The sequence below is a fragment of the Micrasema longulum genome, unplaced genomic scaffold (assembly GCF_059751315.1).
Source record: "Micrasema longulum isolate JH-2025_06_02 unplaced genomic scaffold, ASM5975131v1 h1tg000982l, whole genome shotgun sequence".
Taxonomy (NCBI): Eukaryota; Metazoa; Arthropoda; class Insecta; order Trichoptera; family Brachycentridae; genus Micrasema; species Micrasema longulum.
This window is the reverse complement of record NW_028278172.1, coordinates 54375-173989: the sequence shown is the minus strand read 5'-3', so window position 1 is coordinate 173989 and position 119615 is coordinate 54375. Positions and strand designations below refer to the sequence as shown.

Here is a 119615-nt window from a genome sequence, read left to right as displayed (position 1 = left end):
GTATCGGATGAGACATTTTCATTAACGATAATAAAATCAAAGTGGTTGATGAATACATTTATCTAGGACACAAAGTCAAACTTGTTAAAGATAACCAGATAGCGGAGTTACCAAGAAGAATAAGGCTAAGTTGGGCTGCTTTCGGCAAACGAAAATATTTTTAAAAAAATAAACAAGTCCCTATATGCTTGAAAAGACAAGTACCTATATGAATCGTGCATATTGCCGGTGACAACATATGGACTAGAAACCATGTCTATAACAGAAAAAAGTAGCCAGAAATTAAAATGCACGCAACGATCCATGGAAAGACAGATGCTCGGTGTATGTCTAAGAGACAGAATAAGAAATGAAGAAATAAGGCGCCAAACCGGAGTCGTGGATATCGTGGATCGTGCAGCGAAATTGAAATGGCAGTGGGCAGGGCACTTGGCGAGACAAAATGATGGCAGGTGGAAACCCAGAATAATAAAGTGGAAACCGTGGGCGAACAAAAGAAGTGTTGGAAGGAACACAGAAAATATGGGTCGACGACATTGCCTCTATAAGAATGGACAAACAAAAACTTCTTAACACTAAATGCCAAGAAATGCAATATAATACATTTCCAAACACAAAAGAAGAACCATAACATGAACATAAAAATAAACAACGAAACTCTTCAAGAACTAGAACATGTGACTTACCTAGGACTCACAATGGACAGACAAAACACATAGACGGACTCACTCAAGTAATGGCATCACTACATAGCCTCTTCTACAAAATTAAAGATTTTATACCGAGAAAGGAAAAAATTATGATGTACGAAGCCTATGTCAAAAGTAAATTGAGTTACATGATCGCCTTCTGGGGAACTGGTAACAAGACAGACATAACAAGAATACAAAGACAACAAAATAAAATTCTTAAACTAACATACAACCTACCCCACCTGACCTCTACGACTGAACTGTACAAAAAAACAAACCAGTTTGACATAAACTACTTGACTAAAATTGAGACTTTAAAAATTGTGCGCAAAATAACACTGGGAAACATACAAGACGACGACATAATATTAGTCAAAAATGCTGACATACACAAATATAACACCCGACAACAACAACACTATCATATTGAAAAAAGCAAAGATAAACACAGGACAGTCAAAAATACTACATAATGGACTTAAACACTACAACGACTTACCTTACTACTTGAAAACTTTTACTGGGGACAAATTTAAAATCAATCTGAAAAAGCACATGATGACTGAACTAACTAGACTAGACGAGACATAAAATGACTAGACAATATCAAATTTTTAATGTAACCCTGACGGGTTTTTTAAAATTGTAAATAAATAAAAAATAAAAAAACGTGGATGATGAAAGCGGGTGATAGGAAGGAATGGAGACGTTTGAAAGAGGCCTTTATCCAGCAGTGGAGAGAATAAGGCTGCAGAAGAAGAAGAAGATGTATATAAAGTGTCATAAAAATACATAAACAATGTTTTTTTTTGTTACAGATATGTCCATGGATGTCTGCAAAGCTGCAGCGATGCGGACGCGTGCAACTCTGCAAGTTCCCTTGTCCAACGAGACCTCCATCCCTTATGGAGATATTTGTCGACAACATATCTGACCACACTGTTCTCCATCTTGTATTCGCTGCTGGCCGGAGTTCGCGACAGCGACCCCGAAAACAAACACAGTAAAAGCGACGCGATCAAACACAGAGAGCAGGATACAAAGCGTGTAAAAGATAATAATTATTCTAAGCCTAAGTTAAATTTAAAATATAATCCCGCGAGGCGTCATCGTCAGGAGATCGCGGCGGATCTCCATAAAGGAACAGGAGACGCGAGATGTTTTGAAACTGCAATTTGCCGCTTTGGTATGGGCGCAAAAAGCTAGCGGTTTGGATTTAGATCTAGGGGTATTGGGAACATATTTTAATAGATAATCCAATCAATGTGTTGCGCGAAACACAAATTGCTTTAAAGCTTCTTTCGTTCGTTTCCGGACGCCTTCGGGAGACTCCGGCCCTCCGCCGAATAGAGCTGACAGGTCGTCATCAATCACAGATAACTATCGACGTGCAAACAAACATGCTGAGCATTTGAGCGATCACGATGGACAATAATGAACATTCAACAATTTATTTGTTTATTTGACGGACTTATCTATTCTAGCGATGGTAAATACAATTTCTTATAATAAATACAGGGACTAATCAAATAAAATACAACTAAATAAAATTAAAGCTAGGACAAAAAAAATAAAAATTACCACCTCAAGACAAGGTCTCGTCTATCTTCGTGAATTTTTAAAACTATAAAGACGCCTAGGCGTATAATAAGCTTTTTTTCGTTTTTGTATCAATTTTCGGAAACAGAGTTTCATGTTTGCATGAAAAAACTGATAAAATCGATTTGATCGGTACATGGTCAGTGCTCAGTACTTCCCCACCACTAGTCACATTAGTTTGGCAGCTGTCATTTTAATCAAGCCATATTTTAAGGACTATAATACAAAATAGTGAAAATTAAAATACAATTACTATGGCGACTGCTTTTTTTGACATTTGGCTCGCCAACTTGCCAAAATGCAATCAATAGCGTGATAAATAATAAATAAATAAATAAAAACAGCAGTGTTGGAATATTTTTATATTTACGCAGGTGAAATTCAAAAATGTGATTGCGCAGCAGGATTATACGTCGCGAAACGTAGATATTTTGACATTTAATATTAGGTGTTCACGGCTGTTGCATTGTGATCGCGAATACGATAAACAACCATGGTGAGAAATTGTTATCACGTCGCGTATTAGCACGTCGATAGTTATTTGTGATTGAGATACAGGGGCGCTATTCTGAATCTACTCACAGGGGAAGAGAGTGGTTGATTTGCGGATTTTTATTTTTACGCGGCTACTACACTTTGCTTCATATTATTATTTTTATTATTCGTTATAGGCCTTTGCTGATTCGACTCTATATCTCGTGTACGGCTTTTTGTCCAAGTTCTTATTCCTTTAAAAATGCATCTGAACGGTTTTTGAACTGGTTGACTGAAATGGAATGAACAGTTAAGACTTGGCAATTTATTTCAGTCTGAAACTACGCGTTCAGAAAACTCACACGAACGCATTTATAATATACAGAAAGTTGACTAAAAAAAATGCTGTTTTTTTGAACCAAATGTTCTATTTTTTTTAAAATTCGATGCCGGCTTAGAGGGAGGTGTACACGGAAAAAAAATACAATGGATTAAGAAAATGTAATATTCATTTACTCAAATACTTTCTTTCATTATGCTATATTTTTTAAATATTTTATTTAAATGTTCATTTTACTATAGTCCTTAAAATATAGGTTGGTTAGAGTGACATTTGTCAGAAAAAGTGACGACATAACTTTGTAGTAACGTCTAAGGCGTTATGTATATTGACACACGAAAAATCATTCATATCTGGCGAGTTAATGAATTTTTTTAATACAATGCTTGACACAGAAATCAACATAAACATATAAAATCAGCTTAAAAACTATTTATATTGAAATTACTCTGCCTGTGACGTCTCAAGTTCTCTACGGAGTTGTCCCGATTGGTGGGTTGGCTTCCAGGTAACCGAAAATGTATCACAACACTCTGTTATTGGTTGATTTCAGAGAATCGATGAACTGGTTACTGAACAAAGTATAGTCGTATGCAAAAAATTATAATCCTCTAATTTCTTTCTTCGCTACCCCCGCGTAAGATTCAGAATAGCACTGCAGGATTCATATCCGCCACAATATTGCCACTGAGTAGCGCCTGCTAACATCACTCGACATTCCCACTGCGAAACAATAAAGGTTTCAGTACTTTCATCGTCATCATCATTCCCTTTCCGCGCCTAATGGTGCATAGGGCACTGCATTGGTAAGCCAATCGCGGCGTATCTTGATCATTTTTTGTTACGTTTTAGGTCGCAAGTCCAGAGACTATGAAATATTCTATAGTCCTTAAAACATATTCGAATGACATTTGTCAGAAAAAGTGACGAAATAACTTTGTAGTAACGTCTAAGGAGTTATTTATATTGACACGAAAAATCATTCGTATCTGGCGTGTAAATTTATGTTTTTAATACAATGCTTGACACATAAATCAACATAAATATTAAAAAATCAGCTTTAAAACTAAAATAAACCTAATTATTAACGACGTTCTTACAAGGTTACATCATTTTGCAAAAATGTTAATGATGTTCATGGAAAAATTATAAATGTCTTATTTTTTGGTGAATAATTGTCTTAAGCACACTATAATAGGCTTGTTTTTACGTTTTTATATCAATTTTCGGAAACAGAGTTTCATGTTTGCATGAAAAAATTGATAAAACCGATTTGATCAGTGATCAGTAATTTCCCAACACTAATGACATTAGTTTGAAAGCTGTCACTCTAATCAAGCTATATTTTAAGGACTACAGTGTTTACAATCTTTTAAATGAATGTTTCGTGTCGACCGTGCCGGGAACCGAACCCGAGACCTTTTGCGTGGCAGGCATACGAGCTGACCATTACATCACTTCAGCTCTTTACTGCACTATACCAGACCAGGAGGCAATTACGATGGTAAATTACAACACAGAACACCCAGGCTTGAGAAATTCATATGGAAATTCAGGGGGGGGGTTGCCAATTTTTTTATAAGGGGCTCGCGGTTGGAGGGGGTTGGGAGGCGGGTTCCTGGGAATAATGGTAATACAAAAATAATATTAAATTCAACACATTTTTAAAAATATTAAATTTCATATATCTGTAGTTTTAAAGATAAATTCAAGGTTATGTCGTATACCGGGTATTTTATTCAGGCTGAAAGCTTCAAAAAGCTTAATATTATCTTGATATCTTTATATATATATAATTCCTCTGTACGTGTGATGTCACTGAACTCCTAAACGGCTTAACCGATTTACGTGCGGTTTTCAGCGAAATGTAGATCTTTGCGCTGTGGGTGTTCGTAGATATTAAAATCTTCAATCTAATATCTAAAAGAGATGTAAGGAGCATAAATGTTTTATTCATTCGAGGAGAATGAATAAAACATTTACAAAAAAATGGAAAGATGTTGTTTTTTTGTGTGTAAAAAAGTTTGTATTTGAATGTTTACAAGCAGCATTCGTTTTTTGTGGATCTCAATCAGATTATTTCCTTAAATTCCTTATAATTTCTACCAATTTAATTCTTTATACTGGATTTTTGATAATACTAAAATAATATCAAATTCAACACATTTTTAAAAATCGTATTCCTACACAAGTACACCCCTCTGTTGGTGAGAAGACCGGAGTTTGACGTTTGCGAAAAGAATGCCGTATTTGAAAAAATATTTATTTCATGTTTTAGAATTCAACCATAAACAAGTACCTACTTAAATTCAATATTTGAATATTAACAATTTTTAGTTTTGAAATTTATTCACAAACAAGTACCTAGGTACCTACTTAAAGTATTTTTCCAAGGCAGGCCGACGTTCGGGCAGGACAACGTCTGTTGGGTCAGCTAGTTATAATATAAAACCTCACTGTCTTCGTAATGGTCTACCGGTTTCGAGACGCACTCGTCTCTTCGTCAGGACTACTGAAACACATTGTCACTTTCACTATCACCGCAGTACACATAGTATTCACGAAAATATTCTATAGCGTGCACAGTAAGGGATGCGACAACCCTCGCTACGGTTGTTGGAGAATCGGTAGGGGTAGGAGTAGCGAAGTGAAGGGGCTAGTAGGCCGAAAAAAGGGGAAAAATGAATGAACCGTCACGCCGTTTACATTCTACATTCGTACATCTTCTCATGCACGCTGACTATTCCACTTAAGTGTCCAGGCAGATGAAGAGTACAGGTCTGTGTGTGAAATAGAATCGGAAATCGAGTGGAGATTTATTTATTTATTCATATTTTACTCTTACAAACTATAATTAATAATAAAAATAATGTGACCTTACTGGGGTTACCCGTGCCGAGGACACTTAACACTTAACATATTACAACAGAGATGAAGAACATTTTAGAGAAGGTAATATAGAAGTCTAGGCATCTACAGGGCTTACGACCTGTCATTGGCTGGTTTAAGTGGCCACTTTACACACTGTGTTGTAACATTCACCATTCTGCCCATATTTGAACACCTATATTTCTTTCAATTCTTTCATCTCTTGATGTTTGTGAAGTTAAAGAGCAGAAACCTTTATTTATGCGGGTGAGATTCATCTAATTGAATTATTTCACCTACACACAAGGCAACCCCTGAATTTTTTTATTTTTTTCAATTTCTATACTTCTTCATGGACCAGGTGGATTTATCAACATGAACGTTACACAGTGTGTAAAGTGGCCACTTAAACCAGCCAATGACAGGTCATAAGCCCTGCAGATGCCTAGACTTCTATATTACCTTCTCTAAAATATTCTTCATCTCTGTTGTAATATGTTAAAATAAATCTAATTATTAACGACGTTCTTGCAAGGTTACATCATTTTGCAAAAATGTTAAGATGTTCATGGAAAAAGTATAAATGTCTTATTTTTTGGTGAATAATTGTCTTAAGCACACTATAATAGGCTTGTTTTTGCGTTTTTATATCAATTTTCGGAAACAGAGTTTAATGTTTGCATGAAAAAACTAATAAAATCGATTTGATCGGTACATGATCAGTGATCAGTAATTTCTTCACTAGTGACATTAATTTGACAGCTGTCATTTTAATCGAGCTGTATTTTAAGGACTATAAGTACGAAAAAACTATGTGCTCTTCATCAGCCTGTACACAGACATCTTTACACGATAAACTGAATTGAATTTTGTCTAAAATTTGAGAATGTGACGCTTTTTCACGGTTTTATTCCTAATCATTGCCGTTCGTTTTTCCGCACCCGATGGTGGAAAGGACCTATCAAAGGCTATCTGCGACAATTTGAATTACAGGCTAAGGTAAGAGCTTTTGGTGCCGGGTCAAGGATTGAGAACTTTTTTAAATTGCCTAAATGAATATTCGTACATTTTCAAACTTGTAAAAAAATATTTAATAAATGCACTGACACAAAAAACTGTTTTTATTCAAGCAAAATTCAAACCTCAAAATTGAGACTGTAATTTAATTTAATTTAATGCTAGAACAATAAACAAATATTAAAATGCATACACTATCTTCACAGTCTGTACTCTTCTGTAATAAAATAACTACTGGAGTCGTACCTAATTATAAAATAACTGTTTAAATTTATTTCAACAGAGAGGGAAAAATTTTTCGAGAAGGGAATATGGAAGTCTACCTGGTAAAAGAAGAAGTATAAAAATTGGAAAATTGTTTCCAGGCGTTGCCTAGTAGGTGATTTGGTTCAGCCGGATGAATCTCACCCACGTGATAAAGGTTTCAGCTCTTTCACTTCACAAAAGTCAACAGATGGAAGAGTTGAGGAAATGTGGATGTTCAAACATGGGCAGAATGGTGAATGTTACACAGTGTGTAAAGTGGCCACTTAAACCAGCCAATGACAGGTCATAAGCCCTGTAAATGCCTAGACTTCCATATTCCCTTCTCGAAAAATTTTTCCCTCTCTGTTGAAATAAATTTAAATATGAACAACTCCCTAGGGAGGAAATCCAGCCAGTCTGCAAGCATTTGGACATAATCAAACATTGTTGATAAAATAACTGAGTTTTCTCCTAATTATAAACACATCGGTAGAGATTTGAGACGATTTAAGACTTATGCACATTTGAGACAGTCTCAATTTACCTTCCAAAAAAAAGCTTTCATTTCTGGGAATTGTAAAGCTAGGGTTTCCTAGGACAGCGGTGCCCGTATTTTAACGGCCGTAGTGAACGGTGATGCAGTGGACAGCCGTCGTAAAGGTGATTAGAGAGTGGTTTCCAAGGAAAACGGTGTTAAATGGTGTTTATAACACCGTTTTCCTAGAAAACCACACTCTAGTCACCTTTGCGACGGCTGTCCATTGCATCACCGTTCAATACGGCCGTTAAAATACGGGCACCGCTGTCCTAGGAAACCCTAGCTTTAGTTTCACTCTGCCAACTTGTCAAACATGGCGTTGACTTGTTTACGGAAAAGTGCCCCACAAGATCATATTATTAAATCGATTTAGATTACTACAGTTTTTTTTACTAATAATAGAGTTTTGATGCAAATGTATTTCTCAATAAATACTACTTTTTCTAAATTTCCTTCTGACAGCAAAAACTTTGGAAGGACACTGCCAGCGCTGCCTGCGTAGCGATGACACCACATGTAATATTATGTGCCGCGGAAGTTTCGTCTCGAATTGCATTCAAGTCTCATGTTGTATGCTTTTACAGTACAATATGTTCATAAACACGATCAGCATAAGACTTCGAGCCGACCCGTGCCAATCCATCTTCATCCCGCACCGTGTTAATGGCGAAGAGATGTACGAAAAGCCGTAAATTCTATCCCGAAGAATTCCAAGTCGTGTGAGGAATTGACTGATCTACATATTCTGGACATCGAAGCATAAAAGCAAAAGTTTCTCTTAGAAGATTTGATAAATAGCTGTTGTATTGTATTGGTGTACAAAACATTGACCTTAGAAATCTCTGCTCTCTGTTTTTCCATCTTTATCCACTCGCGTCTTCAATTTATATGCCAATTAAAGTCATAAGGTTATCTGTAATATAATAGAGTGGAGTCATTTGAATACAAATAATCGAATGTGGAAATTCATTCTGGTGATCAAACTTGTACTTAACGAGTGAAAATGTTAATATTATTTTTTTTTTATATTTAAATCTTAAAGTAGGGCACACATATCATACATATTGTTATGTGTGTTCTAATAATAACATTGCAAATATATTTAATTTATAAATTGTTTATCACATATGTCTTGACCATTATTTTAAATTTTGATGTTTTTTTTTCTTCATAAATATTTTTTTCCATTTCGTAATACTTTTTAATTGCTTTAAATAAAATTGAATTTTGTGACTTTGCCTTTTTCCTAAATGGAAGTCTAATTTTGTTCTTTTCTCTAGTATTGTGATCGTGTTCATGCTGGTTCCGATCAATTTTTTTCCAAAATTCTGTTTTTTTATTACAGTTTATAATTTTATAAACAAATATCATTGTATCGTAAAATATTCTTTGTTTATATGTTAATAATTTCATTTCATTTACCATCGACTTTACCCTCGTGTATCTGTTTTTTTTCAAAATGATTTTAAAGGCTTTATTTTGTAATACAGTTAGTTTATCTATGTTTTCTTTGTTTGATAAAAATAAAATGCTACTACAGCAGTTAACGTGTGGTTCAATAATTGCTTTGTAAATAGTTTTGCAGGAGTCCTTATCAATAAATCTTCTGATCCTTCCCAAAATTGATATTTTTTTTGCAATCTTATTTATTACCATCTTAGCGTTTTGGTGAAATGTAAGTTTTGAATCCAACATTACACCTAAATATTTAATTTCAGTGACTTCATTTGCGTATATATTTAAACATATATATTTTTTAAGAAATAAAAATTAACTAAAAATCTACACTTTACTGTGATGAGAGGGTAAAGAGGGAAGGGAAAGGATAGACTCGAATATTTATTTATTTAACACTTTATATACAGCAAAATATTTTTCAGTCTACACTCACTTAGAAGGTTGCAAAAATTCTTACCCATTAATACTAAATGCACTCTTGTACATTGTACAAACATCACTGCTGCCCATTCTAGATTACGCTGATGTTTCCATGACTGATTTAAGCTGTGAGCGACTCGATAAACTTGAACGACTTCGGAATACACGCATAAGGTGCATTTTTGGTCTTAGGAAATATGACCACATTTCTGATTATCGTAGGCAACTGAAATGGCTAAAAATTAGACAGCGGACAGGCTATCACTCCCTCTCACTTTTGTGCACTGTGCTTCATAGTCCTAACGCTCCTATATACCTCCGTCAACACTTGTCAGTTCATGGTTTACCTCTTCGTTCTAATTATCAAAGGACTCTCTTAATACCCATCCACAATTCCTCTTTCTTCTCCAACTCATATAGTGTCCATGCGGCTCCACTGTGGAATCATCTCCCATCCACCATCAGAGATGTTACTACATTATCTCTGTTTAAATCACGTCTGAAGAAGCATCTCCATTCTCTTCCTTAATCTCTCCTCCTTTCCTCTTTCCTTTTTTTTCCTTTTTCCCATTGAGTAAAATAGGTTTTTATTATATAAATAAAGCACGAGTGATACTTTAATCCACAAATTTGGAATATCCAGTGACCGGTTTCATCGCTTTCGCGACATCTTCGAGACTGGTATCTTTATTAAAGAGTTAAATGTTTACAAACAGCCATCGACAGGTCATAAGCCCTGTAGATGCCTAGACTTCTATACTACCTTCTCTTAAATGTTTTTCATATCTGTTGTAATATGTTAATATAAACAGCTCCCCAGGGAGTTGAATCCAGTCCTTGTCTACAAAAATTTGGACAAACTCAAAATATTGTTGCTAAATGCTTATGAATGATAATATCTATGTATTTGATATTCAGAAAGTGACATTTAAATGTTAATGTCTCTGACATTAACAGAACCAATGACAGGTCACAAGCCGTGTAGATGCCCAGACTTCTATACTCCCTTCTCTGAAATGTTCGTCATCTCTATTGTAATATGTTAGCATATCACTTGCTAAGCAAACCAATTTATATTGTACGCTAAAATTAGCAACGATAACAGCACTAATGTTTACGTTTTCACAAAAGATAGATTCTGTATTTTTAAACATGATGTTCTTATCATTGTTTTGATATGAATCATTCTAGAAGACCATGCAATACCGTTGCTATAATTTTACAAAATGTTTCATTATTACATTGACATGTTTATTTCAAATCAGCTTAATAAATTCGCAAGGTGTGAATTTTTTGTGGTTTAATCGAGGTATGTATATTTACACTTATTTGTTTATATTTTTTTAATTATTTTATTTTGTCTTTAAATAGTACAAACATAATAAATGAATGTCCTTATATTAACTTATATCTAATTATTATTAAAACATATACTAATTATTAACATTTTTCAAACGATATTTTATTTTATTTTTATTTATTTTATTTAGAAAACATACAGTCATACAAAATAAGTACTAAAAACAACAATTTTTTAACATAAAAAGACCAATTAAGTTTTTATAAATTAAAAATATATAAACATTAAATGTGACAAAAAAAAAAAAAAAGAATTTTAAGTGAGAAAAGGATAATTGTTGACATTTGCATTTTCCACGGAGGTAATAAATTAAAATAAATAAAAATACCGAATGTACACTCCGAGCCATCCACGCACACACATGAACGCACATATAAAACATACACGAACATATACATTACATGCGGCACATATACACAGCATAAACCACTCGAGATGCACATTCAGCAACTGTCCCAAATAATCGACCCCATGAAGAAATTTTCTGTACAAATGCAACGTGCAGTTAAAAATGTCTACATCAATACTGAGTCCTATACGTACACTTAAAAAGAAAACTTCTACAAAGCTAACACGAAAACTTATCTGCTAAACACATGTTTTTTTAATTGACATTTAAATGAAATAATATTTTTTTGCTCTCTTATTTCCAATGGTATTTCCTCATAATATAACTGTACAGCTCGGTGCATCAACGAGTTCTGTGTACTTGTTTTCCTACGAAATGGTAGTCTTACTTCATGTTTATTTCTTGTTTTATATCCGTATTTGTATAAACCACTTTAATTACCCGACTACTACCCGGTTACTACCCCGACAAACACAGATGCGCTCATCCATAAATCTTCTTATCATCCCTTATCACATAAACACTCTGCTTTCCATTATATGATACATCGGCTCACTTCAATACCACTAAATAAAAATAATTTTGACTTAGAATTAAATACTATAAAGAGTATTGCTTTCAATAATGGCTATGAACTAAATTTAATTGACAATATTTTGAATAAAAAACTTAAATCAAACCATAGGAAAAAATAGTTATACGGTTCCCAAAATATTTCCAATAAAAATGAGAACTGGCGTAGAATTTTGTACATTAATTCATTTTCTAATAATGCAGCGCAAATTTTACCTAACAATATTAGGCCAGCTTTTTATACTAATAATAACATAGCTAAAATATTAACGAATCGTAAAGATAAGGATGATAAATTAAATCATCCGGGAATTTATAAATTAAATTGTTTAAATTGCCCAAATTTCTATATTGGAAAAACTTCACGTAAATTTAAAGTTAGAATCAAAGAACATATAAGATGTCTGAGTAATAATAATTTTTCAGAAATGGCAAATCATCTTATGACATTGAAACCACTAAAACCATCAACAATGACGTGCAAAAACTATTAGAATGGACAAACAAAAACTTCTTAACACTAAATGCCAAGATATGCAATATAATACATTTCCAAACACAAAAGAAGAACCATAACATGAACATAAAGATAAACAACGAAACTCTTCAAGAACTAGAACATGTGACTTACCTAGGACTCACAATGGACAGACAATTCAAATGGACAAAACACATAGACGGACTCACTAAAGTAATGGCATCACTACATAGCCTCTTCTACAAAATTCAAGATTTTATATCAAGAAAGGAAAAAATTATGATGTACGAAGCCTATGTCAAAAGTAAATTGAGTTACATGATCGCCTTCTGGGGAACTGGTAACAAGACAGACATAACAAGAATACAAAGACAACAAAATAAAATTCTTAAACTAACATACAACCTACCCTACCTGACCTCTACGACTGAACTGTACAAAAAAACACACCAGTTTGACATAAACTACTTGACTAAAATTGAGACCTTAAAAATTGTGCACAAAATAACACTGGGAAACATACAAGACGACGACATAATATTAGTCAAAAATGCTGACATACACAAATATAACACCAGACAACAAAAACACTATCATATTGAAAAAGCAAAGACAAACACAGGACAGTCAAAAATACTACATAATGGACTTAAACACTACAACGACCTACCTTACTACTTGAAAACTTTTACTGGAGACAAATTTAAAATCAATCTGAAAAAGCACATGATGACTGAACTAACTAGACTAGACGAGACATAAAATGACTAGACAATATTAAATTTCTAATGTAACCCTAACGGGTTTTTTAAAATTGTAAATAAATAAAAAAAAAAAATCCAAATACCATGAATTTAATCAAGAAACGTGTGTAGAAAATTTTGCATGTCAATAAAAATGGTTTTCGTTTAGATAATTTAGAACGACTAGAAATTAGTAAAGCCATTAATCAAAAACTTAAAATAATAAATAATCAATTAAATTTAACTTCGAGTCCTCTTTTAAAACTATTCCCGTTATGATTTATTTTATCTTCTTTCTTTCAATTTTCTGTCTCTTTCATACAATATTTTATTATATAAATAGCGACGCGTGTAATTATAAGTTAGTTAAATTCCTGACGATGAGGTAGTAACCTCGAAACCGGTCCAAGTGTAATTAAAAAAGTGGTTTATACAAATTTATAAACAAATAAGTGTAAAATGTCATACCACAAAGTGAAAAATGTTTTTGAAAACAATAATATGTATATTTACTTCATTTATTATATATATTTATTTATTTGCCACTTTATATACATATACAAATAAGGGGGGGCATATTGTCTTAAGGAAATTTCTTCCTACCTACCCAAAACCGATCAGTTTGAGAAAATTATAAATACATGGACATATTGAATCTTAAAATTTTATGCAAAAATTAAAAACAAAGATTAATTAAAGAATTAAAAATTAACACTACACAATGAAGAGAGGAGAGGGGATGGGAAGGAAAGAAAAAGGATAAAGGAACAATTTAAATATTTAATGTAAATAAAGAAGGGGCGTCTCTAACATTAGTGGGTAGATTATTCCACAATCAAGTGGCTACTACTGTGAAAGAGGAGGCAAGAAAATTAGAGCGATGACAGGGTATTAAAAGGGTTCTCTCGTTACTAGAACGAAGAGATAGTCCGTGTTGTGATAGAGGTTGGAAGAGCTCTCTCAGATAAACCGGCCAAGTGGAATATTGTGAAAGAGTGATAGAATGTGAATGTTTCTTCTATGCCTGATGCTGAGCCGGTGTAGTTGCGTGCGCTACTCGGTTATGTGGTCAAATTTGCGAAGATCAAAGATATAACGAATACAAATATTCTGCAATCGTTCCAACTTATCAAGTAATTCAAAGTTAGCATCTGGATAACATACATCCGCATAGTCGAGGAGTGGAAGAAGTAAGCTCTGGACTAATGTTTGCTTAACATTAATAGACAAGAAATTCTGTAATCTTTTAAGTGAGTGCAAACTGCTATAAAGTTTACGACTAACTTCGTTAACCCGATCGTGCCACCCTAAATGCTTATGAATGATGATACAAGTTTTTGACCGAAGTCATGAATGGAATTTCTGTACCATCTATTTTGAAAAGAGGAAGTGTGGAAAAATTCACCGTGGTGGCATCACATATCCCTGTTTTGACTCCTTAATGAAGTCAAACCACCAAAAAGGCTTCTCTCGTTACTAGAACGAAGAGATAGTCCGTGTTGCGAAAGAGGATGGATGAGCTCTCTCAGATAAACAGATATATACGACTTAAGCCAATTATCGACAGTTTTATGAAGAAACATGTGTGTAAGAAACTGAACAAAAAGAACATAAAACTATGTAGCAAAGACAAACAAGGACTCGGAGCTGGCCCGTGGCAATCCATCTTCATCCCGCACCGTGTTGATGGCGAAAAGATCTACCAAAAGCCGGAAGATCTATCCCAAACAATTCCAAGTTGTGTGACAAATTGACTAATCTACACATTCTGGACATCGGGGCATAAAAACAAACATTTCTCTTAAAAGATTCGATAAATAGCAGATTTTTTTCTTCTGGTGACACGGTTGAAAAGAAACTATAATTTGTCTAGACTGAGAATCCTGGACGATAGGTCCGCCTCTTAGTGCCGATGCGGGTGAGATTCATCCCATTGAATTATTTCACTAACATACTAAGCAACGCCTGAAAATAATTTTCAATTTTTATAGCTCTTCTTGGACTAGCTGGTTTTTTTTTTTATTTGTTTGTTTATTCACACTCTTTATCAAAATACAATTCCATATTCACTTTGCCCAGCTAACAAGGGTACATACCCCGTTCCAAGCTAGGCAATTACATTTTAATATATTATAATACTTAACAAATTAATATAGAGCACAGACAAACAAAATATAAACTTATTCGGATACACATTTTGATTCATATACATACAGACATACACATATATACACACATGTATATATAAATATACACATATATACACATGTACATACACACACACGTACATACACCCATGCGCATACACATACATACATTCATAAAAACATAGACAATTTATTTATGCGAAACTTCATGGTTTTACCGACAATATTTTAAGTCTTTCCAAATTGTTATAAACAAGAACTCAAGTTTCAGATCTTTTGAGAATTGGAGGAATATAGATGTTGAAATACAGGCCGAATGGTGAATGTTACAAGGCGTGTAAAGTGGCCACTTAAACACTGTTACTGACTAGACTTCCATTTTATTTTTATTTTTTACAATATACATAAGAAGTAAAACAGAGTATTAAAAAAATAAAGGATAATTACATAGCAATGAAATACATATTAACAGTAAAAATAGTAAACAAAAATCCCACAAAGGCACAGCCTGTTCGTGGGTAGACAAGAAATGTTTAGGAATTTTTGCTCCAATAATAAAAAGACAGTTATAATATTTTTGTGTGACATAAGAAAGAGAAAAGAAAATATTATGTAAAAGATTATAGGGTATTTTCTTTTTTTATAGTAATTAAAAAAGGTAATAAAAAATATTAAAAAAAACATAAAAATATTAATTATTAATAAAGGGCAACAAAATATATTATAGAAAAAAAGAGTTAATATCTTTAGCTTGAACCCAGGATAGTGCGTGTTTTTTAAAAGAAGGAAAATTTTGAAAGTTTGGGATCAACGAAATATTATCAGTAAAAAAAGAATTAACAATATTCCCTTCTATAAATTGTTCTTCACCTTTGTTGTAATATATTAAAACTCCCATTTGAATTGGTTGAATCCAATCCTTGTCTACAAAAAAAATGACATACTCAATATATGTATAGTTGATGTCTTTTTTCGGTTTTTTCTAGGTAATGGAATCAAAATTGAGCCAAATGTAGGTCAAATAGACGAATCTGTTGACCTGCACCATGAAACCGGAAAAAGTCATGTTTTGAATGATCCTAACAGCAACCGAACTGAACTCAATGCAGTTCAAATTGAAAAAACTTATGATGCAGACTATATTTTAAACGGTAATCATAGCAAAATTCAGCCTGATGTAGGCCAAATAGATGTATCTTTTGATGTTCATAACCCAATCTATGAAGGGCATAGAGATTTTATTTTTCATGTTGATAACAGCGAAATTAAAGACAATTCTGGTCAAATAGAAATACCTTATGACCTACAAAACGAGATTTACGAAGGTCGTGTTAAAACCAATATAGGTCAAACGGAGAAAACTGCTGACAGGTACGATGAAATAAATGTAGATTATATGGACCATATTTTAAATGGGGATCACAGTGAAATTAAAGCCGATGGAGGCCAAATTGAGAAACCTTATGATGCAAGCCAGGAAAATGACAACAACAAACCCAATGTAGGTCAAATTGCGAAATCTCACGAGACATATTATGATAATATAAATGCAGGTTATGTAGACCATATTTTAAATGGTGACAACAGTGATGCTAAACCTGATGAAATAAACATGGATTATGTGGACTACATTTTAAATGGTGGCTCTGTAGCCACTGTCACTGTTGACATTAAACCTGATGCTCGTCAAATTGAGGAATCTCATGATGCAAATCAGGAAAATGACAACAAACCAAATCTAGGTAAAATTGAAAAACATTACGAGGCGTATGATGATATAAATGTAGATTATGTGGATCATATTTTGAACGGTCATCACAGTGAGATTAAACCCAATGCAGGTCAAATAGAGAAATATTATGATGGAAGTCAGAAAAATGATAACAGCAAACCCAACGTAGGTCAAATTGGGAAATCTCGTGAGACACATTATGATGATTCTAATGTAGATTATGTGGATCATATTTTGAACGGTCATCACAGTGAGATTAAACCTAACACAGGACGAATTGAGAAATATTATGTCGCAAGTCAGAAAAATGATAACAGCAAACCCAATAGAGGTCAAATTGAAAAATCCCAAGAAGCGTATGATGATATAAATGTAGATTATGTGGATCATATTTTGAACGGTCATCACAGTGATATTAAACCCAATGCAGGTCAAATAGAGAAATATTATGATGGAAGTCAGAAAAATGACAATAGTAAATCCAATGTAGGTCAAATTAAGAATTATTTTGATATGTATGATGAGAATAACATGGGTTATGTAGATTATATTTTAAATGGTTCCCCGGATGATAAATTAAAAAATTTCAAAAGTACTGATGAAGAAATTGATGACAAAATATATTTTTTGCATTGAATAAAATTTTAAAATATCAGTGTGTTTTTATTTCATTCAAGATTGACAGATTTAATCTAAGATGGAGAAACTCTTACAAAAAATATTTTGTACCGTTTTCGATCATCGTCGTCAAACCCTTATTTGCCCATGATGATGCAAAGGGCAGTGAATTGTTAAATAAAGTGGAACATGTGTCGATCACCTCTGTTACAGAAAGCTAAGGTAAGTCTGCATGGCTTCAAGCTCTCCGGGATTGACAGCTGCCCATGCGACGATGAAACTCCTCAAGATGCCCCTCACGGGTTGATGCATTGCCCCTTTTTCAGCTTTCAAAGACAACAGCTGGAGGCGCGATGCAGAAGCCTGGGTGAAGATCCACGCGACATCCAATCGGTGATGGGTAATAAAGAACTCACACGAGAGGTAGTATCGTACATGGTCAGTATAGTGCAGGCAATCGGTAAAATAAACCAAAGCAGGGAACAAAATGCTGAACACTCGTCTAGTGGAACGGAAGGCCCGTTGACTGCTGCCAACAGGCCGGCTTCTCCTAAAGAGTTTTAAGTGGTTTCCTCTCCACATGAGCAAATTGCTAAGAAATACCTGATTGGTCCACATTAGCATATCCTTCCTGATCCCAACAGTATAGCTAAAATAAAGTGATGAAATAGCAGAAAAATCCTATTTTTTAAATATATACCTTGTATATTATCAGCAAGGTAAAAAATAATGCAACTCCCATATAAAAAAATAGCTAAGGTAAGTCATACGCACCATTTACACGAGGACAATGACTGGCGGGGGCTAAGCCTTAAGGCTTCTACGATATTTTAAGAGCGGCACGAACTTTTAAACAGAGATACTGTAGTAACATCTCTGATGGTGGATGGGAGATGACTCCACAGTGGAGCCGCATGGACACTATATGAGTAAGAGAAGAAAGAGGAATTGTGGATGGGTATTAAGAGAGTGCCTTGTGTTAAGTAAATAACAGCATTCATCGATATTATTCCTGGCCGATTACCTTTTGTTCCCATCCTTCCTCTGACCATCCTCATGGTACCTACCTAACATTAAGATAGAAGATATTCAAAATTAGAAGATTCGGATTTAGAACAAAAAATAACAACATTTTTGACTTCACATAAAATCGGAAAAAAAGTGGTTGGAATCGTCGCGCGTCGTGGAAAACATTGTAACATTTAATAAAATGAACAATAGTTCATTTTGTCATCCAGTGCCAGAAATTGAAGAACATTCAGATCATATAAAAGGTAGGTTTCCATTCCATGTTCCTATCCTTTCTCAAATATTTCCAAATCACAAAACTGAATGAAATTCGTTTTTCATTTACAGTCCGCCTTTTCATTAACACCTTGATAATTAGAACGAAGAGGTAAAGCTTAAACTGATAAGCGTTGAAATTTTTCACGCAGGTATATAGGAGCGTTAGGACTATTAATTACCAGTACATAAACACATATTGTTTTCTATAAAACACGCAGTTTGTCCTGAAGATGTCCCCCGCTATGGTAGCTGGAAGTTAGAACGATTTTAACTTCATGGGAACCCCCGAAAAAGATACATCCTTATAATTTTGATCAGAAATATAACGCAACTATAAAATAAAACAAATTTGATTTAATATAAACAATTATATATTTCATACAATTAATTTTGAGGTATTCAAACTTAATATTAAGTTGTATTCAAACAGGAATCACAATATGAATTACATTCAAAATCACACGCCGAAAGGTTTACACGTGAGCGGTTATGTGAGATGCTAAAATCAACACGTGAAGCGGCGAATCACCGCTTAAAGTAGTAGTATATCTCCACTTAAAATGTAAAAGTTAATATGTGAAATGATAAAATCTATACTTGAATGTTAAAATTAAAACGTGAAGCTGTAAGTTACGTTTTAAGCATTAAAATTCACTTAAATAAATGGATGAATTATTTAAATTGACGCTTAAAACAGTAAACCACCGCTTAAAATGTTGGAGTCGACATTTGGCCACTTAAATCAGCCATTGACAGGTCATAAGCCCTGTAAATGCCTAGACTTCCATATTCCCTTTTTTAAGGTATTCTCATTCCCTGTTGTAATTTGTTAATCTCAACGACTCCCGAGGGGGTGAAATCCAGTCTTTTGTCTACAAATGTTTGGACAAACTCAAATATTGTAATAAAACCAACTGGTCCAAGAAGTTTAAAAAATTGGAAAATTGTCAAATGAATCTCTTCACAACAATGGTTAAAAGGTTTCAGCTCTTTAACTTCACAAAAATCAACAAATTGAATAAATATGGATGTTCAAACATAGGCAAAATGGTGAATGTTACACAGTGTGTAAAGTGGCCACTTAAACCAGCTATTGACGGGTCATAAGCCCTGTAAGTGCCTAGATTTCCATATTCCCTTCTTTAAGGTATTCTCATTCCCTGTTGTAATTTGTTAATATATGAAGTGGTGGATCAGCACTTAAAGCGGTGAATTACTAAGTCAAGAGTTGAAATCAACACGTGAAATGGTGAATCACCATATCGTGCGTTGAAATTCACATGTTAAGCTGTGAATCACCGCGTCAAGCATTGAAATCAACACGTAAAGCTGTGAATCACCGCGTCGAGCGTTGAAATTAACATATGAAACAGTGAATAACAAAAGATAATTGAGATTTTTTATGGTACAGCATACTTCACAAGAAATATAGAGGGCTTTACAAGGCAAGTGTTAAAGAATTTTCTTACTGTAATATTTACATGCGACTAATTTTATCCTTATATTATCAACCAACAATATAATTAAGAAATACGGATGTCCAAATATAGGCAGAATTGTAAACACCGCACAACCACCATTAATCAATTAAACGTAAGTGCCTACACATCCGTATTCCCTTCTCAAAAAAAAAATCTTCATCACGGTTGAAATATCCATCAAACAATACAACATTGCGAGTGTTTTAAATCCAGCACCCTACGCATCGTTTTTAAGCAGCGTTCGGCTACCACGCACCGGGTTCGATCCCCGACTAGACGAAACAAGATTTTTCAAAACCGACGGAGTTTTTCTAGCAAGTCGGCAGGTGAAAACTTTAAAACTATGTAAAATGATTTAAGTGAATATAAAAATAAACAGGTCCCTTTCCGTCGAGATATTTAAGCGTCCAGACTGGCGTCAGAATCTGGATCAGTCTGGAGTAAGACTCATCATGTTGCGTTGCGGCGGTGCCCTATGCACCACAAGAAAGAGATCTGGATTCGTGTACATACGACGAATCAGTAAGATTGACTAATATATGCAGACAATCAACTTAAATTTCACATACAAAAATTTGTAAGAAAAAAAATCTGCCTCGTGGTATAACAGTTGCTGCATATTTCAACAGAGATGAAGGACATTTTAGAGAAGGGAATATAGAAGTCTAGGCATCTACAGGGCTTATTCTTATTCTGCCTATATTTGAACATCTATGAAAAATGATGAAAATGTATGAAAAAGTACATTATTTTTCTTAAATTAAAAAGTTAAAGTTAAAATTAAATTTATATAATCACTTTGTAAAGCGCCCTTGAGGTATTATATTACGAAAATGGCGCTATATAAGTTATCCATAATTATTATTATTATCTATTCCTTCAATTCTTACATCTTTCGATGTTGAATGGCCGAAACCACTATTGATGCGGGTGAGATTCTTCCGATTGAATTATTTCACCTATATGCTGGGCGAACATCGCAACCGTCAACGGACGGAGACTCGAAGGAATTGGGATGTTCAAATATAGGCAGAATAGTATGTTACAAATATTATAAGCCCTGTAGATATCTAGACTTCTATATTCCTTCTCTGAAATGTTCTTCATCTCTGTTGTAAAATGTCAACATTAACAGCTCCCTGGGGGCCGGATCCAGCTCTTGTCTAGGAAAATTTGGACAAACGCAACGTCTCGTTGTTACCTGCCACGCACGGCACGAGGTCTCGGAGCCGTTTACAACGAGGTTCCAGTGTATGTGGAGAAAAGAGTCCATTATCTGACAAATACAGATCAATCGCATACTATAATCTGTAATAGATGGCACAAATTAATTAAAATCGCGCCGAGTATTACAGAATATTAATTATAAAGTGTATTGTCTTTTAAACGGTAGATTAAAATATACGATTATTCGTCTTTGTCTTTACTTTTTTTCTTTTTCTTGTGTTTCTTGGGGGATTCTTCCGCGGGTTGCTCGGCGAGCGGAGCGTCGGCGAGCGGAGCGTCAGCGAGTGGCGCCTCCGAGTCGCGGTTTTTCTTTTTTTTCTTCTTCTTCTCCGAGGCGACGTCGGGCGCGGCGAGGGCGTCGTCGGCGCCGTTGTTCACGCTCAGCTTCCGCTTGCGCGACTCCTCGGCGTCGCCGTTCTGCTCGGGCTCCTTCTTCACGGCGTAGTCCACGTACCCGGTGAGCCACTCGGCGGGCGTGTTCTCGTTCGGCTTCCCGAACTTGTCCAGCTTGCCGTCCTTGATGAGCGTCTTCTTCATGGAGGCCTTCGGGCCGAGGCCCCAGCGCCGCGGGTACGTGTCGCGCTCCATTATGACGCGCTTCAGCTTGGCCACGACGCCGTGGTCGCACGACGACATCGTGGACGTGGTCATGAGCGCGATGGCCAGCGCGACCGCCTCGCCCTTGGTCGTGACGATGACGATCTCCTGGTCGATCTCGATGCCGTCCTCGTAGCGCAGCACGCCGGGCAGCATGATCTTGGCGCCGTAGCACACGGCGTTAATGGCGCTATCCTTCATGAAGATGCGCTTGTGCTGCGTGAGCAGGCCCTCGAGCGGGCGGATGATCCGGCGCAGGTAGGTCTCGTCCTTGTGGTTCTCGAACGCCCACTGCGCGTCGAGCACGTCGTGCATGGTCACCATGCAGTCGGCCTCCCCCTGGACGCCGGTGCGCACGCGCCGCAGTTCGAGCATCTGCCCGCCGACGCCCAGGATCAGGCCGAGGTGGACGCACATGGTGCGGATGTAGGAGCCGGCCTCGCAGCTCACCCAGAAGACGCCCATGTTCTTCTCGGCGTCGTACTCCAGGAGCGTGCTTTCGTACACGGTGCGCACGCGCAGCTGCCTCTTCACGGCGGATATGAGCGGGGGCCGCTGGAAGAGCGCCCCGCGCAGCTTCTCCAGCCCCTGCCGGACCTTCTGCCTGCTCTCGACGGCCGAGTGCAGCCCGAACACGGCCACGTACTCCTTGCCCGCGTACTGCTGCGACTTGACGAGCCTGGTGGCGCGCGCGATGCAGACGATCAGGCACCCGGTGACCTTAGGGTCCAGCGTCCCCGAGTGCCCCGTCTTCTCGACCTTCAGGATGCGCTTGATCCACGAGACCACCTCGTGCGAGCTCGGGTTGCTCGGCTTGTCGAGGTTCAGGTATCCGGAATTGACGTAGTCCGCTATGGGCCTCTTGAGCGGCGAGGCGCCGAAGGGGAGCGGAGTGTAATGGCCGGTCCGCACGTTCAGCCTGTCGAAGTTCTTCAACAGAAGCGGCCAGTACGCCGTGTCCAGCTTGGCGACGGCTTCGGTCGGCTCGATCTTGAAATCGCGCATCTTCTGAAACTCTCCCACGGAGATGCATCCTTTATCTTTCTTTTTCTTCTTCTCCGACGCCGGGAACGGCGGTATGGCGACGTCTGTCATCCTGGGCCCTCGAAACTCGCGAATTATCGCGTGCGGAGCGCGAAAACTTTTCAATAAATGTTTGATCGGTAGCAATGGGGCGCACTTGCCGCATTCACAAAGAAAACATTGAGAAAACACACGAGGCCACTCGCGCTGTCCGGTCAACAAAAGTCACACGTGCTGTGTAAAGTGAGGTTATGTTTTTCACCCGTCTGACGTACCACAGACAACAAAATGATTGAGACATAAAAAAAATATATAGACAGTACCTACCTTAAATATTTTTTTATTTAAAAATACAAAACATAATTGTATTTCCATGAGTTAGCAGTCATTCTGGGATAGATACAATTAAAGATTATCAGATAAAAATACATTTGGTTAAACATAATTAAAACAAAAATGGACAAATCTCGGAAACCTTTTTAAAAACAAATTATAATATATTGCAAGATCAAAGGTTATTTTTTATTTATTTATTTAACTTTTTGCATAATGTTATTTGTACATTGGCGGGCTTATTGCCAAATGGCAATTTCTTCAAACCAACCAATAAAATAAAAGTTTTATTTTTATAATTCAAGTTACAGAACATATTCAATAGAAAAAAAAGATTTTTTAGTGTGATTTGATTTCCATTCGTAGACTGGTAAGTGGTGACGCGAGAGAGAGGCGCAAAAGTTAATTCCTCGATAGCTTAGAGAGCGCATGGACAGATCCAAGATGGTCCAACAAGGTCAGCCAACACACACGTTACTAAGAACGTTTTCTGCCACTTAATATGCAATGGAAATCGACTCACCTGTGTTGAAGTGTTCCCCCTTGCTCCACCGGATATTAATGCGGGAATGATGCGGATGTCAAGTTCTTTCTTATTCTGTTTGGTGTATCAGGATTAGATATTGGTTGCGGTGGTGATATTAATGCTGACCTTAAACGGTAACTTCCTATAGCAAGATAGCGGTACGAATCTTATTTGTTGTTGTTAGTTTATAGTGCGGATCACAGAAGACATCATTTGTTTTAAGGAAAAATACAGCTGTCAGTTTTATTTGAAAATGGAATTTGTGAACTGTTGCATTGCGGTAGGTACTGCCAGGCTGCTCAGGTTCCTACTTCCGAATTTAGAGGAGTGTACAGGGGGTAAATTTAGACAGTTGTGAGATCGTGTGCGATGATTATGTATATCACTGGTATATATACTTGAGGTCCTAGGTTCGATTCCTGGCAAGGTGGATGTAAAATACTTTTATACATGTTATAAAATAATCGCTGATACGTTGCGATTGGCGCACTGGTGCAGTGCCTTATGTACCACGGACGTGGATTAGAAAATTATGGCGCAAAGGTTAATTAGAGTTTTAAGTTAATATGTGGCAAGTTGGAATAATCGGCGCGCGTACGAATGAAGATGTATGAGATTTGAAGAAGAAAGGTTTGTAAATATTACTGAGGAATTAATTATGCGTTTTACTTCGTTATAAGTTTTTAAAATAGAAATATTATTTTAATGGCCATCGGTTTGCGAATTATTATTTAAAAAGGTTATGTTTTCCCCAGCGGAAAACATGGGTCAATATTTATTGTTAAGTTATTATTTTCAATAAAAAGGATTTTGGAATTCCGGGTAATTCGCCGCTCGGTCATTTGAATTTAACCCGAGGTCGTAATTGACATTAACAATGGACGAAATATTTGTGGATACCTAGTAACGGCTCAGGTAAATGGGGATTTATTTGTAAAGGCGGTAATTAAAATGGGGTTCTTTTGAGAATTGGCTGGCATGAACTAAAAGGTTATATTTAAATGCATTATTGCTGAGAAACCCCAGATTAGAGAAAACAAAAGAATGTATTGGAAAGTTATATTTAAATTCGTATTGAAATATTCTAAAATATCGCTGCGTTTTTTCCCAATACAAATAAAGGTTAATTTATAATCTAAAACGAAAATACCTGCTTGTTTTTACGGGGACAAAAGATTTTAATGCCTGAATATTTTAAACAGGTATGTTTAGCTCGTATCAACATGATATAAAAATATCCGTTTCATGTCAAATAAAATTTGTTATATATTTTAAGTTCAAAGTTCATTAATTCAATAACTCTTATTAAATGACCCTTTACTTATCTACTCTGTTGTGTCAATCAATGTTCCCGCGTGCACAATAAAATTTTAGAGAAATTTACAGATTGCTTTTTTTAACCTTACATTTGTGACATGGTTATATTCTTCGCGATCTGGCAATATTACCCGGTGACTTCGAGTATGCGCGCGGCGAAAGTGGGGGAATTATTGGACACAGTCCGATGTATTTAAATGATTCTACGCTCTTAATTTTGTCTTTACAAATGGAATTAAACGTTAAATTTTTGCAGTCGTAATTAATTCACGCATGCGCGCGGCGAAAGTGGGGGAACTTTAGGACACAGTCCGATGTATTTAAAATTCAAATATGATTCTCCGCTCCTGCTGGACTAATCTCAATTCTACGCGTAGGACTAATTAGATTACCTTCGTGTAACAAACGATTGAAATTCACCGCATTTTAAAAAAATCAACAATAAATATTTGCGTTCTTACAATTTACTCAAATATTTCCCCATTTCCAATGAGTTGTAAATAAACTCACTATTATAAAATGAGAATCAATTTGTGATAGAACGATAGGTGAATCTCGACACTTTGGCGGCACTAGCCGTGGGGCCAAAACCCGATTCCGCCCAGAATGTGGTTAGGTTAGGTGAGGTGTGGTTAGGTTAGGTTAGGCGTAGGAAAAACGTGTAATAAGGAAAGAAACAAACACCTTTGTAACTTTTTTCATAAATTTTATTAACCTTAAAGTTTACAAATTAATTTGTTACATAAAATTAGATAGTCAACTTCTCCCATACAAAATACCAAAGAACAGTACGCCTCGCATCTTAAACCGTGCGACCGGCCGTACGGCAGTACGCATAGCATCTTACCACGCAATCATAACACTCGATTGGAAGCGAAGTATGGACTCGGAAAAACAGGGACGAAAGTAGGCTGAATGCCGTCGAAATGCGATCGTTCGGGCGAATGTGTGGTAAAACTGTGTACGATAGATGCTCAAATGTTGAGATCCGTACATTATGCAAGGCTGACAACACAACAAACCACCACGCTGTTTCTTCGTAGGGGTAGGCAGAGGATAGAACGCCATTACACTCTATCATTGCATACATACCTCGCTTCCTCTACATTCATACATCTTCTCATGCACGCACACCGATTATTCCTACTTTTGACATGTCCATCTGCAAGTATTTGGTGGTCTTTTTCGCGCTTCAAGGCTGAGTTAAGCATTATCAAGAAAGGAGCTCTGCGCTGGTTTGGACGTGTGGAGCGAATAGGCAGCAAAAGAACGGCTAAAAATATTTACACTGCGAATGTTGTCGGCCTCGTGGTGTAATGGTCAGCGCGTAAGCCTGCCATGCAAGAGGTCTCGGGTTCGATTCCCGACATGGTTGATGTGAAATTTATTTATATGACGAACTTATGCAGTCCATTCTAACGATGGTAAATACAATATCTTATAATAAATACAGGCACTAATAAAATAAAATACAAATAAATAAAATTAAAGCTGGGACAAAAAAAATAAAAATTACTACCTCAAGACAAGATACGGTCTATCTTAGTGAATTTTTAAAACTATAAAGACTTACAGCAAAAAAGTCCAGAAATATTTATTTAAAAGGGTGTTTTCACACTAGAATATTTCATAGTCCCTGGACTGATCATCTTACCTTCATATATCAAAAAAAAAAAATAAGATACGCTGCGATTGGTGTCTCAATGCAGCGCCCTATGCGCAATTAGGTGCACAAAAGGGAACGATGATAATGATGAATGTTGATGGATGCAGAAATAGAGAAAGACATGGCATGACCGAATCCAACAAATACTCGAAGACGGACACGTTAAAAGCCGGAATAGTCGGCGCGCGTGCATGAGAAGATGTATGAATGTGGAGGTAGCGAGATCTGCATGCAAAGATAGAGTGATGTGGCGTGTAGAGTGTGAAGCAGCGTTTGTTGTTTGTTTGAAATGAAATGTTAGCGTGACATTGACTGTTTTTCGATAATATTTGAACAATTGTGGTTTTACTGCAAACTAAACAAAAATTAGTGTCTCGGCAATGTTCGAGTACGTCCAATTGCTTGCAGACTGGCTGGATTTCCTCCCTAGAGAGTTATTCATATTTAAATTAATTCAACAGAGAGAAAAAAAAAAAATTGAGAAGGGAATACGGAAGTCTAGGCATTTACAGGGCGTATGACCTGTCATTGGCTGGTTTGAGTGGCCACTTTACACACTGTGTGACATTCACCATTCTGCCCGTGTTTGAACATCCACATTTCCTCAGCTCTTCCATCTGTTGACTTTTGTGAAGCAAGAGCTGAAACCTTTATCACGCGGGTGAGATTCATCAGGAAATGTGGATGTTCAAACATGGACAGAATGGTGAATGTCACACAGTGTGTAAAGTGGCCACTTAAACCAGCCAACAACAGGTCATAAGCCTAGACTTCCATATTCCCTTTTCTATAATGTTTTCCCTCCCTGTTGCAATAAATTTAGAAATGAATAACTCCCTAGGGAGGAAATCCGGCCAGTCTGCAAGCATTTGGACATACTCAAACAATGCTGGTCATCTGTTCCCGGGAATCACTATGGCGAGTACATCGTCCCGGCCTCGGAGTAGCGCAGGACCGAGGATGCTTTCGCTGTAGTGATCGCCGACGTCGGGGGGACTCCTCGATGAGGCCCCGCAAGAAGAATGGATAAATTATCGACTTAATTCAAATACAATAAATAGAACTTATAAATTTATAGAAATAGAAAAAATATAATTTTTTGTGGTCCATTTTTTCCAAATTTAAATATGATCACCAAAAGAAAGAAAAATTTTGAGGCTTGTAATCAAATAAAATAATATATGTAAGGTTAAAGCCAACGCAATATATTGTAAAGCGAAAATTTTTCTTTAATTTGGTTCCTACCCAATTCACCACATTCAACTCATTCATTCAGACGAAGGAGATCGCTGTCATTGTTTTAACACACCTTGAAAAGTTTGAAGACAAGATCTGGATTCAACAACCGAAATAATGATCCAGATTGGCGTGTTGCAACATTCCCGGGGAGGTAATAATGCGTACAGAAGCCTCGGCATTTACATGACCCACGACGCTTCATTCGCCGGTTCAAATGATCACTTAAGCGGGGCCAGACGATTTCGATGTACAGGTATTTGCAAATGCCCCTCCAATACTGTGCGAAAAAGACAAACAATTGTGCCTGACTAAAATCGACGTTCCTCCGCCCTGTTTTCTGCACCCCAAAACTAAACCAGCGGTCTGATTCTGAGTCCGTGCTATCGCAAGTTAACGCTGAAATTAACACGGCCACGCTTTACTTCGAACGTAAATTCAAATCCGCATTCTGGGCTGGTATTCTCTCTACTCTCGTGGCCGTACTACCTTGAGTATTTACATACAAAATACACGAGAAAAACTGTCTCGTGCTACGAGAGTGGTTCAGAATAGCACCCCTGTTAACACGAGCTCGTGTTAAATTATCGCAAACTTAGAATCAGACTGCTGGTGTGCAAAATAAAACTGGAGCCTCGTTGCAATAAGTTAAACATTGTACAACGGGTCGTAAGCCGTGTAAATGCCTCAAAAACTTCACCTCTCTTGAGACGATGGTCCGTCTTCATAATTTATATCAATTTTGGCGTCATCTGAAACCAGTTAACATGGAAAAATCATTCAATGGCTGAAGAGTAACACTTCATAAACTATTTGTAATTTTTTTATGCATCTCTTATGTTTTTCTATTGTATTATATAATAATATATATATATATTTGAAATTTCTGTTCTAATATAAATTCTATTAATATATGTTTAGACTCCTACGTTTTGCTAGACAAATTTTCAGATAAGTAAACTCTAATTGAGAAGTTCCGGAGCGTTCTGGTTGACCAGTGGACTTTGACGAAGACCGGTGACATGACTGTATACCGCCATCTTAAATCTACTCAATTGTCTCTGCTGAATCCGGATAGGTCTAATTTCAAAATCGGCCTCATCCAGATAGGTATTTTATCAAAATCTGCCAAATTCAACTAGATCTAATTTGTCAATCCAGGTACGTCTAATTACAAAGTTTGCCTAATCCGGATAGGTCCAATTTCGAAAGTGTCCAAATCCGGACAGGTTTCATTTAAAAATCATCAAGTGCAGATCGATATGATTGTAGAATTGTCCAAATCTGGATAGACCTAATTTCAAAATAATTCACATTTCAATGTTTGCCCAATTCAGATACGTCTAATTTAGAAATAGGTCAAATTTAAAAATCCATCAATCCCAGATAGGTTCGATTTCAAAATTGTCCAAATCCGGACAGGTCTAATTTTAGAATCGGTCACATGCAGATAGGCTTTTTATCAAAATCTCTCAATTCCATAAAAGTCTAATTTTAAAATCTGTCAAATCCAAACAGGTCTAATTTCAAAGTCTGTCAAATCCGAATAGGTACAATTTCAAAATTGGCAAATTCAGATAGGTCTAATTTTTAAATTGGCCAAATCCATAAAGGTCTAATTTCTAAATCGGCCAAATTCACATAGGTCGAATGATAGAATACATACATACAAATACAAGTGCAAAAAAGACGGCGCTAAAAACTTTAGTACGGATTGCTCCCCGAGTGAGAGAGATATAGCGCTCTTTTTGATGCCATCGAAGAAATGGTTAGGAGAGTTATAAAACAAAACTCCTTTGGAGGATTTTTCTTCGTTTTAGATCACAAAGTACAAAATTATTTTCAAAATTGATTCAGAGCGAGTTTCGCAACTCCACAGCTCAAATATCGTGTTCAAAGGTGAAAGTTACACTTCATGCTGAGTTATTACATAACACGAGCCGCGCGCAAACTTCATGCCTCGACTTCAATATTCCGTTTTTAAAGATGTCTATTAATCTTTGCGGTAATGTCTACCGACATCCGTTCCTTTCTCGATTTGAATAAACAAGTACAGTTCTGAATTTAAAATATGTTCAAAAGATCGATAACAAATTGTAAAATTAGACAACGTGTGATTATCACAAGATATTCTCATGTACAACATGTGTTAATCGTTTCATATACAGTCGGGTCCGTGTGAAAGATGCGAATGTGCAGAAGTCAGCGCTAACTGAATCCGAATTAATCGTGTTAGGTCTGTTTTTTTCCAAATTTAAAAATGAGCATTGGGAGTAAACCAGAATGTGTCATTTGAAAGAAATTTTACGCTACATATATTGTTTTATTTGATTACAAGCCTTCAAAATGGAATGTAAAGAAGATGAAAGTGAGCTTTTTTGACACCGCTTTCTGTTTGCGTTCAGTCGAGGGAATAAAGCTGCTACGGTACTTGAACGACTACGAATGAAAAACAGCTCGTCGATGGTTTTTGCGTTTAGAAGACTGTAATTTCGAACAGAAAGACTCGGAGCGTTCCGGCTGACCAGCGAGGTGAGGACCGAGGAGGCAGACGAATTGTAGTAACATGACTGTATCCCACCATATTGAATCGTCCTACCATCTTTGGAACGCAAAAACCACCAACGAGCTGTCCTTTCGTTCGTAGCATCTTCACCGTATACGGCGCAAATATCGCGGGTAGCTTCGGCGGCTTTATTCCTCGATTGAACGCAAACGGAAGGGCGTGTCGAAAATTTTCACTTTTCATTTAGAAGGCTCGTAATCAAATGGGCAATATAGTCGCTCGACTCGCGCATGCGAAACTGTCCGATTCGCGACGTGTACAAATCACATGTTCTTCACGATTCAATCACACGAACATGACAGATTTGCAACTTTCGCACGGCTTAACAATAGTTTTAATAGATTCATATATTTATAAGTTCAAACTGCGTACTAACTTGCGACAATATACATACAATTTAATAAAAAAATATATTCTATTGAAATATAATATATAGTAATATGTAATTCCTATGTTTTGTTTAAATTTTTAATCCGATAACTACTATATTAAAAAAATACAGGCAACATTCCGAGTGCGTCCGAATCCGCATAGACATGCGCCACGTCGACACAGACGGGACGTCTCAACAGAGACTGGGGAAGATTTTACAGCTCAAATCAACAGATGCAAGAAATTTAAGGCGGTCGCTTTTTCCAGATACTTTTTAATGAAAATACCGAGCTTTCCTGTGTTTTTATCATCGATTCAATTAAAACGTTGACCACGATTGGGATTCGAACCCAAAACCTCCGCTTGATAGGCGGACGCTCTAACCATTAAGCCACCGTAGTCTATGGTCGGAAAACTCGCATTGTTTGTCGATTTTTTTTCTGTGATACATAGGAACATGTGATTTAGGAGTGAGGTGAGGTATATTACTCCGAGTTGTCACTGGCTCTCACAGGCTCGTTATTACTTGCGATGATCACCTTGTTGTTGCAACCCAAGGCAGGATCGGGTGGAGGGTGAGGGGATGAAGGACCGCTGCCTCCGAGAGCTGCTACTCGGTAATAGTCATGGCCATCCAAATTTTGATGATGGACACAATGTTCCGATGAGTGGGCTGTCTCTCACATAACACTATCGCTGGAAATGTCATAAGCAGCCGCCTATGGTTGCAAAAATACAGGTAACGTGTGCACGCCTAAAATAATATATTTTTTTACCGAATTACATTGAACAATCTGCCGCTGTTGGTGTGAAGCGCAGCCGAGCGGACGGTAACACGCGTAAAATTAAACAGCCCGCACTCATTGTCATGAAATTCACGTCAAAGTGACGCAAAATTAAAAAAAGTTGCGCTTAGGATTTTAGCAGTGCGAACAACAAAAATAATGCGCGTCGAATCAAACGGCCTGCACGAAAAGAAGGAATGTTTTTAATTTTTAAATGCGTTAATTTTTCGGAATCCGAGATGCAGCCGACCGATTTTTTTTCTTTTTCAAATAGCCGTCGCTTTAGAGACCGTGTGTTTTGATTTTCGTCGAGTCGAAAATATTATTGTCGCTGTGGGTGTGCGGGTGTAGCGTGGGCGGCCTCTATGCGCGTCGGTTCGTGTCCCCGAGCCCCGGAATTCGACTTCGGATGTTCAGGAGTCTGAGGACGTTATTTTTTTGCGGTTTTTTAATTTTATTTTTTGGTTGTTTGAGTTGTTAGTCGCGCAGCACGAGCGAGTGGTCCTTCAGGGCGCCGCCGTCGCCTTCCGACACAAATCTTTTCCGGCCCCTGTAAACAAAAAAACAATGTTTTTAATTAATTTACGCTTTGTCAAGTTAGTTCATAACATCTTTAGAACTAATATAAACATTTAATAACATCACAATTCTTAATCGAAATTTCTCAAAAACATATTTTTTTCAAATTACAGTAAAACCCTCTTTTTATGTTTTTCAAGACAGCAAGAAAAAAAGTGTAAAACTGAGTAAAACGCTAAAGTGAGGAAATGAAAAATGTATGGAAAAAGTAGGAATTACATAAAAACAAAATTGATTTGCTGCACTATAGAGTACATCAGGGGCGAACCGTGTATATAAGCGATTATACGCAGCTTACCATTATATTCGACTTGTCATAATAATGTTTTACTGTAACTTTATTTACAGAAACAAATAAATAATTACCATTTATTTTAAATCATTTGCACCGTTCGTATTTTTATCCTATTATAAATATTAATATTTAAAAAAGTGCGTCCAGCGCCTGCGGAGAGCCAAGAAACTAGCCGACTATTCCAGCTTATTTTTTCATACAAATAAGTATACTATATTTTGAATGTATTAACCCCAGGGCGGGTTTTTTCTCCTAAATTAAACTTGCAGATTACGCAAATTATTTGAAGATTCTTGATTTGGAAAACAGTATTTCAAACATTACTTCTTAAGGGCTATTTTTCTTTGAGATGGTACTTTTGACGTAAGACCATAATTACTTTCATGCGTCATATTGCAGGACATATGGCGCTCGACGCGGCCGTTTTTCGCACTATTAATTTCAGAACAATTCGGCCAGTTGACATTTCAATTGAATACCTAGTATCGACTGAATTCATAGTGCTATTTTTTAACGAGTTTTATATTAAAGTAATGAATAATATAATCTATCACGAAGTTATGTCGTTTGAGTTGATTTCATGGATGAGAGTTGTTGTATCACACAGAACCACAGAAAAATATACACAGTGTATATTACTTACATTATATTATGTACCTCATATGTAGGTACAAATATATGATTTTTTTATAGCTTACCTGTAAATAAAATCACCATTCGCCACTGGTGTACATATTCTTCCAGAAAAATTGTAAAACGGTGATAAGTGGAAATTGACAATATTTTTTTACCTATTTTTAAACAATGTTATGTAATCTGTTCTTTTTTATTTGATTTTAAAACAGCGTGTTAAAATTATTTAATGTGTAAATAAAAAAAAAAAAACAAAAATAGAGTTTTGAATTTCCATAAAATAACACACAATAATTTTTCCCCTAAATGTTGGGATATTTTATTTATACGGTATCACTTTTTTTTCTATGGCATCACTAAAAACAACTGTCAAATAGATCGCGGCAAAATTGTTTCACTTTCATGACAACTTTTTAAACCATTTTTTTTTTTAACTTTAAATATTTCTATTGTTATGTTTTAAACATCGCAATTTAATGATATTAAAACTTTATTGTTCCTAAACGTTTGTCAACTGCGTATCATGATTTGTACAAGTCAATATGACGTTTTTGTTCAAATGAAAACTAAGACTAACCCTAAAGGAAGACACTTAAACAAGAAGGTCGATTACACTGCACCTGCTTTGAATTTAGGTTGAGACAATAATTTATCTTTTATTAGTTGTTTACCTGTTTTTATTCTTCATTCGCGTGGCGCACGCGGTGGCGCGCGGGCCGCGGCATTATTATTACGACATAATTTTGGCTTTTTTGATGCATCAAATGAATTCCAAAATTTTTTTAACGTAAAGCCGGGGTGATGAACATTAATTGGGGGGAATATTTGTATGAGAATGTAGGAAGAAAAATGGGTGCTTAACATTTCGGTGTAAGAGGCGGGAAAACGTAAAATTGAGGAACGCAAAAACGAGGTTTTGCTGTAATTTGAATTATTTCAAAGCTTTCTATTTCTCCGGGTAACTCATAGTACAGCAAAATTTCAACGGCAATCCGAGTACTGAATAATGAAGTCAGTCACCTGGTCGGCATCTTGCTGTGCACGCGGTCCGTGACGATCTTGCGCCCGGAGCAGCGCTCCATGAAGCGGTTCAGCGTGATGTACGCCAGCGGCACGTCCAGCACTATGTCCGCCATGTCGTCAAACACGCGGAGGAATCCCTGCCAAAATACACACCCTGTGAAACCACTGCGCATTTCAAGTTTGTTGGTTAAAATTCTCCGTGGAAGTCGACTGTAATTTACTATAGAAATAAAGGAGTGAAACTGGTCGCTGGTTACTTTAAATCTACTCCAAAACTCAGAGCAATAATGCGTAACATATAGAGACGCCCTATCACTATATTTCATAGAACGCAGCGATGTTGGTAAGCAACAAACACATAACGGTTCTGTCGGATGCTTTTGTCGCTGTGCTTGGTTTTGTTTGTAAATAACTGGGCCCTGTATATAATACCATTGCCACTGTTCATTGGGCGTATATATAAATAAATAAATATTCACATTCCATTATTGCTAAAAACATCTGAGTCTTCCGGTATACCACTACTGAAAAAGCTTGTTATAAAACACCAGTACGCCAGTAGGGCAGTAATAGTACTCTGCTGGTATTAAAGCAGTGCATACCGAATCAATTCCACTGTCATTTATTTTGCCGTTAATTTCATTATTTTACTTGGCTTTTTGTCAAACACTGTTTACTTTCAATTACTGTTTTATCCTCCATCTGGTCCATGAAGAAGTATAGAAATTCTTTCATCTGTTGAGGATTCTTTTAAATGTTCTTCATCTCTGTTGTAATATGTTAATGTTAACAGCTCCCTAGGGAGTTGAATCCAGTCCTTGTCTACAAAAATTTGGATAAACTCAAAATATTGTCGATAAATCCACCTGGTCCATGAAGAAGTATAGTATAGAAATTCTTTCATCTGTTGAGGATTCTTTAAAATGTTCTTCATCTCTGTTGTAATATGTTAATGTTAACAGCTCCCCGGGGAGTTGAATCCAGTACATGTCTACAAAAATTTGGACAAACTCAAAATATCGTTGATAAATCCACCTGGTCCATGAAGAAGTATAGAAATGGAAAAAATAACATTTTCAGGCGTCGCCTAGTCTAGTATGTAGGTGAAATAATTCATTTAGATGAATCTCGCCCGCATAAATAAAGGTTTCAGCTCTTTAACTTCACAAACATCAACAGATGAAAGAATTGAAGGAATGTAGATGTTCAAATACAGGCAGAATGGTGAATGTTACACAGTGTGTAAAGTGGCCACTTAAAGCAGCCATTGACAGGTCATAAGCCCTGTAGATGCCTGGACTTCTATATTACCTTCTCTTAAATGTTCTTCGTCTCTGTTGTAATATGTTAATATAAACAGCTACCCAGGGAGTTGAATCCAGTCCTTGTCTACAAAAATTTGGATAAACTCAAAATATCGTGGATAAATCCACCTGGTCCATGAAGAAGTATAGAAATTGAAAAAATAACATTTTCAGGCGTCGCCTAGTCTAGTATGTAGGTGAAATAATTCAATTAGATGAATCTCACCCGCATAAATAAAGGTTTCAGCTCTTTAACTTCACAAACATCAACAGATGAAAGAATTGAAGGAATGTAGATGTTCAAATACAGGCAGAATGGTGAATGTTACACAGTGTGTAAAGTGGCCACTTAAAGCAGCCATTGACAGGTCATAAGCCCTGTAGATGCCTGGACTTCTATATTACCTTCTCTTAAATGTTCTTCGTCTCTGTTGTAATATGTTAATATAAACAGCTACCCAGGGAGTTGAATCCAGTCCTTGTCTACAAAAATTTGGATAAACTCAAAATATCGTGGATAAATCCACCTGGTCCATGAAGAAGTATAGAAATTGAAAAAATAACATTTTCAGGCGTCGCCTAGTCTAGTATGTAGGTGAAATAATTCATTTAGATGAATCTCGCCCGCATAAATAAAGGTTTCAGCTCTTTAACTTCACAAACACCAAAATATTGTTGAATTGAATTACAGTTGGTGTATTGGTGTACCGCCCGATTAAGCGTCAGCTATGAAAAGAAAATCGACGTATCCATCTCATGGAAAACACTCATCCGGGATTCTGGTTCTATATCACGCACGGGACTGTATTCGGACACGGTTAAACTAAGTTGCCAGGTTACCCTCTCCATCATGTCCATGGTGATGAGGCAGCTGTCGCTGAAGGAGGTCAGGAGCTCCACCAGCTGCTGCTCCACGGTGCTGCTGACCGCTTCCAGGGCCATCACGACCGTCTGCAAGCAAACAAACGAGATTCTATTATTATTTTGTATATTTTTCTATTATTATTTTGCATATTGTTTTTGATTACCTGTATATTGTTTTAATAAAACACTACAACGACCTACCTTACTACTTGAAAACTTTTAATGGAGACAAATTTAAAATCAATCTGAAAAAGCACATGATGACTGAACTAACTAGACTAGACGAGACATAAAATGACTAGACAATATTAAATTTCTAATGTAACCCTAAAGGGTTTTTTAAAATTGTAAATAAATAAAAAAAAATGTAAATAAATATTTTTGATTTACATATCGAAGAGTCCCGACTTAACACGGAATTTTCTAACAAGTCAGGACATAAAATACATATAATTGTGTCTATGTAAAATTGTGTATTTTGTGCATTAAATAAAATAAATAAAAATAGGCTTGTTTTTGCATTTTTATATCAATTTTCGGAAACAGAGTTTCATGTTTGCATGAAAAAACTAATAAAATCGATTTGATCGATGATCGGTGATCAGTAATTTCCTATCACTATAGACATTAGTTTGGCAGCTGTCATTTTAATCAAGCTAAATTTCAAGGATTATAACTTTGTTATAATCCTTGAAATTCCAATACATCTTAGTGTAATTTTTTGTGAAATCGCTCGTAATAAACGTCGTCATGTGTTCACTGGAATGAAGTGACCGATCTCACAGTGGGAATGAGAAGACCGCCCTCGTGGGTAGTAGCGTGTGGATGGCTCACCTCGTAGACCAGCTCGTGGTGGAAGTGCGGGACCTCGAGGTCGCGCAGACAGCGCTGGGCCTCGCGAACGTCCCCCGAACTGAGGAACTCCTTCAGCAGCAGGTTCATCTGGCGCACCAGCGACTTGACAGGCCTGGAGAGAAAGAAAAAACACAAATGAAAGTTATTTCAACAATATTTTTGGTTGGTCAAATTTTTGTGGACCAGCACTGGGTTTTACCCTCTAGGGAGTAATTAAGATTAACGTATTACAACAGAGATGGAGAACATTTGAACGTAGTTATGCTGAGATAATAGCACCTTTGTGAGAAGATAAATAATCAAATCCACACAACAGTTGGAAAATAAGACATTTATACTTTTTTTCATGAACAACATCAAATGAATAATTTTTTTATTCAATCGCTTTACGTTGATCAATTTGTCCCATCTCTAACATGTTTGCGAAATGATGTAACCTTGTAAGTACGTCGTTAATAATGCGCTGATTTTATATATTTATTAACATATTACAACAGAGATGAAGATTGAATTAAAAAAATAAATTAACACGCCAGATACGAATGCTTTTTCATGTGTCAATATAAATCACTCCTTAGACGTTACTACAGAGTTACGTCGTCACTTTTGCTGACAACATTCATTCTGATCAAGCAATATTTTAAGGACAATAATGTGAAATAAGAGAATGGACGCAACAAACTCCGGTGACAACTGCCATCAAGCGGAGCTGGTTGCCTCCGAGACCCTTAACCGCGCTCGCCTACTTGAGAAGGCGTCGGCTTCTCGACATTCTGGACGTCCGCTGTTGACTGTTCGTCGGCAGCCTATGACGCGAACCCGACTTGGGAGCATGCCCGGCGGCTCTTCGAGGACGCGGAAATGGGACGTTCGATCACTGATTTTGGTTTATTACCTTTTTGAGTCCAATCACCATTGTTGCAAAGTCCAAGAACAATGGCGCGTGATAACTACTTCTAACTACAGTGTGGATATCTGTTAAGGATATTCCATCTTTCCTGCATTCTGCTTCAAGATTATGGCGTTGCAAACTGAAAAATGGGCACTGAAATAACAGATGTTCGATACTCTGTGAAGAAATATCATCGCGTGGACAATAGTCATCATTCCTTCATTTAAACCTATATAGGTAACTTCTCATAGCTCGTGTCCGGTAAAAATTTGGGTCGTTTCGAAAGTACTTTGGTGATGATGACGGAAGTTTGCCGCATCAGCCAGCGTTGGGAAACTGGTAGTTACCTTAGACTCCCGCCGACTCCCCAGATGCTGTCCAATCTCACCAAGCCGTGCTTCATAGAGAGGAGAGTGTTGGCCTTGCCGAGAGCTTGTCTGTGGAAAGAGCAGAAATTAACTCATTATCGGGCGTTAAAACAGATTATCTGGTTTTTCAAATTTAAAAATTAACACCTAAAGTAAAACAAAATGGTGAATATAAGTTTTATATTTGAAGCACTGACTTTGTCGTTATTTATTGTAGGGCATTACTTAAGAACAGGTTTACATTAAGAAATAACTATACCCGGTTTAACTATTTATAACGAGGAATTCCACTGTTTTCTAATTTTTTTTCCTATTAGCGTACTATTTAACTAAGCAAAAATATTTTTTTTAAAGTTACATTTATCAAATACCGAGCCAAATGACTGTAATCAGTGTGTCACTTTTCAGTAGTGACGTCATGAAACGGTTGGCGTTCTTACTTTCACTGACCTGACAAGAATCTATGGAATATTGTTTTGATTATTTAGTTGATCGTAATTTGCTCATTTCTATGTTATGGTTGTTTTTACGAACGTTTCCATTAAGAAAAACCTAGAAAGTTGACATAATCTCTGGTTGAAATGTCAAATTATACAAATTATACTCTTTTTTTTTCTATGGTCAAAACGTTCCTTACAAGGTGCGGGGGCTTTAAAGCGGAAACCGGAAATACTACGCGCAGATATAAGGAGTGACGTCATTATTTACGATTTTAAAATGACTACTATTTTTTTATTTATTTTTGCGTGCGTTTTTGAGATATTTCATCCTGCTCCAAAATTTTTAAATATTCACGTGTACACGAAAACATTTTTAAAATTTGATTCCAGGTTGGGCTGGAGTTCCTCATTGATATAAAAAAAGCTTACTTGTAAAAATATTTATTACCTAGAATAACAATTCACAGGTTATTTCATGCTTAACAGTCAACACTGATATGTGCGCGTGCGCAGCAACTTTTATAACATCAAACAAATGTCAAAGTCAAATGGAGACTACTGTCAGTGTAAACATTATTCTCTACCTTCCGTTACAAATACAAGAGTCACTAGATATTCCACCCTGATGCTGCAAAAACAATAAATACAACCTTCGGTCAAAGAGGATTGGCCTACTACTCGGTTAAAGTGTAAAATCTACTTCCATTGTTCATAAGGACAATTAGCAAGTTCTCACAATATAAAATTGCTATCAAGAAATGGATAGTGGAGGTGGGTTGCGCACGGATCGACGAGTGGATCAAGCCAAATAGGTAAAATGTATGCACTGTTTATTATTTTTTTTTAATTGGTCTGTATAAATTGGTTATGTTTTTTATGAATATTTTTATTTTATATTGTTTATTATGTTAATGATAATTAGTTTAATTACGTTTTTTTTTATTGTTATTGTTATGTTAACTTTGTTGAATATCTTAGGCATGTTTCACATTTTGTAAAATGTTTCCCTCGGCACGGGACACCCCAGTGAGGGAACTTTATTCCGTATAAAAAAAAGAATACAAACAATGTAAAAGTATAAATAAATAAAAATAAAATAAAATTGAAAAATAATGTGACAAACTATTTTATTTTGATTACAGAAAAATATGACTTTTGACAGATCGCGTGCTTATTCCAGCGCTATACCACATAATGTGCAGGTATAAGTTTCTATGGTCGCTGTCCCAGATTTAAACCGAGTTTAACTCTATGCGAGGTTTATAAGTAATACTTTTTGCTACACCATCATTTTAATTTGTAGTATATCATAATTTTAATTTTTCTGCTTTTGTAAATAATATTATAGTTTAAAATATAAAAACGTCTTTAAATGAATTTGTTATCTGTATGTCCCTAAATGAGTTTTTTTTTTAAAAACTCCTTGGGAATATTGTATATAATTATGTATAATATGTTTTCAATTTAATAAAAAAAAATATTAAAAAATCCTACCACTATTTCAAGCTTAACTTTATACTCAATTTATAAATAAGGCCTATAGTAAAATAAATAAAACAACAATGTTTGATTATGTCCAAATGCTTGCAGACTGGCTGGATTTCATCCCTAGGGTGTTGTTCATATTTATATTTATTTCAACCGAGAGGGAAAACATTTTTGAGAAGGGAATATGGAAGTCTAGGCATTTACAGGGTTTATGACCTGTCATTTGTCATTGGTCTAGTAGGTGATTTGGTTCAGCCGGATAAATCTCACCCACGTGATAAAGGTTTCAGCTCTTTTACTTCATAAAAGTCAAAAGATGGAAGAGTTGACTGAATGCGGATGTTCAAACATGGGCAGAATGGTGAATGTTACACAGTGTGTAAAGTGGCCACTTAAGCCAGCCAATGACAGGTCATAAGCCCTATAAATGCCCAGACTCCCATATTTCCTTCTCAGAAATGTTTTCCCTCTCTGTTGAAATTAATTTAAATAAAACGACTTTGTTTTTAACCAGTATTTTTGTTAACACCTGTTTCAAAGCAAACAAGCTTCATCGTCAAGATTTATGTAACTAATTATTTCCTAAATGTTATTAAATATTTGTGTGCAACCACATACCGACTTAATTGTCAACCGGTTTCGAGGTCTACCATTTAACGTCTCGATAGTGACAAGTCCCCGACTCACCTGGCCAGGACGTGCAGATCTTGGGCCATCAGCTGCGAGGAGATGAAGCGCGGAGGGAGGCAGTCGTCCCCCACGCAGCGGGCCATGAAGCAGCCGAGCAGGTCCGCGGCCGAGGGCTGGTCCAGCGTCAGGTCCTCGAGGTTGGCCAGGAGGTTCTCGAACGCTGCGGAGACGTTCGAGAGAACGGAGATTAATAAAACAGTGGAAAATCTCGGAGGCAATTTATTGTGGAAATAAATGACGGTTGATGCTTTCAATCCACAAATTTGGAATAAACAGCGACCGATTTATTTATTTATTAATTTTTTTTGTGTTGTAAACAAATGATGAAAATAATGTGACCTCGCTGGGGTTACCCGTGCCGAGGATACTTGACATCGCTTTCGCGACATCGTCGAGACTGGCATCATTATTATATAATACAATGTATTTATACAAAAACATTACAGCTAGAGAATTCAAAATTATACTAAAAATAATAGGGACTTAAATATGTTCTCGCTGCATCCAGACAGCTTAGATGCTCAAATATAGGCAGAGTGGTGAATGTTCCACGCTGCTTTAGTTTTTGTACATGCAATAGACCATTTTTATAAAATGGAGTTATGAATGCCAATATATAGCCCTGCTTTTTTAAAATTTATTTATTTTTATTTTATTTGGGAAATCAACAGTTCTACATACATATTTTTAGTAAACAAACAGATATAGTGAATAAACTCAGAACTAATAACAGATTTCCACATAGTTTTCAAATTTAGTAAAGAAAATATATATTACAAAACAAATAAATACATACAATTTATACATATAAAAATGTTATTTTCATGTACTCAATAATCAAAGATTTTTAAAATATTAATTTTAAGAACATTAAGTTACTGTAAATTGGGCGGGATAAGGACAAAAATGCCTGAAGAGAGGATAAGGAGGGGGGGGGGAGATGTACATATTTATTATTATAATGTCTACTAAGTTACATAATACATTTTTAGTGTAAATTTTAAATCTGACAGAGTGATGTTTGTATAATCTATATTTTTAAATTTTGTATCGTACATTGAAAAAGTCCTACGAAAAAAAGCATTTTTAACATACGATGTTTTACTTATTGGTACATGAAACAGGTGGTGCCGTCTACAAATCCTGGCTGGCACATGTATTGTTATTAAACCGAGCAGCTCTGTACAGTCAACCATTCCTGTCATAAATTTGTAAAGCAGTAGTTGGTCCGCACGCACTCTGCGGTATTGTAGAGAAATGATTCCATGGAAGGTGGAGGCAGTGAGAGTAGATACATAAGAAATACCGGTTTTGTATTTAAGGTACTTTATAAATTTGTTTTTAATATTTTTACTTGAACTAATTCAACTTCGAATACCCGGTAGGTGCACTAGAAGTAGAGAATTATTTTATTGTAACAATTCTCGTACCAACTTGGAAATGCATTCACCTATATCCAGAATGCATAGGTATGGAAATAAGTTCGAACAAATATTTGATATTTTTAATACAAACTCTGTAAATGCATAAAAATGTAATCTTACTGGTTATTTTTTAGAAAAGGAATGACTTTATTTAAAAATATATTATTAAATTTAACTTTGTTTTTTTTGGATACGTATTTTAGTTTATTTATTTATATATAAAGTATACATTTGTGGATTTATTGCCAAATTCCAACTTCTTCCAACCAACTGATAAAATAAAGGTGTTATTAAGATTATTGAAGCTTTCACATTGATCCAAAAAACGTATTATTTATAAAATCTTATAGTGGCATTATTTTTCTTTTTCATTATAACCTAGCTAAATACTAGTCACTTAATGTTTATGTTAAATTAATCTCAATTTTAATTTGCTATATTTAATATTATTATGGATAACTAAGTGTGTAAGGCTGAGACATGCATTATTGACAGAATTAAGAAAGGGGTGCTGCGTTGGTTTGGACATGTAGAGCGAATGGACAGCGAAAGAACGGCTAAAAGGATCTACGATGCAAATGTTGATGGATGCAGAAAACGAGGAAGACCGAGAAAAACATGGCACGATCAAGTCCATCAAATAATTGAAGATGGACGTGTCAAAAGTAGGAATAATCGGCGTGCGTGCATAAGAAGATGTATGAATGTAGAGGAAGCGAGGTCTGTATGCCAAGATAGAGTGTTATGGCGTTCTATCCTCTCTGCCTACCCCTACGGGGAAACGGCGTGATGGTTTGTTGTTGTTGTATATAGCGCCATTCTCGTAACAAAATACCTCAAGGACGCTTTACATAGTAATTCTTTTAAATTAACAAATTACAACAGGGATGGAGAATACCTTAAATAAGCGAATATGGAAGTCAAGGCATTTACAGGGCTTATGACCCGTCATTGGCTGGTTTAAGTGGCCACTTTACACACTGTGTAACATTCACCATTTTGCCTATGTTTTAACATCCATATTTCTTCAATTCTTCCATCTGTTGATTTTGGTGAAGTTAAAGAGCTGAAACCTTTATTGTTGCGAAGAGATTCATCTGACTGAATTATTTCACATACTAGGCAACGCCTGAAAACAATTTTTCAATTTTTAAAACTTCTTCTTGGACCAGTTGGTTTCGTTTATTATATTAGTTTTATATCACCCGTCGATGGGAGGAGTGCTCTCCCGAAACTATAGTTGTGTTCTTGTAAAATAATAAAATTGTGTAACACTGATAACAAAATTTTATTTTCATAATAATTTGTATGATTCTTATTTAGAAACTTTGCTGGTCTGTCTTTAAAGCTTTTTTTTTTAATGTTATTATATCATTGTCGACTGATTCTTTAAAATAAATGAATAGATAAAAAAAAGTGTTCTGATAGTCATACATACGGCCGCTTAGGCCATTGCTCGATGGAGTGTTTTTTAAAAATATTTTATTTATATGTGTAATGTAAAACATCGCTATTGATGACGGAATAATCGCTCGTGTGGACGATTCGGCCGTGGCGTGGGGCGTACCCCGGCGGGGAAACCGCGAGACAGCAGAAGTCCTAATTACCTTGCGCAATGTCCCTTTCGGAGAGAAGATGGCCGTACAAGTCCGATATGAGGATAGAACACATTTCTCTGTGCGAAGGTTTGTGGTCCAGCCCCATCTCAACGATGATTTCACATATCTGTGGAAAATGTGAAAAAATAATGTTAACACGAATTGAGTCCGTTTTTTTAATAATTTGAAAATTACCACTACAAGTAAAATAAAATGGTAAGAGTCATGCGTCATTTGAAAGAAAATTTTCTGCTCTTTAAGATATTGTGTTACAGTCCTTAAAATATAGCTCGATTAAATTGACAGCTGCCAAACTAATGTCACTAGTGATGGGAAATTACCGATCACTGATTATGCACCGATCAAATCGATTTTTTCATGCAAACATGAAACTCTGTTTCCGAAAATTGATATAAAAACGCAAAAAAAGCCTATTATAGTGTGTTTAAGACAATTATTTACTAAAAAATAAGACATTAAATACTTTTTTTCATGAACAACAAATTAACTATTTTTTTATTCGATCGATTTGTCCATCTCTAACATTTTTGCAAAATGATGTAACCTTGTAAGAACGTCGTTAATAATTAGGTTTATTTTAGTTTTTTGTTTGTTTTAAAGCTGATTTTATTTAATTGCGTTGATTTATATGTCAAGCATTGTATTAAAAAATTAATTAACATGCCAGATACGAATGATTTTTCATGTGTCAATATAAATCAATTATTTTATTTGATTACGAGCCTTCGAAGTTGAATGCATCGCATTTTCAACTCCTTCTGTTCGTGTTCATTCGAGGGAATAAAGCTGCCGATGCTGCCTGCGATATTTGCGCAATGTACGGTGTCATCTAGAGATATGAGGATAATCTACTGGCATCAAAACGCTGCAGTGAAAGTGGACGATGAATTGACATCGGATATAGACATATGTCGAGGAGTCCGGCGAGGATGCATTCCGTCTCCTCTCCCTTTTGATTTGTACTCATAAGCCATTAGCACAAACTAACGACGTAATATAAGCTAATTTATTTTATTTTAGATCACTTATGCAAATCATTCAATATTTTTTTTCTCTCCTCACGAATGATTATTTTTATTCTTCAGTTTAAAGTTTTTATATTTTAAAATTTTTATTAATATGTTAGATAAGTTATCTTCACATTTTTATATTAAAATGAAATATGTTTTTGTTTTATATGTCAGAATTTTCTCTTCACTATTTAGCCATTTTACTGGAATAAAAAAAAAATCGTAGCAATGATTAAAATACATCAAAATAAAATATTTTAGCTTATTTCGATAAAATATTGACAAATAAAAAATATTTGAAGAAACCTCGGAACTTTTGTGTTTACATCGGTATTCAAAATTGAATAATTTTGAAAGATAGTGCGTCATTATGTTAAAGGCCTACGCTACTCATCATCGGGACAAAATTAAAATGAAATAATTACCGTGTGCCTCTGGCTGGGAGGAATGAATTCTTCGAAGCTTTCCATCGCTTCGTTTGTATCTCCGTTTTCAAAATACTCCAAAATTATTGGCTCAGCTTTTTTCTGAAAAAAAATTCATAAACACGATTAGATTAATTTATTTAGGTGAAACCGACAGTTTTATTTATTTTTTATTACAACAGAGATGAAAAACATTTAAGAGAAGGTAATATAGAAGTCCAGGCATCTACAGGGCATATGACCTGTCAATGGCTGGTTTAAGTGGCCACTTTACACACTGTGTATCATTCACCATTCTGCCCATATTTGAACATCTATATTCCTCCAATTCTTTTATCTGTTGATGTTTGTGAAGTTAAAGAGCTGAAAACTTTATTTATGCGGGTGAGATTCATCTAATTTAATTATTTCACCTACATACTAGACTAGGCAACGCCTGAAAATATTATTTTTTCAATTTCTATACTTCTTCATGGACCAGGTAATTTATCAACAATATTTTGAGCTTGTCCAAATTTTTGTAGACAATAATTTAGCAGTACTGGAATTTTATTAAAACAATAATAAAAAAGAATATAAAATATATGATTTACAATTTGTAAAATGTGAAAAATGCGCCAAATGTATCGGCTCACCCCAGTGTACATATACTTCCAGAAAAATTGTAAAAACCATTAGTGGAAATTGACTTTTTTTTAACCTATTTTCAATAATTTCACTAAAAATATTTTTATATTTTTTCTAACAATATTATGTGTTCTGTTTTTTATTTAAAAACAGCATGTTAAAATTATTTTATGTGTAAATAAAAAAAAACTAAAATAGAATTTTGAATTTGCATAAAATAATATAAAATATTTTTTCCCCTAAATGTTGGGAAATTTTATTAATACAGTATCACTTTTTTTTCTATGGCATCCCTAAAAACAACTGTCATATAGTTCGCGGCTTATTAACCTATCTTTTTTATAAATTTAAATATTGTTATGTTTTAAACATCGCAATTTAATGATATTAAAACTTCATTGTTTCTAAATGTTTGCCAACTGCGTATCATGATTTGTACAAGTCAATGTGACGTTTTTGTTCAAATGAAAACTAAGACTAACCCTAAAGGAAGACACTTAAACAAAAAGGTCAATTACACTGCACCCGCTTTGAATTCAGGTTAAGAAAATAATTTATCGTTTATTAGTTGTTTGCTTGTTTTTATTCTTCATTCGCGTTGCACACGCGGTGGCGTGCGGGCCGCGGCATCATTATTTCGACTTAATTTTAGCTTTTTTGACGCATCAAATGAATTCCGAAAAATTTCAAGCGTAAAACCGGGGTTACGAAAAATGAAAAAAACGTCCATTGGGGGAATATTTGTATGAGAATGTATGAAGAAAAATGGGGCCTGTACATTTCGGTGTAAAAAGCGGGAAAAAGTGAAATCGAGGAACGTATAAACGAGGTTTTACTGTAATGTAAGTGAAATCTTTTACTCAAACTTGACGCACCTTGCGACGAAACTGGGGTAAGACACATAAAAATTTCATTCCAACAAAAGATGCTCTACAAACCCGTAGAATGGAACTTAATCTCTGTCTCGACTTGCCCCGAAGAGTTTAGCGCGAGCGTACCTGAACATCTTCCTTGGCGAGTTCCGGGATGACCCTCTTCAGTTCCACATCTCCGCTGAGCATGTTCTCCGAATCGTAGTTAGGGTCGTTGAAATCCTCGTACTCTTCCAGGAGTTCGGAGCCCAGCTTCCCCCAGACGCCCTTGCCTCCCGCGCCGCCTAGTAATAATAAAAAAAAATGATTTCACCTGAAATATAGAACGACGACTGCGAGAAGATATATATATATAACTTTTTTTACGTAACGTAAATTGCTATTGCCAAATGGCAATTTCTTCCAACCAGCCGTTATTTTATAATAAAAGTTTTCTAAAACTTTATTGTGCACTCGGAAACATTGATTGACACAGCAGAGTAGATAAGTAAAGGGTCGTTTAATAAGAGTAATTGAATTAATGAACTTTGAACTTAAAATATAAAACAAATTTTATTTTACATAAAACGGATATTTTTATATCATGTTAAAAAATATTCTATGTTTTAAAGATAATGTCGGCCAAATGTCCACCAAGGCGTTGTTTAATTCGAGGTTCAATTTTCATTATTTCTCTTATTATATGGGCGAAGTAGGGTAAAAAAAATTACTACCCTGGCAACACTAACGAAATTTCCATTTTAATTTTTCGACAATCTGACAGATGGAAAAATAATTCAATTTTTACGTAATGCATTTGTGAATAACACATTCATTTATATTTGGATAATTTATATAGCGCCGTTTTAGTGAAAATCACCTCAAGGGCGCTGTACAATAAATATATATCCCAGCACGTCTTGCAGCTACAGAGCGCATGGACGGTTAGAATTCTTGTTTCTCGTCTCCAGTTATGATATATAGGAGCCAGATTACACGTCTTGCAGCTACAGAGCGCATGGACAATAAGAAATCTAGCCCCTATTTACATTTCTATTTTTTTATTTGACAATGGAGTTTAGAGTTCATTCATTTGATAATTACACGTGAAATGTGATTGCATCCTGTTTCTTTATGCACCTAGCAGTATTTCTACACTTCAAAAGGCATGGTTAAATTCGAATCAGGAGTTGCGTACTGAGCGACGTCTACAATGAAACTAATGGGTCAAAACGTAAACCTACTCATTTATGAGTAGTTGAGTTGCTTTCTGTTTGATGTGCGTATGCGGTTTCTGGACTATTCTTAATTCTATGATAAATATAATAAAAGTTCTATGTAAAAAAACATATTTTGTCATATGTTAATAAAATTATTTTTTTTACAAAAATCATCTTTAACAACGTGGAAACGTGGAAAAAATGAAGACAGCGATGCAAAGACAGAGTTATATGGCGTTCTATCCTCTCTGCCTACGCCGTGATGGTTTGTGTTTTATATCAGCTGTTACCACGTTTTGTTATTACTCTGTTACTGGTACACGAGCCAATCAGACGATGCGTCGCGCACGCTCAGTAGCCGCACACGAAAACGTATGTCTTTGCCTACGTGACAAATACCTCGTTCCAAAACAACAACAAATCGATACATAACCTAAAATAATAACACGCCGGATTAAAACGATAAAAAATGTCGTAATTAATCGAAATAAATTAATGTTTTCTTGTAAAAATCATTTTAAAGATGGCGCCGCGCCTAACCTCAAACCCGCGTGCGAAAACATAAACAAAGGTTGGAAATAAACAGCGCGTTGCGTAATTCAAAATGTCGGCAGTAATTAAAGTAACCATATACTTTAAACGTGTTTTGAGATCAAATGTGAACGACCATTGCATAATAAAAACATAATGTACATTCACTTTTCGTTTTGACGCAGCGGAGACAAAAATACCACAAAAAGTACCTCAGTCAAAATTGAACATTGTGACAATAACAAATCTCGAATTTCACATTTAATTAACTTTGACACGTTTTAAATTTAACTTTTAAACATAGGTTTAACATCAATACTATACGTTGGCATTGCTAACTGTATTTTTATTAAAATGTCTATAAAAAGCAAAACGCACTATAATAATATAATTCAAAATGGATGAAAACGAATTTCATACGCTATCTGAATTTAATGTAAATTCTGGTAATTAATACAGCGTCTTTTTATATAAAAGAATGTGCATCAACGTGCATAATAATCAATTGATTAATTAATACAATAAAAAAACAACCTTTCAAATTAAATCAAGGTTAAATTGAACGAAAGATAAAGACATTTTCTTGCCGTAAAATAACAACAACACCATATTTGCGATGATTATGCCGTGTATTTTGCCGCATCGGACACACAGACATCTCAACAGAGACGCGGATCATTTCAAGAAACAGTTCATTGAAACAGCTGCAAACCGTAATAGTTGGAATTAAGAATTGTGACATTCGCGATTTTCAGCAGATTACGTCTTCAGCACGCATATTTCTAGCTAATTTACGCGTTTCCCGGTCTCTAGAGAAGCGTTTTTACGTTTGTGGATTCCCTCGAGGGTTACTGTGAGATTTGAGATGGAATTCTGAACATTTTGTCGTATTCTCTAACCTTTCTTGGGCAGACCCCGTCCGTGGCCGTTTCGAGGCCGGCGGCTGTTCTTCCAGCTGCGGTGCTGGGGGATGGGGCCCACCACCACGGCGTTGTCTCTGCTGCCCTGCCGGACGATCTTCTTGGCCTTCCTGCGGGTCCTCTCGAGGCCGTCGCCCGTGCAGCGGTCCGGCACGGTCGACGGAGGCGGCATGTTGCCCGCCACGTTTTCGACCAGATCGGGCTCCATTTCTGCGGCAAGACCGCGGATCGCGACGATTCGTGGACGGCGAACGGGCGCAGAAGACGCTAAGAGGTGTGATTGATGGCGTGAATTTACAAGATTAACAAATTGCGCATTAGCGGGTTGTACACTCAACGTATTTGTGTACCAACAGTACACAGGTCGCGGTGAAGGACGTAGTTTGTTTTGAGTTTGAGTTTCGAGTTCGAGCTGGTGCAGTAGTGAAGTGCCTACTGACCGATTATGATAATCGAATAAACTATTATATTAAGAATCGATTCTGAATATTATCAAAGAGGAAGTTCAGTGCTACAGGGAATTGGATATAAAAAATATTTTCTTACACATGGTAAATATTGAAGCATTTAATTAAAGTCCTTAAAATAAAGCTTGATTAGACTGACAGTTGTCAGCAAGAGTGACGACATAACTTTGTAGTAACGTCTAAGGAGTGATTTATATTGATACACGAAAAATAATTCGTAATTGGCATGTTTGACATATAATGCTTGACATATAATTCAACATAAATATATAAAATCAGCTTTAAAACTGAAAAAAAAACTAACATTAACCTAATTATTAACGACGTTCTTACAAGGTTACATAATTTTGCAAAAATGTTAGAGATAAAACAAATTGAGCAATGTAAATCGATCGAATAAAATAATAATCTATTTGATGTTTTTCATGAAAAAAGTTAAAATGTCTTATTTTTTGGTAAATAATTGCCTTAAACACACTATAATAGACTTGTTTTTGCGTTTTTATATCAATTTTCGGAAACAGAGTTTCATGTTTGCATGAAAAAAACAATAAAATCGATTTGATCGGTACATGATCAATGATCAGTAATTTCCCATCACTAGAGACATTAGTTTGACAGGCGTCATTTTAATAAATTTATATTTTGAGGACTACACCTGCCGAGTTTCTCCAAAACATACAGTAGCGAAATAGCACTGAAATCTTCCCATCCATTAGAAAGAAGCTAGTGCAAGTATAAATTAGTTCTAAGAACGAATTGCCTCTACCCTTTATTTTTTTCTACCTAACTATTTAGACCCTATGGTCTAAATCAAATAATGATACCATTTTATTGCGACTTTCAATGTGTTGACATCATGTATAAATATTTTTGTGAATTATGGCAGAATTTAAGCAATTAAACGTTTTAAACTACTTTTAAACAACTCGGGTGTTCAAGGCAGTGTCGATTTTTCGTTTTTTCAGATATTTACACATGAGTGATAAATACAAGTTAGCTATAAAAAATGTGTTTTTTTTTTCTTTTCAAGTTGAGTTATAAAGGATGTAGTATCAGTCAAAATAATATTCTAATAAAAAACCGGTTATTAATATTATTCGGTTCTTAGATTAATCGGCTATGCGGATATGCGCAGCATTACTACTAAAGTGAAGTTAGTAGATTTTCATTGCGCAATAGGTCGATTCGCGTTCCTACGCAAAACTGTTTAATTCATTTTCCAAACAAAGACGTCTCCTATATCCCAAACCTTTTAAACAATTAATGCGGGAATTTTAAAATGATTAATTTCTTTTCTATAAATTTAGATTTTTAGTAACATTAAAAATTTGAAAGAATGGCTAAAAATATTTACGAAACGAATGTTGATGCGTGCAATAAACGAGACAGACGGAGAAAGAAAAGGCAAGACTAAATCCAACAGGGCACCTCACGTAGAAAAATATTCAGTGTTAGGAATAAAGAAACAAGAAAACGGACGCAGCAAACTCCGATGACTACTGCCATCAAGCGGAGGCGATACGGTTGGCTGGGCCAGATACCGCGGATGCCTCCTGAGAGCCTTAAGAGGGTATGCGGTATCAGAGAAATTTGATTAATATGTATTTTAACAAAGTCTTTCTGTCACTCTCTCGTAGATGGATGCCTCTCCGATATTGTGCTAAAATGATAACTACGCGTCGGACTGATAATGCCTAACACCAATGAAATTGAGGTTTCGTTGTCTCGTTTTCTGGGCCCTATACCTGAACAGATTTTTTGTTTTAAGAATGAGTACCTTTTCCTTTTTTCAAAATTATTATCATGTTTGTGTGACATACGACCGAAAATGGCAGATAAAACAAGGCTGTTTTTGGGTTTTCGGATGGTCTTAGGTAAATTTGGTAAATTTGTGATGTTACATGTTCACTTAATTGCCATACTTACTATTTCTTTGCTCGATGTATTATTATTGTGTTGTTGTTTTTATTGTAAACTTTTTAAGATCATTCTTATGTTGCTAAAATTCCACTCGTCGATGCGCTTTGTAGCTGCAAGACTTTTTGTGATGTTAGCTATCATAATATGTAAATGTTATCAACCATCAAATATCTAAATTTAGTAAATGGGGTCTAGAATTTCAACCGTCCATGCGCTCAGTAGCTGCAAGACTTGTTGTAATTTTACTTCTATTTAAAAAGTTTTTTTATTTTTTATTTTTAAAATATCACTTAAACTTCATTGTCAAATAAAATAAAATAAAAACATGTAAATAGGGGCTGGATTTTTTATTGTGTATGAGCTCTGTAGCTACAAGACGTGCTGGGATATTTATTTATTGTACTGCGCCCTTGAGATGATTTTCACAAAAATGGCACTATATAAATTATTCAAACATATATATATATATAAACAATTTATCAAATAAGCGAAACAATCAAGATACGCCGATGGTACATATTTATCGTGTGCCAAAAAATCATTGCTCTAGTGCTATAATCCAGGGAAAAAATACAGGAATACGTGTTCCTCTTACACCCAGTACTTTTTACGCTCTAGCACAACTTGATCAGAAATGAAAATAGCTTCGAATGATATCGTTATTTTTTAAAGCATACTTAGTTACTGAATTTAGTGACCTATGAACCATTTTGTGCGTTTAAAAACAAACTAAAAAACGTAAACATTGCATTCGATTACAGGTTTTTGAGGTTTCGAATCGTATTTACGTCAAATCATTTGTAATGTTTTGGAATATCAGTGACGGTTTTTACGATTTGGAACATATACTATCTGTCATGTCAATATTTCAGTTTGTCAGTAAACAAACATGTCCCGTCAAAAGAGATTAAATCGCCGTTCAGTTGAGATCTTAGAAACAATAAATACAATTAAAAAAACGTGTACAACGATAGTAAATGATGGCATATCAGTTGATATTTCGTGGAGCAGCAGTAGCGAAGACATATCTGAGAAGCTGATGTCAAAATCGTTTAAAAATGTCAAGAAAAAAGTCATTTCTCTCATTGACGCAAATGAAAAAGTGAACAATTGGATGAAAAATCAGTTGGACAAGGATCACGGTTGTAGAAAAACGGGAAAGTCGTGCTCCGGGAGCGCTAAAAATAAGCGTAAAAGTGACCGATTAAAACTGAACATTTGTGAGGTTAAGTTAGACAAAAATGTCGAAGAAACTTCTCCGGTCATACCGAGAAGCCAAGTTAAGTTAAACTTCAACGAAAAGTCCACGAATAATATTGGAAATTGCGATTTGTCGCCCATCATCCGGTGCAAAAGAAGAATTGAATTTGCAAATAAAAGTCTTTATAAAATCCCGTCAAAAACAAGTGAACTCGATGAAAATTTGCGTAATGGCGCGTTGCCAATTGAAAAACACTATTGTTCCTCTGGCGAAAGTGAAAAAAGTGTTATTATATGTTTGAAAAACAAGAAAAGACGCGTTCAAGTGAGTGATAAGATTTTAAACGAAAAACGTAGTGAATTTATTGAAAATACTTTGAAAAATTATGCGATTCCTGTTAAAAAACAGCTGTTTTCTCCTAAAGTGTTTGTAAATGAAATTTTTGAATGCGAATTTTCTCAGGCGTCCATCAATTTTAGCGATTCCCCGATATTGGAAAATATCGAATCAATAATTAGTTCGCAGTCGAGCAATTTACCTGGGAAAATACATTTCGAATCGAGTTTGAATGAAATAAGCGACGAAATCGTTAATATAGCCAGTTTCAAATCTTCGCAAGGACCTTCAAAACCAAGCCAAATTGAGGAAAATGTCTCGGAAGAAAAAATCTCATACGACGCCTCGAAAAGAGACAAATTGTTTGAACCGCCTAAAACGCGGAAAAAAAATACGTTTCGGGGAGCGTCGCCAGTCGGTTGCAAAAATTATTGAAAAAACAGAAATCTTTTTTGTCGCTGTGGCAACACGAGCATTATTTGGCTGCGAATTCAAACTTCGAGATTCCCGCCCTCAAAGACGAGAAGTTACATTTGAGGGTCTTGAATTTCTCCGAACAAAATGGACATCTTTCGATCTGCTGCGAAAGGGTCGGCGATCCAGCCTGCAATGGCCGGTATTTTTTAATCTTGAACAGTTATTTTGTGGAGAAATTGACGCTGCGCCTCGGCTGGGTCATCCAGTTGTTTAAGCCGTATTATTTATTTGAATTTGTGACTCCTGGAGGCGCCATTGAGAAATGCATTATAAATGTTTGTAACCTATCTGTTAAGGAATTGTAAGGAATTTATTTAAAATATATTTTATGTTTTTGAAAAGATTTTATGATTATTCCTTAAATTTATATATTTATTTACATATTATGTACATGAGAACATTTACAGTTTGTGGTGAACATTTACAGCTTTCTCGCTTGTAAAATGCCCGTTGTCTGTGTGCAGACGGATGAAGAATACAGTTCTGTGCGCGAAATAGAACCAGAATCTTGGCCGAGTGCTCTCTTGGCGATGGCTGCTCGAGTAAAAGTACTGAATAAGGATATCAAACGAAGATAAGTCCGCCTCGTTGAGAAGACACAGAAAAAGCATTGAATATCAGAAATCGGAGTAAACCACCCGTGCAATCGAAAGTTTACCAATGTGTTGCATGTCGCGGCGTATGAAGTAAAAGAGTACCGAATATTCAATTGTCTCGCATGCTCTTTACGTCTCACTTTTGTTAGAGGTACCTATGTTCGGGGGCGAGAGAATAGCAAAGTTGCCAGAACTTCTGCCAGACGCCAGTAGAGCTCCAGTAGCTCTCCGAGTTTCGTAGGGGGTGATCCCTCGCTCTTGCTGCGAGAATAAGCAAATGTTTTAACCAATTAGATTTAAAATATTATCACATTTGACTTCAACTATAAGAATTGAAGCAATTGCCTATGAATGTTTATTTTTTCCAATATACAATCTCTCTCTTTGGCACAGTAAGGGAAGGTTTAATTGGTCTGCGGTTCATCCATTGGGCATATCAACGGTCTGTCTCTGACCGTGGCGCCTCCGCCGCGCTTGAACGCCTCGTCCGCCATGAGGTGCTTGAGCGTGTGCGTCCTCGAGTGCGTCTGCAGCGCGTCCTTGCGGTTGAACCCGCGTCCGCAGAACGTGCACAGGAACGGCTTCTCCCCGGTGTGCGTGCGCTCGTGCGTGACCAGCTGGCTCTTCTGCGTGAAGCGCTTGTCGCACGTCGCGCAGGAGAATGGCTTCACGCCGGAATGGATGAGCTTGTGACGGTCCAGGGAAATTTTCTTTGTAAATCTGAAAAGTAAAAGGATTAATTGTTGTCATACTACTCGTACCATCGTGTATTTCCCCTCGGGGAAGCGGAGAGGATGGACCGCCACACACGTCTATCGTGACATACATTCCAAGCTTTTTTCACATTCATATCAATATGGTTCTGTCTGCCAGTTTTTGGTCCATTCATTGATGTGGTCCAAATCCTGGAGTAGTTGTCCAGAGTATAGAATAGAGTTTGCAAACAGTTTGGTGTTATGTGTACATAACATGATAAGATAAGATCCACAAGAAAATGACTGCTTTGTTTTTAAATGTTGACAAATGTAAACTATTATCTTTTTGTAGAAATAAATCTCCAATTTTATTTCCGTATTCAATAAACAACATTCAACTGGAAAAAGTCACAGAGATTCGAGATCTTTTTTTAATTTTTTTTTTAATTTTATTTTAATAGTATAATTATACATTTTTACAATTTAATAAAAAATTCACTTGTTACATTTTTACTAAAACTAAAATCCCACCAAGCCACTTTCTGTAGCTGGTTGGTGAATATTATATTTATACGAACTTAATAATATTATTTCATTCATAAAAACAATGAATAACAGATATAATGTATGTATTATGTCTTAATAGTGTATTATGTTAACTATGTAACTTTATTTTTAAATTTAAAAAATATATTTTTTCTCTCCTCTCATATGGACATTTTAACTCGAGTCTCTGTGAATTCAAATCAACAACAACAAACCATCACGCCTTTTCTCCGTAGGGGTAGGCAGAGAGGATAGAACGCCATAACACTCTATCTTGGCATACAGACCTCGCTTCCTCTACATTCATACATCTTCTTATGCACGCACGCCGATTATTCCTACTTTTGACATGTCCATCTTCAAGTATTTGATGGACTCGATCGTGCCATGTCTTTCTCGGTCTTCCTCGTTTTCTGCATCCATCAACATTTGCATCGTAGATCCTTTTAGCCGTTCTTTCGCTGTCCATTCGCTCTACATGTCCAAACCGACGCAGCGCCCCTTTCTTGATTCTGTCAATAATGCGTGTCTCAGCCTTACACACTTCACGGATCTCGACATTTGTGCACCTATCATACATCGTTTTACCACACATTCGCCTGAGGGATCGCATTTCGACAGCATTCAACCTACTTTCATCATTATTTTTCCAATTCCATACTTCGCTCCCATACATTAGAGTTGGAACTAGAACTCTGTTGTGAACTGCTAGTTTAGCCTCCTGCGATAAACATTTGTTTGCCAAAGTAGATTTTAGTGCACCGTTCACCCTGTTCCCGGCACTCACCCTCCTTTCAATATCTTTATCGGCCTTTCCGTCCCTAGCAAACATACTTCCCAGGTATCAAATCATCTCTTTATAAATATTTCATGACATTCTATAGTAACGATTAACAAATTATTTTCAAAAGCTACTTATGCTACTGATCTGCTGTTTTTTCATTTTATGTCTTTTGTATGCTGACATACATACACGTATAGGGTGTTCTTCAAACCCTGTCACATCCGATACCACGATGATCAGCATACCAGGGTCATAACCAGGAAGACATATTGGCACTGTTCCGGACGCGTAAAATCGAATAAATTAAAATAATACATTAATTAGAAAGGATCCCCGGTAAATGTATAGAACTGATGGCTGGGCTCTCAATAAAGATAAAATGGTCACTTTCGAGCCTGGCCTCAGTATTACCGGGGAAAAATAGCTAGGTTAAAATGAATAAAATGTACAAAAATATATTATGTAAATGTCATGTTGCGCGCGTCGCGGCTGCCGACGAAATGGCCCGTACGGGCATTGAGCGCCCGTATTTACGCCACCTGCGGCCGGCGGCATGTAGCGAGTGGCGGGGAAAGATTACCCCCACCACTCCGAGGCAGCCGGCGCGGGTGGGATGGCCGACTCACGGAGCCCGACGCGCACCGCTTTATAAGGCGGTCAATTGGAGATATTAAATCAGTTGAGTTCCTAACTCTGAACAGTTCACACGTGTTTTATTCCGTTCTCCGTCCTGTTCGCCTTCCTGCACTTCGCTCTTCGCTCCGCTCTGCCTGCTGACTGCCTTCGCCTCTCTGCACCACTTGGACCGGGTGGAAAGTCCTTTTCAGGGCTATTGAGGTTGACTTGCGGTCGGCGCAGCTGTGCTCCTACCTTCCGACTTTGTCTTTGGCTCTGTCTGGGAGGGCGGCTTCCCACTTACGCCGGGAAGCTTGACTGCGGCAGACGCGGGTGACGAACCGGCGAAACTTTCATCGTGGTAACGCGTACGTTACATTTGGTCCTTCGGAGCTAAGGATCGTCGCCAGTGGTCTCCAGTCTACAACACACCTACAGCATGCCGGTCAACAGATCGCCTGTGTCGACGCGTTCGGGAACGCGTCGAGACGCCGGCACGGAGCACGAAGAGGAGCTTCAGGAGCCCCAACCGGGGTCTGTACGAGCACATCAGGAGGAGCCCCAGCCAGGGCCTTCACACGACTGCCAGGAGGAGCCTCATCAAGGACTTCTGGAGGAACAAAAGGACTCGGACGAGGGATCCGCACCCTCGGAGCGGTCCATCTCATCGGCGACATTTCGCCGACAGATGGAGGAACGCGAGGCGCATCACGAGAGGCAGGTGAGCAGCCTCAACGAGATCATCGCCGCGCTGAAGGCCGCCAACGCGAGAGAGGACGCCAGACGAGACATGGCAACCCCCCTCACTCCCACCATCGAGAGGGACCTCACATCGCACGGGACGTCGGAACCGGCTCACAAGCCGCTGCCGCTGACGTCAGACGCGTCTAGGACCGACGCAGCCCTCAGTACGAGGGAGGCTGCCGCCGCACGCCACGCCGCACGCTACGCCGCTGATCCGGAGGATACCGGAGCGGCGTACATCCAGCAGCCGAGCCACTACGACAGCAGCCGGGCGAGAGACGGGGCCGCTTGGAAGCGCCCTGTCACCGACGCGGAAGCAGCCTTCAGCACAAGGGAGGCCGCCGCCGCACGCCACACCACACGCTACGCCGCTGATCCGGAGGACACCGGAGCGGCGTACATCCATCCACCGAGCCACTACGACAGCGGCCGGGTGAGAGACGGGGCCGCATGGAAGCGCCCTGTCGCCGACACGGAAGCAGCCTTCAGAGCAAGGGAGGCCGCCACCGCACGCTACGCCGCTGATCCGGAGGACACCGGAGCGGCGTACACACTTCCGCCGAGCCACTACGACAGCGGCCGGGTGAGAGACGGGGTGCCACGGAGGCACCCGGTCGCAGAGGCGGACTCCAGGACGAAGGAGGCCGCCAACACACGCTACGCCGCTGATCCGGAGGACACCGGAGCGGCGTACACATTTCCGCCGAGCCACTACGACAGCGGCCGGGTGAGAGACGGGGTGCCACGGAGGCACCCGGTCGCAGAGACGGACTCCAGGATGAAGGAGCCCGCCAACACACGCTACGCCGCTGAGCCGGCCTACACCGGAGCGGCGTACACATTTCCGCCGAGCCACTACGACAGCGGCCGGGTGAGAGACGGGGTGCCACGGAGGCACCCGGTCGCAGAGACGGACTCCAGGATGAAGGAGCCCGCCAACACACGCTACGCCGCTGAGCCGGCCTACGCCGGAGCGACAAACGCACATTTACAAGGCCGCTACAATGAGCGGCATCGGGACAATGAGGCGCCACCCGCACACAGCCGAAGGGAGGACGCCGACGTACGCTACGCCGCCGGGCCAGGCGAGCCCGTAGCGGCACGTACTATACCACTGGGGGGCTACGAGTTTCGTGACCCGGTGAGCGCGTGGGTACAAGAGGGGCTACCCACGGAATACATGCCGCCGGGTGCCACCGGCGAGCCTGTGACGAAATACAGACAGCCGCCGGAGTGGCACACGTTCATGGCGAGGCAAACCGGCGCTAGGGATCTACCGCAATTCTCCGGCGACCCGCTAGAATGGCGAATATTTAAGGCGCAATTTGATCAATCGACACAGATGTGCTCCCTTACAAACGCGGAGAACATTCTCCGTCTGCAACGAGCCCTCACAGGACGGGCCAAGGCCACAGTGTCGTCTTTGCTGGTAGATCCCCGAAATGTGCCGGACATTGTGAAGATGTTAGAGGCCGCCTTTGGACACCCGGAGATCGTCGTGGACAGAGTACTGGAGCGGATAAGAAAACTCCCTAAACTGGCCGACAACGCATCCCTGGAGGCCCTGACGGACTACGCGGTCGCGATAAGAAACGTCGTATCGACCGTAGAGGGCCTCGATGGAAGCCACCTCTCCTCCCCGAAGCTTCTGTCCGAGATGACTCAGAAGCTGCCACGAGTCGAGAGGATGATGTGGATTATGTCACGAGCGGATACCGTGAGGAAAGCTACCCCCAGGGATCTGGCACTGTGGCTAGCGAGACTGACCGGTGCAATACCGAATGCGGGTTGCATCGGGATCAGCACGGAACCCGCCCGAGTGGAGAAAAGGCGTACCCAAGAAAGGCACGTGTTTCTCACTCAGGACAAAAAATGCCTGTTCTGCGACATGAGTGGACACGCATTCGGACAATGCCGGAAGTTTCTCCGGAAAACGGTAGAGGAGAGGTGGACAATTGTGCGTGCCAAGTTCGTGTGCTACGGATGCCTGGAACCGGGACACAAAACGACCACCTGTGAAGCGGCGAAGTGCGACGAGTGCCACGGGCGGCATCATCGGTCGCTACACCGCGAGAGAGTGGACAGTACGCCGAACGAGCAAGTCTTATTGACAAGGCGGACGGAAGTCCCAGTGACCTTCAAGGTAGTGCCAGTAACCTTGAAGGGCCCGCGTGGGTCAATGGAGATCCACGCACTACTAGACGAGGGTTCATCGGTAACTCTCCTCGAGGAGGATGTCGCCCGTGCAGTGGGCGCCACCGGGGCCTGCGAGGAGTTGAGACTCATCGGTGCCAGTGGGAACACGGACACGCTACAGTCACAGCGTGTATCCGTAATCCTCGTTAAAGGAAACAAAGAATTTGGTGTCCAGGCACAGACGGTGCGGGTCATGGATCTGCCGCACCGCAACCGAAAGAGCACCAAGACACACGGGCCAGGCATCAAGCCGAAGATGTTAATCGGTCTTGATTACGCCACCCTAATGGTATCTACAGGCCCGCCAGTCCTACAAGAGGACGGGCGGCTAACCATCGAGACGGCCCTAGGAGCCGTCACCTACGGCGGGGCTGTGCACCCCGCCTTTGAATTACCCCAGACGGCCAGGGTGAAAGGGACTTAGCGGAACTGGTAAAGAAGAGCTTCACCGTTGACTCGCTAGGTGTAACCACCCTGGAACGTTGCCGCGCCGCAGATGTGCGAGCGGCGGAGCTCATGAGCAGCTCAACCACACAACTACCATCCGGACGATGGGAGACCGGTTTACTGTGGGCGAAAGACGGAGATTCTTTGCCCTGCAACCGGCAAGCAGCCATGAAGCGGCTGCACTCCCTGGAAAATAAACTACGGAAGGATCCGATACTGGCGATCGCATATCGCGCCAAGATGGCGGACTACATTGAAAAGGGATACGCCGTCAAACTAAGCCGCGAGGAGGTAGACGCCCACCATTCGCGCAAATGGTACCTGCCCCACTTCGCGGTGACAAACCCCAACAAGCCTGGCAAGATAAGGGTCGTGTTCGACGCCGCCGCCCAGTTCCAGAGGACGGCGTTGAACGACCATCTACTGACGGGACCTGACCTGCTTTCATCCCTCCTCGGAAACGTGATCCGCTTCAGAGAGGGACGAGTAGCCATCGCGGCCGACATACGGGAGATGTTCCTGCGGATAAGAATCCGGGAAGCCGACCAGCAATCGCAGCGGTTCCTATGGCGGACGCAGGACGGGCAGGAGCCCGACACGTTTGTCTTCGCGTCCATGATGTTTGGAGCGAAGTGCTCACCCAGCAGCGCGCAATTCGTGCGAAACACAGTCGCACGAGCACACGCGAAAGAATTTCCCGCCGCAGCAGAGGCGATCGAGCACAATATGTACATGGATGACTACCTAGACGCCACAGACAGCGAAGAAACAGCTGCAAGCCTGGTACGAGATGTTACCCTCGTACTCGGCAATGGCGGGTTCCGGCTCACCGGGTGGGCTTCAAACAAACCAGATGTCCTGGAAGAAGTAAAGGCCGACGACCGGGCCAATACAGCAGTCACCATAGGGGAAGAAGTAATGACGGAGCGGGTCCTCGGGATCGTATGGGATCCCAAGAGCGACCTATTTATATTTCGGCACGGAGCCGAAAGTGCAGCCATCCCGGAGCGACCCACCAAGCGCGGCATGTTGAGCGCCGCCATGAGTATCTTCGACCCAGTAGGCTTCATTGCGTGCCTCACGATACGGGTGAAGATATTGCTGCAAGCCATCTGGAGGACAAACACAGGTTGGGACCAACCGCTGCAACCGGACCACGCCGAAAAGTGGTTGGAATGGCGCGACCTGCTGGCAGCGAACGGCTGTACAATACCGAGATGCTCGCTGCAAGGGCAGAAAGAACCCGTGACACTGCACGTGTTCTGCGACGCGTCAGAGCAGGCATGCTGCACAGTGGCATACTTTGTGGGGGCCGATACCACAAGTTTCGCAATGGCGAAGTGCAAGGTGGCCCCCCTAAAGCCTCTGTCAGTGCCTAGACTAGAACTCCAGGCAGCGCTACTAGCGGCAAGGATGGCCGCCACCATAAAAAAAGAGAGTCGAGCTCTCATCACCCAAACCGTGTTCTGGACGGACTCGAGCACGGTCCTGTGTTGGCTGCGAACCGACCCACTGCGGTACAGCACGTTCGTCGCAAACAGGCTGGGCGAGATTGACGAGCTCACAGACGTACGGGACTGGAAATGGGTCCCCACCAAGGACAACCCAGCCGACATAGGGACCCGCGACAAGGGCCCACCCGACCTTGCGAGGTCGGGACTATGGTTCGGAGGCCCCGGCTTCCTGAGAAAAGGGGAAGCCGACTGGCCGAAAGAGAAGAAGTTACTACAACAACCGGACGAGAAGACGCTGGAGCGGAAACAACCCCGCCACTTCGTGGGCCACATCAGACGGACGGAGGCCCTACCCCAGGTGCAGCGCTTCTCGTCGTGGACCCGACTCGTCAGGGCGACGGCATGGGTGCTGCGATTCATCGCACGATGCCGCCGCCACGAGTCCCTACCGTCCCCAGGGGGGACCTTTGAACTTCACGCCTCAGAAACACGGGCCGCAGAAATCATGCTGCTGAAGCGGTCCCAGGAGACGGCTTTCGGAGAAGAGCTGGAGCTCCTGAGACGAAAGGCGCCTATCCCGCCGCACAGCCGCCTCCATGCAGCGGCACCCTTCTTAGACAAAGAGGGAGTCATCCGGATGGGAACGCGCATCCAAGCGGCACAGAGCTTCGCAGAGGACTGCAGCGCGCCGCCTATCATGGACGGGACCTGCCCATACACCCGGCTGCTGATCACGCACAGCCACCGGAAGGGTGGCCACCCGGGAGTCGAGAGGACGATCGCCGACCTGAGAGCCAGCTACCTCATCCTGCGACTCCGCGGGGCTGTGAGGAAGATAACACGATGGTGCCCGCTGTGTAAAATGCTGCGCAGCCGGCCCCAACCCCCGCTGATGGGGCAACTGCCTGAGGCCCGACTGGCCTTCAGGACGCCGCCGTTCACGCACTGCGGGCTTGACTTCTTCGGGCCGATGATGATCACCAACGGCCGAAGAAAAGAAAAGCGCTATGGGGCACTGTTCACCTGCCTCACCACACGCGCGATCCACCTGGAGCTAGCGTCGTCCCTCGAAAGCGACTCCGCCATAATGGCCATAAGAAGGATGGCCGCCCGCAGAGGCTGCCCACACACGTTATACTCGGACAACGCTACCAACTTCAGGGGAGCGGACAAAGAGCTGAAACAGGCCGTAGACGAGCTCCTGGCGGACCCCAGAATGCTCGCCGAACTTACAGTTCGCAAAATTGAGTGGAAATTCATTCCACCCTCATCACCTCATATGGGGGGAGCGTGGGAAAGACTCGTGAGATCTGTAAAACGAGCCCTCCACGCAACCCTCAACGAGCAGGCTCCAAGAGAGGAGACCCTCAAAACCATATTGGCTGAAGCAGAGTACACCGTGAACAATCACCCGCTCACGCATGTGTCAACCAAGCCCAACGACGAAGCACCGCTGACCCCGAACCACTTCTTGCTCGGGTCAGCCAACACACAGCCAACTCTGGCATATTATAACAAAAGGGAAGAAGGGGCCTGCCTTCATAAGCAATGGAGGATCGCCCAGAAAATGGCCGACATGTTTTGGCGCCGATGGCTGAAGGAGTATCTTCCCACCTTGGCGCACAGGAAGAAATGGCGCGAGCCCGCGCCTCCAATACAGGTCGGGGACCTCGCGCTCATCATGGACCCAAATCTGCCGCGGAATTCTTGGCCTCGCGGCAGAGTCACCCGTGCAGAACCAGCAGCTGACGGACAAGTACGAGTCGTCGAGGTGCGGACCACCAACGGCACCTACACCAGACCAGCGGTGAAGATCGCCGTACTAATGAAGGAAGAGGAACAACGCGCCCAGCAGGAAAATAGTACAGACTAGCTGCACGGGGGGAGTGTTCCGGACGCGTAAAATCGAATAAATTAAAATAATACATTAATTAGAAAGGATCCCCGGTAAATGTATAGAACTGATGGCTGGGCTCTCAATAAAGATAAAATGGTCACTTTCGAGCCTGGCCTCAGTATTACCGGGGAAAAATAGCTAGGTTAAAATGAATAAAATGTACAAAAATATATTATGTAAATGTCATGTTGCGCGCGTCGCGGCTGCCGACGAAATGGCCCGTACGGGCATTGAGCGCCCGTATTTACGCCACCTGCGGCCGGCGGCATGTAGCGAGTGGCGGGGAAAGATTACCCCCACCACTCCGAGGCAGCCGGCGCGGGTGGGATGGCCGACTCACGGAGCCCGACGCGCACCGCTTTATAAGGCGGTCAATTGGAGATATTAAATCAGTTGAGTTCCTAACTCTGAACAGTTCACACGTGTTTTATTCCGTTCTCCGTCCTGTTCGCCTTCCTGCACTTCGCTCTTCGCTCCGCTCTGCCTGCTGACTGCCTTCGCCTCTCTGCACCACTTGGACCGGGTGGAAAGTCCTTTTCAGGGCTATTGAGGTTGACTTGCGGTCGGCGCAGCTGTGCTCCTACCTTCCGACTTTGTCTTTGGCTCTGTCTGGGAGGGCGGCTTCCCACTTACGCCGGGAAGCTTGACTGCGGCAGACGCGGGTGACGAACCGGCGAAACTTTCATCGTGGTAACGCGTACGTTACAGGCACATTAAAATTAATTTTTAGAACTAATCAAATTTACAAAAATAAGATATTGAAAAAAACAAACGGTTGCTTACTCCTGCAAGGGAGAAGCAAGGAGAGGGGAGTCTGATACACCATCAATCACATGGCCACGCCTCCCTCGCTTTTCCCCTACAGAAGTAAGCAAGCATTTGTTTTTTTTAAATATTTTATTTTTAAAAAAAAGTCTGCGTTCTAAATATTGTTTTAAATATTCTAAAATGTCTTCTTGCCCATACTGATCATCGTGGTTTCGGATGTGACAGGGTTTAAAGAACACCTGTATATATATTTCTTTTTATACCCATGTTTAAATATTGTTTTTCAATTTTTGTATATCTAACTTACTCATTATTTTGTATATTTTATATTGTAAAAGGCACTTGCGCCGTATAATAAATAAATTAAATAACACCATAAAGCAATATTACCTTTTGCTGCATATGAAGCAAAGGAACGGCCGCTCGCCGAGATGGATCCTGTAGTGAGCCTGGTGAGAATGACGTTCGGCAAATTTGCGTTCACAAATATTGCACTTGTAAGGTTTGATCCCCGTGTGGGTGTTCATGTGGGATAAGTACTTGCTCGGCGCGAAAAATACCTGAAAAACATTTCAATATTTTGAGAAATACTCTGAAAAATAGAGGTCAGCGCTACGAGCTCAGAGTAATAATATGTCAACTTATAGAGAAGCCCTATCACTATGTTTCAGAGAACGCAAGCGATGTTGGTTAGCAACCAATTGGCGGCCATTTTGTTTTGTTTGACAACATACGCGTAACGGTTTTATCGGATGCCTTTGTCGCTGTGCTTGGCTTTGTTTGTAAATAACTTGGATATTTACGTTATAATAAATAAAAATCCACTGTGGTGAATTGCAGTACGTTTAGTTGCAGCAGTAGGAGCCTCAAAGCTGTTAAAGGAGTCAGTTTTCACAGGGAATTGATTCCCAATATTTTCCCATGATTTACATTGATTTTTGGCATTTATCGTCCCGACACGTGTATTACGTTGCTTAAAAACTTTCCTTATATCAACGTATTTACTTCAGATACTATTTTTTCTCAATTTAGGAGATAAATTTGTGAATTAAAGTATGTTTACTGTTGATAATGACAGTTGATTACGGGCAATATGTCGGGGCTGCACTAGGCATCCCTATAAAGTTTGAGTCTTTATCGAGTAGAGGTCGATTAAAATTTTACTCGAAAATAGCAATGTTAACCTTGAAATCGCATCTTAAATGACGTGTCCAAACTTCAGGCCGCTACGACTTGCCGTTTCGGAGATGTGACGGACAAACAAACAAACTCAACACGGGACTTTGGTTCCATGGAGTTGGGATTTGTCTCAATAAATATATTGTGAATAAATAAATAAACACACACATGTATTTTCAGTTTTATAAAATAAATATAGGCGAATTATAGAAAAATAGATTGAAATAACCCTGCAATGATAAATACACAGGTACATATTTAAAAGTATTTACAATGCAAATTAATATCCATTTAGCAATTCTCGACCTGAGTATGGCCTTGTTTTGCTTCGAACTGTAGCTAACTTAATACCCAATAGTCACAGAATGGTTTTCCTACATTTGGGCTCCTCTATAGCTTAGCGCATTATTACTCTGAGGCTACGAGGTATGTTCATAAAAAAAAATTTTCTTCAAAAGACTAGTCTCCTACTACACTAACCTTGGGACAGTAGTCGCAGTTGATCACCTTTTCTCCGGTATGCAGTCGCATGTGCATCGTAAGCCCGCATTTTTTGGCATAACTTTTCCCGCAAACGCTGCAGACGAATTTCTCTTTGGCGCACTTTTCCTCCGGCTCATCGTGCGGCGGGCCCTCGTCGATCATGAGATTGGATGCTCCCGACGAAGAACTGTCCTCGTCCGACGACGTGTCGGAGTCGGAAGACGACGAGGCTTCGTCGACTGCGGGGACGTAGTCTTCGCAGTCGCGCGCGTCCGTGTCGATTTCAACAGTGTACGCGTTTTTGTCGATTGTTTTGAATATATCGCCATTGTCGACGATCATTTTTGTCGTCGTATTCAAATCGATCTAAAATATAATATTTAATAGAAAATTAAAAAATTTAAATTGAACTTAATAAAACATTTAAATTAATAGAACTTTTAAAGATTTATTTTGTAATCATCAACTGTATGAAAGAACTGAAAGATTTAAAAATGGGAGTTGGTTAGTTAAGATGGTCTTCTGTATGCGGATGATGCCGCGCTTCTTGCTAGCAGCAAAGGAGACCCGCAATTCTTGGTAACAAAAGTCTACGCTGTATGCAAGGGAAGCCATTTGCTTATGAATGTTGATAAATCCAAAGTGATGGTTTTTGAAAGGGATGAAAATATAACTAAATAAGAGATCAGCGTGAACGGAGATATTCTGAATCAGGTAGAAGAATTTGTGTACCTGGGAAGTATGTTTACTAGGGACGGAAAGGCCGAGAAAGATATTGAAAGGAGGGTGAGTGCCGGGAACAGGGTGAACGGTGCACTAAAATCTACTTTGGCAAACAAATGTTTATTGCAGGAGGCTAAACTAGCAGTTCACAACGGAGTTCTAGTTCCAACTCTAATGTATGGGAGCGAGGTATGGAATTGGAAAAATAATGATGAAAGTAGGTTGAATGCTGTCGAAATGCGATCCCTCAGGCGAATGTGTGGTAAAACGATGTATGATAGGTGCACAAATGTCGAGATCCGTGAAGTGTGTAAGGCTGAGACACGCATTATTGACAGAATCAAGAAAGGGGTGCTGCGTGGATGGACAGCGAAAGAACGGCTAAAAGGATCTACGATGCGAATGTTGATTGATGCAGAAATCGTTTTCTCGTTTTCCTCGTGGAAGACCGAGAAAGACATGGCACGATCAAGTCCATCAAATACTTAAAGATGGACATGTCAAAAGTAGGAATAATCGGTGTGCGTGCATGAGAAGATGTATGAATGTAGAGAAGCAAGGTCTGTATGCCAAGATAGAGTGTTATGGCGTTCTATCCTCTCTGCCTACCCCTACGGAGAAACGGCGTGATAGTTTGTTGTTGTTGTTGTCAAAAAGTTGTTGGTAAATATTTCATGTCAACTATTTTGGGATATCGAACCGGAGATCTTTTCCATGGTAGGCAAACGCGCTGACCGTTGGGACACGAGACAGATAAAAAAAACTTGAAAGCTATTTACTTTATCTTGATCGGTTTCTTTTATACTGAAATCAGTATACAGCGGCTTTCCATTGTAATCGCATATAAGCGGCAGCGTTTGGCCATCCAGATCCTTATTTCCCTTGACGATTTCCCCCAAGGTGTGCGTCTTCCTGTGCGCAAGTAAAGCATCCTTCCGCGGGAATCGTTTCCCGCAAATATCGCAGAGAAACGGGCGCTCCCCGCTGTGGGTCTTCGCATGCGCCTGCATCTGGCTCTTTTGCGTGAATTTCTTACTGCACTCCGCGCACGAATACGGCTTGAATCCGCTGTGGATCAAAGCGTGACGGTCTAACGAAACTTTTCTGCTGAACGCTTTCGAACAAATCCCACACAAAAAGGGCTTTCCTTCCGTGTGCAAACGATAATGGCTTATCAATGAATGTTTCTCTGTGTATCGTCTTTCGCAAATATCACACTGAAATGGTTTGATGCCGGAATGGATTTTCATATGCGAATCTAGCTTGCTTTGAACGGTGAAGACTTTATCGCAAACTGTGCAATGTGACAATTTTTCTCCCGTATGCATCTTCGTGTGCGATACGAGACTTGATTTTCGATTGAATCGCTTTTCGCAGTATTCGCACTGGAACAAGTCTTCTCCGGTGTGAATTTTCACGTGCGCGAGATACCCGGATTTCTGAATGAATCGCTTTTTGCAGAACTCGCACGTGTACGGGAAATCGCAGGTGTGGATGCGAACGTGTTTGACGAGTGTGCTGCGGTCGGCGAATCGCTTTTCGCAGTATTCGCACGGGAACGGCCTCTCGCCCGTGTGCATTTTCAGATGCGACTTGAGCTTAGATCGGATAGAGAATTTTTTATCGCAGTGCGGACATTCTAAGAGATCGCGTCCTGTGTGCATTCGCACATGCAGTTTTAAATCGTGTTTGTTTTTATAATTTTTACAGCAATAAATACAAGACCATGTTTCTTCCGGTAACTCGGCATCTTTTATGGATTTTTTCTTTTCCTTTTTAAAGTTCTGATGACCTTTCTTGCCTTTTTTCTTGACTTTGGCAATAGATTCTTCATTGACTCGTTCTACTCCAAGCTGGAATCTCTTGCTCTTTTTCAAATTGGCAATACTTATGTCATCATCGGAATCATTGTCTCTGATTATGCTGAAGAAGTCTTTTGCATTCAGAATATCTTCGGCGACAATTTCTTCTTTCTTTATATCGAAGCCATCTTCGTACAAAACGTCTTCGAAGTTATGCGCCATTTCACAACGATTCCTGTAAAATTACAAAAAAATATATATATTGACAATATTCTGAGTGTGTTGAAATCATTGTATACACATACACGATGTAACCATCAAAATCATTATCAATCAAAATATATATAGTTTGATAATTTATATAGCGCCATTTTTGTAAAAATCACCTCAAGGGTGCTGTACAATAAATAAATATCCCAGCACGTCTTGCAGCTACAGAGCGCATGGACAGTTGGGATACTAGCTCCTCGTTTCCAATTAAGATCAATTTAAATTACATACAACAGATAGGAGCTTAATTACAGCACGTCTTGCAGCTACAGAGTGCATGGACGGTAAGAAATCTAGCCCCATTTACACATAAAAATAAATGATAAATAAATTTAGTGTATTAATATAGAAAAATAATTTAAAGAATGGTGCATAGGGCACTGTAGCGGCACTCCAATTACAACGCATCAGATCATTCTGTTACATAGAAGATAAGGTGATCAGTATTACGCTTCAGGTTCCAGTCTAGTGATAATGAAATATTGCAGTAATTAACGCTTCACGTCCATTCTGCTAGGAATCGAACCCAGGACCTCAAAAATGGTAGGCGAGCGCACCAACCACTACCTACGAGGCGGAGTTATCTCTTTTTTAAGATTTCTACCTGAGAGTAGGAATCAAGTCATCTCGGGATTGAAATATAAAATATAAATTTGTAATTCGCATAAATATTGTTTGTTTTTGACAGTAGTACATTCAAGATAAAGGACCAATCTCAATGAGAAACCGTGAGAAACATATTTCATATTATGCTTTACGTTACAAATTTACTTACAGAATAAATATATTACAATTTGAACGCAACTTTAATAGATGACCGTGGTGTTTACGTTAAGTTCACGCGGAAAAAGGCGCTATATAAGCTAATTAAATCCATTATGGAATCAGAAAGCGCTCGGCAGTAGCTTGACACAACAAAATGGCGCAGGATTATTTTTAGGCTAAAATGAAACATTATGCAGCCAGCTAAAAAAAATTTTTTTGGGGTTTGTTGTTTAATAAATTAAACCACGCTTCACCCTGGCGTTGCTGAGTAAAGAGGATAGAATGCCAGATCATTCTTATTTTTAAAGAGAGCTAACTTGATCTAAATATCTGTACCTTCTTACACCGATTATTTGAGCATTAAACGTGCTCTTTTTCTAGAATTGAAATATTTACAAACAAAACATCACGCGTTTCCCCGTAATGGTTGGAAAAAAGGATATAACGCCATATCACTCTGTCTTTGCATACAGACCTCACTTCCGCTACACGCATGTATATTCTCACGCGTGCGCGCTAATTATTCCAACTTTTGACATGTCTATTAATTATTAAATTTAGTTGTTTACAGTAAGCGACATAAACAGATACTACTTCCCAGATAGCAGTGAAACTTGGTACAAACTTGATTTAAGATTGATGGAAGGTTGAAAAGGAAAATTTGACGCGACAATTTTTTATCAAAAGTTGCTGGAATATTGTTATGTCAAATTTGAAGAGACAAGTTTTGACAAAACTTGCTGGAATCTTGTTATGTCAAGAATGGTATTTCAGAATCCGAAAGTCATATAGTGATGATCAATACATTGCCATATACATAAAAATATGGAGAGAATACCCTTTTTTATTATTTAATCTGTTATATTTAATCCCAGGACTTTTCTACCGGACCGATTTTTTTTTAGCACCACAACAGGCCGTGAGGACCAATTACAGTGGTGAATTACAGCACGGTACACCCAGCCTTAAGAAAAATCACATTTAATTTTTATGTTCTCACCAGGAATCGAACCCAGAACCCTCCATGTGTGAGCTAAATGTCTTAACCACTACACCACGAAGGCCGCCGAATTAAATTATTGCATTACAAATATCCAAAAAAGTGGTTAACTCCAAACAACATTCAGATTGGCAATACAATCAAAGTAATAGAAAAATGATATATTTCACCGTTTTTGTCCGTGGGTTTCATGTCATTTTTAATTACGCATTTATCGTCGGACGGTTTTCCGGCAATTTTAAAACTTTTAATATTGTCGAAGTGTTAATACCCAGTTTAAAGGATTAACTATTGATATGCCACTGAGGAAAAAACATTAAAAATGAGTTTTTGTTGCACTGTCACTCGACAAAACCGTCTTGTCAAGAGCTCTTTAAAAGTAAGTATGATATTAATATCTCATCCAAATGCTTACAATAGTTTAAACTGTTTAATAATTAAATATCACAAACATTATACTATTATTGAATTGAATTATGTTTTATTTACAGAACGAAAAGGCTGTTGATAATATATCGATATAATAAGCCAATACTTTAACCCCAGAGGCTCATATACTTCACAAAAGTTAACAGATGGAAGAGTTGAGGAAATGAAAACGTTTAAACATAGGCAGAACGCTTAATGTTACACAGTTTGTAAAGTGGCCACTTCAACCAGCCAATGACAGTACATAAGCCCAGTAAATACCTAGACTTCCATATTTCCCTCCCAAAATGTTTTCCCTCTGTTGCAACAAATTTTGATTTGAATATCGGATACTGTTTACCATGAGAAATCCCGCTAGTTGAAAAGCTAGTAAGTCATAAAACAGTTTTATTTATTTGTTTCAGAGTTGAGAGACAAAAAAATGCCCCGGACTCTGATCTCCAGTCAATTGACATGAATTATTTGACATCACATCATCTGACTTTCTTGGCAAAAATAGCCCGTAATTTTTATTATTTATTCAAAATAAATATACTGAGTAATAATAACAAGAGATTTTATTTAATATTAATATTTTTAAGAAGCTTCGTATTTTTTGTTTTTTTGTTTATTTTTTTTTTCCTTTTTTTTGTTTTTTTTTTTGCTAAATAAATCCAAATTTGCATGATTGTTTTTTTTGTAAAAAACAAACATGCAAGTTTGTTTGATGTTAACTAGTAAGTTTGCTTTAGACTAGCCTCAAGTTTACAGAGTTGCAATCTCAAACTTGGGTCAAGCTTGAACTCTTGATACTTTTTTTTTTTTTTTTTTTTTTATTTAATATAATCATACAATGCATATACATTATACTCCCAGGAGTTATTAGAACTCATTCCGGGACTGAGGAAAATATAACAATTTTATAAAGTACATGATATAAAGAGTTACAAGAGACATCGCATTTCTGGCTAATCTTAAACCAGTTCATACAAATAGAAATTTGAAGATCAACCAGATCAGATTAATTTCAATAGAGATATGCCAGTTTAAAGTGTAACAATTATACAATTAAAAATATACATCCTAACTACAAACAAACATCTTACCTTGAAAGAAAAATCTAACAATTATAAAAAAAGTACATCATTTAAAGATCAACCAGAAATGGACCAGTTTAATGTATAACAATTATAACAAAATACATAATATGATAGACTAATAAATTTATACTACAATATACAATTATAAAATATACAATATACATCCTAACCAAAAAGTACATAGTATGAAGAGTATACAAGCTTGAGGCAAGTTTAAATTGCTATCTGGGTTTTTACTCTACTAGGCGTTTTGCCATAGAATTAAGAATAGTCCAGAAGGAGCGTAGAATTACATTTGAATACATCGGACTGTGTCCAAAATCCCCCCACTATGCCCCACTATCCACCCACCCACGATGGGAAAAAATATAATCATAGCACAAAGACGCTACGCTCCTTCTGGACTATTCTTAATTCTATGAAATACGGCACCTTTAGTGTGACTACTAATTGAATGCATTCTTATGCTTTAGGGCCCGTAGCGTTGATTGAAATATTTTGAAATACAAAACACTGAAAGATCAGTACAAAGTATGAGAAATATTATCTCTGACAGGGTCAGCATAGACCGTTTTACCTTCCGGCTTCCAGAGCCAACCTGTCTCTGGCTGAACATTATCACTTTGGAGATTGACATCTTCCACATCAGTGAAACTATGTTAAATGGGCCTCCTACATGACAGTGATTTGTCTGCACGGAATTTTTTGCGCCATTCCGTTGAATCCCATGCCTTGTCCATGCGATACAGATCCCAAACTTTCAAAATTTTCCTTCTTTTAAAAACACGCACTACCCTGGATTTAAAATAAAGATATTAACTCTTTTTTCTATGATATACTTGTTGCCCTTTAGTAATTAGGAATATTTTTTATTTCCTTTTTTAATTACTATAAAATAAAAAAGTACCTTCTAATCTTTTACAGAATATTTTCTTTTCTCTTTCTTATGTTACGCAAAAATATTATACCTGTCTATTTATTATAGGAGCAAAAAATTCCTAAACATTTCTTGTCTACCCACGAACAGGCCGTGCCTTTGTGGGATTTTTTGTTTACTATTTTTACTGTTAATATGTATTTCTTTGACATGTTTTACCTCCTATCTTAACCCAACCTCTTTCACAACACGGACTATCTTTTCGTTCTAGTAACGAGAGAACCCTTTGAATACCCTATCATAGCTCTGATTTTCTTGCCTCCTCTTTCACAGTAGTAGCCGCTCGATTGTGGAATAATCTACCCACTATAGTTAGAGACGCCCCTTCTTTATTTAATTTAAGTCAAGATTGAAATGTCACTATCTAAATATTTAAATTGTTCCTTTATCTTTCTTCTTTCCTTCCTATCCCCACTCCTCTCTTCATAGTATAGTGTTATTTTTTATATATATTTTTATTTTGTTAATCTTTGTTTTTAATTTTTGGATAAAATTCAATATTCAATATACCCATGTATTTGTAATTTTCTCAAACTGAACGGTTTGGGTAGGTAGGAAGAAATTGCCTTAAGACAATATGCCCGCCCTTATATGTATATATATATAGTATATGTATATAAAGTGTTAAATAAATAAATAAATATGTATATTGTAAAAAAAACTGTAACTAGGCCTCTTGTGGTGCAGAAAACAAATAAATAAAATATCAAATCACCTTTATTAATTTAGATATAAGAAAATATTTACAAGAAATTTAGTTAAAACTATAATTACATTTTTTAGCATGAAAAATCTCACATAGATTTACGTGTCGCAGATCTTAACAGAGCACAATGCTATCTGTGTTTGAACAGCCATATTTCTACAAATCCTTTGTCTGTTGATTTTTGTGATAAAAATACATTTAAATGAACATGTTTTAACAGAGACAGAGAACATTTTAGAGAAGGGAACATGGAAGTCTAGGCATTTATAATTATTATTTATTTATTAACGAACATTGTCCATGTATACAATTTATAGGGTTTAAATATATCAATCAAAGAATACTTTAAAACATTAAAAAAAGAAAAGAAGCATTGACAAACATAAGGGACACCGAGACAAGATCTGGACTATTTATTTAGTGCTCGTTTAAATCGCTGTAAACTTAAACCAAAAAAGTCCAGATGATCTTGTCTCGAGTTAACAATACGACAAACACGGGTCATTGGAGAATTAAGGCCATGCTTGGTTCTATGCCGATCGACGAACAGTGCTTCATTGTTTCTCAACATACGAGTCGGAATATGGAATTTTACTTGTCCTAGTAGTGATGGAACATTGATTACACCATTTAGTATGCCGAACATATACAGGGTGTTCTTTAAATCCTGTCACATCCGAAACCACGATGATCGGTATGGGCAAGAAGACATATTGGCATATTTAAAAAAATATTTAGAACAAAGAAAAAAAATAAAAATAAAATATTTAAAAAAACAAATGGTTGCTTACTTCTTAGAAACCATTTGCTTTTTATAATATTTTATTTTTTTAAATTTTATTCGTTCTAAAAAAATATTTTAATGTGCCAATATGTCTTCTTGCTCATACTGATCATCGTGTTTTCGGATGTGACAATATTAGTTTTACGTTTTTGTAGACTAGAAATATTGAACATTGACTCTATATCGGCATAAGAATAATTACCTCTCCCTAGTCCGAGCATCCACGCTACTTTTCTGAAGCGAGCGATGTTGGACTGATTCAATGTGATTAATGCGATTGACATAGAATGGAGACCAGACTATGGACAATTTACAGGGCTTATGACCTATCATCGGCTGGTTAGGTGACCGTTTATTCACTGTGTAACATTCACCAATCTGCCTATTGATATTTCTTAAATTAACTGTTGATTATTCAGTCAGATGACTCGCAAGGCAGCAGTAAAAAGTAAGGGATGAATAAATGGTAGCACACCGCCCCGGGAGATGAAATCCAGTCTGTATCTACAAAAATTTGGACGAATACGTTTGTCTGCCTCCGGACAGAAAAGGTATACAGTTCTGTGTGGTTTAGAACCAGCGGCCCCGCTATTCCTGTTTGAAAAAGTAACTCCATCTCTTGAATACCTGTCAATTTTGTCCTTAACTACAAAACTTTACATAAAATTACTTGAAATATTACACGCAGAATTTCTTCGGAGCTCTCCTGGCAAACTTTTGATACCACATAATTGCCGTTAAGGCCGACAGACTGAACCAAGTAAATAAATACGATAGATGCTCATTCCTCAGTGTTATCCTGGTCTGGTTGGGCACGGGCCAGCCCTCCGGGGGGTTCCTCAACCCGCGCGCGTCGATCCACACGGGGGACGCCCTGCAGACGGACGCCATCGCGTCCAAATCCCGGTAAAACCACTGCATCTTCTCCGGCTGGTTCGCGGGGACGAACGGCGCGCGCTTCTCCGCGAGCCGCACGACCCCCGACAGCTCCACTTCCCCGTCGGTCTGCGCCTGCTGCCGCGCGGACGGGCGCTTCGCAGCGTGCGGCACCCAGCCGCGGTTTACCAGAATGGTGACGTCACGGTCTGACAGTTTGAACGGCGTGACGACGAGGTATCCGTTGGTGTTCGTCCGATCTGACATGAATGACCCCGATTGCTGCGCGTTCGGATCGTGCTCGATGCGCGAACGCGGCCCGATTACGATTTCTCGCTCGTGAACAAAATGGCCGCGCACTTTCACGGGTAGGTACTCCATGTCTTCAACGTCGTTTAAATCTACCGGTAGATCCACGGCGGCCGTACTCGTTCTTGATATCAATGTTTTTACCAATTCGTTCTTCCACATGAGTCTCCGTATCTGCCAGCATCCCAAGCCGAACGAAGCCACGGGAATAACAAGAAGTGCGTATTTTATATTAGGGTTACTGCTCCTGGCCTCCGGCTTGGCGCTCTTGGCCAGAATCTCCCGTACCGACGTCACTGTCTGCGTTTTCCTGACTTGCCTCGCATTTCCCTGCAGTGCGCCGGGTTGGCCGAGCAATTCGCAACAGGATTTGCGGAAAATCAAGCCGGATAGTTTGAACATTTTGTTATGAAACCGAATATTTTTTTACAGGTTAACGTCAACTTTGACAGATCGCGGAAGAACGAAGAAACGTTTTTTCTATGGACACCAGTACGATGTACACCTTAAAATACAAGTTGAATCAATATTACAATTACTGGGGCAGGTTGAAACTATTTTAAAAATCTTCATAGGACAGTCGAAACATTAGTTTTGATGGTGCACAGGGCACTGCATTAGTCTGTGGGGTTCATAATCGATGACACACGCGTGCTAAAACGTTTCACCTGAAATAGTGTGATGATCAAAGAAAGCAATGTCATCATTTTCTATAGAATCCAATACAGCAACTCTAACAGTATTCCACACGAAATCGGAGGGCATTGTTCTGCAGTACATTCACATCGTCCCTCAACAACCTAATCCTGCAAGTCCATTAAATGGAGCGTATATAGATCATCTGTTACATGAAAGTTAAGCTAGGGTTTCCTAGGACAGCGGTGCCCGTATTTTAACGGCCGTAGTGAACGGTGATGCGGTGGATAACCGTCGTAACGGTGACTAGAGTGTGGTTTCCCAGGAAAACGGTGTTATCAACACCATTTCACTAGGAAACCACTCTCTAGTCGACGTTACGACGGCTGTCCACCGCATCACCGTTCACTACGGCCGTTAAAATACGGGCACCGCTGTCCTAGGAAACCCTAGCTTAAGGTCATCCGCCCTAGATTTGGGGCCAGCCGAGGATCATAAAATATTACTGTGTAGAAACACCTTTTCAGTCGATTTTTCAGGTCGACCTTCCCAGGAATCGAACCCGGAACCTCGAGCATGGTAGGCGAATGCGCGAACCACTGGACTACGAGGCGAACTTGTCTGCACTCGATTTCTTTATTCAGGATTGTTATCTGAAAGCAGCCTTCGAGTGGAAGACTCTCGTACGGCATTCTGGCTCTATATCCCACTTAGTACTGTATTCTTCATACGTTTGGACACGGACAACATATTAGTATAAAGGATAGTGTATTTTTTTATAGATGTAATTCCATTCTCTAAAAATTATCTATGTATCTGGATCAGAATAATAATAAATGACAATTTATTAAAAAACATGTCTCTGTTTACAGTAATTAGATTCCACGCTTCATTTTTTTCCCCTTTGTTTGGTATGACTGGAATTGAATAAAATATAACTTTCTATGCATTTGCAGGCCTTACATATTAACACTTACCTCTGTATAATATTATGGCATCTTACTGAAGCTCAAAACACCACTTTCTGAGTTTAAAGAGTAGGTGCTGGGGGAGAATATTAAGCACGAGGCGGTTTGCTTTCACAACTAACATTGAAGTCCGAGAACGGACACAGCCGCCTCCTATAACAAGCGTCTCGAGGATGCAGCGGTGGACCTGATAATACAGCATGCCTCAGGAGAACCTAAACCCGAGTTGCCTCTTTACTGGAACATCCTGGAAGGCCGTCGACGACGATCTTTCGACAGAACTTAGGGACGAAAGAGTGCTGGCTGGTGATAGGGTCTCCTGGAAGCGTCTGGTGATGTCCACATGCTCTACTTAGAAGCGGATGTGAAAAAGAAGACAATATTCACCAACGTTCATAGTTGAAATTCTGTACGACTTCAATTTGTTTTTCGTTTTTTTTTTTAGTAAAAAGTATAAATCCCTTATTGCTGTGGGTGAGATTCTATCGAAACATTTCAGGCCCGAAGATGCTTCTCCATTTTTATAGCAAACTTTATTTTAGACCAGTTATTTCATTAATATTTTGATTATGTCAAAATTGTTGTAGAGGGGTATAGGATTTAAACCATCAGGGATTTTTTATCAAGTACACGGATATTTTAAGAGACCTTTGAAACGATGAGAAATGAAATCAGGATGTGTAAAATATGAAAATGTTTTTTGTACAAATTTTTATTTAAAATATCGACAGAGATGAAGAACATTCACAAATATCAACAGATGGGACCAATGTCAGGTCATGTGCTTTTTGTAATATAAATATTATAAATGTACATAAATTAATTATAAACATAAATATGTAGTGTTTAAAACTGTCTGAACATTTTGTTATCTGTTTTTTTTTATTAATTTTTTTTTGTTTTTTTACATCAAACATAAGTGATAAAACAGAGTATTAAAAAAATAAAGCATAATTACATAGCAATAAAATACATAAATAGTAAAAATAGTAAACAAAAAATCCCACAAAGGCATGGCCTGTTCGTGGGTATACAAGAAAATGTAAATGAATTTTTGCTCCTATAATAAATAATGGACAGTTACATTATTTTTGTTTACATATGTTACCATAAGAAAAAATAAAATATTCTGTAAAAGATAATATGGCATTTTTTTTAGTAATTAATAAAGGAAATAAAAAATATAAAAAAAAAAAAAACACAAAAATATTCCTTATTATTAAAGGGCAACAAAATATATCGTAGAAAAAAAGAGTTCATATCTTTAGTTTGAATCCAGGATAGTGCGTATTTTTTAAAAGAAGGAATCAATAAAATATTATCAGTAAAAAAAGAATTAAACATTTTTGGGCCTATAAAATATGCATGTCTCTGTGCGATACTACTTCATCAGTACTGACTTGTGAAAAAGATGTATTAGATTGATCGGAGTAATTTAATAAAGTATTTACGGTGAAATCGTCCCCCTTTGATAAAGTTGCTAACCTTCTACGTTTTGATCGTTTGCTACAGTCTGCGAAATTCTTCCAGCGTCGATCATTTTAAAACGGCATCTCTTGTAGCTGCTCCTGGACTCCGTCAGTACGTTACGTGCATCCCAAAAGGTCGCATTCTTCTGTCACATTCAACCAATCAGAATATTTACCGACCATTTTTGGTTTTGAACGGACACATTGCATCCAATACTTCGTAATTTTTTGCATATGTAATCAATACGATTTTTGGGGTTATTTGTGTCGATATTTTCGACATCGGGTAATTGTTGGGCCAAAGTATGGCTTTTTTTTCCACATTACTTCCATTTACAGCTAGCTAAATGTCAAACAAGCGCATCTGCGTAAATAAACACTTGTAAAAAAATCAGGTGTATAATTTTCCCTAAATTTTTTGTGCGTGTGCAATGTACGGAGTGTATGGCTCATACTAAACCCCGGAGAAGAGTTGTGCAGATAAAAATGTATATATCATAGATAAAATGTTTCTGTAATAAACATTATGTAGTAAATAAGATTGGGGGCAGATCTGGAGAAAATAGTTAAAAATTTATGGAATTACTGTTGACAGGATGTAAAAATTGTTAGACTGATTTTTTTCTTTAGCGGTGAAGGTGTATAGTGGGTTTTGCATGTTGGTTTAATCGGCGTCCTGTAGAAGAGACGGGTACGTCTCGAAACCGGTAGACATAGAAAAGTCGGTGAGTGGTTATATACAAATATTTAATTACATTTAGCATGACATGCATTATTGACAGAATCAAGAAAGGGGTGCTGCGTTGGTTTGGACATGTAGAGCGAATGGACGGCTAAAAGGATCTACGTTGCAAATGTTGATGGATGCAGAAAACGAGGAAGACCGAGAAAGACATGGCACGATCAAGTCCATCAAATACTTGAAGATGGACATGTCAAAAGTAGGAATAATCGGCGTGCGTGCATGAGAAAATGAAACCGGTCACTGGATATTCCAAATTTGTGGATTGAAGTATCACTCGTCTTTTATTTACATAATAAATTACAATGAACTTCTATCAAGAATTTTCACTTACAAACTATCAATGCATACGAGGTGTGTTCAGAAAATGGTGGGAATTTTTTGATTACTTAGGTTTGAAGAGTCCGATTGTCAAAATTTATATAATGTTGGTATACATGTCCCTGAAGTTAAGTACTTGTTTACGTTTAAATTCCAAAACATAAAATAATAAATTATTTTCAAATAAAGAATTCTTTTAGCAAATGTCTAACTCTGCTCGGGGATGCACTTGAGTCAGGAGTGTGATTTTCTAAAATGTATAGAATGTTATAGTCCTTAAAATGTAACATGGTTAGAGTGACAGTTGTCAGAAAAAGTGACGACATAACTTTGTGGTAACATCAAAGGAGTTATTTATATTGACACACGAAAAATTATTTGTATGTGGCGTGTTAATAATTTTTTTTTATACAATGCTCGACACATAAATATATAAAATCAGCTTTAAAACTAAAATAATCCTAATTATTAACGACGTTCTTACAAGGTTACATCATTTTGCAAAAACGTTAGAGATGGGACAAATTGATCAAATAAAAAATAATTCATTTGATGTTGTTCATGAAAAAAGTATAAATGTCTTATTTTTTGGTGAGTAATTGCCTTAAACACACTATAATAGGCTTGTTTTTGCGTTTTTATATCAATTTTCGGAAACTGAGTTTCATGTTTGCATGCAAAAACTGATAAAATCGATTTGATCGGTACATGGTCAGTGCTCAGTACTTCCCCACCACCAGTCACGTTAGTTTGGCAGCTGTCATTTTTTGAATCAAGATATATTTAAAGGACTGTAGAAATTTAGTTGCAGTCGATGTTTGCAGGGTTTGTTAGTCAGCATACAAAGCCATCACCAGCCTTCACCACATTGAGTAACAAGCTAAATAAACACTGAAATGAAATAAGCAAATATCTCAATAGAGATGAATAAATTACTTTTAAAGGGGATATTAAATTTAATTCGAGGCAATTAAATATGTCCATCTCTATTGAAACGTCTTAAAACATTTTTTTGTTTGGAAATAATGTTTCATTCTGCTTGCAAAACACAATATTAAAAGTCACACATAAATATTAGAGCCAGATCCATGCGAAACTTGCGAATGTACTGAAAATTAAGCTAACGGCAGAAAATAAATACTTGGGTCAAAATCAAAATCTTCCGAGACACATGTGCCTGTCGCGTGGTCTTCATGAAGACGAGTCATGACTCGGTCTTGCGAAAATGACACATTTGCAGATTTCGCATTGACCTGACGCAAGACACAAAAATAAAAACACAAAAAATACAAAATTTTTATTAAAGGGCATAAATCTTTAATAAAGACCAAACAATTTTAAGTGTATTTAAACAAGAGTGAAAAATTAAGTATGAATATAGCTTATTTTACAGTAAAAAGATCAAATAAAGTAGTAGGAGCAACGTCAATATATACACAAGCCTGTTCAATCCTTCCCTTACTGTGCAAAAACATCCCCGCGTTGCGGTGCCGTGTGGCCGATACATATCCAAAAATGAGAGAATTTAAATCGGAATCGCTTAAATCGTTTATAGTGGAAGTCAAAAGTGATAATATTATTCCGATTGCTAAAAACATTTAAAAAATCAGAAGCTCACGGTGCGGATGAGAGGACCCCCCCAACGAAGCTCGGAGAGCTACTGGCGCCCGGCAGAAGCACCGGCAACAAACTTTAACGGTGCAATGTAATTTTCCTAAATCAAAATATAACATCGAAAATTTGGAAAAAGACCATCGCAACACTTTTTGAGAATACGATTCTCAGAAAATTAATTCAATTTTTGATTAGGAATCTGCGCGCGCGTGCCAGGCGCGTTATGCGATGAGGCAATTTGAATTTTTAAGCGACCAACAACTTGAAAAATTGCTGTTTGTTTTGTTTTATTTCCTTAGCTTGTGTATATTATTGATGTTAGAATACTCGGTTTAAAACTGACCGTATGGACTAGAATAATAACATTTCGACGTGCGCGAAAATGCGCGACATGCGATATGTCGTCGAAGGTTCACAAGGAGGCCACGTCGAATTCCCAAGCAGCGTATTTCACAGAGTGCTATAAATGAGTTGTGCGCTTCGAATCGCATATTTCATCGCTCTAAGCCGAAAAGAAGTCCCTCTCGGAGATATTTTTAAAAACCGTCGGGCGGTAAAACGGAGAAGTGTTCGTAAAAAATGTCGTTCACTGGAGCAGGTCCCGCGATCCAACGACCAAATCGACAGTGCTTCATACCGATGAATTGTGCGTTAGAGGGAGAAGATCATATACATATTCCGGGCATTGCCAACGCATGTGCAGATTTGAAGTTCGTTTGTAACGTCACTTCAAACATGCGTAATGACATGATATTACTATGACGTGCGTATTATGTTGGGCGCATTTAGCGTTTCTGGTTCCGATGCGCGAGCCGTCATAATATTGCTCGTTTATCACCTATCATATTATTATAATATTATCGAACTGAATAATATACAAGTTGACAAAATGTATAGAAATGCACTGCCAATGTTTTCAGTCAGGAGCCGCCAGTGATTTTACATCACTGTTCACATTAATCTCACCATCATCGTCACATTTTGACCTTAAATCAGTTAAATTGTCAGATTTTGTCTCATTCATTTCTTTGGGAGACTGCTTAGACAACACGGACTCATCTTGGTTGGATTTGCTTTCTTCGGGAATAGTTTCCAAAGAGCCCCTCTTTGCTAAGGGGCTATCGTTTGGACGGCGACAGCTGTAGCTCTATCCGAGGCCCGGTATCGTGCGCGAGCTCCCCAAGCACAGAGGCACGGGCACCCAATAGTTGCGAATGTCCTTGGAAATTAAGTCTCGTGCGGGGCTCTCGTATTCGAAGGAATGATCGGAATCCACTTCATCTGAGGCTGATATATTCACCCTCAAAGATATCGGAGGAATTGTCATCAGAACAACTATAGTCCTTAAAATATAGCTAGATTAGAATGACATTTGTCAGCAAAAGTGACGACATAACTTTGTAGTAACGTCTAAGGAGTGATTTATATTGACACACGAAAAATCATCAATATCTGGCGTGTTAATTTATTTTTTTAATACAATGCTTGGCATATAAATCAACATAAATAAATAAAATTAGCTTTAAAACTAAAAAAAAAACTAAAATAAACCTAATTATTAACGACGTTCTTACAAGGTTACATCATTTTGCAAAAACGTTAGAGATGGGACAAATTGATCGAATAACAAAATAGTTCATTTGATGTTGTTCATGAAAAAAGTATAAAAGTCTTATTTTTTGGTGAATAATTGTCTTAAACACACTATAATAGGCTTATTTTGCGTTTTTATATCAATTTTCGGAAACAGAGTTTCATGTTTGCATGAAAAACTGATATTTGATCGGTACATGATCAGTGATCAGTACTTCCCTACCGCCAGTCACATAACTATTGACATTAGTTTGACAACTGTCAATTTAATCACGCTTTCTCTTAAGGACTTTGGTGTCAAAATTTTAATAACTGATCTGGGTATTGGATGTGTCAAGCAAGGAGTATTTACCCGTGTTCGGCGAGTTTAGCTCGCTCGAGTACTCGGACCTGAAAGGGTTTTCAGCGAAGTCTTCGAGACTTTCGAAATGGCAGGCGTTCAGACTCGAAGAGCGCACCTCGGGATGTGAAAGTGCAACGGTTCAAGATAGCCCAGGAAAGTTTTGAGAAATTAGTTCAAATATACTCATCTAATTTATCAGAACTATTTTTCATAAAATTTTTTACTAATATTATTTTTTTTTTTCAGAGCATATTTCTTATTCATATTTTATCTTGGTTTATCCTTGGCGCGAGAATGCTCGGGCTCCGTTTCTTCGATTTTTTATTTGCCAGTCGAAGCGCCGATCAGACGCAGCGATTCCTCGACTCTATTCGTCTGATCGACGAGAAAACTAATTTTATCGAGCAGGTCCCGCGATCCGGCGACCAAGCCAACCGAACAGTCGACGAACGTCGACAACTTGTCTACGAACTTATCGGACTCCTCGAGAAAATCATCGACCTCGTCCGAGTAGTTTGATGCGGTTGAAATGCCGTTGGAAACGCTTAATTTTGAATTTCGGTCCGGTTTTGTCAGGACATTGGTAGTGCCGCAGACAAATTCGCAAATCTTCGTCACCATTTTGCTAGATTCGGCGATAAGGTTGTTGGAGTCCTCGACGAGGTCGCTGACCTGGTTGGCGAGATCGATTCGTCCGACGATCGACTCATTGCTGGCGTCGGAGTCCTTGAACTTGCCGGCGACGAAATACGACAAGTTTTCAATGACCTCGCAAATTAATTCGAGACATTGGAACTCGACTGTTGTATCGAACGAGTCTAGGATGCGTAAAACTTCTGAAACTCCCGACAGCTTATTGATAACGATAGATTTATCAGCTAGGGCGGATTCTTGGAATTCGTCTCCGAGTACGCTGTCAATAATAGTTTCACGATTCGCATTCTTTGTAACTTCGTCACTTGCCAATTTGTCGCTGACCATGTTAAGCAATTCGGTGCGGAGTTCTTGCGGCTGCATGCACGCGCTTTCCTTCGACATGGCCGCGTCGATGTTAATCTGGAATGTCCTGAACGCTCTCGCCAGAATGTCGTTCGTGACGCTGATCGCGATTTTGCCGGCCGACACATCGACAGAGCTGACACCCTCCTGCGAGTCATCGCCACCGATGATGGCTACTTCTGGATCAGCATCGTCCACAGAACAGACTCTAAAATCTTCAAAACACGGATCAACCACATTGTTTTCTACACTAATCGATGTCGTACTTTCGCGACCAATACAATTAACATCATTGTTCACAGTAACTTCATAATCATCGTCACATTTTGACTTTAAATCAGTTAAATTGTCAGATTTCGACTCGTTATTTTCTTTAGATAAGATGGACTCGTCATAGTTGGATTTGCTTTCTTCGGGAATAGTTTCCAAGGAGCCGCTCTTCGAAAGCGGCTTTCGTTTGGACGGCGACTGCTGTAGCTCTATCCGAGGCCCGGTATCGTGCGCGAGCTCCTCCGAGTACAGAGACACGGGCACCCAATAGTTGCGAATGTCCTTGGAAATCAAGTCTCGCACGGGGCTCTCGTATTCGGAGGACTGATCGGAATCCACTTTGTCGCTGAAGCTGATATATTCTCCCTCGAAGATATCGGCGGAATCGTCATCAGAACAACTATCGTCGAAATTTGAATAACTGATCGTGTTTTTATCGCAATCGATGATAGTGACAGTGTCTTTCAAAAGATTTTCAGAAAATTGTACATCGTAGTCTGTATTTTCGATTGCGTTGATTGTCGACTGTGTTTCGCCGTCTGTATTCTGCGGGACATCGTCCAACGATTTTGGGTCATTTTTTTCATTATGAGCCGATTTGTCTTTGTCCGAGGTATCCAAGATGTGGATTTGAGCGGTTTCCAACGAAGGCGAAGTGGAGTATGCAAGCTCCACATCGTCGGGGAATCCAAACATTATATCAACATCAATTTCTTTAACTGTGTATTTGATGGGCGAATTCATCGATGTATTTGACGAGTCATTCAGGGTTTTGGGCAAGTCAAACAAGGAGTACTTGGAGTTTCCGGAGTCTGGCTCACTCGAGAATTCCGACTTGAAAGGGTTTTCGGCGAAGTCTTCGAGACTCATCGTTTTTCTTCCCATGTGGCCTTGCGGCCTGAAACGGCCGGCGTTCAGACTCGACGAGCGCTTCAGAGCGAAGGTGTAAGGGTCGCACCTCGGGATGTGAAAGTGCAACGGCTCGGGATAGCTCAGGAACGTGTTGGGGAACCCGGCGTGCGAGTTCGTGCGGTAGAACTGCAGGGCGTTCGACGGCTGTTTACGACCGAGACGTCGCGACTGGTCCTCGTCCATCAGGACGGAAAACTCTCCGGGAAACGGGTTGTCGATATGAATGTGCGAAGACGTTCTTAAGAATCCGGGAACGCTGAACGTCTCGTTGCGTTTTCGCATGTTTGGAAGCGTTCGGGACGAAAGATGCGATGTCGAAATTCGATTCGGGCTTCGCGTGTCGATCGATTCGCGGATTATGCAGTCCGACTCATGCTCCCTATACAACTGAGGTGTTAAATTGATTTTGTAGCGCAAAGTGTCTTTCGGGTCAGCTTTAAGATCGGTCAGGTTCGTTAAGGAGTCTCGGGTTCGGAGTTCGATGGGTCTCGGGATGCTTTTGACGAGTTTTTCCCACGGGTTTAAGGTTTTTAGTGCGCCCGTCACCGCGCTAGGCATCTCTGGAAGCACACACACACAGCATAGCTCAAGCCGGGGGTTGGGTAAAAGAATGCGTATAGCGGAAAAAAGCGTGGTTAAGGTTAATCTAGGCAAAGCGACTAATCAAACTACATACAAAAAGAGAATTCGTTTGTTTGCAAAATGGTCCAGGAATATGAGGTACAATTTTTTTTATATTTTGAGAAACCTCTCAAAAGACATTCGCTGAGCGAGGAGTGTGCGAGCCAAAACATTAACAAGGCCCATTTACAAAGAGATCACCTCACACTTTCCGCAACATTCACAATTCTGCACACGTTTGAACGATTATACATATATCGTCTGTGTCCAGGCAGACGAAGAATACAGTTCTGTGTGTGAAACAGAACCAGAGCTTAGATAAAAATCCGGGAGGGGAAGCGATAGAATCGAGATATTTGACAGTGGAAGCAATCGGACAGAGACAATTGAGTGATGTCACTTGCACTCGAGCATATCTCTTCATGGACAAAAACATGGACTTCTCATAAATCCAACAAAAACCCAAATTCAACTTGTTGGTAGTAAACAAATGTATTCAAAAGTCAATTTTTCCACACTTCCTCTTTTCAAAATAGGTGGTACAGAAATTCCATTCGTGACTTCAGTCAAACACTTAGGTATCATCATTCATAAGCTTTTAGGGTGGCACGATCGGGTTAACGAAGTTAGTCGTAAACTTTATAGCAGTTTGCACTCACTTAAAAGATTACAGAATTTCTTGCCAATTAATGTTAAGCAAACATTAGTCCAGAGCTTACTTCTTCCACTCCTCGACTACGCGGACGTATGTTATCCAGATGCTAACTCTGAATTGCTTGATAAGTTAGAACGATTGCAGAATATTTGCATTCGTTATATCTTTGATCTTCGCAAATTTGACCGCATAACCGAGTATCGCACGCAGCTACACTGGCTCAGCATCAGGCATAGAAGAAGCATTCACATTCTATCACTTCTTCACAATATTTTAAATAATCCCACATGGCCTGTTTATCTGAGAGAGCTCATCCAACCTCTTTCACAACACGGAAAATCTCTTCGTTCTAGTGACGAGAGAACTCTTTTAATACCCTGTCATCGCTCTAATTTTCTTGCCTCTTTCGCAGTAGTAGCCGCTCGATTGTGGAATAATCTACCCACTAATGTTAGAGACGCCCCTTCTTTATTTACATTTAAGTCAATATTAAAATGTCACTATCTAAATATTTAAATTGTTCCTTTATCCTTCTTCTTTCCTTCCCATCCCCTCTCCTCTCTTCATTGTGTAGTGTTAATTTTTAATTCTTTAATTAATCTTTGTTTTTAATTTTTGCAGAAAATTTTAAGATTCAATATGTCCATGTATTTATAATTTTCTCAAACTGATCGGTTTTGGGTAGGTAGGAAGAAATTGCCTTAAGACAATATGCCCCCCCCTTGTATGTATATAAAGTGTCAAATAAATAAATATATATGATAAATGAAGTAAATGTACATATTATTGTTATCAAAAACATTTTTCACTTGTTTGTTTATAAATTTGTATAAACCACTTTTTTAATTACACTTGGACCGGTTTCGAGGTTACTACCTCATCGTCAGGAATTTAACTAACTTATAATTACACGCGTTGCTATTTATATAATAAAATATTGTATGAAAGAGACAGAAAATTGAAAGAAAGAGAGAGAAAGAAGATAAAATAAATCATAACGGGAATAGTTTTAAAAGAGGACTCGAAGTTAATCTCTCCTCTCTTCATAGTATGGTGTTATTTTTTTTTTTATGCATATTTATTTTTGTTAATCTTTGCTTTTAATTTTCGTATAAAATTGTAAGATTCAATATGTCAATGTATTTATAATTTTCTCAAACTGAACGGTTTGGGTACGTAGGAAGAAATTGCCTCAAGGCAATATGCCCGCCCTTGTATGTATATTTATTGTATATGTATATAAAGTGGCAAATAAATAAACCGGTACGTGACGGATTCGGACGTGCCGTTTTCCGACGACGGAGTGCATAAAGTACTGTGGCAGTGTTAATATCAAAAGTGTGAACCCAACCAAAAACACTTGTGCGAGAAGGCGTATTCGACACACCGTGGACCGGGCAGTGCAGCGCCCATACCAAAAGTAAAATACCATGCAATTGTTAGTAAACTACACAATAATAAATCTACGGGAAATGGGGAACATTTTGAAACGTTTAACACCTGCGTATATTTCTTTTTCCACTTGAAATTATTTAACACAAGATTTCGCCAAATATTTTTTTGTAATAATATTCTATTGAATATGTTTTCAAATATCTGTACCGCAACCTTTCCCTCACTAAGAATCCAAAGATTACACATGATCCGAACGGGGGACCAAACGACCCCAGCGCCTACTTATATTATATATGGCGTCGAGACAATAAAACGTTGGAAGCGTTTATGACCGTGCAATATGTTAATATTTTTTCGCGTACACATATTTCATTCATTTTTGTTAGTTTGCCGAATGCTTATGTACATAAAGTGAAATTGGCCAAATCGGTCGATGGGGATTCGAATCCCCCGATTCGGTCCGGCTAGGTTAAAGCTGAAAGGCTGGAAGTCACATTTTTTGCTAAATTGATTTATGAATGTCATTTTGTTCTTGCTTAAATATATCTTCTCTTCGTGACCGCCGAAATAAATCCGACCTTCTAGTCCTATTTAAAATTCTCAACTCGCTCTCTGATGCGCCCGAACTACTGGGCTCCATAAAATGAAATATCCCAACTAGAAACCTCAGACAAAACTGACTCTTTCATACCGATAACCATAGAACGAAGTATGGTTTCCATTCCCCTATGCCCAGAATTCTCAGGTCTGCCAACAAACATCACAGTCTTGATTTCTTTGATAACAAGTTGTCTTCTTTCAAACAATCACTGAATCTAATTCAATTATAAACACCTCTCTCCCGCTTCCACTTCCACAAAGTCTACTATATACCATTGTGTCTTTTTACTTTCCTTTATAATAATTTTCTATGCATAAATATGTCCTTAAAAATGCACATTGGCCGTATTCATAAATATAACAAATAAATTCCATTATGTCATTTCTTTTCCCATGAATTTCATTATTTACTTAGCTTTTTTTCAAACACTGTTTACTTTCAATTATTGTTTTATCCTCAGAGTAATAATGCGTAACCTAGAGAGAAGCCCTATCACTATGTTTCATAGAACGCACGCGATGTTGGTTTGTTGGTTAGCAACCAATTGGTGGCCATTTTGTTTTATTTGACAACATAAACATAACGGTTCGATCGGATGCTTTTGTCGCTGTGCTTGGCTTTGTTTGTAAATAACTTGGATATTTACGTTATAATAAATAAAAATCCACTATGGTGAATTACAGTATGTTTGCTTGCAGCAATAGGAGCCTCAAAGCTGTTAAAGGAGTCAGTTTTCACAGGCAATTGATTTCCAATATTTTCCCATGATTTACATTGATTTTTGGCATTTATTGTCCCGACACGTGTATTACGTTGCTTAAAAACTTTCCTTATATCAACATATTTACTTCAGATACTATTTTTTCTCAATTTAGGGGATAAATTTGTGAATTAAAGTAATATATCGGGGCCGCACTAGGCATCCATATAAAGTTTGAGTCTTTGTTGAGTAGAGGTCCATTCAAATTTTACTGGAAAATAGCGACGTTAACCTTGAAATCGCATCTAAAATGACGTGTCCAAATTTCAGGCCGCTACGACTCGCCGATTCGGAGATGCGACGGACAAACAAACAAACTCAACACGGGACTTTGGTTCCACGGAGTTGGGATTGATGAATCAATAAATATAACATAAATATATTGTGAATAAAATGAATAAATAAATAAACACACACATATGTTTTCAGCTTTATAAAATAAATAGAGGCGAATTATAGAAAAATAAATTGGAATAACCCTGCAATAAAAAATACACAGGTACATATTTAAAAGTATTTAAAATGTAAATTAATATCCATTTGGCAATTCTCGACCTGAGTACAGCCCATTGTTTTGCTGCGAACTGTAGCTAACTTAATACCCAATAGTCATAGAATGGTTTTCCTACGTTTGGGCTCTTCTCTAGGTTACGCATTATTACTGTGAGGTTTTATCGCTATAAATGTCATGTTATTAAATTTAGATTTACCTGTCATTTTCACAAATAATTAATGGCACGTAATTTAATGTTTTTTTCTTAAATATTCTTATCAAAGGCTTATAAATCCAAAAGAACAGCAATAAATAGTGTTTTCACTTGGAGAGATACATTCGAAAGCTCCTAAACAATTGACCAAATGTGACTTACAGCATTTCAGTTCTAAGGTGCAGATATATTTTGTATGAAATGTAATGCAAATGAGGCAGATTGTCAGTGTTCAAAATGACCACTCGAAAGTTTGGTGTTAACCTTGGTAAGGTGCCAGATTTGCACTCATAATTAATGATATTATCAAAGTGAAATGTTAATTAAATGTTCCCCGTTTAAATACCATTTAAATAAAACAATTAAAAACTGTGTATAGTAGAGTCCATGTGAAAGTTACAAATCTGTTATGAAGAGCTTATCTGTAGTAATACCGAAAAAAGGCTTTCAATATTACTGCAGACAAATGACTATATTGAACCTTAGGGTTTAAAAAAAAAATTTTTTTGGTTAATTTAATAAATTACACATAGAATTAAGAATAGTCCGGAAACCGCATACGCACATCAAACAGAAGGCGACTCAACTACTCATAAATGAGTAGGTTTACGTTTTGACCCATTAGTTTCTTTGTAGACGTCGCTCAGTACTCAGCTCCTGATTTGAATTCAACAAAGCCGTGTTGTGTCCTTTTCAAGTGTAGAAATGCAGCTAGGATCTTAAAGAAACAGGACGCAATCACGTTTCATGTGTAATTAGCAAATGAATGTGTATATAACAAATGCATTACTTAAAAATTTAATTATTTTTCCATCTGTCAGATTGTCGAAGAAACAAAATGAACATTTCGTTAGTGTTGCCAGGGTAGTAATTTTGTTTAACCTACTTTGCTCATCTAATGAGAGAACTAATGAAAATTGGACCTCGGATTAAACAACTCTGTGGTGGACATTTGTCCGACATTATCTTTAAAACATTAAATATTATTTAACATGATGTAAAAATATCCGTTTTATGTGAAATAAAATTTGTTAAATATTTTATTAATTCAATTACTCTTATTAAATGACCCTTTACTTATCTACTCTGTTGTGTCAATCAATATTTCCGCGTGCACAATAAAATTTTGGAGAAATTGACAGATTGCTTTTTTTTTTTATCTTACATTTGTGTTATGATTATATTTTTTCCCACCGTGCAACATTACGCGGCGACACCACGAATGCGCGCGGCGAAAGTGGGGCATAGTGGGGGAATTATTGGACGCAGTCCGATGTATTCAAATATGATTCTACGCTCCTTCTGGACTATTCTTAATTCTATGATATTACAATAGGGTCTCTTCATGTTTCAAATCAAAATTATTTTTAAATAAAAAAAAAATGCAACGCTAACGGCGATTTAAAATATTGAAAGAAAATCAACCGCTTTCGTGACATCTTCGAGACTCTGTGATATAATTTTTTTTCCGTGTGATGTGAGATAAATTTTGTACAATGGTTTAAAAAATGCATATTCAGAATAGCGAAATACTACAAATATCGAATATTTCTTTTTTGGGTGATACCGTGTGTGTTGGATTTGTTCCGACGTTTCGGCTACCATTGCAGGAGCCATCTTCAGGGTAAACTGAGTGTGAAGTATCACCCAAAAAAGAAACATATTGGATAACAGTGACCATGAAAACCTTCACACTTATTTAACTGCAAACATCGATAAGAACACGTGAAATGGATTTACAAAAATTAATTGTATTTTCAAAATCAATAAGAGATGTTTTCATACATCATTTTCAAAATAAAATTGTTAAAAAAATGTGTTTAAAAAATGCAACAAAAGAAAATTTTCCGCTGCATAAGATATCCTATTCGCTTTAACGTGACATACATTATTTTATTTGATTAGAAGCCTTCGAAACGGAATGTCGAGTAGACGAAAGCGAGCACGAAGCTGCCAAAGCCGCTTGCGATATTTGCGCAGTGTGCGGCGAAGACGCTATACAATACCTCGTAGAGCAGAAAATTTTCTTTCCAACGACCTTTATCATAAATAGGTGCGAAGGTTTTCACGGTCACTGTTATCAATATTATGTATCTTTTTTGGGTAATACCGTGTATGTTGGATTTGATCCGACATTTCGGCTACCATTGCAGGAGCCATCTTCAGGGAAAAACTGTGTGTTTTATAGAGAAATGTATGTGTTTAAGTACTAGTAATTTGTACCGTGTCACAGTCAGCAGTAGGCACATTTCTAGTTTTGTAGGAAAGAATAATTATGTTTATGTACTAGTAATTTGTACCGTGTCGCAGTCGGCAGTAGGCACATTTCTATTCGTTTTTGTCATATGTAGTGCTGGGAACCATGTTGAATTTAATTTAAGCCCGTCGTCTTTGTTTATATTATTTGGATGTCTGTGTATTTCAATTGCCTCTTTTATTATTCGTGCACTCTAATTACTAGGTTTATGTAGAATTTTTGGTTCAAAGGCGAAAAAATGTCCTGTGTCTATAAAGTGTTCCGCTAGAAATGTGCCTACTGCTGACTGTGACACGGTACAAATTACTAGTACATAAACACATACATTTCTTTATAAAACACACAGTTTTTCCCTGAAGATGGCTCTTGCAATGGTAGCCGAAACGTCGGATCAAATCCAACATACACGGTATAACCCAAAAAAGATACATAATATTGACCTTTATCATATTTAAAATATTTTTGGCGGTAATTTTTAAATTTGGAAAAAAATGGACACAAATTATGTTCGCACACAATTCAATGCGAATTTTCACAATGACAGATTTGTAACTTTCGAACGAACGTAATGAAATAAATAGTTTGTCTGTTTATTTTACTAAGTTGTAAATACCTCTGGAGGAATGATTTTCAGCCATTGCTCGTTCCATGTTCATCGAATCAGCGTCAGCTACAAATTGATGAAAAAGAAAACGAAAAAACAAAATAAATAAATAAATAACACAAATCAAAAACATTCCAAAGTGCGGTGAAAATAAAATAAAAACATTCGCATGCGTAAAATACCTAATTTTTTTGATTGTATGCGCGCCGACAGTATTCTTTCTAAAACGTGCACTAGATAAAAGAAATTGATAGATTTTGCAACAGAGAGGGAAAATTTCTAATTACAAGAAGAAATATAGACGTCTGAACAAGGGCAAAATGGTGGATGGACACAGCGTGCAACATACTTACTTGATCTCAGTAGCTGCAAGACTTGTAATCGAACTTCTATTTTTATAAATTTGTTTTTCATTTCGTTTTAAAATATCACTTAAACTCTAAACTTCATTTTCAAATAAAATGGATTTCTTACTGTCTATGCGCTCTGTAGCTGCAAGACGTTTCTGTAATCTAGCTATATATCATAATTGTAATATACCATAATCGGAGACGAGGAACTAGAATCCCAACCGTCCATGCGCTCTGAAGCTGCAAGACGTACTGGGATATTTATTAATTGTACAGCTCTTTTGAGGTGATTTTCACAAAAATGGCGCTATATAAATTATCCAACTATATATACATTTCGTGGGTTTTTACAATACTTTTCAGATTTTTGTAATGTTTCTATGATCAACGCATAGTAAACATTGCGAGTAGGTGATGTTATTAAATCATTTAAAAACTAACCCCTGAATTATAAACATGTCTACTGACAAGAGAAAGTGTCACCGACTCCCATTCTTCAGAACAAGAATAGTTTGATAGTCAAGTCACAAATAAAAAACATCACCGGACTTCCTCATCGGCAGGCTAGAGTCGGCTGTCGACAGAGAGGTAAAATATTGAACAACGACGCGTACTCACACTCTCCGCGCGCCTTTCGTTCCACCGTGCGCTTGTCCTCGTAGATCTCGATGTCGGGGACGGTTTTGTGCACGGCTGCGTCGTGCTGGTGGCCGCGCTGGATGATCTCCTCGGACGCGGCGCCCATCGGCACCACGTGATCGCCTGTCCGCGTCGCAGCCGCGTCCTGTGCCTAGGAACAAACACAATATCACACATTATTTTTTTTGATAAATAAATGCGTTCGTTAAATATTTCATTTTGAGAGCCATTTTATTTTAATTCTTCAGTCCTTACAATGTAGCTTGATTAAAATGACAGCTGTCAAACTAATGTCCCTAGTGATGGGAAATTATTGATAACTGATCACGTATCGATCAAATCGATTTTATCCGTTTTTTCATGCAAACATGAAACTCTGTTTCCGAAAATTGATATAAAAACGCAAAAACAAGCCTATTATAGTGTGCTTAAGACAATTATTCACCAAAAAATGAGACATTTATACTTTTTTCATGAACAACATCAAATGAATTATTTTTTTATTCGATCAGTTTACATTGATCAATTTGTCCATCTCTAATGTTATAACACTCTTGCTTCCAAAAATATAAAAATGCAAAAACAAGCCAGTTATAGTGTTAAAGACAATTATTTCCTAAAAAATAAGACATTATGTACTTTTTTTCATGAATAACAACAAATGAATTATATTTTATTCGATCGATTTACGTTGATCTATTTGTCCCATCTCTAACGTTTTTGCAAAATGATGTAACCTTGTAAGAACGTCGTTAATAATTAGGTTTATTTTATTTAAATATATTTCAACAGAGAGAGAAAACATTTTTGAGAAGAGAATATGGAAGTCTAGGCATTTACAGGGCTTATGACCCGTCATTGGCTGGTTTTAGTGGCCACTTTACACACTGTGTTCTATTCCCCATTCTGCCCATGTTTCCAACTCCATAGGGAGGAAATCCAGCCAGTCTGCAAGCATTTGGACATGCTCAAACATTGTTGAATTCACTACCCGGTAAAAGAAGAAGTGTAAAAATTGGAAAATTGTATTCAGGCGTTGCCTAGTGGGTGATTTGGTTCAGCCGGATGAATCTCACCCGCGTGATAAAGGTTTCAGCTCCTTTACTTCACAAAAGTCAACAGATGAAAGAGTTGAGGAAATGTGGATGTTCAAACATGGGCAGAATGGTGAATGTTACGCAGTGTATAAAGTGGCCACTCAAACCAGCAAGACAGGTCATAAACCCTGTAAATGCCTAGACTTCCATATACCCTTCTCAACAATGTTTTCCCTTTCTGTTGAAATAAATTTTAATATGAATAACTCCCTAGGTAAGAAATCCAGCCAGTCTGCAAGCATTTGGACATACTCAAATGTTGTATAATGTTTTGGCTTATTTTGAAAGTACAGGGTGATCTTTAAACCCTGTCACATCCGAAACCATGATGCTCAGTATGGGGAAGAAGACATATTGGCATATTTCAAAAATATTTAAAACAAAGAAAATTTGTAAAAATTAAATATTAAAAAGAACAAATGGTTGCTTACTTCTGCAGGGGAGAAGCGAGGGGTGCGGCCGCGTGGTTAACTCAAGCAGAAGTTGGCAACCATTTGTTTTTTATATATATATATTTTTTTAATTTTATTCGTTCTAAAAATGTATTTTAATGTGCCAATATGTCTTCTTGCTCATACTGATCATCGTGGTTTCGGATGTGACAGGGTTTAAAGAATAAACCTTTGGACTTTTTCATTTACATCGGCTTTCAAAATTTAATAATCTTGAAAGACAGTGTGACGTTGTGTTTAAGGCCTAAGCTAGTCATCATGGGGACAGAATTAAAATGAAATAATTACCGTGTGCCTCTGACTGGGAGGAATAAATTCTTCGAAGCTTTCCATCGCTTCGTTTGTACCTCCGTTTTCAAAATACTCCAAAATTATTGGCTCAGCTTTTTCCTGAAAAAATTTGATAAACATGATTCTAGTCCTTGAAATATAGCTAGATTTAAATGACAGCTGCCAAACTAATTTCACTAGTGATGGAAAAGTACTGATTACAGACCATGTACCGATCAAATGGATTTTATCAGTTTTTTCATGCAAACATGAAACTCTGTTTCCGAAAATTGATATAAAAACGCAAAAACAAGCCTATTATAATAATAATTATGGATAACTTAAATAGCGCCATTTTTGTAATATAATACCTCAAGGGCGCTTTACATAAAGATATAAATTTAATTTGAAATTTTTAATTTAAAAAAAATAATGTACTTTTGTCACCACATGCTAAAGATTTATTCAAATGATTTAAAGAACAAGTGGGTTTTAAGTTTTTTCCGAAACATCACTTCACTCTCACAGCCTCGCGCCTCTGCTGGGAGAGCGTTCCATGCCGTAGGGCCTGCGACTGCAAATGCATATTTGCGTAGAGGTATAATAACTATAAAATAAATAATAATATAGGTTAAATTTGAGAATTAAAGTATGTTTACTGTTGATAATGACAGTTGATTACGGGAAATATGTCGGGGCCGCACTGGGCATCCATATCAAGTTTGAGTCTTTATTGAGTAGAGGTCCATTCAAATTTTACTCAAAAATAGCAACGTTAACCTTGAAATCGCATCTAAAATGACGTGTCCAAATTTCAGGTCGCTACGACTCGCCGTTTCGGAGATGTGACGGACAAACAAACAAACTCAACACGGGACTTTGGTTCCACGGAGTTGGGATTTATGTCTCAATAAATGTAAAATGAGAATATTGTAAATAAAATGAATAAATAAATAAAAAAATAAACACACACATGTATTTTCAGTTTTACAAAATAAATATAGGCAAATTATAAAAAAAAAAATTGGAATAACCCTGCAATAATAAATACACAGGCACATATTTAAAAGTATTTAAAATGCAAATTAATATCCATTTGGCAATTCTCAAGTTGAGTAAGGCCCATTGTTTTGCTGCGAACTGTAGCTAACTTAATACCCAATAGTCATAGAATGGTTTTCCTACGTTTGGGCTCCTCTCTAGGTTACGCATTATTACTCTGAGTTCAGGGCTTAATTTATTATTTGGAAAATAACGGACACAAAAATAGCGTTAACACCTAACACTCGTTTTGCTTAACGTCAAATGGAACTTGCTTTCAGGATATACCTTGTATCTAAGCTGCCTCGACTCGCCCCGAAGAGTTAAGCGTACCTGAACATCTTCCTCGGCGAGTTCCGGGATGACCCTCTCCAGTCCCACATCTCCGCCGAGCATGTTCTCCGAACCGTAGCTAGGGTCGTTGGAATCCTCGTACTGTTCGGGGAGTTCGGAGCCCAGCTTCCCCCGGACACCCTTGCCTCCCACACCGCCTAGTAATACAAAAAAAAACCAAACATCTTATCATATTTGCGGGAGTCATAGTCCGTTGATCGGTGACACACAGGCGTGCGATGATTTCACATGAAATATAGAGCAACGACTGCAAGAAGAAACTCAGCGTTTTCTATCAGATACAATGCGTAATTTCCACAACACTAACAGTATTGTATTAGGTCTATAACTTAAAAACCGGATTTTTTTTAGGAAATTTGAGCATTTTTTAAAGAAAATCTTGGACAATAGGGTATTTTCATAAACTGGGGATATGATTTTTAATGTATTCAGTATTTAAAGAATATTTTTACGATTCGAACCATATAACTATCAAAATCTGAAACTAATGTTTTCATTTATAATTTCCTATTTAAAGTTTGATAGAAATAAAACGGCTCGTAACTGGCCAAAAGGGTTGATGACGTCACGCGTGACTTATATATATCCTACGTTCACTCAAATCCTATACTGAGATACTCCGACGCGGGCGGTTTGTGGCTTTTTATTTGTTTTTTCTAGTTAAATTTCGTCTTTTCCTTTGTTTTTTTTTTTTTTTTCATTTATAAACATCCATAGCATTATGACTAAAATTGTTTTTTTACAAGGAAAGTCCGATAACTTGCCCAAAATAGATATAATCATGATGGGTATTTTTTTCTCATCCAATACAAACTTTTTAAGTTCGAGTATAGAAATGTAAAGGCCGTAAGGTAAGCAAATATATAATGTTTGCCTCCAGAATGTATTCATTCAAATAGTTGTATTATTTGCATGTACTATAAATATATTGTTTAGCGTACATTTAATGCAAAAGGGAAGTAACGTGACTTTGACACAACATAATCCATAAAATACCATTGCTTGTAAACATTTCTGTTGCTCGAGTGCGTGTTAATGCCTTTTTTTATTAAATGTGATTTACTTAATACATCAGCTAGGGTAAATTACAGAGACAGTGCTATAGATTACATTCAAGTAAAACGGACGGGTGATATTTGAATGGTAAAAGGTCGAGTCACCCCAGCAGAACTTAAAGTTAGAACCAAATCGTACTCGGTGACGTTGATTTGCGATGAAGTCTAGGAAATAATAGATTCCTGCAAGTGTGAAGACTGTCCAGCATTTCAAGGTCAGTTGCCATTTTGTAAATGCAATAAATTTCACAAATAAATAAGGTAGGATTTCATACAGCAATTTTTTTGTAATTTTATTTTTTATTCATATAGAAAACCAACAGTTCCACAAAATAAACTAAGTAACATAAGTACAGAAATATAATACAAATATAAACAATAACGTTCAAAGAATAAACTATTTTAGTATTGTAGTACCTGTCAAGGTTTATAAGTGCTAATTTCAGTACCTGCTTTTAGTAAATGTTTATAGTCTACAGCAGGGGTGCTCAAACTTGAACTGCTGGCGATCTACCTCAATATTTTTAGACTACTTACGATCGACTTGAGAGGCTGCAAGTATGTGTGATGCAGGGTTGTCGTACATACACGATACACCCTACCTACCTAGGTAGGGTGTACCGTAGCATATATAGATATTAGCTTTCGACTCGGTCGATCGCGATCGACTGGTCGATCGCGATCGACCGTTTGAGCACCCCTGGTCTACAGTCTACACCATAAAATATAGTATTTCGTACTGAACAAGACCTACGGAAAAAAGAATAGTGGTTTGTTTTTTTTAACATCTCGTTTCATAACGTTCAAATGCGTTAAACCACTTTTTCTGCATTTTTTCATTAGGTACTAGGAATGGTGAAAAAAGCTTTATTTTGCGTCTTCACCGTAGTGTTTGTGCACATCGGAATTAAACAGTACTTGTATCTTATAACTAAAGACATTTTATGCGCGTTAATTAGTTAAAACAACCAATTACAACAAAAACAACACGTAGGCTATACAAATTCGTATGAATTTGTTTGAACGGTCAGTCAAATTCGTAACGCGTGACGTCACAAGCCCATACGGCATCCGAATGTTCGTTTTGGCGCCAATTCAAAGTATACGTTTTTAAACCGCTCTGAAAAATTAACGCGTGGACATAAAAAAATAAAAACAGTACAGTTACCATCGTAATTTTTTTTTCAATTTTTTTGCAAAATAAAAAAAAAACGTGAAAATACCCTATTCTGTTATTCAAAGTATTGTCCATCAGAAGTTACAACCACAGAATTAAGAATAGTCCAAAAGGAGCGTAGAATCATATTTGAATACATCGGACTGTGTCCAATAATTCCCCCACTATGCCTCACTTTCGCCGCGCGCATTCGTGTAGTCGCCGGGTAATGTTGCTTGATGGGAAAAAAAAATCATAACACAAATGTAAGGAAAAAAAAAGTAATCTGTTAATTTGTCTAAAATTTTATTGTGCACGCGGAAACATTGATTGACACAACAGAGTAGATAAGGGTCATTTAATTAGAGTAATTGAATTAATGCACTTTGAACTTAAAATATAAAACAAATTTTATTTTACATAAAACGGATATTTTTATATCATGTTAAATAATATTTGATGTTTTAAAGATAATGTCGTTCAAATGTCCCCCACGGCGTTGTTTAATCCGAGGTCTAATTTTTATTAGTTCTTTAATTAGATGAGCAAAGTAGGATAAAAAAAAATACTACCCTGGCAACACTAACGAAATTCCAATTTTGTTTCTTCGACAATCTGACAGATGGAAAAATAATTCCATTTTTAAGTAATGCATTTGTTATACAGGGTGTTCTTTAAACCCTGTCACATCCGAAACAACGATGATCAGTATGAGCAAGAAGACATTTTGGCATTTTTAGAATGAATAAAATTTACAAAAATAAAATATTTAAAGAAACAAATGGTTGCTTACTTCTGCAGGGGAGAAAGGAGGAGGGGGGGAGTCTGATACACCGTTAACCGCGCCCCCCTCGCTTCTCCCCTGCAGAAGTAAACAACCATTTGTTCTTTTTAATATTTAATTTCGACAAACTTTCTTTGTTCTAAATATTTTTTTTAATTTGCCAATATGTCTTCTTGCCCATACTGATCATCGTGGTTTCGGATGTGACAGGGTTTAAAGAACACCTGTACACACATTCATTTGCTAATTACACGTGAAATGTGATTGCATCATGTTTCTTTAAGATTCTAGCAGTATTTCTACACTTGAAAAGGACACAACACGGCATAGTTTAATTCAAATCAGGAGTTGCGTACTGAGCGACGTCTACAAAGAAACTAATGGGTCAAAACGTAACCCTACTCATTTATGAGTAGTTGAGTCGCCTTCTGTTTGATGTGCGTATGCGTTTTCTGGACTATTCTTAATTCTAAGTGTAGTGCCTTATTCGACGCGCAAAATACACGCATTTGTCTCGAACTGGCGCGGGTGCTCCGAATCACCACAACCAGCAAATTTTCGCGTTTCCCAGTCTCTTTAAAAAGCGATCTTACATTTGCGGATTTCCTCGGGGATTACTGTGAGATTTGAGCTGAAATTCTGAACATTTTGTTGTTTTCTCTAACCTGTCTTGGGCAGACCCCGTCCGCGGCCGCTTCGAGGCCGGCGGCCGTTCTTCCTGGCCTTCTTGCGAGTCCTCTCGGCGCTGTTTCCCGCCGCGCTCTCGACCAGATCGGCCTCCATTTCTGCAGCGAAACCGCGGATCGCGACGATTCGCGGACGGCGAACGGGCGGAGAAGGCGCTAGAAGGTGTGATTAGTGGCGGGAATTTACAAGATTAACGAATTGCGTATTAGCGGATTGTATACATTTGTTTACCAACAGCACACAGTTCGCGACAGCCGCGGCAAAGGACGTAGTTTAGTAAGTTTAGTTTATTTTGAATTTTGAGTTCGAGCGGTCATAGCTAGTGCAGTAGTGAAGTGGTTACTGACCGATTATGATAATCGAATAAATTATTATATTATGAACCGATTCAAAATATTATCAATGAGGAAGTCATTGCTACGGGGAATTGGATATAAAAAAATATTTTCTTACACGCAGTAAAAATTAGACCATTTAATTTTACGACCAAGTTTCTCCAAAACTGCTATGGCTATATATCGCCGACTGTTACACGCTAGGAAATTCGGCCCTTCGGGTTTCGCTTTATCGGCCCTGCGGGCCTTAGTTGATTAATTAAGATCTCGGGCACTGTGAAATTTGGGGAAATTAAATTAACATTCATACAAAAAAAATATTCTGCATCTGATATTTTGTATCTTTACATAACAAAGGGAAAGCTAGACTTAACGCTCTACTACAACTTGGTTCCCGTTTTCTAATAGCGAGTTATTTATGGATCCCAAAATTGAAATATTTGTATAATTCATAAGAATTTTTTTTTTTTTTTAAATAACAAAAATTATAGTCAGTCACTCAGAATAATGCTATCAAAACCACATAAAATTTACAGATGTAACATATGAAATCTCTCGGCGGCCTCCGTGGTGTCGTGGTTAAGACGCATGACTCACGCACGGTGGGTTCCGGGTTCGATTCCCGGTGAGGACACAAAAACTAAATGTGATTTTTCTCAAACCTGAGTGTACTGTGCTGTAAATCAAAGTGCAAAAAAATCTACCGATTTACTGAATTTCATCGAAATCCCACTGATTATTAAATATTCCCATTTTTTCCACAGATTTTTTGTACCATTATTCGTCTCTAAAATAGACATTTCACTTTTCAACCGACCGAGTGGATTGGGGCGATACGTGTGAAACAGGCCCGTACATGACAGACACAATCAATCATTTTAAGACTATTAATATTACAGATATTATAACAGTATCAATACAATGAAGAAGTTCCGTTTTTAGGGAAATTGGATATAAAAACTCTTTCCTTACGCGTGGTAAAAATTAAGGCATTTAATTGTTCAGCCGAGTTTCTCAAAAACATATAAAAAATTATAAAAATGAACTACTTTGAACAATATCACAAGTTCTCCGAAATCAACCAATGACAGAATGTTGTGATAAATTTACGGTTGCCGGAAAGCCAACCCACCAATCATGAGAAGTCACTGTAGAGAACTTTTGATGTCACAGGTGAAGGAATTTCACTATCACAAAACTTTGAAAAAAATCATAGCGCTGGTATTACTATATATTATTTTTTTAATTTTTTATAGCTTAGTTTGATACCCTATTCACAAATATATATATATTTATTTTAGACCACTGTACTTCCTCTTTTATAATACTTTGAAGCATCGTAATACAAGGTGACACAAATGACGCATCCAAATTTTCTACCGTATTTTAATTTTATTGTGAGAATTTTTAAAAACTGAAAAAAAACGTTTTTAATTATTTGCAGAAATCCATCTTCTTCTTCGTTTTTTATGGCCTTTTCACCTCCCAACTGTGGTAATCTAGGCAGTGTCGAGTTTTCATTTTTTCAGATGTTTACACATGTGTTAGTATATATGTTAGCTATAAAAAAAATATATTTTTTTCTTTTAAGATTGAGTTATAAGAGGTTAAGTATCAGTCAAAATAATGAAATACTGTTCTAATAAAAAACCGGTTATTAATATTATTCAGTTCTTGGATTAATCGGCTATTCGTAAATGACTACCATTACTACTAAAGTGAAGTTAGTAGATTTTTATTGCGCAATAGACCGATTCGCGTTCCTACGCAAAACTGTTTAATTCATTTTCCAAGCAAAGACTTCTCTTGTATCCCAAACCTTTATAACAATAATTACGGGAATTTCAAAATGATTAATTTCTCGATTTTTTCTTTAAATCTAGATTTTTAGTAACATAATAAAAAAGTTATATTTAAAATTTGAAAGGGCTAAAAATATTTACGAAACGAATGTTGATGCGCGCAATAAACGAGGAAGACGGAGAAAGAAAGGCAAGACTAAATCCAATGTATATCGTTTTTTTAAAGGCATAATTACCATCAAGAAAACCCTACAACTCGTGTTCTGAATTCAGCGACCTATGAATTATTTTGTGCGTATAAAAACAAGCTAAAAAACGTAAACATTGCATTCGATTACAGGTCTTCGAGGTTTCGAATCGTATTTACGTTAAATTATTTGTAATGTTTTGGAATATCAGTAACGGTTTTTACGATTTGGAACATATACTAACTGTCATAATTGTCGGCAATAATTCAGTTTGTCTTTGTTTTTGTTTTTGTTAGTAAACAAACATTTCTCGTCCAAGGAGGTTGAATCGCCGTTCAGTTGAGATATTAGAGAAAATAAATATAATAAAAAACGTGTACAACGATAGTAAATGATGGCAAATCAGTTGATATTTCGTGGAGCAGCAGTAGCGAAGACGTTTTTAAGAAGCTGATGTAAAAATCGTTTAAAAACGACAAGAAAAAAGTTATTTCTCTCGTTGACGCAAATGAAAAGGATGAAACATCATTTGAACAAGGATAACAGTTGTAGAAAAGCGGGAAAGTCGTGCTCCAGGAGCGCTAAAAATAAGCGTAAAAGTAACAGATTAAAACTGAACATTTGTGAGGTTAGGTTGGACAAAATGTCAAAGAAACTTCTTCGGTAATACCGAGAAGCCAAGTGAAGTTAAACTTCAACGAAAAGTTCACGAATAATAGTGGAAATTGCAAATTGTCGCCCATCATCCGGTGCAAAAGAATTGAATTTGCAAATGAGTCTTTGTAAAATTCCGTCAAAAACAAGTGAACTCGATGAAAATTTGCGTAATTCCGCGTTGCCGTTTGAAAAACACTATTGTTCCTCTGGCGAAAGTGAAAAAAGCGTTATTTTATGTTTGAAAAACAAGAAAAGACGCGTACAAGTGAGTGATAAGATTTTAAACGAGAAACGTAGTTAATTTATTGAAAATACTGCGTTTTCCCGACTTGCCTCGCATTATTCTGCAGTGTGACGGGTTGGCCGAGCAATTTGCAAAAGGATTTGCGGAAAATCAAGCCGTATATTTTGGACATTTTGTTATGAAACCGAATATTTTTTACAGGTCAACTTTGACAGATCGCTGAAGAATGATGATACGTTTATTTCTATGGAAACCAGCACTGGCTACCCGTACACTCACTTCTCTCCTTCCCGACCGTATTCTGACTCGTCTCGTTCCGACTGTTTGGGGTGGTTTTATAACTCCCAAATTAGCTCTCTCCTCTCTTTCACTTATTGCCTAAAACTCATTGTCTCTTTTCCACACTTATTAATAAACACCTCGTCATATTTAAAACTAAAATACTATGTTCTGCATATTGTTTCTGATAAAACTAAATTATAATTAACTAAGATTAGAATGTATATAATATTAAATGCGTTTAAAACTAATTAATTAAAAATAAACAAATACTAAACATAGAAAACTAAATTATTGAACTAACTTATACCTATGTAAATTAGAAAGGAATCAAGAATTAATAATTTAGAAATGATCCACCTCTAAGTGCAGTGGTTGGTGCGTTCGCCTACCATGCTTGAGATCCTAGGTTCAATTCCTGGCAAGGTGGATGTAAAATTCCTTCAAACATATTATAAAATAATCGCTGATACGTTGCGATTGGCGCACTGGTGCAGTGCCTTAAGTACCACGAGCGCGGATGTAAAAATGATGGCGCAAAAGTTAATTAGAGTTTTAAGTTAATTTGTGGCAAGTTGGAATAATCGGCACGCGTACGAATGAAGATGTATGAGATTTGAAGAACAAAGGTTTGCATGTATCACAGAGGAATTAATTATGCGTTTTATTTTTGTTATTTTTAAATAAGTTTTTGAAATACAAATATTATTTTAATGGCCATCGCTTTGCGAATTATTATTAAAAAAGGTTATGTTTTCCCCAGCGGAAAACATGGGTCAATATTTATTGTTAAAGTTGTTGTTTTCAATGGAAAGGGTTTTGGAATTCCAGGTAATTCGCCGCTCGGTCATTTGAATTTAGCCCGAGGTATTGAATAGTAATTGACAATAAAAAGAGACGACCTATTTGTAAATACCTAGCAACGGCTCGGGTAAATGGGGATTTATTTGTAAAGGCGGTAATTAAAATGGGGTTCTTTTGAGAATTGGCTGGCATGAACTAAAAGGTTATATTTAAATGCATTATTGCTGAGAAACCCCAGATTAGAGAAAACAATAAAACGTATTGGAAAGTTATATTTAAATTCGTATTGAAATATTTTAAAACATCGCCGCGTTTTTTCCCAATACAAACAAAGGTTGATTTTAAATCTACAACGAAAATACCTGCTTATTTTATAAAATTATTTTATAATACAAAAGATTTTAATTCCTGAATATTTTAAACAGGTATGTTTAGCTCGTATTTTATTTATTTTATTATATAAAATCAGCTTTAAAACTAAAATAAACATAATTATTAACAACGTTCTTACAAGGTTACATCATTTTACAAAAACGTTAGAGATGGGACAAATTGATCAATGTAAATTGATCGAATAAAAAAATAATTCATTTGAAGTTGTTCATGAAAAAAGTATAAATGTCTCATTTTTTGGTGAATAATTGTGTTAAACACACCATAACAGGCTTGTTTTTGTGTTTTTAAATCAATTTTCGGAAACAGAGTTTCATGATTGCATGAAATAACTGATAAAATCGATTTGATCAGTGATCAGTAATTTCCCATTAGTAATGAAATTAGTTTGACAGCTCTCATTCTAATCAAGCTATATTTTAAGGATTTTTTTTCTTTTGTTTGGTATGACTGGAATTTAAGAAAATATAACTTTCTAAGAATTTGCTGGCCTTACATGTTAACACTTACCTCTGTATAATATTTTGGCATCTTACTGAAGCTCAAAACACCACTTTCCGAGTTTTAAGAGCAGGTGCTCGGGGAGAATATTAGGCACGAGGCGGTTTGCTTTCACAACTAACATTGAAGTCCGAAAAAGGACGCAGCCGCCTCCGAGCGTCTAGAGGATGCAGCGGTGGACCTGACGATGCAGCATGCCTCAGGAGAACCTAAACCCGAGTCGCCTGTTACCGGAACATCCTGGAAGGCCGTCGACGACGATCTTTCGACGGAACTAAGAGACGAAAGAGTACTGGCAGGTGATAGGGTCTTGTGATGTCCTCATGCTCTACTTAGAAGCGGATGTGAAAAAGAAGACAATATTCACCATTCTGCTCATAGTTGAAATTCTGTATGATTTCAATTTGTTTTTCCTTTTTTTTAATAGTAAAAAGTATAAATCCTTTATCGCTGTGGGTAAGATTCTATCGAAATATATATCACGTCGAAGATGCTTTTCCATTTTTATAGCGAACTTGATTTTAAACCAGTTGTATCATCAATGTTTTGATTAAGTCAAAATTGTTGTAGAGGGGTATAGGATTTAAACCATCAGGGATTTTACATCAAGTACACGGCTATTATAAGAGAGAAAACGATGATAAATGAAGCCAGGATTTGTAAGCCAAATTTTTATACAAAATATCAACAGAGATGAAGAACATTCGCAAAGATCAACCAATGGAAAAATTGATGGAATTAGATGAAAATAGGTAGAAAATACTAGAATTTTACACAAACGACCATATACAAGTACCAAGGTACCTACTTAAATTCAATATTTGAATATTAATAATGGTCTCACAACATAAAATTGCTATTAAGAAATGGATAGTGGAGGGGGGTTGCGCACGGATCGATGAGTGGATCAAGCCAAATAGGTAAAATGTGTGTACTGTGTATTAAGTTTGTTGTGTTTTTTAATGATTATTTTAGTTTTTTATTGTTTATTATGTTAATGATAATTAGGTAAATTGGATTAATTACGTTATTATTATGTTTACTTTGTTAAATAGCTAATTTAAGGTATGCTTCACATTTTGTAAAATGTTTCCCTCGGTATAAAAAAAAGAATACAAACAAATTTAAAAGTATAAATAAATTTCTTGTCAACGCCGCTCTAGACTGTTATTTAGAAACAGTTAACTGTTACCGCTGCTCCTTTTAAATAACGGTAACGTCTGGAAATTTTTGGACAGGGAAACAATTATAATTTTATGCAATTGGGGAAAATAAAACAGTGAAATACAGCGTAGAGAATGTATTAAGGTAAATACAAGTAACATTTGTCATACTTAAAAAGAAAACATCTCGTACTAGATAAAAAATAAAAATTAAATTAAATAAACATAATGTAGCTAAAAGAGCACCTTTTATCAAAATTTTTGTTCAAAACGCAATGCAGAAAATGACTCGCGAATCGAAAATCGAATCCCCCAGTGTCGCACCAATCTAGCGTAGCGAATAATCACGCAGTGCCCCATGCACCACTCGATAAGCGTCGATTTTTAATAAAAATCACAAAAAAAAAAAAAAAAATCGAAGAAAATTTGCATCAATTTGACAGCACCCTATGGTGCTCTCTTCTTCTGATGGAAGAATTTTTAATTACAGTGATTTTTTACGTAATATTTCTTGCATCCGAAGCTGGCAACATCAAGCAGTGCCCACGAAATACGTTTCCGATCATTCGGACTGATTGTCCGTTTCGCGCGGATGAAGAATATACAAGCGCGTTATTTCATCATTCCTCGATCGCTTCCCGACTTTCATGGATGATCGAGAAAAATAACCGCGTAGAGTCATGGACGTATTAATTCGTTTCAATGTAGAAATGTTAAAAATGCACAGCGAAATTTGTAACAGTTTTTGACGCAGGTCAACATCCCCGCGTTCGATTTGCGTTTCAATCAAGGTGGCACTGCGTTAATCCATCGCCGTGCTACGTTTAAGCGTATTATTCGCGTCATTTTCCGCTTGTCATGATAATAATAACATTTGAAGAGGATATGCGGCGAAGAGCAGTTTGACAAAAACACTTTTCCTGTCAATCGCTCGCAGATGCTTTCCCGAATACTTGCAAATGAAAAAGACAACTGCTTCGGGCTGATTATGCCCAACTAAAATTGACAAAAATCAAGGTCTCGTATTCCCCATTCTTCTCCCCCTAAACTTAACCGATTATTATTTTTTTTTTAAGAAAAAGTATTACAATAATATTTTCTATCAGTACTTTTTGCATTTTAAAAATATCATAGCTGTATACCATACGTCCGAAGACGGCAGATTAAGCAATGGTAAAATATCTTTAGTGCGTAAGAAAATATTGATTAAGTGTCATAATCCAGGGAAAAAATTCGGGAATACGTTTGTATGGAGAAAAGTCAAACCGCGTATCCTCTTAATGCGTACACAGACGTACGAGACTAAAAAAAATTGCTAATTTTAAACGTCAAACAACGGCACAGGAAATAGCACAAAATACGTGTATTATTTTTTTTCCAAGTTTTAAAATTACGTTTATGTTACAAAAGGCCTCACTAACAATTATTAAAAGCTTTTTTTATAGTTCTATAAAAAAATACATCGCGCCAACAATATTCAATATACTTCAAGGCAAATAACTTAAATATTTTATTTATTAAAAAAATAGTATAGCGTAATGGTGGCTTCATTCGATGCAGCTTAATTTTACCTCGTCAATGTCGGCACTCGGCGTGTGTGAATTTAGTGCAAGCGTCATACGACGGAGATGGGCGATTGATGGTCTTATTGCGAGCGCGTTTCATGCAAAATACAAGCCATTTTCCTTTGCAATGGATGCGCAGTTTAGACTCGTGCGTATTTATTAGCATAAGAAGCATTAATAGTTATTAATGTTTTTGCATGCGTTGTTGCTTTATTTGTTATTAACGTATTCGCATGTGATATTGCTTTATTATTTGTTAATGTTTTCGCATGTGACATTGCTTTATAATTTGTTAACTGTTTCGCACACTGCAAACTGCCAATATTAACATACCGTTATTGCAAATCACTATTACGGGTTATCACGAAAAATTATGTTGAATTGAATGAAATTTTATTTGAGAATGACGAAGAATGCAGTTCTGTGTGAAATAGTATTTTCGACTCGATGTGTCAGGTAAAAATCGAGAGAAGAAAAGTCCGCCTCGTAGCTTAGTGATTGACGCGTTCGCCTACCATGATAATATATTACAACGGAGATGAAGAACATTTAAGATAAGGTAATATAGAAGTCTAGGCATCTACAGGGCTTATGACCTTTCAATGGCTGGTTTAAGTAGCCACTTTAAACACTTTGTAACATTCACCATTCTGCCCATATTTGAACATCTATATTCCTTCAACTCTTCCATTTGTTGATGTTTGTGAAGTTAAAGAGCTGAAACCTTTATTTATGCGAGTGAAATTAACCTAATTGAATTATTTCACCTACATACTAGACTAGGCAACGCCTGAAAATTTATATTTGTTCAATTTCTATACTTCTTCATGGACCAGGTGGATTTATCAACAATATTTTGAGTTTGTCCATATTTTTGTAGGCTTCAATTAGATGAATCTCACTGTAGTAATTCAATTAGATGAATCTCACCCGCATAAATAAAGGTTTCAGCTCTTTAACTTCACAAACATCAACAGATAAAAGAATTGAAGGAATAAAGATGTTCAAATATGAGCAGAATGGTGAATGTTACCAATGTGTTAAGTGGCCACTTAAACCACCCAATGACAGGTCATAAGCCCTGTAAATGCCTAGACTTCCATATTCCCTTATTTAAGGTATTTTCCTCCCCTGTTGTAATTTGTTAACCTATTATAGTGTGCTTAAGACAATTATTCACCAAAAAATAAGACATTCATACTTTTTTCATGAACAACATCAAATTAATTATTTTTTTATTCAATCAATTTGTCCATCTCTAACGTTCTTGCAAAATGATGTAACCTTGTAAGAACGTCGTTAATAATTAGGTTTATTTTAGTTTTAAAGCTGATTTTATAGATTTATGTTGATTTATGTGTCAAGCATTGCATTAAAAACATAAATTTACACTCCAGATACGAATGATTTTTCGTGTGTCAATATAAATAACGCCTTAGACGTCACTACAAAGTTATGTCGTCACTTTTTCTGACAAATGTCATTCTAATCAAGCTATATTTTTAGGACTGCAAGAGTTAGCCTGTAGACAGACCGTATCTTTATTTTTGTATATTTTTTAAGTATAATATACAGCGCCCTTGAAGTGATTACTCACGAAAACGGCACTATAAAAATAGTCCTACTACTGCCATCACGCCATTTCCCCATAGGGGTAGGCAGAGAGAATGGACCGCCACACACGTCTATCCTGGCATACAATCCTAGCCTCTTCCACATTCATACATCTTGTCATACACGCCCTTCGATTCCGTCTGCTTCTGACACGACCAGACTTAAGATTTTGGTTTATCTGATCGTGCCGCGTCTTCCTCGGTCGTCCTCGTCTCACGTTGCCGTTCATTTTCGCCGTATATACTCGTTTTACCATTCTTTCGTCGTCCATTCGTTCTACGTGACCGAACCATCTCGCAGACCCTTTCTTAATCTTATCAATTATACTCGACTCGGATTTACACTCTCGCCCGATTTCATCATTCGTAACCCCGTCATGCATTGATTTCCCACACATTCGTCTAAGAGATTGCATTTCAACCGCGTTCACTCGGCTTTCATCCTTCCTCCGCAAGTTCTATGTTTCACTTCCATACATAAGTGTCGGTACTAAAACTCCGTTGTGCACTGCCAGCTTAGCTTCGATTGACATATTCTTATTAGCAATTACTGTTCTTAGTGCTCCATTCACTCTTCTTTCAACGCTTAGGGAACTCTTACACTCTCGCCCGATTTCATCATTCGTAACCCTGTAATACATTCGTCCGCGTTCACTCGGCTTTCATCTTCCTCTGCCAGTTCCGTACAAAAGTGTTGGGACTAAAACTCCGTTGTGCGCTGCCAGTTTAGCTTCGATTGACATTGATTATTATTATTACACGCTGAATTTTATTTTATTTTACAATCCAGTATCCTATGCACCATCGGGTTAAGGGTCCGATGACAATGACGCATGTCTTTATGTTGTTTGTGCAGTTTCTCATATATGTTTTCCACTGCTGTCAGAAATTGCATATTTAAAATAGATTATTAGGCATTAGGATTAAAGTGCCAACATCGATGGGTAAAATTAATTCTGCGGTTTACTTACTTCTACGAAGCTAAAAAATCTAAAATGATGTTTAAAATTATGGCAAATTGATGGTTCATGGAATAAAGTTAAAATTCATATGGCTTAACGTCGCTGTGGTAAAAAAAAAACCAACGTCGAAAGACACGCAAGGACACACTACGCAACGAACGATATTTTTACACCGGAACTGAATCTCAATCGAGGACCTCGAAAATGCGAACTCTAGATGCGTCATCGGCAATGCTCCGCGAGATTGCTGAAGGAACACGCGGTGGAGAAGACAATGCCGGAACGAACATATCAACAGAGACAATGTTTGATTATGTCCAAATGCTTGCAGACTGGCTGGATTTCCTCCCTAGGGAGTTGTTCATATTTAAATTTATTATACGTACAAAAGTCAACAGATGGAAGAGTTGAGGAAATGTGGATGTTCAAACATGGGCAGAATGGTGAATGTTACACAGTGTGTAAAGTGGCCACTTAAACCAGCCAATGACAGGTCATAAGCCCTGTAAATGCCTAGACTTCCATATTCCCTTCTCAAAAATTTTTCCCTCTCTGTTGAAATAAATTTAAATATGAACAACTCTCTAGGGAGGAAATCCAGCCAGTCTGCAAGCATTTGGACATAATCAAACATTGTTGAATTACTACCTGGTAAAAGAAGAAGTATAAAAATTGAAAAATTGTTTTCAGGCGTTGCCTAGTACGTGATTTGGTTCAGCCGGATGAATCTCACCCACGTGATAAAGGTTTCAGCTCTTTTACTTCACAAAAGTCAACAGATGGAAGAGTTGAGGAAATGTGGATGTTCAAACATAGGCAGAATGGTGAATGTTACACAGTGTGTAAAGTGGCCACCAGCCAATGACAGGTCATAAGCCCTGTAAATGCCTAGACTTCCATATTCCCTTCTCAAAAATTTTTCCCTCTCTGTTGAAATAAATTTAAATATCAACAGAGCGCTAATCCGGGTTACCGGGCGGGCCACTGAAAAGGTGGCGGTCGGCTTCGGTAAAACGCTATCGTTTTCGGTAACGGCAGGTATGAAGGTCATAAAAACGTTAATGAGATGTTGTCATACATTGAATATTACAACCAGAATTATCTTCTTTTAAAAAAAAATAATCCTTTTTTTTTCAAAGTATTACCGAAAACATTATTTTACGTAGAAATAAAAGAAAATGTCTCAAAAATGTATGTGATTTAAAATGCTTGTATTACTTTTCAAAACGAAAAAAAAAAAATTTTGCTTCTGGCACATTCATGTTCAATTTATTATAAAAAGAATTAGTTCGATACTTAGTCTTTATTGAGATCCCGGACACCTAAGCTCAGTCTAAATTTGAAATGTCGTAATCTGCCGGTCAAAAAGGATTTATATTTTAGTTACATAAAACTTTTAAATATATTTTTTAACGAGAATACCTTTGAAAATTATTGTTTACGTCTACTTTACGTATTTTTTTTATTTTTTATTATTGCGCAATAAAAAAAAAACATCAGTTTTAAAATGGCAAAATCGTATGATTTCATTTTACCGGACTACAGCCATTATGAATTTTATAAATAAATATTTATTAAATTTGATCATGTCGCGAAAGAGATTTGAAATTATTCTACGCCTGTTGAAAAATATGTCCTCTCATAGTCGCCACACGGTGGCCGAAGCCCGGGACAGATCGTGTGGCCGAGCGATCGGCGAATGTTTTAAAAATATATATGCATCTATAGTGTGTCCCTGTTAGGCGTCTCGAGGCTTAATTCCATAGTTAAATAAGTAAAATAGAAAAAATTGTCCGATGATTATAATTTTATATACATTGTAACGTATTATTTTTAAATCAGTTTTAAATGTGGCAGAAAACGGTCACTCCGATCTATCGACGCATACGTACCTCGCTTCCCGACTTTCGACATCGTTTTTCGAGTATTGCTGGATGCCGTCATGCCATGTAGTCGTCGTGAGGTGATCGGAGCGTTCGCCTCTGGCAGGGTAGACGTATAATATTGATTTTAAATTCAAAATTTAATTTTAAATTCAACAGTATGTCTGGCTGTCTGGAGATCGGATATTTGCTTGGTGAAAACCAAATGCCGCCTATGTAACGCCTGCATAGCACCGATTCTCCTCTACAGATGCGAATCGCGGCACCTCACTGGGCCCAAAACAGCCAAATACCAAGTTTTGAGAATAGGTGTCTCGGGAGAATCTCGGGTGTGCGGTGGCTTAACTTTGTGGGGAATGAATTGATAAGAGAACGAACGCAGCAAACTCCGGTGACAACTGTCATCAAGCGGAGGCGATACGGTCGGCTGGGGCATATACTGCGGCCTGGGAGACTTAACCACGCTCACCCACTTAACGAGGCATCAGGTTCTCGACGTTATGGACGTCCACTGCCGACTGTTCGTCGGTAATTTATGTCAGAACTTCGGGACGAGAACCTGACTCGGGAGGATGCATAGGAGTCGGCAGCCGATAGAGATGCATGGAAGCTCTTTATGCTCCAACTAGAGAGCGGACATGGAATGACGATGATCATCATGATTGAATTGCGATATTTTATCTGAAGCACAAAGCTGATCACTTTACTTTGTTGTGACGTATGAATACCGGGGCAGTGCCCTACGCATCACTGGGTGTGGAAAGGGGAATGACAGTATTCCTCTACAATCATTAAGGTCCTAGGTTTGATTCTCGGAGGAGTGTATGCGAAACATCCATTTAAAAATTGATTCCAAACTGCAGTAGTTATATGACCTTACTTTCCATCGAAGATGATCGAGATACGATGCAATGCAATGCCCTATGCACCCCGGGTGCAGACTACGCAGCACCCAGGCTGGTATTCTAAACGCATTTGCGAACGTAGAGAACGACAGTCACTAAAGCTGCTCAAATTCGGATCCCATGTTTGAGGTTAAACGAGACGCTCGTCTGCGAGGCCACAGTCTCAGGCTGGAGAAAACGAGATTCAATCTAAATCCATGAAAGCATTTCCCGAGCAATAGGGTTGTCGATGGTTGGAATAAGCTCCCGCAAGAGCTGGTCTCAATGTGTAGTCTCAATGGGCTCAAAAATGGACTAGATTTATTTGGGAAAAGTTAAAGATTTAAGCATATCAGCTTTAAGCCGCTTGCTTCAGAGAATTAATATAATAATAATGATATTAGTACGTACAACATTCACGATGCTCGCGTTCAGAACACCACCCCCCGGGAATGGTAAATACATGTAACTAACGACCGAGTGACCAGGGTGGATAGGGAAAGTCTTCGCAGGCCTCCCCTCTCCGTGGTTCCGTCGAGAACCTGACGCCTCGCAATGCACGACGGTAATCGAAAGCAACCGCTGCGTCCGTTCACTTATTTCTTCGTCAAATATTTGAGTTTCCCACGACACAAATCCGCGTAGCAATCTGTTCGGTTTCTCAGTACCGTTTTCCGTGCCACTCAAAACTGGATTAAAATTTTTGATTACGAACATTTAAAATTAATTTAATATAATCAACATGTTATATATAATTTATACATACTACGTACTGGGGCTCAAAGAATATATTATTTATATGAAATAAATTTCTTTCAAATCGAAATAAATTAAGTTAAAAAATAACTCCAGAACGTAATTTCTTAAGACGCTTAAAATTCATTATTTAATATAAAAATTATTACGTAAAATGTTTGAATCACGCTAAAGGGCACTACGCGACCAAACGAATCTCCGCGTTGCAACATCAAAATGCGGCTTCTGAGCGAGTCTTAAATCATTGTAGACGATAAAGTCGTAAGAGATTAAGTTAACTATTTTTTTTGATGATATATTTTGTTGCCCTATAATAATAAGGAATATTTTTATGTTTTTTTAAAAATATTTTTTATTTCCTGTTTTAAAAAAAAAAAATATATTATCTTTTACAGAATATTTTAATTTCTCTTTCTTATATTTATAGTTGGATAATTTATACAGCGCCATTTTTGTGAAAATCACCTCAAGGGCGCTGTACAATTAATAAATATCCCAGAACGTCTTGCAGCTACGGAGCGCATGGACGGTTGGGATTCTAGTTCCTCGTTTTCAATTAAGATCAATAAAAAATTATAACAGATGGGAGCTAGATTACAGGACGTCTTGCAGCTACAGAGCGCATAGACAGTTAGAAATTTAGCCCCCACACATTAAAAAAAATTGACAAATAAATTTAGTGTATTAATGATATTTTAAAAAAATAATTATATGAATAGTAAAAAGGAGTAAGATAACAACACGTCTTGCAGCTACTAAGCGCATAGACGATTGGAATTCTAGACCCCATTTACAAAATTTAGGTATTTTAAAGTTGATATATTAAAGCTAGATAACCAATCATCGTGCAGCTACAAAGCGCATGGACGAGTGGAATTCTAGCAAAGTTAGAATGATATCAATAAATTTACAAAAATACAAAAATATTATAACTGTCTATTTATTCTCTTGTATACCCAGGAACAGACCATGCCTTTGTGGGATTTTTGTTTACTATTTTTACTGTTAATATGTATTTCATTGCTATGAAATTATCCTTTATTTTTTGAATACTCTGTTTTACCTCTTATGTATATTGTAAAAAAAAAAAAAAAATTAAATAAAAACATTTTTTTAAAAATTAAAAAGTGGCCGACGCGGTTTCGCTACGCTGCCTTGAAAACTGTTATTTTTAAAAACAGTCGCATTTACTTTTAAAATAACACTTCCAATTTTTTACTACCTTTAACGAGGATCAGGGAACGATGACGAGGTGCAACGTGCTCGTCACCTTGGTCGGCGTTCGGCGCGGATTAGTCCGTGATTCAAACATTTTTGTACATAGCTGAATTTTTGAAGGGTGGAAAAATTCTTAAAAATAAATTAAATATATTTAAAAATATTTTTTCATAACAAATAATTTTAACATATATTACCATAATGTCAAAGGTAAAAACGCCAAGCGACTGATGTGCCGTATTTATTTATTTATTTACGTATTTGTGCCCACCGGAGACGAGTCCGATTAGATCCGGCAGTACTGAAAATTATGGAATATTTTATGCGTCATTTTCCTTAGAAAATCGTGAAAATTCATACGCGAACCTTCGCCACGCGTCTTTCTATTGATTCGGAACATATTTTGATCATGAAATAATACTGAAAAACCCCAAAAGAGCCTTTTAAATCTGGGTCTCGTCTGGCCCGCCACCGTCAAAAGAACGCATTTTTTGAGCGGGCAGACCATACAAAGTTAATGTGAATTTTGCCAAAGAGGCAATCAAAAATTTTAACAAGAAAAATGGGAGTAATTTCATTATTTTAAATCGATTCTAAAACCATGTCCGAACAGGACAGGCGTTATGTAAAACATTTACGGCTATTATTGTTATTATTATGGATAACTTATACAGCGCCATTTTTGTAATTTAATACCTGTTCTTTGAAATTTAATTCAAATTTATAATTTAAGCAAAAAAATTAATTCACCAATGTGTCGCATGTCGCGGCGTATGAAGTAAAAGAGTGGCGAATATACAATTGTCTCGCACACTTTTTACATCTCACTCTCGTAACTGTGGGTAGGTACTCGAGCGTCACGTGCGCAAATAGCGAAATCGCCGGTACTTCTGCCAGTCGCCGGTAGTAGCTGCGGTAGCTCTCCGAGCTTCGTGAGCGGTGGTCCTCTCGCTCGTGCCGCAAGGCCTTGTACGATAAATATTAAAAGCGGATTGTGTGCCAAAAACATCCTCACGTTACGGTGCGGTACGTTACAATTGTTCATAGTGACAGTCAAAAGTGACAATATTTTTTTATCTGATCGGGAGAGGAACACCCCTTACGAGGCTCGGAGAGCTACCGGCGTCTGGCAGAAGTTCTGGCGACTTTGATGTTCGCGCGTGTGATGCGAAAAATCGTCTCTCTCGCTCCCGAACATAGGTACCAATATAACTTCAGCAATAGTGGTGCATAAGGCACTTGGCTTTTTACCGTCGACATGTAATCGCTACATTTAAAAAACAATGTGTTCATAGCTTGATTAAAAATAAACCAACAATGAATGAGGAAGTTTAACTATTGATTTTAATTATGTAACTCTTATTTTTCTGCATCCAGACGGTTGAAGAATACAGTTCTGTGTGTGAAATAGAACCGGAACCCTGGACAAGTGCTTTTGACTCCATGGCCCCTCTCAGGTGAAAATTCTGAATAAAGTATCATTCGTATCGAGCTCGACACGATCCCAAAGGACCATTTGAAAATGCGGAGATAGCCCGCCCGTCTATCTCCGTGACAATGTCTCGAATGTCATCCTGTCCTACGTCGAGTAAATCGAGTCTCGGGACAGAAAAATATTGTATTGTCCACGTGTCAACCTTTAAGGAAATCGCGTGCAGATAAGTCCGCCTCGCAGAGCAGTGGTTGGCGCGTACGCCTACGAATCTCGAGGTCCCGGGTTCGATCCCCAACAGGGTAGACGGAAAATATTGATTTTAAGGTTGTTCGAATTTTAATATTCGATTGTTCCTGGACTGACATCTGAAGCGTAAGGCTGATCGCTTTGACTTCGTTCGACAGATGATCGATATACATAGCATCGAGTGTACCAATGAAGTGCCTTGAGAGTTCATATTGTTTTTAAATTCAGACATAGCTAAACTTCCCCATTCAAACATTATTAATTATAATATTTTTACAAAATCTATTGCGTCAGCCATGCGGATTTTAAACAATGTCTTATATTAATAAAATGTGGAGCCGAGCGCACGCGGTCTCGAGACGGCGGTGTATTAAATATTAATGCTTCGACAAACGCGGCGGCAACATTGAGCGGACGTCGATTCTTATCATCGCGTGTGCTTCGTTCGAATACGAACGGTGCGTAGTATTTTACGTAAACACGAGGGCAGTGGTAGTATGGAAGATGCGTCGCGATTACGACGATAAATTTTTAAAAATTGTATATACAAAATTCTAATTGTCAAATATTTTAAAATCCACGTAAAAAGGCGATATATTCCTAAGTGGCATATTTTTGTTATTTTTACGGGACGGATATGAACTGCTTATTTGATTGAATCGAAGAGGAATAATTAATAATAAAGTTAATTTGACATTTAAAAGAAAATCATTTCTAGATT

The 119615-nt window shown here is 37.8% G+C and overlaps 6 protein-coding genes, 2 long non-coding RNA genes and 1 other non-coding gene across 12 annotated transcripts in view; 2 read left to right on the top strand and 7 right to left on the bottom strand.

Moving 5' to 3' along the window:
- Nucleotides 1-2520, top strand: part of LOC148277780 (uncharacterized) — an 18211-nt gene extending 15691 nt beyond the window's left edge. Inside the window, exon 5 of the mRNA XM_088232414.1 lies at nt 1511-2520. Within this exon, the coding sequence (XP_088088540.1) occupies nt 1511-1898 (388 nt within the window). The 3' untranslated portion in view covers nt 1899-2520. The remainder of the gene's footprint in view (nt 1-1510) is intronic.
- An 8272-nt stretch (nt 2521-10792) lies between these two features.
- Nucleotides 10793-17689, top strand: LOC148277779 (uncharacterized). The gene is made up of 2 exons (XR_015823373.1): nt 10793-10961; nt 16289-17689. It is a non-coding gene; the product is annotated as an uncharacterized LOC148277779 (long non-coding RNA).
- Nucleotides 17690-19292: 1603 nt separating this feature from the next.
- On the bottom strand, nt 19293-23520 carry Nop60B (dyskerin pseudouridine synthase 1 Nop60B). The gene has a single exon (XM_088232401.1). The coding sequence runs from the start codon at nt 23337-23339 to the stop codon at nt 21828-21830; it is 1512 nt and encodes a 503-aa protein (XP_088088527.1). The 5' UTR covers nt 23340-23520; the 3' UTR covers nt 19293-21827.
- An 8091-nt stretch (nt 23521-31611) lies between these two features.
- On the bottom strand, nt 31612-31685 carry TRNAD-AUC (transfer RNA aspartic acid (anticodon AUC)). Its single transcript has one exon. It is a non-coding gene; the product is annotated as a tRNA-Asp (tRNA).
- Nucleotides 31686-32501: 816 nt separating this feature from the next.
- Nucleotides 32502-50504, bottom strand: LOC148277776 (programmed cell death protein 4-like). Of its 3 annotated transcripts, none has more exons than XR_015823371.1 (10): nt 50106-50504; nt 47603-47760; nt 45978-46079; nt 44531-44648; nt 41497-41659; nt 38861-38950; nt 37601-37733; nt 36430-36853; nt 34596-35633; nt 32502-32618 (listed from the first exon to the last, which is right to left on the bottom strand). XR_015823371.1 is itself a non-coding variant. In XM_088232413.1 (10 exons), exons 1-10 carry the CDS (start codon nt 50332-50334, stop codon nt 32546-32548), a joined length of 1317 nt encoding a protein of 438 aa, XP_088088539.1. In that variant the 5' UTR covers nt 50335-50504; the 3' UTR covers nt 32502-32545. The 3 variants fall into 3 exon arrangements, 1 of the variants encoding a protein (XP_088088539.1); XR_015823372.1 differs by having other exon boundaries at nt 34596-36151; nt 36549-36853; XM_088232413.1 differs by having other exon boundaries at nt 34596-34735; nt 36743-36853.
- Nucleotides 50505-54854: 4350 nt separating this feature from the next.
- LOC148277775 (uncharacterized) lies at nt 54855-70663 on the bottom strand. The gene is made up of 5 exons (XM_088232411.1): nt 70505-70663; nt 68437-69694; nt 66932-67300; nt 65663-65832; nt 54855-55846 (listed from the first exon to the last, which is right to left on the bottom strand). Exons 2-5 carry the CDS (start codon nt 69679-69681, stop codon nt 55531-55533), a joined length of 2100 nt encoding a protein of 699 aa, XP_088088537.1. The 5' UTR covers nt 69682-69694; nt 70505-70663; the 3' UTR covers nt 54855-55530.
- A 3975-nt stretch (nt 70664-74638) lies between these two features.
- On the bottom strand, nt 74639-77282 carry Surf1 (surfeit locus protein 1). Its single transcript, XM_088232412.1, has one exon. It carries the CDS (start codon nt 77014-77016, stop codon nt 76108-76110), a length of 909 nt encoding a protein of 302 aa, XP_088088538.1. The 5' UTR covers nt 77017-77282; the 3' UTR covers nt 74639-76107.
- Nucleotides 77283-78914: 1632 nt separating this feature from the next.
- LOC148277772 (uncharacterized) lies at nt 78915-102310 on the bottom strand. 2 transcript variants are annotated; one of them, XM_088232410.1, is made up of 6 exons: nt 101945-102310; nt 98264-98421; nt 96908-97009; nt 95050-95221; nt 94091-94147; nt 78915-79833 (listed from the first exon to the last, which is right to left on the bottom strand). In XM_088232410.1, the coding sequence occupies exons 1-6, from the start codon at nt 102060-102062 to the stop codon at nt 79805-79807; spliced, it is 636 nt and encodes a 211-aa protein (XP_088088536.1). In that variant the 5' UTR covers nt 102063-102310; the 3' UTR covers nt 78915-79804. The 2 variants fall into 2 exon arrangements, with proteins under 2 accessions (XP_088088536.1, XP_088088535.1); XM_088232409.1 differs by lacking the exon at nt 78915-79833 and adding an exon at nt 84566-87041 and having other exon boundaries at nt 101945-102237.
- On the bottom strand, nt 80675-84457 carry LOC148277773 (uncharacterized). Its single transcript, XR_015823370.1, has 2 exons — nt 80760-84457; nt 80675-80705 (listed from the first exon to the last, which is right to left on the bottom strand). It is a non-coding gene; the product is annotated as an uncharacterized LOC148277773 (long non-coding RNA).
- Nucleotides 102311-119615: the final 17305 nt, after the last annotated feature.

Excerpts from the sequence above, each read along its gene's own strand:
- Nop60B (XM_088232401.1), bottom strand. The coding sequence starts at position 23,339 with ATGACAGACGTCGCCATACCGCCGTTCCCGGCGTCGGAGAAGAAGAAA.
- LOC148277772 (XM_088232409.1), bottom strand. The coding sequence starts at position 102,062 with ATGGAGGCCGATCTGGTCGAGAGCGCGGCGGGAAACAGCGCCGAGAGG. Across the intron at positions 97,010-98,263 it reads TCGCCGAGGAAGATGTTCAG|GAAAAAGCTGAGCCAATAAT; the intron begins GTACGCTTAACT and ends AAATTTTTTCAG. Across the intron at positions 87,042-94,090 it reads TGAAAATCATTCCTCCAGAG|AGATGCCTAGCGCGGTGACG; the intron begins GTATTTACAACT and ends GTGTGCTTCCAG.
- LOC148277776 (XM_088232413.1), bottom strand. The coding sequence starts at position 50,334 with ATGGAGCCCGATCTGGTCGAAAACGTGGCGGGCAACATGCCGCCTCCG. Across the intron at positions 44,649-45,977 it reads CTCCCAGCCAGAGGCACACG|ATATGTGAAATCATCGTTGA; the intron begins GTAATTATTTCA and ends CATTTTCCACAG. Across the intron at positions 37,734-38,860 it reads GGAGTCGGCGGGAGTCTAAG|GCCTGTCAAGTCGCTGGTGC; the intron begins GTAACTACCAGT and ends CTTTCTCTCCAG.
- Surf1 (XM_088232412.1), bottom strand. The coding sequence starts at position 77,016 with ATGTTCAAACTATCCGGCTTGATTTTCCGCAAATCCTGTTGCGAATTG.
- LOC148277775 (XM_088232411.1), bottom strand. The coding sequence starts at position 69,681 with ATGGCGCATAACTTCGAAGACGTTTTGTACGAAGATGGCTTCGATATA. Across the intron at positions 67,301-68,436 it reads AAGAAACCGATCAAGATAAA|ATCGATTTGAATACGACGAC; the intron begins GTAAATAGCTTT and ends ATTATATTTTAG. Across the intron at positions 55,847-65,662 it reads TGCTTCATATGCAGCAAAAG|ATTTACAAAGAAAATTTCCC; the intron begins GTAATATTGCTT and ends TTTACTTTTCAG.